Consider the following 144,179-nt stretch of genomic DNA (forward strand, 5'->3'; position numbering starts at 1 on the left):
GACAGGCCGCGGAATCCACGTCATTGCCTAGCGACTGCGTGGCGTCATCTGTACGGCACATCTGCATTACAGATAAAGAACACTATGGACAGGTATGCAGGGATCCACAGGGGTCATCAGCCGGGTATCGGGTCAGATTCTGCTGCGGGATCCCGCATGCAGAATCAGACCCAACCATGTGCATTCGGCTATAACAGTCCAGAGAAGGACCACAGCATGGGCAGCAGACAACAGCTATGTACCCCATCAGATCTCAGGGTCTCTATTCCTTCTTAGCTCCAATGAAGAACCTTCCATCCCCATTATGTGACCCTCCTTAGCAAGTCTTTTAACAGTAAGAATTAGTGCAATAATATACAGCACAGCCTACTAACTTAAGGTGAAAGTAGCATCTCACCTTCAGTCGCTGCTAGTAGTTCCATACAAATGGAATGTCGGTTTGCAGTAAGGTATACTCACGTCCTACCACTCGGTCTTGGTGGTTACACTTGACTGAGACAAATAGTATGGAGGAAAAAGGACATCTTGCGAGTATAAACTGTGACTGGTTTATTCCATTATAGTGCCAATGAAACAGCAAAAAAGACGCGTTTCGATTCACAGATTCTTGATCAATTCTCGGTGATCAAGATTCTGTGAATCGAAACGCGTCTTTTTTGCTGTTTCATTGGCACTATAATGGAATAAAGTAGTCACGGTTTATACTCGCAAGACGTCCTTTTTCCTCCATACTATTTGTTTCTACTAACTTAAGGATCTGCAGACCTAAGCATATGAACACAGGTCCTATACACATAACAGAATCAATAGAGAGTTACACAGGAATGGCTTTCACCATCATTTTCAATGTTCAAGGCACGCTGCCTACATATAAGAAATACGTTGACATGGCATTAACATAGTAAGGGGGCTCATTCTATTTCAGTGGAACAATAACAGTTCAGACATATACATGGTTTATCTCAACCACCCCCTTACATGATTATATGTATTTTAAGTATATTGTACCATCCTTCATGCTGCACTATTTTTACCCTCTAGCAAGGCAAGCTTTACTGAAGCTCGCCAAAGGGGTGGATCCAGAATAGAAGTTTGGGGATGAAGTAGAATAAAAGAAAAACCATGCATAGTGTAGCTGAAAAGGAGCATAAGTTGAAGAGGAGTAGTAAGTGAGGAGGTGAAGGGGAGCAATAAGTAAAAATGAATGGTAAGTGAAGTGGTGGAGAGGAGAGGTAATTGAAAAGGAGTGGTGAATGAAGTGGTGGAGAGGAGCAGTAAGTGAAAAAGAGTGGTAAGTAAAGTGTTGGAGAGGAGCAGTAAGTGAAAAGGAATGGTAAGTGAAGTGGTGGAGAGGAGTAGTAAGTGAAAAGGAGTGGTAAGTTAAGTAATGGAGAGGAGTGGTAAGTGAAAAGGAATGGCGAGTTAAGTAATAGAGAGGCATGGTCAGTGAAAAGGAGTGGTGAGTGAAGTGTTAGAGAGGAGTGGTAAGTGAAAAGGAATGGTAAGTTAAGTAATGGAGTGCAGCGGTAATTGAAAAGGAGTGGTCAGTTAACTAATGGAGAGGAGCAGTAAGTGAAAAGGAATGGTAAGTTAAGCGGTGGAGACGACTGGTAAGTGAAAAGGAATGGTAAGTAAGGTGGTGGAGATGATCGGTAAGTGAAAAGGAATGGTCAGTTAAGTAATGGAGAGGAGCGGTAAGTGAAAAGAAGTGGTCAGTTAAGTAATGGAGAGGAGCAGTAAGCGAAAAAGAATCGTAAGTTAAGTGGTGGAGAAGATTGGATAAGTGAAAAGGAATGGTAAGTAAAGTAGTAGAGAGGAGCAGCAAGTGAAAAGGAACGGTAAGTGAAGTGGTGGAGAGGAGCAGTAAGTGGTGGAGAGGAGTGGTGAGAAAGGAGAAGAGGAGTGGTAAGTGATACCAGCTGTTATCTACTGGAATTAATAAAAAAGAATAAATGAAAGAAAACTGATCCTAAACCCGACCCTGGCTGCTTATTGACGCCTACATAATTGAGCCAAGATGGCCAACAGAAACAACTCATATTAATAATCGTTGTTTCTATGGAGACAAATTCCATTGGTCTATCATTATGGTTTTGCAGTACTGTTGTGCATGTATCCAGCTGAAAAAGCATTCTTACTTGCAATATTGTTCTCTGCCTTCAGTGTTTTTAATTTTTGCTCTGTTTCTTCCTTCTGTTTTTCCCAAAAGTGACAATACGGAATTCAGTCATTAGAGACCCTGTAAAGGTTGCCACCCATTCTGCTAGAAATGTGAACTCAGCCTAGAAATGCAGAGGCAGACAAAATATCAAAAACCAGGCAGATGTATTTATCTAATGTGGCTGAAAAAAATAGGTAACAGCTTCTATAGGAAATAATAAAAAAAGGTAAAATAAGGATACTTTTTATTAGAATTATGAAGCAAAAATATAATAGACAGAATATACAATGGAAGTAGCAATACATTATATAGTGAAATAAGGCTGTGCTGGTAAAGTATAACAATGACAAATTACAAAGTACATCATTAGAAGATGAGGATTCATATTTTCCTATTACTTTGGAAAAACTGTGGAAATACTGTAGTAATCTGAATTGAACCAATAATGAGCATTAACATTACACAGATGATTCCAACATAGAAATGTTAGCAAAAGGTTATTAAAGATATAATATACAGTAGCAGAGATGTAGCTGAGCAGCAGTAAAGGGGTGGTAAGTTCTGAAAAAAAAGACTTTTAAAGGGCAGTCTTTAGCTCCCAGCCTTAAACGTACTGTGAGGGTCTCAGGTTTCAAAAACTCATGGGAGCAACCTCTTCAAGAGGTAATTATTTCTAACCTCCAGATTTGTTAGGTGGGACTTTTTAGGGGGATAAGTAATTTAACATCCATAAATGTGTAAAAAAAGATCTTGTAGATGGATGGAAGTTGGTACCATGTGGCTTGTTGATCCAACCCTCTACCGCTGCCCAACGGGGCAACATTTTGCTACATGCCCACCAGATATAAGAGGTAGACCCAACTTCTAAATCTAAGCCACAAGAGAAATTCAGGTATTTTATAGCAAGACAATAATTTTTGAGAGAAAAACATAATGATGTATATATGTTTATTAGTAAGTTATTTTCAGGTGGAAATCCTCTTAATAAAAAGGAATGACCAAAACGTATTAAAAAAATACCAAAACATCTGTATGCACTTTGGTTTCCAGTTTCATCTACCACATTGCCCTGGCTGGGGCACTGGTCTTAGAACGTATCCTAAGTATTGTATGTCAAGTAATCAGGCAGCAGTTCCCTGCACTCCCATGAACTATCAGGAACCAGCAGCAGATCAATCCTGCACTCGTTGCAAGATGGAGCTTATATCACACCCCAACATATGCTTCAAAAATACACGCTGAGATGACTGACTGTTTTAGTGTAAGGCAGGTTGGATACAGAGATCCACTATTGGTTCTATAGAGCAATAGTGACTGAACTTATTAACGTTTTAAGCTTTAATTCAAAAGGTTCAATGCTTACAACAGTTGCAAAAAAGATAATGTAAAAAGAACATACATACAAGGAAAAACAGTTACAAAATAAAAGGGAATAAAAGAAGAACATTAGACCTTTCACTAATTGAATCACCTAAGATTTCAGTACAAGAAGAAATGCTGAAGTCAGAGGCGTAACTTGAAGCTCCTGGGCCCCAATGCAAAACCTGTAACAGGGCCCCCAACTATAATGCTTTATTCATAGTACTGGGCTCCCTATATGGAGAAGAAAGGCCTTATGGGCACCCTAAGGCTCCTGGGCCAGGGTGCAATCGCATCCCCTGCATCCTCTATAGTTACGCCCCTGGCTGAAGTATCTGGACAGTCCTGCAAAATTAGATTGTACACCTCTGAATTCTAACACTGGTCTTTGGCTGGTGTCACTCTTTTAACATGTTCCAGCCACATCCCCATAACGCTCTTCCTGACCATATGAGAGGGGCGGGCTGATTACATGCAGGATCACACAGTTTTGAAGACATTTTGCATATTTTCCTGTAGAAAGCTCCAAGTGGAAAATGATGACCAGTATTTTTTTTCAAATCTGTTGGTATGAAGCATGATAAAGAAATATTAATAACTGGGTTTGATATTGAGTTCAGGGCTTCTCTATGTCACCCAAGTTTTGTGTTTGAGACTTATGAAGCAAATGAATTCCCAGGACTCAACAATATAACTAGAGTTACTGTGAAAATTAATTATGGAAGGGAAATCTTAAATCAATATATTTCTATCATCCTGTAAATACCTCTGTTCAGGCCTACTGTGACTTGAGACATTAGATCTGCCCTCAGGCCTTGTTCTTGTGTATCTTCCTTACAAATTCTTTACAGGTCCATGGCTACTGTTTGCACATGCATTTCCATAGTCATTGAGTGCATTAATGCAAATCAGGCCGTCGGGTTTACACGCTCATGAAAAACCGTTTCTAGACAAAGGTGCATTGTTCTGGTCAGTTTGTTCAATTGATGACAGCACAGCACATACAGGGTTTGAATATCTGCTATTATGGTCAAAATCTAATGTATGGCAGAACCTGAACATATTTAAGACTATTCATACAGGCTAGGCACATACAATACTGTACACAGTTCATAACATACTTTTGTTATATTCCCAAGGGGTTGATTACAAAAATGTTTTGCCACTGTCTCATTTCTTTGAATAACGCTTGCAGAAATCCATGCGCATTGTGCAGAAACCTGCCCATTCAGATGTATGGAATAGATATTTCAATTGCAGAAATGTCTGCAGCGAATCTGCTGTGTGTGAACATGCCCTTGCTTTTTATGTTTATTGTTTGTTCCTTCCTTATTATAGTGCATGTATTTAAATGTGTTGTAAAAATTGTGCTCAACATCTGCACTGAAAAATCTCTGCATTAGGAACAGCTGGCGTGTGACATCTTATGAAGAGGGTCAGGAAGGCAAGGGAGTGAGGAGACTTATAAGGCCATTTATGCTCCTTTGGGTAATATGCAAATAAGGGAGATGGAACAATACCTCTGCAGCACCACGTATTGGAAGGCAGTATTCCTGCAAGTCCATATTAGACTCTTTATACAAGTCTCATAACAATGACTGGGAATTGAAAGCCAAGCCAGAATTAAACACCCCGAAACAGCTGTCTGTATGGATTCTGGCATGGCTTTCAATTCCCAGTCATTGCTATAAGGCTTATATAAAGTCTAACATTCACTTGCAGGAATGCTGCCTTCCAATAGGTGGTTCTGCAGAGGTATTGTTCCACCTCCCTTATTTGCATCCTCTGAAAAGTAATGCTGTGCCATTTTATAGGCGCATCACAATCTTCTCTCAGATAATGTGCTGACCTCTCCTCTGCTCAGCAGAAGGCAACATTTGGTGGTCATGGGTATACGTGGTGACTTGAGTGACTTTGACCCTGAGCAGACTGTTGGTGCATGGAGGTGTGGTGGCAATATTTCTGCAACAATCGCATTTGTTGGCTGTCGCAAAACCAGAGTATCAAGAGTGTACCAAAACTGGTTGAACCATGGAGAGACATCCAACAGGAGATCACACAGTGGCAGACCACATGTAGTTGATCCAAAAGGCAAGCGTCGGGTAGTACGTCTGGTATCTCAATAAAACAACCTGCCACAGTGCACCAATTGACCCAGCAGTACAACAGTGGGGAAGTTAGACAAACGTCCACACTGACCATGCATTGTACCCTGCATCGACTAGGGTTCCATAGCTGAAGACCGAGAAGCGTATCTCTGATGACCCCATGTCATCGCTAACAATATCCCACAAGGGTCCACGAAAGACGTCAATGGACCTTAGACACATGGCAAAAGGTTGTCTGGAGTGATGAGTCCCATTTCTTGTTGAACCTTATGGATAGCTGGAACTACATCTGGCCTAAACAGCATGATGCTGTATCCCATGGGTGCACTTTTGGAGTTCAACAGGCCAGTGGTGGTGTCACAGTCTTGGGAGCATTATCCTGGTATGGTCTAGGACCCTTAGTCATCATACCACAATGCTTGTATAGTGAACGTTACAGGGACCTGTTAGCTGACCATCCACACTTATATCTTCAGGAAGTCTTCCCCAACCACAGTACTATCTTTCAACAGGACAACACTGTGTCTTTAAGCTCGGATCACTAGGAAGTAGTTGGAAGAAGCGACAATGACTTCTCCACACTGCTTTGGCCCCCAAATTCACCGGAGTGTAACCCCATTAAACATGTTTGGGATATGCTGGAAAGAGCTGTGAGATCCTCTCCCACTTTTCCGCACCAACTGACAGAGATGCCACAGCAGATGTGCATCCAGTTGAGAAAGCCACAATCGCCCAGAAAGGTGGGCCAACTCATTATTGAGTATGTGTTCCTAACACAGTGATTGTTCAGTGCATATAGATAATATCAATGCCTAGTTTAAAATCACATATTTTAGACATAATGTATTATATATAAACCACAAAAAACTCAAACAAAAAAAAGTCCCAGTTTGTGATTTATAGTATTCTTCAGAAATCAAGAACAGTCTGCAAACTCTTATGTATAACTTCATTTTTTATGAAGCCAGGAAAATCAGCAAGTCACAATCCAACCACTTTCATTACTTCTTTATTACCATGGGAGATTGCACAGAAGACTTTTCCATTACTGAAGAATTACAAAATATACCAATATATTAATGCAACCTTAGCATAGGTCCAAGTCATTACAGTAGGTTTTATCCTCCCTTATATCCAACCTCCTCCCAGATGGCATCAACCGAATTCTTTCTTGCTTTCCAATTTTTTGATGGGTTGGGCTATTGGCGATACACAGTATATGTATTGCGCTTAAGTCAAATCTCTTTCTGTTTTCTCTAATAACTTTACACCTTGCCCCGTGGGTATATACCACACCTTACTGCGTTATTATAAGGTAGGCTTATGCTGTTTTTTATAAACATATGGTCTTTTATTTCATCTTATATACAATGGCCTTGTCTGGGACAGCATTAATATATTCTCCCTAACAATGTGGTACACCCGCCCCTATAACTTTACCTTTAAATGGTAAAAAGTCTGACTTTATGTATTACTGTATAGAAAGAAATTGGGTTTATTTTACGACTGGGGTAAAATTGAAGTCAAAAGGATGCCCCAGTTTTGGAGTTACAACATAAGTACTAAAAACTTTCGTTAAAGTTCATTTAATTTCTCTCTGTAAATGGGTTTTAATAGCATTATTTCTAAAGCTGGGAAGACAAAAGTTTATAAAACACTTTAGCTCCCAGGTGACAGTCTTCTTGATTTATCTTGGCTAAGATGCTGTTATCCTCTTGCCATAGTAATATATGCAGTTGCCGAATATAAAATCTAAGTATTTTGCTCTCACACTGTTGCTTAGTCATGTAGAACCACAATCTGCATAGATAATGGGAGAGATAATTTAAAATGATATAATGACAAAAAATATCTAAAAATGATAATGAGATCCAATTTTTTTTGTTGCAAGGGTCAAAAAATACAGTCAGAGAAAAAGGAAAAAGAAATGCATTACTAAGTTTATTGAAGAACGAATAGGGGAGATGAAGGAAAGGGCAGAACAAGTTAACAGAAGAGTAGTACATTAGTTCATTTAGGCTAGCCCCATCTCTATCTGTAGAAAATTCATTGTTGTACCTGAGACTGATCCTATTAAAAGTGACCTTTACCCCATCTTTTCTGAGACCAGGAACCTCACAAGACAGTCAAAGTTTAGACCAGTAAGAGTTTAGAAATATAAGAATACCGAATAGGTGATAATAATATATGAATATAGATGCTATATCTTTACAGGGTGAACTAGTAATGATGTCATAGGTTCATGATGTCACCAACTATGGAGCTCATCATTACAAATTCTGTATGGGATTATATATATTATACCTGAAATCTAACTGATCTTCTTTCCCTTTTTTCCTGTTCTGTCGATGAAATCATCATCCTCACCTTCGACCCCATTATCCATTGACCTCTATGTGTTCTCCTGGTTGAAAAATCTGCCACTTCTTTTTTTTTTAAGGGTTGCCATTGAAAGAAGGCAAAAATCAACAGTATTTTGGCCAGTTGCTGTTTAAACATATACAATTAAAGATCTGCAAAAGCAAAATGTTTCGGCCAACAATTGTCTTGTGTCTACGGTCAGCTCTTCTTCTAACCCTAGAGGTTATTTTTTATGCTGTTTTATGCTCTGTGTACATTTTTGTAATGTTGGAGAAGGTCATGTGAGACAGGAACAGGAAGTGGAGATGCAGCCATGTTGGTGTGAGAAGGAGGACGGTGTGAACTGACCGAGCTCCTACGGGGCACATGCACAGTACAAAGAAGCCGTGATTCTACTTAGTAGACAGGGATAGAAGCTTATGGCAAGACAGGAAGTGGTACAGTGATGGAAGCCAGTACTTACCCTTTGGGACTAATTTTAATTCACCACCTCTACTTCCTACCTCCTTGGCCAGACTCCCTGGCCAGCTGTAGTGATGATACTAATCATGCACCGGAGCTGACTAATTATCACAGCCTCACAAAGGCTGGGGTACAAGGCACTTCCTGACTAGCACCGTATTCTATGTGGTGACTGGTAGGTCCTCAATTTTCTGCTCCTACTGCAGTAAGCCCTGGATTCCCAATAATATTGTCCCCACAGGCAAGCTCAAGGCTTTTTTACATTCAAAAATGACCTGGACAACATTATTAGCACATTTTAAAGATATAAGAAGCACTAACTCGTCATTAGAAGAAAAGACTAGAAAAAACTGAGTGAAACAAGCACAAATCAAAAAGTAGGAAAGTAGTCAGGACAAAATCACATCTTTGCCCAATAGTAAGACTACTTGCTTAGGTACCCTATAGTGGGAGAGGGAGCCTTAAATAGAGCATGCAGTCTTAGTGTTCAAAAATTAGGTACAAACGGTAATTGTTAATAATATGGCCAAATTTATGATAATAAGTAATAATATGATTAGGCTTTGCAATTTACAAAATACTCCTTTGGACATATTTAGTCTAAAGTTAACATGTAGTCTTAATGGCCCAAACATTTTGTCTAGTACATACAACACAGACCCAACTCATGTACATGACAGATCTATGCTGATGGCCCTTGATTTATACTAGTACCCCAGAAAGGGAAATATAAAAACCAACAATCACTGAAAATGGCCAAATACTTACTGATACAGGAGGGCAGATGTCTGCACCATCTCAACATGGAGGCAGCCAAACAGCCAAATGAGGGAGCCTATTACACCTCTGGAGGACACCGATGAGACAGCCACTCACACAACCAACCTAATATAGAGGGGGGTGGCTGCTTGGTGTATACTCCTTCACAGAGTAGATGCAAAGTGCCAGAGCTTCCTATACTTGTTGTCCACCATGCAGACTAGCAACCTATTAATGATGCTATAATAGTTTGGTGGGCTGCCCTGCACCTTAAAAAATGAACCACATTGGTACTGGCACCCCGGGCTTCCCCGACATTTAAAAGCCACGCTGCATGTGAATAATGCATAATAAATGCAAGGTATTAGTTGGATTTTGGCCAAAATACTTGACCTCGCAAGCCAATCGTCAACACAGACCCAACTCATGAACATGACAGATCTATGCTGATGGTCCTTGATTTATAGTAGTGTCTATTTTACATTTTGTCCATATTGTTTTATGTTGAGATGTGAATTCCGATTCCCTATCATGACGAAGACAAGACTGACGAATATTAGTTCATTTATTTAAACATATTATTGCATATCCCTCATAAAATTACATCCCATCAATTACTCTACAGTCTGCACCTACATTTGTTCCCTTATGTTCATTGTGCCCCTTCCATCTTTCTGCAAGCCCACTTGCTAAATCCTTGTCACAGACATCATCCATATTATTTCAAGTCAATTGTCCCAGGAGAAATGAAGAATGTAAACATTTGTCAAAATGCTGCAGTAAAGTCATGGACTGCCAATGGGCGACACACCTTGGATAAACATGGCATTGTGTCCTGCTTGTCAAAGCAACCACATAAATTACATTGGGAATTCTGGGCCTCAGGGATTTATGTTCTATAAGTGAAGATAATAAGGTTCAATAGATGACCTTTATGTGAGGGAGTGTTGAATAGCTAATTATTCCTGTTCACAGTTCTGTATCACTAAAGCTAATGAACCAAGATGATCCATCAGCAGCCTGTCTAGCTTCAACAAGCAACCTTAAATGGTGGACTTCCCTTGACTCAAGCTGATTGCTAAGGCTTCATTGCTGGGAAAGCAAACAATGATGGTCAGTGAAAAACAAAATGGTGTTCATTGTTTTGCATAGACTACCTGCTTTTGTTAAGAGTTAAAGTATCAAAGCATCATGGTCCTGGAGTTCATGAATATGAAAAATTATTTCAAATGCGTGAAGTCATAATTGCATTTTGTTTATTCCTATGTCTTAGTTTTGACATTGGTTCTGTCCATTTCTATGAAGAGTGACTGCAAACATGTGGTGATCTCGGCATCCTTTGCTCGGTGAAGGTGCCAACCACAAATGATCAGACCCCCAATGATGGTATTTTAGGACCTGTTTGACATGCCATGAGATAATTTTGGAGAAACCACTAAAATGTTATGCGTCATTCTCAAATAGGGTCATTTTACAAGGGTTGATATAGGTATTAGAAGAGCCATGATCATTGAGATTGGCGCTACTTTACTTGGTCTTTTATGCAGGCCCATTCATATACTATAGGGGGGACAAATGATTGTTAATACGATTGTTTGTCCCCCATGCACTTTCATCACTGTTAGTAGCATATTTTGCGTTCACACAATGGGATGTGCTGCTGAGAACCATGATTTTTGTGGCTGCACAAAAGAAGCGATCAGCCAATAAATATGCGTTTGCTCATTCGTCAGCTGAACAGTGCCCTGTTTACACGGAGCAATGATTGGGTGAATGAGGATTCTAACAAACACTCGTTCACGATCACTAACCTCTTAAAAAGAGCTTTAAATGGGTTGTCTGGGTGTTATGACAACTTTTGAAAAATACATCTAACTTTGTTAATTAGAGTTGAGCGAACGTACTCTGCCGAGCTTGATGCTCGTTCGAGTATCAGCATCCTCGATGGTGCTCATTACTCGAACGAGCGTCACGCCGTGTTCGACCTCGCCCCAGTTTTTGGCTCCTCCCCGCTGTGACATGCCTGTTTTGGCCCCTCCCAGCCGCGACGCAGCGCACACATCAGCAGCAAATTTTTTGGCTGGCAGGCAGGAAGGAGAGAGAGACCCCGCCCCCCCCCCAGAAAAAATGCTCGGGACCCGACGGCCCACATACAAAAATGCTCGAGTCTCCCATTGTAGTTAATGAGGTTCGTTACTCAAGTAGAGCTCTCGAATTTTATGAAAAGCTCGACTTGAATAACGAGGACCCGAGCATTTGGGTGCTCGCTCATCTCTACTGTTAATCCTTTGCAATCCATTTTTGGATTCAGGGTTTCCTACGGGGTTTTCTCTTTCTGTGATTATAGAATGGCGCCATCTGCTGGCTAGAGCCAGTACTGCAGTATGGGACATGCTGGAGAGGCCCCCCGACAACAGAGCGGCCAGTAATATACAGTAAGAATACCCTGCCGGACGCCTTCCAACATCGGAGCTGTACAGGCTTCAATCAGAATGTTGGAAAACATCAGACAGTGGATTGGAAAGGGTTAAAATTATAAAAACAGCGGTACTTATGTGTCTTCAGATCTGGTGATCCAACGCTGCAGCCCTACAGTCCTGACGGTCTTTGTTGTGGAACTATGAGGAAATGTAAAAAATGGGGATCCAAAAGGCGCTATCCTCACACAGTTGTAAACCAAGTACTTCTTTATTAATTGATTAAAAACAGCCAATATTATAACGCGTTTCGAGGACGCAGCCCCTTCTTCAGAAATTACTGTAAAGAGCACAAAATATGCTAAGGATTTCTCCTGCCTGTGCTTCAACTCGTTGGAATATTTTTATGTTCAGGTTGCGCCTTCTAGGTCCACATTTTCACATTTCCTCATAGCCTATACATTATGCTCCGTATCATGCAGTTGGTGATAGTGGACAGGTAGCGCCTCACCCCACTTCCTAGAAGGAAAATTAATCCTATAGGTAAAGGGACTCCACCCCGATTTTTTCTTGTTATGGAACGGCTACCACCTGACCACTGCAGCCAATAAGAGGCTGCAGTATTCAGGTGCCACTGTCCTAGAAGATGCTGGCAGCGGATATGCTCCTGACCACTGCGGCTCCTGATCGACTACAACAGTCAGGTGGTAGCTGTTCCACAACAAAGACCAGGAGAATTGCGAGGCTGCAGCGCTGGATTGCCAGGTCTAAGGATGGGTAAAAACCGCTATTTTTATTACTTTAACAGAGTTGGATCTATTTTTAAATAGTTGTTATAACATGGAAAACTCCTTTAAGTCTTCCCATGTAAGCCGTATATATTTTATATGTATGTAGGGAAGTATTTTTTTAGGGGTGGGTAGTTAGCTTTTTAAAATAGTTGGCTACAGTCCGGCACATCTGTTGTGGACCCCATTCATTATGTATTTTAGCTACTTTTTGCATGTTACTGTGCAAGAAGATGGGGCTCAGCAAAAGGGGGCATGTCTTTGCAAGAAAGGGCATAGCATGAAATGCAGCAATGTCTGCCAAAATGTAAAATATTAGTGTACAGTATGGTAAACAAAAAATGTGTAATGAATGATGCTTCAAAATTTTCATAAAGTGGATTAATTGGACGCATTTTCAGACGGTCTAGTTTGCCATAAACGGACATCATTAGTGCATTTTGCACATTGCATTTCTTCAAATCTGTATGTCAGTCTATGAAAAAACATAAAACGCTGTATCAGGCTCTATGTCTGTAATAAAATAATATATTTATTGCACTGGATGGTCAGAGAAAATGAAAATCCAAGGAAACACTACAACATGACTAAGACTTGCATCTCAAAGAAGCCGTTAGGTCACGTCGAGATTTGTGGTTCTTTGCCTGCTTGTAAAGACAAGAAATTGCCAATCCTAAAACAAAACATTAAGAAAGTATCTCAGGAGTGGGTGTCAGGCGAGCAGTTTTGTTCCAGCAGGAAACTGCACGTCCGCACTTCACTATATTGTGATGCAATCTGGGTCATGTAAACATTTCATGTCACTATGACAGCTGAAACTGGTGACTGTCTGCTGATGAGACCAGACGGAGAATTAGAAAAAAAACCCAAAATGTTCAGCTGCATAAATATATCTTCTTATCCTTATGACCTACCAAGTGTTCCAGAGCAGATAATATACTGTAACGTAGACGCGGTTCAGACTACCATTATGGCTTCTGTGCATAATGGAGCAGTAATAACACTGCCGGATCCATCTTCAAACAGTTGCCAAGAAATCTTGATGGATCCAATCGGACTGATCCATTCCGATTCTGTTGGAATTTTGGTATTTTTGGTAGCCCATCAGACTGCTATTCATGCCATCAAAAACACTAATGCGAACAGAGCCTAGAGTTAGCACCAACAAGCATGTCCTATACTATATAATCCACAAAAAAGTTTACAGAAAAGACTCAAAGTGCGCAGTGATAATTATTCCTAAGGCCCCCTGTCCGGCGGAGATTCGTCTGCCGACTCCTGCTCCCGGGCGGCGGCTCCCACATTGGAGATTCGCCGCAGGACTTTGCAACGCTCGTAGACAGGGGGCCTTACTTTATGCTGTCCTTTCTTTGGAGGAACAGTCCTGACCTCTGACCTAAACCCCCTTCCTTTTCTATTTCCTAATTAAATATGTTCATGATTTCACTCTGTTCAGTGGTAATAAGGAAGAGTCCATGGGTTGACCTCATGAAGATGAGCGCAGGTTTAGCCCCTAATTTTAATGTGTCATGAAGATCGAAGCAGTTGGTCCACCGTGATCAGACATTAATAATATAGAGGGGAGCATTTACTATTGGCATTGTGCCAGAAATGGGACATAAGTTGCACCTTCTTTTTCATGCTAATCAATTTAGGCACATTTACAATTGATTTGTGCTTAAAAGATTTTAAAGGGCTTGTTCAGTTGTAGATTATTGATGGCCTATCCACAGGACAGGTTATCACTAGAGATGAGCGAACACCAAAATGTTCGGGTGTTCGTTATTCGGAACGAACTTCCCGCGATGTTCGAGGGTTCATTTCGAACAACGAACCCCATTGAAGTCAATGGGCGACCAGAGCATTTTTGTATTTCGCCGATGCTCGCTAAGGTTTTCATGTGTGAAAATCTGGGCAATTCAAGAAAGTGATGGGAATGACACAGAAACGGATAGGGCAGGCGAGGGGCTACATGTTGGGCTGCATCTCAAGTTCCCAGGTCCCACTATTAAGCCACAATACCGGCAAGAGTGGGCCCCCCCCCCCTCCCAACAACTTTTACTTCTGAAAAGCCCTCATTAGCATGGCATACCTTTGCTAAGCACCACACTAGCTACAACAAAGCACAATCACTGCCTGGATGACACTCCGCTGCCACTTCTCCTGGGTTACATGCTGACCAACCGCCCCCCCTCCCCCCCACAGCGCACACCAAAGTGTCCCTGCGCAGCCTTCAGCTGCCCTCATGCCACGCCACACTCATGTCTATTTAGAAGTGTGTCTGCCACTAGGCAGCGGCCCTCATTAAAAGGGGCGGGGCGATAGCCCACAATGCTGTACAGAAGCAATGAGAAATAGAATCCTGTGCCACCGCCATCAGGAGCTGCACACGTAGGCATAGCAATGGGGAACCTATGTGCCACACACTATTCATTCTGTAAAGGTGTCTGCATGCCCCAGTCAGACTGGTAATATGTACCTTAACAGTAACCGCGTTGGTGGTAATGTGGTGGTGACTGCGGACCTAGTAGCACGGTTGTATTTTGTTGGTTTTCGGAATGCGGCCAGGATTAAGTGGGCCGTGGCGGGGGGATGGTGTGGGGGCTTTCTTGTTGTGTCGGTAAAGGTGAAATTCTTGGACTGCCACCAGACGAACCAATGCAAAGACATTTGCCAAGAATGTTTTCCCTGTTGGAGGAGGAGGGGGATGTTTTTGAGGCACTACGTGTCCTCTCCACGTGTCCGTGGTTATATGCACCTTTACAGTAACCGCGTTGGTGGGAAATGGCCTCGCCGCCATCATGTCTTTGGGAAGCCTCTGTTTCCACACCCCAGAGACATACCATTAGCAGCGGTATAGGCAGAGCCCAGAATTCGTAACATTTCAGCCGTAGCATTAGGACAGGCCCCACTAACATATCACTAGCAGCATTATAGGAGGAGCACAGTCTTAGTTCCATGTCAGCAATAGCAGCACTCAAGACAGGCCCCAGTAACAATTCCGAAGCAGCAGTATAGCGGGAGCGCAGTCTTCGTTCCATGTCAGCAATAGTAGCACTCCAGACAGGCCCCAGTAACAATTCCGAAGCAGCAGTATAGCGGGAGCGCAGTCTTAGTTCCATTTCAGTAGCCTTAGTATAGCCAAGGCCCAAGTTACATTTATGTAGCTAAAGTGTAGGCCAACCCCACACACCTTTCTGTACCATGAGTGCAGGCGAAGAACATACAAATTGCTATGATTACACTGTAGGTGAGGGCCCCAAAAATTTGGTGTACCAACAGTACTAATGTACCTCAGTAAAAATTGGCCATGCCCAACCAAGATGGCAGGTGAATCGCTTTGGTTAATGTGGCTTAAGTGGTAACTAGGCCTGGAGGCAGCCCAGTGTAACGAAAAATTGGTTCAAGTTAAAGTTCCAACGCTTTTAAGCGCATTGAAACTTATAAAAATTGTTCAGAAAAATTATTTGAGTGAGCCTTGTGGCCCTAAGAAAAATTGCCCGTTCAGCGTGATTACGTGAGGTTTCAGGAGGAGGAGCAGGAGGAGGAGGAGGAATATTAGACACAGATTGATGAAGCAGAAATGTCCCCGTTTTGGATGGTGAGAGAGAATGTAGCTTCCATCCGCGGGTGCAGCCTACGTATTGCTTACGTATCGCTGCTGTCCGCTGGTGGAGAACAGAAGTCTGGGGAAATCCAGGCTTTGTTCATCTTGATGAGTGTAAGCCTGTCGGCACTGTCGGTTGACAAGCGGCTACGCTTATCTGTGATGATTCCCCCAGCCGCACTAAACACATCCTTTTACAGTGCTCCCGCCGACTCAGCCGTGACTGGGGAGCGGTGACACAGTCTGGGTGGGGAGCCATAAAGCTGGCCAGGCCCTTATAGACTGTTGCACTGCCTGGGATGTACATGCTGCTCGATCTACGCACATCCCCTGCTACCTTGCCCTCGGTACTGCGCCTTCTGCCACTAGCGCTGTCGGCTGGGAATTTTACCATCAGCTTGTCCGCAAGGGTCCTGTGGTATAGCAACACTCTCGAACCCCTTTCCTCTTCGGGAATGAGACTGGGAAGGTTCTCCTTATACCGTGGATCGAGCAGTGTGTACACCCAGTAATCCGTCGTGGCCAGAATGCGTGCAACGCGAGGGTCACGAGAAAGGCATCCTAACATGAAGTCAGCCATGTGTGCCAGGGTACCTGTACGCAACACATGGCTGTCTTCACTAGGAAGATCACTTTCAGGATCCTCCTCCTCCTCCTCCTCCTCAGGCCATACACGCTGAAAGGATGACAGGCAATCAGCCGGTGTACCGTCAGCAGCGGGCCAAGCTGTCTCTTCCCCCTCCTCCTCATCCTCCTCATGCTCCTCCTCCTCCTGTACGCGCTGAGAAATAGACAGGAGGGTGCCCTGACTATCCAGCGGCATACTGTCTTCCCCCGCCCCCGTTTCCGAGCGCAAAGCAGCTGCCTTTATGCTTTGCAGGGAATTTCTCAAGATGCATAGCAGAGGAATGGTGACGCTAATGATTGTAGCATCGCTGCTCACCACCTGGGTAGACTCCTCAAAATTACCAAGGACATGGCAGATGTCTGCCAACCAGGCCCACTCTTCTGAAAGGAATTGAGGAGGCTGACTCCCACTGCGCCGCCCATGTTGGAGTTGGTATTCGACTATAGCTCTACGCTGTTCATAGAGCCTGGCCAACATGTGGAGCGTAGAGTTCCACCGTGTGGGCACGTCGCACAGCAGTCGGTGCACTGGCAGCTTAAAGTGATGTTGCAGGGTGCGCAGGGTGGCAGCGTCCGTGTGGGACTTGCGGAAATGTGCGCAGAGCCGGCGCGCCTTTACGAGCAGGTCTGACAAGCGTGGGTAGCTTTTCAGAAAGCGCTGAACCACCAAATTAAAGACGTGGGCCAGGCATGGCACGTGCGTGAGGCTGCCGAGCTGCAGAGCCGCCACCAGGTTACGGCCGTTGTCACACACGACCATGCCCGGTTGGAGGCTCAGCGGCGCAAGCCAGCGGTCGGTCTGCTCTGTCAGACCCTGCAGCAGTTCGTGGGCCGTGTGCCTCTTATCGCCTAAGCTGAGTAGTTTCAGCACGGCCTGCTGACGCTTGCCCACCGCTGTGCTGCCACACCGCGCGACACCGACTGCTGGCGACATGCTGCTGCTAACACATCTTGATTGCGAGACAGAGGAGGAGGAGGAGGAGGAGGGTGCTTTAGTGGAGGAAGCATACACCTCCGCAGATACCACCACCGAGCTGGGGCCCGCAATTCTGGGGGTGGGTAGGACGTGAGCGGTCCCGGGCTCTGACTCTGTCCCAGCCTCCACTAAATTCACCCAATGTGCCGTCAGGGAGATGTAGTGGCCCTGCCCGCCTGTGCTTGTCCACGTGTCCGTAGTTAAGTGGACCGTGGCAGTAACCGCGTTGGTGAGGGCGCGTACAATGTTGCGGGAGACGTGGTCGTGCAGGGCTGGGACGGCACATCGGGAAAAGTAGTGGCGACTGGGAACTGAGTAGCGCGGGGCCGCCGCCTCCATGATGCTTTTGAAGGACTCCGTTTCCACAACCCTATACGGCAGCATCTCAAGGCTGATGAATATTGCTATGCGGACGGTTAACGTTTGAGCGTGCGGGTGCGTGGCGGCGTACTTGCGCTTGCGCTCCAACAGTTGCGCAAGCGACGGCTGGACGGTGCGCTGAACTACACTGCTGGATGGGGCCGAGGACAGCGGAGGTGAGGGTGTGGGTGCAGGCCAGGAGACGGTAGTGCCTGTGTCCTGAGAGGGGGGTTGCATCTCAGTGGCAGGTTGGGGCACAGGGGGAGAGGCAGGGGTGCAAACCGGAGGCGCTGAACGGCCTTCGTCCCACCTTGTGGGGTGCTTGGCCATCATATGTCTGCGCATGGTGGTGGTGGTGAGGCTGTTGGTGTTGGCTCCCCGGCTGAGCTTTGCGCGACAAAGGTTGCACACCACTGTTCGTCGGTCGTCAGGCGTCTCTGTGAAAAACTGCCAGACCTTAGAGCACCTCGGCCTCTGCAGGGTGGCATGGCGCAAGGGGGCGCTTTGGGAAACAGTTGGTGGATTATTCGGTCTGGCCCTGCCTCTACCCCTGGCCACGGCACTGCCTCTTGCAACCTGCCCTGCTGATGCCCTTGACTCCCCCTCTGAAGACCTGTCCTCCTGAGTAAGCGTTGCACACCAGGTGGGGTCAGTCACCTCATCGTCCTGCTGCTCTTCCTCCGAATCCTCTGTGCGCTGCTCCCTCGGACTTACTGCCCTTACTACTACCTCACTGCAAGACAACTGTGTCTGATCGTCATCGTCCTCCTCACCCACAGAAAGTTGTTGAGACAGTTGGCGGAAGTCCCCAGCCTCTTCCCCCGGACCCCGGGAACTTTCGAATGGTTGGGCATCAGTGACGATAAACTCCTCTGGTGGGAGAGGAACCGCTGCTGCCCAATCTAAGCAGGGGCCCGAGAACAGTTCCTGGGAGTGTTCCCGCTCCTGAGCAGGTGTCATTGTAGTGGAGTGAGGAGGCTGGGAGGAAGGAGGAGCAGCAGACAGAGGATTCGGATTTGCAGCAGTGGACGGCGCAGAACTGCGGGTTGACGATAGGTTGCTCGAAGCACTTTCTGCCATCCAGGACAGGACCTGCTCACACTGCTCATTTTCTAATAACCGTCTCCCGCGTGGACCCATTAATTGGGCGATGAATGTGGGGACGCCAGAAACGTGCCTCTCTCCTAATCGCGCAGCAGTTGGCTGCGACACACCTGGATCAGGAGCTCGGCCTGTGCCCACACCCTGACTTGGCCCTCCGCGTCCTCGGCCGCGTCCACGTCCTCTAGGCCTACCCCTACCCCTCAGCATGCTGTATTACCAGTGATTTGATTTCACAGGCAGCTAATAAATTGGCGCAAGACTGCAGGCCAAATATAATTTTTTCCCTTTTTTGAAAACGAAAGGCCCCACTGCCTCTAGTGAATGTATAATCTAAGTTTAATAACTGTGCTGTTTTCCTGCTAATGTGTCACAGAACGTGAGGGTAGCAGAGTTATTAACTGTGGCAGAGCAGGTATTTTTTTTCCCAATTAAGGAAAGCAAATGGCGAAGCCAGCAGTAAACCGTAGCTGGGTGCGTCTGATTTTTAAAGGTTGCACACGCAGCCGACACGTGTCCACCGCCCTTAGGACGGACAGAGGCAGGACAAATAGAATTATTTTCCGTTTTTTGGCACCAAAAGGCAGCACTGCGTATATTCAATGAACATGAGAAGTTTAATAACTGTGCTGTTTTCCTGCTAATGTGTCACAGAACGTGAGGGTAGCAGAGTTATTAACTGTGGCAGAGCAGGTATTTTTTTTCCCAATTAAGGAAAGCAAATGGCGAAGCCAGCAGTAAACCGTAGCTGGGTGCGTCTGATTTTTAAAGGTTGCACACGCAGCCGACACGTGTCCACTGCCCTTAGGACGGACAGAGGCAGGACAAATAGAATTATTTTCCGTTTTTTGGCACCAAAAGGCAGCACTGCGTATATTCAATGAACATGAGAAGTTTAATAACTGTGCTGTTTTCCTGCTAATGTGTCACAGAACGTGAGGGTAGCAGAGTTATTAACTGTGGCAGAGCAGGTATTTTTTTTCCCAATTAAGGAAAGCAAATGGCGAAGCCAGCAGTAAACCGTAGCTGGGTGCGTCTGATTTTTAAAGGTTGCACACGCAGCCGACACGTGTCCACCGCCCTTAGGACGGACAGAGGCAGGACAAATAGAATTATTTTCCGTTTTTTGGCACCAAAAGGCAGCACTGCGTATATTCAATGAACATGAGAAGTTTAATAACTGTGCTGTTTTCCTGCTAATGTGTCACAGAACATGAGGGTAGCAGAGTTATTAACTGTGGCAGAGCAGGTATTTTTTTTCCCAATTAAGGAAAGCAAATGGCGAAGCCAGGAGTAAAACGTAGCTGGGTGCGTCTGATTTTTAAAGGTTGCACACGCAGCCGACACGTGTCCACCGCCCTTAGGACGGACAGAGGCAGGACAAATAGAAATATTTTCCGTTTTTTTGCACAAAAAGGCCGCACTGCGTATATTCAATGAATAATAACTGTGTTGTGGCCCTGCCTACACAATTCTTTCCCTGCAGTATCAATGGAGGGTGCAATGCTCTGCAGAGGCGATTTTGAGAAGTAAAAAAAAATGCAGCACAGCTAACAGCAGCCTGGACAGTACTGCACACGGATAAATATGGCCCTAGAAAGGACCGTTGAGGTTCTTGAAGGCTACACTCACTCCTAACACTCTCCCTGCCTATGCAGCACTTCTGTCCCTAATGCCGGGTGCAACGCTCTGCAGAGGCGATTTTGAGAAAAAAAAAATTGCCACTGCTAACAGCAGCCAACACACAGCTATCAGTGGCCCTAATAAGGACCTTTGGGGGGTCTTGAAGCCTACACTAACTACCAATTCTTTCCCTACAGCAGCTCAGGTACAAACAGCACTGTCCCTCATCTAACTCACACGGCATCTGAGGCGAGCCGCGGGAGGGGCCGACTTTTATATTCGGCGGACACCTGATCTTCCCAGCCACTCACTGCAGGGGGGTGGTATAGGGCTTGAACATCACAGGGGGAAGTTGTAATGCCTTCCCTGTCTTTCAATTGGCCAGAAAAGCGCGCTAACGTCTCAGGGAAGGAAGTGAAAGTAACCCGAACACCGCATGGTGTTCGTTACGAATAACGAACATCACGAATACCCTAATATTCGCACGAATATCAAGCTCGGAAGAACACGTTCGCTCATCTCTAGTTATCACTAGTAGATCGGCAGGGGTCCATCACTCCGCACCTCCACCGATCAGCTGTTCATTGGGCTAGGGAGCTCGTGCACTAAGCTGATTGGAATGAATGGAAACTTGCCCTGCAATGCCAAGCTTGGCCACTGCAGTAGAATAGAGCTTTCTGCTTCCTGGAGAAATCAGCTCAGACCAAAAGTACGCTGGGCTGATGACTAGATGATAGGCGTGGATTCTGGAAAACGGACCCCAGCTGAGCTACTCTTGATGACCTCTCCTGGAGATAGGCCACCAATAGCTTACAATGCGAAAATCTCATTAAGCCTCAATAGACACTAAGGCCATATTCAGACAGCTGTGTGCTGTGTATGAGTTGCGGGGTGATTCTCGAGTGCAACTCACATCAAACAACACATGGACACCCCATCAGTGTGAGGGGTGGTGTAAAAAGTGTAGGGAACATCTCAAGAAATTTAAGAAAGCGACAAATTTATGGGTGGTATGTAGAGATGAGCGAACCTACTCGTTTCGAGTAATTACTCGATCGAGCACCGCGATTTTCGAGTACTTCCATACTCGGGTGAAAAGATTCGGGGGGCGCCGGGGGGCAGGGGTAGGCGTGGCGGAGCGGGGGGTAGCAGCGGAGAACAGGGGGGAGCCCTCTCTCTCTCCCTCTCCCCCCTACTCCCCGCTGCAACCCCCCACTCACCCACGGCGCCCCCCGAATCTTTTTGCCCAAGTACGGAAGTACTCGAAAATCGCGGCGCTCAGGCGAAAAAGGGGCGTGGCCGAGTACGCTCGCTCATCTCTAGTGGTATGGCAATGTTAAATTGGAAAGGGTGGGGTGGGGGAGGCATCATGCTAGAAAAGTTATATGAAAAATTCCTCTGTTGATAAATCCCTCCTGCTATGTCAAAAACTCAGAATTCCCCAAGTTAAGTTTATCGGAATGCATGATATTCAAAACCGTTCCTTCTGTGGTTTGATTTCTGCATATAAAGATAATTGTTGGGATTTTACAGGGCCATCTAAACTAACTAAATACTAACAGGTCACGTATGCACCAGTTGACAACGGTAGATCTCCATGATTGTGTGTGATTGGAAATTATTACTGATCTGCTAGATCAATTTCTGCCCCCCCCCCCCCTGTAGATTACCCCTTTTACACCTTGCATCAAAGTTGTGACAAGGCACCCAGAAGTAATGCTGCTAGTATGATCTCTGCAAGCAATATAGAACTAGAATGCTGGTGGTTAGGAAAGTGTGGATAAACTATGTAAGAAAGAAAACATTTATTTTCTAAAGGTATTGACATGTTTCTATTTAGGTGGAAATGCCCTTTAACCCCTTGAGTGACACGCAAGGAAATTTTCCGGGACGAGCTCCACTGCTCATAGTGACATAGCCTGGAAGATTTCCGGGCTATGTATCACTATGGGAGCTGCAGAGCACAATGCCACAAGCTGTGACAGTGTGCTCTGCCTGCACAGTCCCACAGAGATCAAAGCAAGGGCTTTGAAAAACCAGCAGAAGATATTGCTGATATGCCGGCAATCTCCTGCTTTGTTTACAGGTTGCCATAGAGACCATCGGCTTGTCAGAAGCAAGCCGATGGTCTCTGTGGCAGGGAGAGCTCGTGCTTGGCTGTCAGAGGACAGCTAGGTACCAGCTCTTACAGGAGAGATCAGAGAAAACCTCCGATCTCTGCTGTGTTAACCCTTTACATGCTGCAGTCTATGTGACTGCAGCATGTAAAGGGCTGTCACTGCAGCATGTAAAGGGCTGTCACCATCGGACACCCGGAATGTGATCAGGGGTCCTGATGGGTCCCTGTGGAAGTCCCCTAAAGGGACAAAAAAAAATAAAAAAATTAAAATAAAAAAAAAAGGTAAAAAAATAATAAAAAAATAATAAAAACACTTGTCTCCCTTTACTTTGTAAAAAAAATCAAAAATACAATCAAACATGTGGTATCCATGCGTCGTAATGACCCAGAGAAGGAAGTTAATACATTATTTAACCCCTTAATGACATGGCCCCTTTTTTTCTTTTTTCCCCATTTCTTTTTTTCCTCCCCCCCTGTTTAAAAAATCACAACTTGTCCCGCAAAAAACAAGCCCTTATATGGCCATGTCAATGGAAAAATGAAAAAGTTATGGCTCTTGAGACGCAACTGCAAAATTAGTTGAAATTCAATGATTAGACCATTTTAAAAAACCTGCCCTGGTTGGCACGACAGGGTGGTAGGAAACCCGCCACTCAAGGGGTTAAATGTTCATCTTCAATCATCAGATGTAAGGGGAACAAACAGAAGAACACTGTTGCAGATTAACACTGTGTCATATCAGAGCATGTTGTTTAGGGCTGTAGCGCATTAATATATACTTCAGGATATATAACACAGAGTAGTAATATGGAGAAAGTAAATATAATTTGGAATGTTAATCAGGAGTGTATATTCTTTTAGAGAATGTAAGAGAAAATGGATGGAAATGCCCAGTTACCATGACAACTAATTTTAATGTTCATCATTTGAATGAAAAGTAAAATATATGTTGTCCTATAGAGGAATAAAAGCTGAAATTTGATTTTGCAAAAAAAAATGTGAAAGGTTTACTTGATTTCTTTTTCAATCATCTACTAATATTTTATGGACTAAATTCTGAAAATCTGACGCAATAAAGTGAATAATGCATTAATTTAAATCAGTAGTGAACCAAAGTACAAGGTGTGATGGAACAATGTTTTCGCTTAGTAGAGATGCTAATATCCTTTATACATATGTACCAAAATGTTTTTGCTATTTCTGCGAGTAGGGTGGCCACCTTTAGCTTCATGCTAAGACTGTTCTAATATCTCTGGAGTCCAGGGATAATAATATTTCTAGGGTACTGAAAGGGTTAATACCAACCTCCCTGGTGGTCTAGAACAGTAAAGGATTAATCTAAGCAGTTTAGGGGTTAATGACAACATCCCTGGTGGTCTAGAATAGTAAAGGGATTAATGTAAGCAGACCTTGTGGTCTAAAGCAGGGAAGTGGTTCATGACAACATCCCTGGTGGTCTAGGACACTAAATGGTTAATGCGAGCAATCCAAGTGCCAGGTGATCTAGGGCAGTATGATGTTAATATCAACAACCTTGGTGGCCTAGAGAAGTAAGAATTAAAGGGATTATTTCATCAGGTTTATGCTGCCCAAACCATGGACAGCATTAACCTGGTACAGATCTGCACTGTGCCCCATAGGTGCTTTACTTTGTAATGCTGCAGAGTTTCAGAATAAATCATTTTTGAAGATTACTTGATAAGCTCCAAGTCATTGGATGGGCCACCAGATGCTTTGTTAGCCCTGGGCATCTGGGGTTTATGCCCCGAATCTCTTGCCTAGGGCCCCGGATCTCCACACTGCCACCACTTGTAATTGCATCTGTGTCTGCAGCTGAATGCTATGGTAGAGCAACCCAGCTCTGCTATCTGCTTTCATAGGTTGCAAGCTTGTTTGTGCTTGCAACCTATGAGATGCAGGTACAGGTCTCCTGCACAGGCCCGTGCAATGACATTATTACACTGCGTTGGCCCACACTGAGATTCCATTCCGGCATGTCAGAGCTGCAGGGACAAGAGGCTGCGTTCTCTTCCATGTGGGAATGGGGCTAGGTGAGCATTAGTAACTTATTTCTTAATTAAGGCACTGTTACCTTAAAGGTGACACTATTATCCATTACGGGCACATTGGCAGGAATTTTACCTTTAAAGGGGCACTATTACCTATTAGGGGCATTATGGGGGCACTATTACCTATTAGGGGCATTATGGGGGCACTATTACCTATTAGGGGCACTGTAACGTAATAGGGGTACTGTTACCTATTAAGGTCACTATGGGGGCACTATTATCTCTAAGGGACACTATGGGGCACGATTACCTATTAGGAACACCATGAGAGCACTGTAGTGTAATAGGGACTCTAGAAAGCATCTTACGAATTAAGGGGATACTGTTACCTATTAGGGGCACCATGGGGGCACTGCTACCTATTAGGGGTACTATGGGGCACTGTTACATATTAGTGACACTATGGGGCACTATTATGTATTAGGGACCCTATGGGGACACTATTACCTGTTAGGCACACTATGGGTACACTATCATCTATTGGAAAACTAAGGAGCCAAAAGATGTCTGTGCTACAAACTTTTCAGAGACAAGTCATGGCTTGGGGTCTTGTTCGGATGTAAAAGATGAGAAATTTACTCCAGTCAGAGAGGACGTCAGTTGTGGTCACTGGATAAAGGGTACTGTAATCATTTATATGGTCTGCAGAGCACCTGCGTAGAGCTGGTAGGTAAGGTAAAGTCCCCTAGTGCAAGCACCGAGTCATGACGGACTCCTAGGGTCATCATGATGTTTTCTTGGCAGACTGTTTTTGTGGGTGCCTTCCCCAGTTATCTTTTACTCCCCCAGCAAGCTGGCTACTCATTTTACCTCAAAAGGATGGACGGCTAAGTCAACCTTGAGCTGGCTACTTGTACTACTCGGGGATTGAACCAGCAACCTTCAAGTCGTGAGCGAGAGCTTAGGACTGCATTTCTGCTGCCTTGGTATCTACTGCTATATATTCACTGAATGGGGTAATATTGGTCTTTTGTAGAGTGTTTTTGTTCAATATTAGTATGGTGGTATTATTCTGTAACTATGAGGTTATAATATGTGGTAATGGTATGGTGGTATTATTTGGTAATATTGGTCTTTGTACGCTGGTTTTAATTCAGGAACTGTATAATAATATTTTTGGACAGTATTTGGAGGTAACACTAGTGATCATGGTGTGACATTATTATGTGGACCTTGTATCATTGGTAATATTGTCTTTTGTATAGCGTGTGCTGTTTAGTAACAATATGGAGGTAATATATGGACTAGGCATGTTATATGATAATTTATATGTGCATAAAGATCAAACAATATTTCTGGGAAGTGAAAGGATTGATGATGTATACCTTGGCGCTGGTGCCCCTGATCTTTCAAGAACCTAGCATTGCCCCTGCAGGATGCACCAGTTTCTCCCTGGCCGTGGCATAAAGACCGGTTGCTCCTTTCCATCCTTATATGTAAAGAGAGAGCTGTCACTCTGCATGCAGCGGACAGGGAGAGGCCGGTACAGCCCACACCTGTGACTCAGAGTTCAGCTCTGAGCCAAACTTCAGGATCCCTGGTGGTCTAGTGTGGTGAAGAGGTTAACCATAGCTGGGGGTCTAATGTGTTACTTACCTCCACAGGCCCAGCAATGTTTCCTCTTCTGAACACAATGTGCTGCTCCTATTCATCTTCTTGTTACTCCCCTACACTGATGAGGGAGACCCGAATAGGGAAGGATAGATGACGTTTAATCACAGTCATAGAGTTCACCGTGTGTTTGGGCAGACCAAATTGTTGTGGCCAATCACAGTAAGAGGAGATCTCCTTGAGCGAGGGCAGACATATGGTTTATGAGCAATTATTAAGACTGATGAAAATACTATATTGGCATTGGCCTCCTGGTATCAGTTACAGGGCAGGGTGGTCATTTACCGGCCAGGTGCCAACCCTGAGAAGAATCAGTGATCAAGAGGAGAGATAGTTAATGGACTTCTAGTAAGTAATCTCTCTATACTATGGTCATTCGCTTGCAATTCTGAAACAGCAGCTGGCTGGGAACAATAGAATGGTTTCAATTGCACAACAAACCCTGATAAGATGGACATTAATTCCAGTCTTTCCATTTTTAACGATTTTGAACACAAGGGTTAATTTGACTTTGAACATTACCCGGAAGACCAAAGGTGAATTAATTCCCCATGTGTTCTGGATGCCTGCTATGTAAATGTACTTTCTGAATATCATTGACTTGCAAGCATGATTACACCTTTAGGATAAGGGGTTTATGATTTCAGGAAGTGAGCAAGGCTCATTGCAACAAACAGCTAAGTAACCCGTCTAGACGTTTATAATTACTGGAATTTTTATTGCAAACACTGGCATGCTCATTTCATATAATCACGCTGACATTACCAGAGGCTAATATTTCAGATTTCAAGTCAATATAAAGAGTTAACCCTTTGGTATTATTGCATTTCAATAATAAAATATTCAACATGTTCTCAGAAAAGAAATGGAATTATGCAGCCATGTGATGAGTAACATAGTTCGTTAGGCCGAATGAAGACAATGTCCATCTAGTCCAGCCTGTCTATTCTCCTGTGTTGATCCAGAGCAAGGCAAAAAAAAAAACCCAAGAGCAGAAGCCAATCAGCCCTTTTTGGGGAAAAAATTCCTTCCTGACTCCTTAATGGCAATCAGACTAATCCCTGGATCAACCCCTAATAGTTCCTACCTGCCTGTAAACCCGAGTTAACAATTAACCTAAAATTTATAACCTATAATATCCTTCCTCTCCAGAAAGACATCTAGTCCCCTTTTAAACTCCTCTATGGATCTTGCCATCACCACTTCCTCAGGCAGAGAGTTCCACAGTCTAACTGCTTTTACAGTAAAGAACCCCTTTCTATGTTGGTGATGGAACCTGCTTTGCTCTAAGCGTAACGGATGCCCTCTTGTTACCGTCGCAGTCCTGGGTGTAAACAGATCATGTGAGAGATCCTTGTATTGTCCCCTCCTGTATTTATACATAGTTATTTGATGACCCCTTAGCCGTCTTTTTTCCAGGGTAAATAATCCCAATTTTGATAGCCTCTCTGGGTATTCCAGTCCCGTCATTCCATGTATTAGTTTAGTTGCTCTTCTTTGTACCCCCTCCAGTACTGTAACATCTTTCCTGAGCACCAATGACCAGAACTGTGCGCAGTATTCCATGTGGGCCTGACTAGTGCCTTATATAATGGAAGGATAATGTTCTTGTCCTTCGCCCCTATACCTCTTTTAATGCACCCCAAGACTTTATTTGCCTTTGCAGCAGCTGAATGGCATTGGTTACTCCAGTTTAGTCTACTATCCACTAGGTCCTTTTCCATATCACTTTTCCCTAGACATGGTTCTAGGACATCAAAAACTGCACTGTGTAAAGTTCATGGTCTGGTTTGCAAGATAGCTTTTGACCAAAGGTGTTCATACTATAGAAGCAGCCCATGTTAATAAAGAAGGCCAAGTCAAGGTCGGTGAATTCTTTTTTGCTAATGTTCATGAAGATTCCCTTCTCTATTGACACTGAAGTCTTAGCAATTAAAGCAACCCTACAGTTTTGAGACAAAATTCCCAGGACCAAAGGGGATGGGTGGTATATAACCTGTCGTCCAATCTTTCTGCCGAATTTGAGTTCCATTTCCAGCCATTCAAGATCATCGATGCAATCTTCAGACTATCTAATCCCCATTGTGTGTGACTACGAATGCAGTATGCCTGGTCTCTGACTGGCAAGTGCTGCTCACATGATTAGTACTGGACAATTGGAGAGCAGTGTACAGTGTGCATTAGCAAGATAACAAATTACAGTGGCCTTCTTGAACTGCCGTAAAGCGGGGCCAGAGCCAGTGGATTAGACAGACAGTGCAGAAGAACAAGTACAGATAACACTCCTCCCTCAGTCCCAGTAGATAATCTTGTCCTGAAACTAAAGGATCACTTTAAAGGTCCATTGACACAGGATGAATGTCAGGCAGGAGCACGGGAGAGAGGTAACACAGGGACGAGTGTCGGGCATCGTTTGCCCAACATTCATCCAGTATAAATGGACCTTGAGAGAGTAATTGGCACAAGGGTCATGAGGAATGCAGACATGCACTAGGCAGTACCCAGCACAATATGAGAGAGGTCCATTTATGAGGCACCCTTTCCTCTATGTACAGCCATGTCATTGACTCTTCAAGCCCTGCCTTGTTTTTATACATGGGCTGAGACCGGGAATAATGTGAAATTAAGACATGAACACAATGAGAAAAAGTGAACAACTGTATTATCATTGGGATCATAGCTAATGTAGACTACATGGCCATATATATTTGGAGACATAGGCATCTTACCCGTAACACATATTCATTGAATATTTCATTCCCAAACCCTGACTGTTGAGTTGAGCAAGCTATCAGTCCTCATTCAGTGCATCATTTAGCTGCAAGAACATTATTGTTGTCATCCTCGAATGTTGTGCTATGAAGTTTGGCTCAAGGTTGACATTTGATCAAATGTAATACAACCTGGAATAGTTGGTATAAAACATTGCAAAAAATGAAGGAGGATAGCATAAATGTAAACTCGGTAATTGTGTATATATGTGGGTATGTGCATGATGTTGTACATATACATGTACTTATATATATATATACATATAGACGTTTTGCTCTCTGATGATTTTCTTCTCTTGGACTTGTCAGGAGTCTCTTTATTTTTATTTCACCTCAAAACCAAGCAACTATCGGTTCGTGTAAACAGGCAGTGGCATATCTATGAACGACTGTCTGTTTACTCTGAATGGAGACGGGCAGCCAGAAGAAATCTCCAGTGAGCTCCATTCAGTAAGCGATCATCACTCTTGTGTGAAAGCACAGGAGTGATAATTTGATTGGACGGCTGTCGGACACTTAAGCGCTTGACTGTCATCCCGTGTAAAGCTGTCCTTAGCTACGATATTACAGGATATAGGCACCAAATATCTAGCAGGGTTGTTGATCCGGGTCTTGGAGTCAGGTAGGAACTTTCAAACGTTGATCCAGGGATTATTCTGACTGCCACTATGGAATCCCAATAGTAAATGTATTGATAGCAGCACAACCGATATTTCAAGATAAGTACAACCAAAGGAATAGGTGCATGGTCCTGAATGGGTCCGGACTTAACAACCCCCTTAATGTAACTTCAGACAATCCAGTGGGTAGACCAGCACTCAGAGGCTTCTTAAAAGTTCAATTTATCCTTTTATACCTCAGCAAAAAAATAAGCTGCGACATTTCAACCCAGATTGGGTCTTATTCAAGCACTGTGGAGTCGGGAAGGAATTTTTTTCCCCAAAAGGGCTAATTGGCTTCTGCCTCTTTGGGGTTTATTTGCCTTCCTCTGGATCAACAAAGTGGGGTGGAAACAGGCTGAACTAGATAGACGTTGTCTCCCTTCAGCCTAACATACTATGTTAGCAAATCTTATTTGTGTAGGTGTTGGGAATGAGGAGATTATCATGTTTTAGAGGTCTTCCCTTACCATAAAGTTACTTCTTTACAACATTTATTGTAGACTGCATCAGTGAGATTTCCCTTTACTGGAACCAAGTGGACTAACTCAACCCAAACAAATGACTTCAGACCATTATTCCTACCCTACTATGCATTTGGACAGGACATTTTTTCCAAACATCTGCTAAGTCTATGGTAGATTTGTCCATCAGACTGCCACATGAAGAAGCATAATTCCTCACTCCAGAGAACGTGTTCTGTTCACATTTGTATCGGAGGTTCCGTTCTGAGCTTCTGCCACATATCCAGCACAAAATCAAATGCCAGGGGGCGTGATAGAAATCCAATGGACCCAATGGACCCAAATAAAATCAATAGAGTCTGTTGGGCATCGTTCGTAACATCCTTGTGCTCTATCTTGCACTTCCATCATTTTCATTGTTTAGCTTCAATGATGGAGGCAAACAATGGAAAACACGAGCACAAGTGTGAACTAAACATTCACCAAGTGCAATTCATAACACTCCAGCTGACACTTGGAATTGAATTTGGTGATCTTAGGTTTACATGTAGCTGCTTGGCCAAGAAAACCCAAACTGAAAAACCACTGATGAACTGTTTCTTTGTGGGTATTGCTTCTAGGACATAACATATTTACCCGCTTAATACCTACCTACCACTTACCCTTAAATATAATTGTATATAAACTAACCATTAAATCTATTAACCCTTTCGAATCCAATTTTGGATTCAGGGTTTCCTAAAAGGCTTCCTCTTTTTGCTGTTACACAACGGTGCCATCTACTGGCTAAAGCCAGCGTGTGTGCGCCAGAGAGGCTCCGACAGCGGAGTGGCTGGCAATAGACGGTAAGAATACCCTATTGGATGTCTTATGACATTGGAGCTGCACAAGCTTCAATCACAATGTAGGAAGACGTCAGACAGTGGATGGGAAAGGCTTAATGTTCAAATACTTGGTATGCTTCTGCAAAAATTCCAACAGGTGCAACACAGGTTTGGAGTTTAAATGCTCTTCCCCCTTCTCACGCTCCAAAAACATACTGATAGGTGATTTGGCTTCCTACAAAAATGGCCTTAATATGTGTGTGTGTCCAGTGGAGACATGGACAAATGTAAGTAATTACAATCCATTTACCACGCTATGGAATATGTTGCTGCTAAACAAGTGACAGGACATAATTAAAAAGGACATATATTATTACCTTCTACTCAACAGAATCCATTTGCTAATTATACTCGCATAGGTAGTTATTACTGTAGCGTAGACTATACCATGGAGTTTCAACCAGCTCTGCAAAATAAACAGCCGGTCTACCCGAACCTGTCACCAGCCCATATTCACAATAATAGGTAAAAGATGCCCAGGGCACAGATCAGTGAAGTAAACAAAGTCTAATACAAGCTGGCACTAAAGCACCATATGAAATTTACAGGTGATGACAGACTCCCACCTACTGCTGTTTCGAATAACACGTGGGCTTTGTCAAGATATCAAATATAAAATCAGGCACTGAGTCTTGCTCCCTAAATAGGACTGACGTAAAGCATAACCCTCCATATGTGCAGAGCAGAAACAAGTAAATGGACACACACAACGGTTCTTCACAGTTAGAGACATAAGCTGTAAGTTACTTGATTAAGAGATTCAATTTCTAAACTGTCTTCCAAAAACCACTTGGGTTTTAATAAGAAACAACTGGGGTGGATGAACCCACTTCAAAGCAGTCTACACATGGCGGAAGGAGAGAATGAGAACAGAAAGGTGCTTAAACCCTAATCAAACACACACTAAAGCGAGTAGCCAGCTAATGAACCTAACGTCTGTCCTTAATAATGTATCAGACATAAAATGCCTTGAGAACGTCCCACCACGGTTTGTATGAGGCCTCACTTACACGGCGTATATCGTGATGCTAAAACACAATGATTTCTATTGGGACACTCACAACTGCGTTTTTTTTCCACGCGCACGTGAAAAAAAACGCGGCCAATCCCATTTTGGTGCATATTATGCACCAATATAGGCTATGGGGATTTAACAATTGCAACAAATATGCACGTACGTGCATATTCGCTGTGTACTGCGTATTTTAAATATACACATTTGGGCAGCTGCACATGAACATATTTGTGCATGCAATAGGCAGAGAATACAATCCATTGATTTTGATGAAAAGTCCCCTTAGAAGACTATGGGAGGTGCGCAAATGCGCACTCAATATCCGCACAATTGTGTTTGTGCATACGCTCATGGGAAGGGGCCCTGATACGCTGGAGACGTATGCCAATGTGAGTGGGCCCAAATACATACAGTTCCTTACGATATGTGAAATACTAGCAGGTATAGAAAGACTTTATAGAAATGAAAAGACAACAAACACCCACATTCCATTTGTGTTCCAGGCTTGCACAATTAACCACTAATGCGTTGCAGAATAAATATGCTCCATTTATTTAAATCGGACTTCTAGAAATAGCGGATAACTTTAAACCCTGACATAACCACTTTAAGGCCAAAAGTCTGGACAAAAGTCAATACCTAGATCTAAAAGAGGAGACACCAAGTCTAGTGTGATCTGGGGATCTACTATGATCCTCTTGCAGATCTTATGTAGTGTTTGTCATGACCCACCCATGAGTCTATACTGGAAATAAAGGTCCTTAGCTGCCTGATGAACATTCATCAGCTGAAAGCTATTCCTCCCCCCCTCTCCATACAAATGCACGCTCAATACCTCTGGTGGTGGCATATCTCCCATAAGACTAAAAGGAACAGTCATTGAAAGTCAGCAGGCCCAACTCCCCTCTCCGCTGACGAGAGCCAAGAGATAACACATAAGTAATTAGCCAGTTCTGACGAAATCGGCAGGCTTGACTAACTTTCCTCTTATAGCTCTGAGAATCTTCACTCTCTGCATGGATATGCATAGTACAGGTTTTTAATTACAACCTTTCCCCAGTATTTTATCATGGCTAGGAGCATCAGTAGTCTCTGATAGGAGTGGATCAAGTAAAGATAACTTTGGTAGTGAACTGGGTGCCTCCACTCTAGATGAAAGCTGGGTTTTCAGCTCCTGACTTTAGGATGAAGCTCACAGGACTCCTCGTATACTCGTATGTCCAACAAATTGTCCTCAAAAAATATCTGATAACACATAACTGTAACACCATTGGCCCAATTTCCCTAAAATAGAAACACTACAAAAAGGTAGAAGTCTACATTAAAGAGGTTGTACCAGAATTACAAGTTAACCCATATCCATAGGATAGGGGACAACTTGCTGATCGGTGGGGGTCTCTACTCTGAGATCCTCACTGATCCCAAGAATGGGTGTCCCGTGTCCCCCATTCTCTTCACAACAGGCATACTGCACCCTCCCCAGTAAGGAGAGGATTGAATGGAGCACCAGTCGTAAAGCATACTGCCACTCCATGCATTTTCAATGGGACTGCTGAAGAAAGACAAGTGGCAAACTTTTGAGTATTTCCATCAGCTCCATTACAATAAATGGAACGCCGACCGCATGCTTGGCATACACTTCATTTAGTGGGACATTGCTAAAGGAGGGAGAAGCATCCCCATGATGATGAGTAGATGGGGTCATGGGACCCTCATTCTCCGGATCGGCGGGCATCCAACTGTTGAATCCCTCACTGATCCTAAGAACGAGGATCCCATGATCCTGTGGATAGGGGATAACTTGTAATTCTGGTAAACCCTTTTAAGGAGAAATAGAAGAGGCAGGATTGTAATGTGAGATATATAATCTTGGATGGAACAGCACTTTAGAAAGAATCGCAGAAAAGTGAAAAGAGGTTGTGGCTTTGGCCATGAGAATTTCCAAAGTAATTGCCCAGAAACCTCTACATGGTGTCATCACAATTCTTCATAGAATGATGCAAACAATGGAGCTCTACCTACTTGTGAACTTTGCTTACAGATTTAAAGGGGTTTTACCAGAATAACAAGTTATACCCTATCCACAGGATAGGAAATAATTTAATGATCAGTGGGGGTTTCACCAGTGAGACCCCCACTGATCTCAAGAATGGGACGTGGGAGTCCCATTCTACTGTCATTGCAAGGATTGCTTCTTCTCCAAAAGTGACATCACTTTGAATGCAGCACAGGCAGACCATCCGCGGTCAACACTCCATTCACTTTCACTGGGACTGCCCAGATACCCAAACTGCACCAACTTAGGTATTTTCATCGCTCCCATTCAAATGAACGGAACGCTGACCATGTATGCTCAGCCAGCGCTACATACAGAGTGATGTCACTGCTGGAAGCAACCCTCGCAGTGACAGGAGAACAGCACATGGGAGTCCCGTTCTCAAGATCGGTGGGGGTCTCATTGGTGATATCCCCACCGATCACCAAGTTATCCCCTATCCTGTGGATGGGCGATAACTTGTTTTTCTGGTGAAACCTCTTTAAATGGATTGTACAGGATTTGGAAAAACATTGTTGCTGTCCTTCAAAATAATACCACATCTGTTCATTGGTTGCGTGTGACAAACTCAGCCAATTCACTTGAAGGTACCTAGGCTGCAATACCAGGTATAACCAATGGGCATGTGTGGCACTGTTTTAAAAAAAGAAAAAGAAGCCATGTTTTTCTAATCCTTCACAATGATGTCCCACATTTTGGTGGCTAAGTCAATTGTTGTTAAGATACATGATGTTTCAGTATTTTCTGTGCATGCAAATATGACAATAGGATGACAAAAATACAACATATGGTTTATAAAAAGATTTTTTTATTTCATTTTTGTTTTGACCAAGTAAGCGGGACTGCTGCTTTAAGAGGAGCGTGGTATGAGTATACCTCCAGATCCAACACTGACATAGAAAAAGGCAAGAAAACACAGGAGCATACCGCACATCAGTTGGTTGTCATGCAGTACTTGTTATATCCATTGCTCTGATGTCCAATTGGTGCCCATTTTTCAAGTGCCTTCACAAACAAACCTTTAGCCATTATAGTCCCTTAGCAACATACAGTACAAAGTCTTATTGCTGTAATATTACAATATGGCATTAAATGATTCATTAATTAATGCTGCAGAAAAAAAGAGAGGAAAAAAAGTGCTTGGACCTTATACTGTACATACATACATTTTGTAACTTTTTTTTTTGTTCTTTTTATAATTATGTTTGTGGCACTCCAGAAATTATTTTGTCTGTAAAGCAAAATGTTCTATTTTTTTTTTTTACGTGAAAAATGTTGAATTGCACTTTTTAATGTGTATTTGGAATGTTAACAAAAAAATTAAGAAATGACTTTTTAAGCTAAAAGACCATTTACCATGTTGGGCCTTATGTACGCATGTATTTATATATCATCTACAACTATAATCCTTGGTCCATGGAGACTGTATATGGAGGAAAGATTTTTTTTTTCCGATTTTTCCGATTTTGCTCAATTACATAGGATCAAAGTTTTGAAAAAAAATTTACCCTGTATTTTTTTCTTCCTTTATATACAGAATTTTAACATTTCCCCCGTCCCTGCATTTTTTATTTTATTTAATTTCCAACATAATAAAAATATAGAAATAGTCTTATCTGATAGGTTAGACTTCAAGTAAAGGTGCAGAAGAGAGAAATGTCATGTTCCATTAACGAATTGGTGTTCTAGATTAGAATGCGTCGTTCATAGCTCCACTCTAGTAGAATGTCCGTCTCTTTACTACCTCTGTAGGAGCCGGCAGATTCCCTCCTTTGCAAACATAACTTTATCGTTCCCTTTTATGTGTACTTTTGCACTTTTTCAAATAATTGTGTATTTACACGATTCTAAAACATACAATAAAAAACAGTGTCTCTATGATAAGTGGCCTTTTAACTTAAAACTCCTATCACGAGAAATGGTTATTTCTAAAGCAACATAGTCAACTAAACTGATACAAAACAAAGAAAAACACACACAAAGAAAACCTTAATGGTTTATATCAAATGATGAAACGTCAGCGGAAGCTTCAAAGCACTGAAAAACAAAAATATATCTAAAAAAAAAAACGGAAATAACTAATTGGTTGTTATTCTAGATAGGGGGAAAGGCATACACCATTGTCCAGAATTTTCAGAATTAAAGCAAAAATATAAAACAATCCCGTATTAACCGTATTCAGAAGTGAAAAGGTTGTCCACCACTAAACAAGGTTAAGGTTTGTTCTGTTTCCGAGTGTTGGGGGGTTTCTTTTACTGTATGCATATTTAACAAGGCTAACTTGCTGTAAAAGTTAACTGGTGACGTAGTGCTTTGTGGCGGGCTGCCCATAGACTCTATAGAAATCTTGACGGCCATGTTGCTGGGTAGCATCAATCCATTCTCTGACAGCGAGTCCTGGAAGAGACTGTGTTACTGAAGGGGTGGGTGGAAGAGGATGAGAGTATTCTTGGGAAGAGACTGTCCATGGAAAGTGGCCAGACCTAGGATATGGTTGGTGCCCACTGTGGTTAGACACTGAGGAGCAATAACAATTGTCCACAGAGCAGACAAGGATCTTGCGCCCGCCATACTGGGAGAGGACAGACTGCTGAGATGATGAACTGTTGGGATAATGAGAGGGATTGAAGACAGAATTGGAGTGGACCGGCTGTGGGCCACTAGGAAGTCCTACAATATGCTGGGTAGAGCTGCAAGGCACCATGGGTTGTGCCGACTGACCCTCACCAGTGGAAGAACCCTGGCTTATATACTGGCTGCTAACAGTTCCAGGGGTTGAATCAAGGAAACTGCCTTCAGGAAATGCAGCTGAATGTTTGCGCTTCTCTCCCCCCGAACTGCTTACATTGCAGGAATACATAGGAATGCTCTGCAGGAATGGCACAGGGGTGCTGAACGGGCCTAGAACAAGACAGACGAGAAATGAATTCAATTGGAATAACGGACAACAAAGTAGGCATGATGAAACAACATATTAAGTATATGCTATAATATGACATGGTAATAGCATTTAAAGGGGAACAGCTGCAATACCAGGCATAGTCTACGGACAAGAGTGGCGCTATTTCTAAGTCAAATAGAAATTAAAATCGTAAACTTATTGTAAAAGTGATTAACTTTGGAAATCCTGTAATGCTTAATGTCAAGGGCTACATAGGCTTAGTCATTATCACCTGACTGTCTAAACAGTCCATGTATTTCCAGGAAATACAGTCATTGAGGGAGTATTCCAAATAATATCAGCAGAAGCCCAGTGCAATAGCATCATGAAATGCCTGGCTGGTGTCACTGATAGTCTTCCGGGCTTAAATACTACTCATAGCCAATCCTTAAGAATTTACAATCCTTGCCAGCTGTTGGCCTATTTCTCTTTCAGTATTATGCACATACACATATAAATACATTTAGATATGGATATTTTACGGATGGCAAATAATTAGCAAATTGTGATGCTTTTGGTCTGAGGGCATCCAGAGAAGACTTAGAATACAGGAAATAATGCAAATATAGAATTTCTAAAAAAAAAATCTCACTATTAAAATACATTTATTTTTCATTTGGTGTCTGGAAATTCCATAAAAATACGCGTTAAATAAGAACCTAAAGGGGGCAAATATTATTGATACCTATTCTCAGAAGAGGGCTGGCCATACATTGGATCGTGCCCAATGCAGTGATTGATGCCACCCATATGGTATAACCAGACCCAGAGGCGTAACTTGAAGCTTCCGGGACCCGATGCAAAACCTGTAACAGGGCCCCCAACTATAATGCTTTATTCATAGTACTGGGCTCCCTATATGGAGAAGAGAGGCCTTATGGGCCCCCTAAGACTCCTGGGCCCGGGTGCAACCGCATCCCCTACATCCTCTATAGTTACGCCCCTGACCAGACCATACAGTGCCATTATATGCACCATACAGTATGATGTCCAAATAATGGGGCAATGCATTGATCAAATAGAGTTGCTTAAATAACAATCATCCCATATAGTGCTCAAATAATACCAACCTACAGTGACCAAATAATAGCTTCATGGGTAACATAATAGGAACTGCATCATACAATTACTAAATAAAATGGTTATAGAATTAATATTCAGATTTGTGAGGGTCACAAGCTTCGGGTACCAGGCCTTCTGTGGTGCATCTCCAGCCTGATGCCCATGTGCCCTGTGCATAAGGAAAACATTACCGATGCCCAGCCCTGTTAGTTGACATAATCCACTAAGGTTGTATACACATGAGCGATTTTCCTGTGTGAGTTCTGTCTGATTCCGAGATGGATGGAAAGCCCAATGGAAAATAACCCATTTCCTTAAAAAAAAAATGTATGCATTTCCTAAAATGTGTGTGATTGTTCTTCAAGAATCGCCCTTTATTTTCCATGGGAACATAAAAAAAAAAACAATGCAATGTTTTTTTAACGCAGGATACTATGAGGGCAAGATGAAAATAAGAAAGTCAAGAGCAAAGAAAAACTTCGCGCATGTAAGTAGCAAGAAAATAGCATGAAAAATTGCAAGGCAATCGGTCAATTTTTCATTGACCAAAATAGCCCTCGCCCCGTGTGAATATAGCCTAAAGATCCCATTTACATTCAGATGTAGTGATGTAATAAAAGAGGAGAATCACCGTGACATAAAAAAAATACAAGAAAAATAGAAATGCTTTAGCTGTGGTAGGTGGCGCTACATTATTTTATTCAATGGGGAAAAGAAAATTAATGGATGTATAGGAAAAAACACCTTAAGTGGTTGTGAACCCCTAAAAGGAATCAATATTCACCTTCCAGCATCTTCCTCAGCTGTTTTTCCTTCTTCGCAATCTCTGTCAGGAAGAGCTTGGAGTTCAGATGTCCAATTTTCGGTGGTGGCAGGCTTCCTCCGGTGCAGGTCTGAGTCCTGTTATCACATAAAACAGTGTGCAGCCATTAAAGCAATGTTTTATGATATGTAGAAGCCATTTCCACATTTACTGTTCCATAAATTAAATAACCAGAACTGCCTCATCTGCTGCCTAGCCTCAGTCCATAGCACAGATTACTACATGCTGATACATTGTGTCGCCCTGCGGTGCTCGTTTATGGAGAACCGTAATAATAATGCAGTTGTTTGGACGCTATGGGCAACATCATTGATTTTCTTTGCATTACTGTCCCCGACTCTCAAAACTGAGACCAGACTAATTTCATTATGAAGGGCTGTACAGACTCAGGGGTAATTCAAGGGTTGCAACTCATATTATGGTAACAACCCAAGCTCCTCATCTAGTCCGCCTAGTAAAAATATGCATTTTCTATGTTGTAAAATGTTTCCTTTGTAACAGGACGAGGTTAATAGTTGCTCAATGTGCCTATGCTTGCTGTAAGCTCCATTTTCAAACCGAATGAATTACAAGAAATCTTTATGCTTCCTTGCTTAAGGCTTTATTCACACTTATGTAGGAGGAGATTGCGTAAGATCCACTTCGCAGAAATCTCTTTGCATTCCACTGACTGCAATTAATTCTGACCTTTCATTTGGTGGTGTGAAAGAAACCTTAAAGGTTTTTATGACCTGTGTGATTGAGTCCGGCTCTTCCGAGACTTGGACTGACCGGTGGTTGCTCCATAAGGCCACAAGTAGTGGTGATGGGAACTAAAACAGTCAAACCCTGTTTCAGGGTGGACTTTGCTAAGAGCTCTGTTTGGCACAAACTCAGACCTTGGGCCGTTCGTCTCAGCCGAACCCACAAAAATTCTTCATTTTCTTTCAAAAAAAGAAAAAATGAGAAGAAAGAAAAGGATAAGTAAAAAGAAGGAAAAAAAAGAGAAGGAAAGGGGAAAGAAGATTCTTCTTCCTTTTTCCTTCTTTTTCCTACTTATTTTTCCTTCTTCACTTTTTTCCTTCTTTTTCAATATTACCTTTGCCACAAAACAGCTTAAAAATGCTTAGATACATTCCTATGTGATCTAACAGTGTTATACAGGGCTTTTATGGCCTCTCTTATGCATCCATTTTTGGGATATTGGTGACGTTTCGGTTCAGTTCGAACTAATTTGAACTAAACAAAACATTTTGCTCAAATGTGGCAAACCGGCCCAACCAAAATTTGGAAAAGTTCACTCATTACTAGCCACAAGTCTTTGGATTGGCCATTTGCTTGCACTAGCTGTAATTCCTTTATAAAAAGCTGGAAGTTCCCAAAGATATGATAGTGATCCTTGTAAAAAGGTTTTACAAATAGTATATAGTAAAATTTAAATTTCTGCGCACTCCAGGCGTTCCTGAAGAGTTCACACCTTCTTAAGAAAATGGAATGGATCTTGCCCTGCCTTGAAGAAGGTCAAAGACATTTGCAAATATTTTCCTATTATGGGGAGCCTACCAATCTTCCCAAGTATACAAAGAATAATATATATATATATATATATATATATATATATATATATATATATTTTCCACTAAACTCCTTCTGGCTGCAGCTACGGCTGAGCACAAGTCTTTATCCATGATTACATAAACCCAGACACTGACAATGAAAGTCACTCTCCAACCTTCCCTCAATATCCTTAATCCTCCAGACTAAACAAACCACTTTACCGAGCAGACTACCAGTAAACAAGATATACAGCACAAAACAGCACTGCCTGAAATTTTAATCTTACCTGTCCATCAGGATTTTCACAGACTTTGTATTCTAGGTAAAAGAAAACCAGGTTAGTGAGCCGATAGTATCCATTTATTATGTGGCCTAATTCCTGAGACAACTGTCTCTCCAGCTGCATCAGCAATGAAACACTAATGAACAATTGTATTATTTCCCCAATCCGAGATCATCCACATCATCAATGGAAACAAACATTGCAAGGAACTCAATGTACCGATGACAAGATTTTAAGTCTATGTATTACTCACAGCTAAAAGCTATTCATCAAAATGTTGACTGCTTTGGTTGACTACTGCTTTTGGAGGGTTGCACCTAAATTAGGTCAGGGCACTACCGCTTACCAACATTTGTTTCCCATCTGTGGTATCTGCATGTTTGTAGAGACATATTCTGACCATGAATAGTGAAATGTCTTACCAACAACATCAGCCAGACAGACATTTTAATGTTTGATGGTGACTTTTTCCCCCATGTCCACTGCTAGTGGGGTTGTCCAGGTATAAAAAAATACATACTTGCATTCTTCAAAAAACAGCATCACATCCATCTCTAATGGGTCGCAATCTGGTCCAAGTGTTATCACAGCCTCAACGGGGTTGTGCCAAGTTATAAAGATATTCCCTATCCTCAAGATAGGGGATAACTTTGTGATCGGCAGGGGTTCTACTGCTGAGACCCCCCACTGATCTTGAGAATGGGAGTCCCGAAGGCCCCCGCATGAATGAAGTGGAGACTGCGCAGGAGCACCGCCACTCCATTCATAAATCAGGAGCATCGGATATTACCATGTACAAGTACTCTCCAATCTCTAGCACACCTAATTAAATTAACGAGTGGTGGCCCGCATGCAGAACCTCTGCTTCATTCATGTGGGCATCTTTGGGACCATCATTCAGATCGGTGGGGTCCTAGTGGTCGAACCCCCACTGATTACAGTTACCAGATACCTTTGTTGCTTGGCACAACCCCTTTAAGTACACTCAACAATGATGTAGTCTTATCTTGGCATGGCTTTAAAAATTAATAAGACCAAAGTAAAGGCAATCAAGTTTAGTGCCAGTGGAGTGCTGCCAACAGAGCCAGACCACGTGACTGCTATGGAGCCTGCCCAATTTGTGGAACCTTTATCCACTGAACCAACAGCACAAATCTGATTACATATTCACAAGGTCACCAGCCGGAGAACTCAATGCACCATCCGACTCCTCCCTTTCCTGCCATCAGTGTACAGGAAACTGGGAGAGTTGGATGGTGCACTAAGCACTTTAGCCGGTTGAGTGTTCTGGCTGCCATCAGTGTGACAGTGTGAGTATGTAATTACATTTTTACTGTCGGACGGTGGTCCGGGGGATAATGATTCGGTGGGGGGGGAGCATGTGGACTATTACTAAGTGGCAGCCAAGGGGAGGCCCCATTCCACCTTTTGCTATGGGCCCTATGAGGTCTGTGTACACCCCTGTCTAATGCTTGCCTATTTCAGGCTTGGAGGGGTTACCATTACCTGAAAATTTTTAAGACTGCCATCCAGATACTTAGTCACTTGGTATTAAAGGTCAATTTTCGGGAGAAATGAAACATACCTTTCTCCTTTTAAGATCCCTTTCAGGTTTTGTAAGAAAATAAATCAGTGGGGACACGGACTCCAAATACAGTACATGGACCCTTAAGGAACTATTTATTACTTCAGCCTGTGAAGTTTGTGTTATTGTATATCATAGCTAATATACTAATACTCAGTAATAGCATACAATGACTATTCTTCTAGTACACTCATTATAAATAATTTAAAAAAATCCTAATTAAAAACACTCTTGGCATTACTTATATATTGCTTTCGACATAAAAATGCATTTCTGAATGACGGCCAAAATTAATAAAAATTTAAATCATACATTAAGTTACTTTGTTAAATCACTGTTGAAAAAAAGATATTATTATTGTTATTAAATTCTCGGGGAAAAAAAGTAGCAGTTATGGTTTTACATTAATGAGCGCTTTTCTAAGTCATTAGTGGGCATTAAGAAGCCTGTTGGCATGTACAATGTGTTCTTGTAAAATTGCTCCTGAACAACAAATATTGTACTGGGTGCAGCTGCCAGGACAGCAAATACTTCAGCCAAGGGCACTTAGGGAGAAAGGCATATTTAAATGCCCCTCCAAAAGATTTAGAGGGGTTTTCCAGCCTTATGTAAATAAGGTTTAATAGTTGTATTGTGAAAGGTTATATGCCTTTCAGAAGCTGAAACCCCTTACAGACATAATTCTACTTTCACACAGCTGCAGACTGACACAGAAAGGAAGACACAGGAATAAGCCTATATAGGGTTTAAGTCTTTGGATGGGTTATCAACCAAGAAACAAATAGTAAAAATGTCTCCATTCACTGACAGCAGCTGAGTTCTTGAAACAAATTCAATATTCAAGTTCTTTTCAATGTCATTAAAGGGAACCTGTCATCTCGGAACAGCACCATAAACTGTTCGGGGAAGTGAAGGGGAGCCAGGTGTTGTATTTTTCACCACGGCACCCCCTGGTGAAGTCTGCGTGTGGTCTGAAAGTCTGACTATTTGGTGTTATTCCGAGGTGACAGGTTCACCCTTTAATCCTTTCCAATCCAATTTGTATTCTGGTTTTCCTAGGGGGCTTACTCTGTTTCTGCCATTATACAACAGCGCTATATGCTGGCTAAAGCCAGTACTGCATGAGGTGACACATTGGATAGGCTCCAACAGCAGAGAGACTGGCAATACACAGTAAGAGAACCCTGACGGACGTCTTCCAACATCGGAGCTGTACAGCCATAAATCATAATGTCTTCAGATGTCAGACAGTGGATTGGAAAGGGTTAAAGGGTTGGACCCAGTGTAGATCTCTAGACGCAAGCCAGAAGACACAGCTATTGATGACACAATAAAACCAGGTAGGGAACAAACATCTTAACCCCAAATTCTTGGATTTTCCTCCAGAGCACAATGAAAACAGATGATAAATTGTATCAAATAATGAAGTATTCTTCACCTTGTCTCCTGCTCCCACAGGGGCTAATGGCCTGAGTCCTGAGATGAGGATGTAGACCTTTACCTGTGTTTTATGCAGATGACCAAACACATATTGTAGGGCGGTCATACACAATAGATGTAGATTGGCAGATCACCTATATCATGTATATGGGGGCCTTCCAATTCTCCCTGATGTCGGGGGAGATAAGGATTGGACAGTTATGACTGCAGCTGCCCTATCCTTTGGAGATAAACCACTTCCTCCCTTGTTTGCATTTAGAACATATGCATGCTTGGCCGAACCGAGTTTGGGTGTTTATAGGGGTTCGCAAGAGATAGCCATCGCCTCAATGAGCATGTGGCCAACAGCTATCTAGAATGTATGGCAGGCTAATTTTTACATGGTGATAGTCTTTTGCTCATCGAAGCAAATGGCCAACACCATAGAAGATTCATCTTACAGTCTTCTACATACAACACAGGTAAAGAGTCTGATCCAAATCTTTGGACTCCAGCAACAGGGCGGTTCATTGCTAAATAAAGTTCCCCATCATGACAGATCCTCCTTGCTATTCTCTATATATCGCGAGGGACACCTCACCTTCATGAAGTTAATGTCCTCTGTTTTGTCAAACATGACCTGCACAGAGCTCAGGAGCTTTTTGGCCTCTTGCATGCGTTCGTTCAGCTGCAGAACCTGGGCTGCATTCTCATTACAGAACTTGGCTTGAGCCTTATCCAAAATATCCATTGTTTTTCTCATGTCTTCATCCAGAATCTGGTGCAATCTCTCGTACTGCTGCCGAACCTCATCTTTCAGTTGGTTTACTTTCTCCTGAGGGAAAGACCAAAGACAACAGTCATTTACTTCTGTGAGGAGCAGCATCATTATAAGAACACTGACAGAGTACTAGACAGCATGAGGCTACATGTTTTATCATACTAGGTTAAAACTTCACATCTTTAAAGCCCAAAGAAGATCATTGGGATGTGCATTTGTAGGAGGATACCGGACCGGTCTCTGTCATTTAGATGTTTTACAGTTAATGCTTGTTTGTAACATTTAGCTATGTATAAGTGCCCCGAGAAGCAAAATCAAAGGGATTGGTCTAAAGTGCCATGAACCAGAAGTGCGGGGGAAAAAGTTGCTAGGCAACACTCCCTTCTGCATAAAAGAACCATGACTTCCGGTTCGTGGGTTGTAGTGAGTCATCGGAAGATAACAGTGAGAGAGGGTTCTGCCTAATTGCTGCATGCATTGTGTGGAGAGAGTGCTGCTGACTACCGATGTACCCTTGGATCTCCTTTGGAGTACCCCTGGAGTAAGACCAAGCTTTCCGAGGCATACAAACTCTTCGGAGGAATTATTTCAGCTCCTGTTGCCATTTTTGTTCCAATATAAAGTTCTCTTTTCAAACATTATGGAGTGGAACCCTCTTTTGGACGCCAAGCAGTAGCAAATGGGCCTAGGTAAGCTATGCGACCACACCATCGCCCAGAAGATCCCCGTTCTCGCGAGTCCTGTGTGCATCGGTTACTAACCCTCTGAACTGGAAGCTACCTGACCCCAGAATGCCAAGAACGACCCTCACCCAGCAAATGCCTGATGGTCCTGACTTAACACAGTATTACTGCAACCGGAGCATGATGTTATTTCTAGGTCAAATTGCTACTACCGGTGGGATGTTCACGCCACAATACAAAATCATCACCAAGCTGTAGATACAGCAGGTGCAAAAAATTGATTCCTATTCACCAAATCAGCAATTATTCTACTTTCCCCTGTACGTAATGCCATTAAACAGTCATAAGAGCTCTATTGATTATATTATACATAACTGATTTTGACTGCAATCACTACATGAAAAAGCCTTACCTAATCCTTCATATAGCTCATATGTCATCATCTTATTTGCATAGGACTCCAGATGGGACAATTTGCTGGGAATAAAGTTTATGTGTAGTTACCTAGATAAATGCCCTGCCCTGTAGATAAAGTCAGTTATGGTGCAGAATGGCTCTGTCACACCAGAATGGGAATAGAGCGATTTCTACAGACGCACCACAGTGACACCTGTTGTATACCAATAAAATGGCCATATGCACTGCATAAAAGCAGCCAAAAGTTATTTCAGCTGGTAGTTATCACTGTGGAAGTGCCCATTAACATGCGTGTTCAGCTTGGGTACATTTCCAAAAAAAACTTTTTAGTAGGTTACCTAATATTCATGGAGCATGATTTTTTAAAAAACATTATTAATCAAACATACATTCATTGTGTGATGATGGGGAGATACAACTTCTGAACACGACCGTGATTCCGACTGCACTATATGCAACTGAAACATGGAAAGTCACCATATGTGTCAACTGGCGACTTGATGTTTTCCAACAACGATGCCTTTGTCGCTTGCCCAAGGTCATTTATCATATTCGAGTTATGAAGAAGTTTACAGTTGTAGGATGGGCATGTATGCTCTCATTACCCCGACCTGTCTTCAGTGTATGTATTATTCTTCCTCTCCCTTCCTGCTTCTCATACACTGACAGGAAGGGCTGCAGAGTTATCCGAGCAATGAACTGTGGAAGAACACGACCACTTCAGTCCTGGTCTTATCTGATATGGTAAGTATGACACTGTTGCCTTGCACTCTTTAGTGCTATGGAAGGGGCCACAGAGGGGAACTCCAGTATCTTTTGGGGCCACAGAGAGTGGACAACAGTGATTTGCGGGGCTACAGAGAGGACACTAGTACTATGGGGGGAGGGGGGTGCTAAAGAGGGTACATTAGTAGTATGGGGGCACCATGCAGGGGCAGCAGTAGTATAGAGGGATTACTAAGGGGTTCATTAGTGTTAGTAGGAGTATGGTAAGAGTACGCAAAGACAAGGCTTGGCTGTAAGAAATCTTCATCCTCATCTAGGCAACTAAAAACAGATGTTACCAATCAGAGAAGGTGCCACCTCCTGTCATCACTGAAAGTAATCGAAATGTAATCATTATCATTGCGTAGGACTGGTATCTGCTATTACATGGCGAAGCTGGTATTTAGATGTATGCTTGAGCTGAGCTGCTGTATCTAAACCCGTCGTGTTATAAATAGGCGTCCTCTAATTTATTTCTTATGGGTGGGCCCAATTCTACGTTTTGCTATGGGGCCCCAGAATTTCTATGTACTCCCCTGATTTTTATTATACATATATATATATATATATATACACACACACACATATATACAAACTCATCAATGGACACAGGGCTCCATTCAAAAACCATAGGCTGCCTTAATTGGGGGTTCTAATGTGGAAAAAGGGTTACATGATATGAGCCTATTGGGAGCATTTTGCCATTTACATCCATTATAATTGTAACATTCAAAGTGGCTTCTGTAGGGGTAAGTATGGGGAGATAGAAGGTGCTAAAGATTAATTATGTGTATATATATATATATATATATATATATATATATATATACATACATACATGCACACATGCACACACACACATATATATATATATATATATATATATATATATATATATATATTTACACACATAATTAATCTTTAGCACCTTCTATCTCCCCATACTTACCCCTTCAGAAGCCACTTTGAATGTTACAATTATAATGGATGTAAATGGCAAAATGCTCCCAATAGGCTCATATCATGTAACCCTTTTTCCACATTAGAACCCCCAATTAAGGCAGCCTATGGTTTTTGAATGGAGCCCTGTGTCCATTGATGAGTTTGCAAGAAAACCTAGAAGTTAATGTTTTCCTAGGCTATAACTTCGGCTTTTCAACCACTTTCGGCATTACAAATACTTTCCAATCACCTCATTGAGTCAGTGACAGCTTAAATTAATTGCCTTTCCCCAATTCGCATTCATTTAAATAGCAAATTTGCTGATGCCCCATTTCTGTTCCTTGAGATAATAGTCTGCTGCTCTAAACTGCTGTCAAATTACAGATGATAATGAAGGATGATGATCTAAACAATGGAAATAATAAGGGGATTGCTCAAATAGAAAGATAGAACATGTAGGGCTTGGCTTTAAGATTTTGGACTTTTATGTGAAAATGGGGGCAGGACATAGAGAGCCTGGTCATTGCAGGCACAAGGAAAGACCAATAACTAGACATATTGGACCAAATCTGCATTTCTGATGGCTAATTTTAAAATTCTGTAATATGCATAAAATTGCCTTATAAGGGTGTGATTACAGGGCCGTTATAATTCCATCTCGGTTTATGAAATAGAATTAAATTAAAGCATAAATACCATAAATCCCCGTAAACGTTTTCCCTCTTTCGACAATAATTTCAAAGGGTTTAAAAAAAAAGAAAAGGAAAACAAACGAAAAGCCTTCAATTTCCAAGGTTTCCATCTTTTAATGGAACAAATAGTCTGCAGCGCTATTTGTTTAGTTAAAAAAAAAGGAAGGGAAGGAAATTGAAGGCTTTTCGTTTGCTTTCCTTTTTTTTTAAACCCGTTGACATAATTTTGGCAAAAAATCCCAAAAAGTTTATTTCCATTTTTATTCTGTTTCACGACTTCAAATAGGAAGAGAGTGACGGAATTACAGCTAGCGGAAGTGTGAACGCACCCTACGAGATTTACTACTATAAGGACGGCCACACAATGTTGCTTTCGGCTCCTACTGGGCAGACCATAAGGTAAGCATTAGATTATAAAACGATGGGCAGTTCTGGTCAGTGGAAGCATTCGGGATCCTACACTGAGAATTTCCAACACTTTGAAATATAATCCATGCAATAAAATCAATCATTCAGCTTTGTCTTTAAAGCGGAAAGTTTTATGATTACCACACCCTGCCAAGATGAATGAGACTGCCTTCAATAACAAGGATTATATGGGATTATATCGGGGAACTGAGCAAATAGCATTTCCCTATAATTATTCTATTTCCTGATTTTATAATACCAGGGGATTAGTGTTAGATATTTACTGACCAGTTTACAATTCTCATCACCCTAAGGCCTCCTTTCCACGACCGTATGCATTTTTACATTTGCCCCGTATAATCGCATGAATCAAGATTTGCCGCGATCTTTAGCCGCGTATCTTATGGCATTCACACGGGGAGCTGTTGCGTACAGGCAAAAAAATACGCTTCATCGTTGAAAACCAGCGATCGGCAGATCATTGGAATGACCAATAATGTCTAATTACGGCCAACTGTCTTCTTTTCCCAGTGTTGGACGCAGGGTAACACCCTCACCTCCCTTTTTTCTAGCTTCCATAGAAGTCTATGGGAGCTTGCTGTGTATTTCGGCAAAAGATAGGCAAGACCCATCTTTTCACACGGTGTATAAAACCGGTAAAGGAAAACGGTCGCGTATGTGCCATTTTATCCGCGTGCTTATTTCACGCGGCAAAAAATCCTTCATCTGAATGAAGTAATAGAAATTAAGTGCGTCGCATAGTTGCACTTTTTTTTGACAATTTTTTACGCCGCTAAATACCTGCGGAAATACATTCGTCTGAATAAGGCCCAAGGGTTTATTTACACCAGTGTATTTGTACTGCGTATTATGCGTGCAAAATGAGCATGCCAATACACAGAGCGTGCGTGCGTAAAAAGTAAAGTAAAATACGCACATACGTGTGCAAAAACGCTACGCCCATCCTACAAATATGCACGTAAATACGCTTACGCCCATGGGAAAACCGACCCAGGGCTCAGTTAATACTGCCCTTCAGAGGTTCCATTTTGAACCCCCATCTGTGGTCCAATCACATCTGACAGCAAGGAAAGTGTAGAAGGCTGAGCTATTCTTGCTGTCAAAATGACTGATATCACGATAGATCCCCGAAGAACCCCAATATAAGTCAATGAGGTCTGTCAGGTGTCATAGGCATTCATCATATTACGCAACTGGAAGATGCTAAGGCATCAGCTTACTACTGCGTTACCAAACTGTCCCACAACCAAAAATTTTGGAAAATTGTCCAAAAATTAAAACCTGTCAATCATTAAATATATTTGTCCCAACCACCATTTTAACAGTAGACAATATGACTTTATACGTATCAGAGATTGTGTGTTGTTCAAGAGGTCTGAATGGTTGAAGTCAATTATGTACTGCATATAGTATCCATTGTTATTCGCAATGACCACCTTCACAAATGTATTTTCATGCTATCGCCAAGGCTGAATGTAGAATCACACTCACTTCCACTAATCTCTTGTCAGACTCCAGTTTGTACAGCTGATCCTCTATATCCTGTTCCCGCTCCTCCAGACGATCTTGCTGTTTCATCAGCATTTTCTGCAAATCAGAAATCACAAATATTAATTAGGTAAAGGAAGAGGTTTTCATCAGATATTCAAGTGCAAAGTAAAGAATTAACGTACAGAACTGTGCAACAGTTTTACCTCATAACAGTATGAATAGCTTATAGTTGTGGCTTACGAGAAACTAATGCCCAACTATGTGAGTCATAACATGGCAAGTTAAATATGGAGGCAGACGTGAGAAGTCGTTAAACCACAAACTGACGAGCCATAATATAGTCCTCCACCATGGAAAGGTTCAATGCATGAGAAAATCATTGTGAAATTACCAGAAAAGGGTCCTACCACTGCTTACCCAACGTACTGCTTACCCAACGTACAGCAATGACCTCGTCTTCATTTTTAGGTAAGATCAAGAAGGTAGCTATACTATAGCAGCAACTATGAAGCCAACGTTTTCTTACACAGTCACCCAGGCTTTATAGAAATGCACGTTCCATACATTTTAGATGTACAGTCAATCAGTGAGCATCTTTATGCTCGAATAAACGAGGCAATCAACTGATGAAAGAGCTTTTGCTGGTTTCTCGGTTGATTATTTGATCCCTTTACATGGCCCAATTGTTGAGCGAATGGATGTTCTGAGGAACATTCGGCCCTGATAATCAGCCCATGTAAAAGGACCATTACACTTCTCTGGCAGAGGCTTATCTCCCAAGAGCAAAAGAATCAAGTACTTGGAATCCAACTTCTTGATACTTATTTCCCCATGACTTCTGTTGTACGGGGAGAGTCCAGAGGGCCTCCCATACACAGTACATTACTGCCCGATAACGCTGATATCAGCAGGTAAGGCCAATTTAAATTTAATGTGTATGGCCAACCTTAATCTGCATATTTTAGCATAGGTTAAAGGGAACCAGTCACCAGGTTTTTGCTGCCTGAACCACGAGCAGCATGAACCTGGTGGCAAGTTCCCTTTAAAGGGGTTGTCCCATCAAAATATGCCCTTCCTATATACCCTCTTAGGACTCAAGACTCGACTCTATGAGCTACAGTTGAAAGCTGTTACAAGAAGTACCTCCTGCTCTGGTAGACTTGGCTTGCATTCATTCGTTCAATATGTGGCTTTAATTTCAATATGTAGTTTGAGTTGTCTTTTAATAAGGGAATTGCTCATTATTTGCCTGAATTAAAATAAGTAAGTAAATGGATAATACTGTATTAGAGGGGAACTTCAGTATACCTACTGCATATAGCAATGAGTCCCTACTGAATGCAGTGGAACCTTTTTGAGATGAACACCCAAATTGCATTGAAAAGTGGTCTTCTAGGTGGGTGGTCCTCTCAAAGTAGCCCGTATGCATAGTATCTGATGAAACTGAAACTCTCTCACAAAAAATCTGGTCTACTTAAAGGGGTGGCCTTTCCCAAAAGGTGGTCTTTTGAAGGTTCTCTGTACTTTCTTTGTGTGTGCTGTTTCCCAGGCACACTGAAATGAGACTGTTGCAAAAGGCGCAACAGATAATTACACTGAACCTCTATGCTGTTGTAAAGTTCAATGTTAAAGCGATACGGATGTGTATTGGTGCACCCCTACAATATTTCCATTATCTGCATTCTTTGTGAAAAGATACTATAAGGTATTTTTTTAACTATATTTTCGTGGAGTTTTTAATACATCCCTATTCCACTGTATGAATTCCAATAATACAACCACATAAAACAATGAAAACTTCTGAAATACAGCAGTGCCGATAATTTCCAGACACTGAAACACATAGACAACTGGCATCCATAGAACCAAGCCCAACAATTCCTTAGTGGATATCACTTCTGGGTGCCCAAAAAATATAATTCCTGTATAGGTAATGTACACAGACACTAATATCAATTTTCGGCTTTGGTACAGGGCATGGATTCTAAACAAGCTCATGATATAACTCAACACCCCTATTTTCATTAGCTCCTATTTAATTTGGCATAAAGCATGGCTGGTCACACAAGAGTAGGTTTTGATCATGGCTCAGGATTAGCTTCAGCTGGAGCCAATGTCTGTCACGGCACAGGGCCCACAACTGATTTTGAGGAGATCTGCAATAACATTCTCAGGGTTAACATTTCAGGGCACTCTATCCAACACCGGATGTTACTCCCTTGAGGGCACAGCCATGCCTGACTAACATCAATAAGAGAAGGGGGGGAGGAGGACAGGATAGGGAGCAGGAAGAGAAAACACGCCACTTAATACCAGTTTTGAGAAGTTTATTAATGATGGTAAATGAGCCAGTGGCAGGAAAAGCTTCAATGATAGGAACTGTGTTCGTGGCAATAAAGTAAAGACTGCCATAAAAAGTTAATTTGCGTCAAATGATTCAATAAGTAATGCAGTTTTTTAAATAATTAGAATCTAGACAAAGGCAACATTTCAAACGGGGCCTCTTAAATTTTGTCTCTTGAGAGTTGAACTTTAGGAGTGTTTGTATGTGTAAAAGACGTTATTCTTCCACTGGTCAACACTTTTAAAGCTGGCCATAGACATTAGATGTATATTTGCCAAAACTGCCAATTTCAGTAGGACTGGCCAATCATCTAATGTGCATGGGGCCCTCCCAACTCTCCACCGACGGCAGATGTAGGGGGAAATGAAGATCAAGCAACGGTATTTCAACATGACCAATCATTTTGTTATTAGGGAAATAAGCTACTGCCAGAAGAGTCTGACTAGCTTTTCACCTCAACTGAACCAAGCAAGCAAATGTATGGAGGTGTCAAACCAAACAGCTGATGGCCAAACCACTGTTCAGCCAACAGCAATCTAATGAGTGAGGCCAGCTTAAGGGCTCATTAACACAGCCGTAGATACGCAGCATATTATAGCATACTTTTTACGCGCTTGGGGCTCACATTTCCTAAAAAAAGGTGTGCATTTTGCATTTCCATTGACTCCTATGAGAGCAGGAGTTAATGGAAACTCCAGCGCACGAAATAGCAGGGCATTTAAAAGGTGCTTTTGGTCAGAAGCACCTTTTAAATGTCCCGCTGTTAACCCTTTAGTCCCCATGGAGATTTAAGGGACCTCTGAAGGATTCCATTAGTCCCTGTGGGGAGTCCCCTCATCACTGAACACTGTGACAGCACTGTCACAGTGTTCAGTGATGAGGGGAATGCAGCGGGGACGAAAGAATACCCTGCCACAGCTGTGGCAGACGACCACGATACTATCCCATTGCTTTCAATAGGGTTGGCACTGCTGCCGCCCCATTCCGAACAATAGGATGAAGGGAACCCCCGCAGGGCCTTTTGGGGAAGGGCTTGAAATATAAGCCCTTCCTTGAAAATAAGCCCTGGCTGCTGAAAAAATATATATATATACATTACCTAGCAGCGCTGTCGAGGCTGCAGTGTGTCTTCTTCCCGGTCTTTGAATGGCTCTCATTGGTCCCTACGTTCAGCCAATCAGAGGTAGCGCTTCCAGGAGACAGGGAGTTTTAAATCCCCGGCCAGAAGAAATGATACAGAAGAGTGCCAGGAAGAAGATGTGTCAGAGCCCCAACAGTTGATGTATAATTTATTGGGGCCTTTTTCAGCAGCTATGGCTTATTTTCAGGGAAAAGCTTATATTTCAAGTCCTTCCCCGAAAATTACTGTGGCGATTGCCTTCATCCCATTGCTTTCAATGGAGCGGCAGGAGTTGAAAGGGTTGAAATTTGTTTAGCTGAGAAGAAAACAATGGTTCCCAAACCTGCAGCTATAGACCTACAGGACTACATTTTAACAGGGTTTACATTAAAAAAGCAATACCACATCCACCGGTCTGTTAAATACATTCTGGCACAATCCAAGATGTTATCTGAAGGTCTGAGTCTTTAGGACCAACACCTCTAAAGGGATTGTCCACTTATATTCTAATCATTTTAGACTGGCTGGGTTCTACCATCCGGGACCATTGCTGATCAGCTGTTCGCTAGGTCAGTAAATTCATGCACCCAGCTGATTTCTGCAGGAAGTAGATAGCTCCATGCACTGGCCAAGCTTGGTATTACAGGGAACGTTTCCATTGAAATGAAAGATAACTTGGCCTCTAATAATACTTTAAACATGGCGACTGCAGTGGGAACACCAACCCGATGAACAGCTGATCAGCAGTGATCCTGGACAGTAGACCCCTGCCAATCTAGGCATGGACCATCAATAGTAAATAAGTGGATGGCCCCTTTAATTGCAAGGGGAGTAGTCCTTGCAGAACCCTGAGATCACCTCTCGGAAACAAAATTTGTGACAGTTATTGTTTCAAGGTGCTCAAAGTAATGCCATGAGTGCACAATTTTAAGTTTCCCTTTAAAACCCATACTGAAGACAGCAACTAAGAACCAGCCAATACAAAATATAGAATTCAGAAGCCAATAAAACTTATCATAAACCCAGAAAACATGTGATCTCATTAACAACAGAAAATTATTGCGAATAATTAGGGGCCAGCAGTAAGGATTCAGGGGCAAAGGCCACCTGGCTTCAGAGATTTGATCAACCCCGCAGTAACTTAATATTTCCTGAAACTTAATTATTCTTCAGCATATTAGGAAAGAGTGCAGAATAAGTAATGAGTAGCTGGGAGGAATGCAGTGTCTTAGAGTAGGTGCTGATAGGCTTATTGGAAAAATAAAGTAACCCCAAGGCATTACAGTAACGATATTAGTCTGCACATAACCGACTACTAATAAAACAGTGAATACATCCACCCACAAAAGGTCCAGCATCTTACAATGCAAGTAATGCATGTAGGAGGGGGATCACCAGAAATCAAATGATATACCCAGCTCTCGATAAGTAATATAGGGTGTAGGTGTGTGTGTGTCATGGCATTTAAATGTGCCTAAAATAACTCAATACAGTAAAACAAAACCAGCGTCAGAGACCTATGAAGCACTCTACATACTGCTAAAATATCTATAATTATACTGTATATCTACCGTGTTTCCCCGAAAATAAGACAGTGTCTTATATTAATTTTTGTTCAAAAAGGTTTAACTTTTTTACATGTATAGCTGCCTGGACACTATTTAAATTGACTTTTTTCATTAACTGTTAGCAGGGCTTAATTTTGGAGTAGGGCTTATATTTCAAGCATCTTTAAAAAGCCTGAAAAATCATTTTGCATCCTCAAAAATTCTGGAAAATCGTGCTATGTCTTATTTTCAGGGTTTGTCTTATTTTCAGGGAAGCAGGGTATATACAGTAACATTCCTTTAATCTGGCATCCTTCCATAGGGGCTAGATTTTCAGATGAAAGTAAATAAAACTCACTTTCAGTGTGAAACCCCAAAATATTACGTTAAAGCAAAATCTGCTACCAAAATTTTTAATTTTTATTGGAAAAATTTCTCAAATGGGTAATGTCAAATTACAAAAATTATCCCCTAGGGGGTAACTTTATGATTGATGAGGGTTCAACTACTAGGATCCCAAGAATGGGTGTCTGGTCTGTCCCCGAGTGAATGGAGCAATGGTCATGCATTCTCCAGTTACTTTAGTAATAGCTTCAGAAATCCCCAGCGCTGTCATTGAAGTGAATGGAGCAGCAGAGCCCTTGCACAACCTCTGCTCTATTCACTTTGTGACTGACCGAACCCCCATTCTCGGGATTTGTGGTGTTCCCACCAGTCAGACCCCACCCTTCACGATCATAAAGTTATCACCTATTCTGTGGATAGGGATTAACTTCATAATTTGGCACAACCAGGAGTGCCCCATCAATGAGGAGAGTTGAAGAGTCCTCTGCCTCAGGCGGCGCCATTCCCTCCTGAAGGGGGCATCAATTTATTTAAGAGCTGCTGCCTGCATTCAGGCTCATTTTGATGTCAATTGTAATCACATCTTTAAGCAGTGTGATGCAGGCAGCATAATGATATTATCATGTCACCTCCATCCTTTCTGCAGGATGGCGGAGTGACTTTATTATTTTATTATGTGGGGCATTATGCTAATACTACAAGGGGGATTATAGTTATTTTAGAAGGCATTATGGCTACTTTTATAGGGGAAATTATGGCTATTATTACAGGGGAAATATTGCTATGGCAGGGGGCATTATGGCTACTACCACATGGGACATTACAGCTACTATTACAGGGGATACTATGGATGCAATTACAGGGGAGTAGGGGACATTATGGCTACTATTACAGGAGGCATTATGGCTACTACTGCAAAGGACATTATGGCTGCTATGAACAGAATAGAGTAAGAAGGTGGAGCAACCTAGGCAAAGGAATGTCCTTTCAATTTGGAAAAAAGGGCAAGTCTTTTTCGTTTTTTTGGGATATGGTAGGTGTGGATGACCCCAGATGCTGTCACACCCTCCTGGGTAGACATATGGATAATGGATACCAAAAAGGTTAAGAAAACTGTGTACAAGGCATGACCTGGATATATATATAATATTGTACAGTTCAAAAATATCAAAAAGGTAATTACAGGTTTGAGGTTTGAATATGAAATAATAGATATAAGAAACAAAAAAACTAACCTATAGAGAATAAATAATATAATGATATAAAAACATACAACTGGTGATGGCTAACCACAGCATAACGAGTTACAACTATTACCGTTACACTTAGTACTATTGGGTATTACATCCCATATGAGGGACAAATCAAACCGGGGTACCTGTTCATATTTCTTGTTTTCTGCTAATATTTATGTTGATGTGTTGGGATAACAAATATTATTTGCTGCATTATTATTTGCACTGTTTGGTGGTATTATTTTATCCACTTTCTATATTATAACACTATACAGTAAACTCATATTCTAACTAGTAATCTTATATCTTTTGCATGGCATTCTCATTTCAGTGCAGTGCCCTTTAAATAGGATTGTTCATAAAGAACCCCACATTGTTTTATTACATGAGTAGATTGGAAAGTTCATTGTTGTAGCAACATATTAAACATGCATTTCTATTTGTAGCTGGTAGATACGAGTACTGGCATCAATAAAAACCAAGTACAGGTGAGGGAGTTACTTTCCAGGATCCATTATCTAGTACATTCTACAATCTAGAAAAAAGGAATCACTACCGAGTCAATTATTACTGATGTTTGATGATTTCATTAGTGCCTGTGGAATGTCCCAATGTTAATACAGTATTTGCAATTAGCAATGCTGAACTATTTAATGAGGACTGCAGTAGTGGGCCGCAGTTATCAGCACTGCAAAACTGTCAGGAAAACAGACTTTGTGGTCTATGGCAAGGAACCAGAGCTCCGCATTCATTTCTTATGCTACTCTGAAATAAGGAGATTGCACTGTAATTGGCTGCTATGGACAACAAAAGTCCAGTTTTTCCAGTTTTGATAAATGAGGCCCTATTATGGGCCCCTATTGTTTAAATTCGATGGAAGAAAAAATTGCGGCATGCTCCATGGGATTATAAATCACATTCATACAACTAAGTGTCTTTACTCACTGCATTAATGTCTTCTATTAGGGTGCATGCATCGCACACAGACGAGTGCGATATCAGTCCAAGAAGATCGGCATGATATTGCACTTGTAAATCAGCGTTTTTTGCCTGTGATTGCAATGTGTTTTGCAAGAAAAATGCATGGCATTGCTGCACTTGCAATTTTTACTCGCGTCAAAAAAAAAAAAAAATCGCAAGTCGTTTCATTAGTAAAAATAAAGAAAAAACACAAGTATGAAAATTGTATTTACAAGCAAGTGCGATGCAATTTTTTTCAGGCTCCCATAAGAAATAATGGCGATTCTTAAAGATGAATTGCCCAATAACAGGGCATTCTGCAAATTTTCTATCTCATGTGAATTAAGATACTTAAATTAATGTGTTCTTTTCAAGTGCAAGTTTTGTTCACGTAGCAATCGGAAGGTACTTAAGTTTGAAAATCGCCTAGGTGAACATGTGCACAAAAAAAAATCATCCATGTTACGTCCATAAACCATATTTTCAATGTGAGAGGTTCCCTTTAAAGATTTGGTTAAAAAAATGTAAACTCCTCCCTAAGTGACTTCATTGTTAAAATCATCAACCCTTAGAGCTTTTAGTCATAAACCGAGACTCAGCCTCAAACTATCCTTTACTTGTCTGCTCACAAAGTGATTGGCTTACCCCTTCTTCTAATAAACATGAAGATCCAATGACATAGAGACAATGCATATATGCGGTAATGCATTTTTAAAATTAAAACAGAATGGACAGGAAACACAATACATGGACCAGAAGGTTAGGAGCTGACAGCCCCCATGTCTCAGGAGTAGTCAATAAATATTCAAACAGGTAGCTCATGGGCAGAAACCATAGCATCCCTCAGCAACCCAGGTCTAAATGCATCAACTCCTGATTCATTCATTGATGCTGCCATCCTGAACCTTAGTTCATGTTCACATCTTGTTTTAGCCTCCGTCCCCAACTTGTGGCAATCCAGATGGAAACCTGGACAGAAGTGTAGACTTCCATTACTCAAACAGAAACCAATAAGATCTCTATTTGTGCAGGTTTCCATTTGTGTCCAGTGTTTGTGATGGAAAGAATAATATAGTCGGCTATGCTACTCTACAAAACACAGAAACTGGCTAAAGTGGACATCTTACTGGTCTCTGTTTGAGTAATGGATGTCTATGGTTCCATCCTGGTTTTTGTATGAATACCATTTTCAGCAATCCAGAAAGAATCCCTCGAACAGAACACAAGGACAAAGGTCAAAACAAGATGTGAATGAGGCCTTAATCTCCTCAAAATACACGTAGAAATCCTAAGAAAATAACCTAAGGATCGGTCATTGTCGAATTAATATGACGGAGTAGTCCGAGATGATAAATGCCAAAGCTAGACACAAGTAGGACCGCAGTAAGGATAAACAGGTAGTTTGTGGTTAAACTAAAGCTAGGAGCAGCTATAAACCTAGAAAATAGCTACTCCTGAATCAGACCGACAATTCAAGTGGAGCACCCGCCTCGAAAAGGGCAACCCTACTGTGGGAGTGAATCCGCATCCAGGCCCGAGTCATACAAACCATACTGATTATGGAGCACCAGATCATTAGGAAAGAAAAGATCTATGTGCAGAATACAGAGAGACTGAACTCTAAACTTGATTCATAGAGCCACTGATCAGTATCCCTCTGAGCACTGATACACAGTACATTGGCCAGGACACAACAGCATAAACGGCACTCCTTGTATAAAGGAACCAGTTTAAATACTTCCAGAAAAACCTGATAAGTTGACTAGGCTGAAAGACAACCCCATAAACCCATCAGCACTGGAACCAAGGGGAGACGATAATCTTCCAATGTTAAACTGTAAATGAGACTGCATATATACTGAATGATGTATTACATGGTACGGGAATGATGTCATAGCGCCACCCACAACCTAAAATGATTAAAATCCCACATGTATCCCTCTTTATTGTCCAGGATCCTTCCATTACATACTGCATAATGGCGATACTCTTTTTTATTTGCTTCTAGAGGAAGATATCTCTACATACACAACCATACAGAGGTACGGCAGCACGATGAGTGCCTACGGTTTAGTACTGCAGAGCAGCAGAAACTATCTGCGCCTCTCTACAAACTCCGTACACACAGTTCTTGCCATCTGTATGCGGCCTTAAGCTAGAAAAGGTCAGCAAGGCAGCCAAGGGGAATTTTACATTCTCCTGGCAAGTTATTACTGGAATGCTCCTGCGGCGGTTCCCCAGTCCATTCTTTAGCATGGCTCCATGGTGGAGTTTTCTGTGTTTGCCTAAAAGCCATTTGATGACTTCATGTATCACAGTATGCGTACAATTACTTCAAGGCACAAAACACTATTTGGAAACAAATACTCTTTTATAGAACGGGAGATTTTCGTACAGAGTCTACTTTTCTTCAAACGACACAAAGCAAAAAGGGCTTCTTGTCACAGAAACGGGCAATATCTACGCCCCGATTCATCAAATGCTTTGTAACAGCTGAGTATTTCAATAAATAATTCAGCTGAATATCTTTGCATTAATATTCAATTGCATATTTAAGATACTATAGAATATTTAATAGAATCAATCATATACACGGAATGTGCAATAGTCTCATAATAGAAAGTGACGCTTTATTACTTTTTGTCTAATAAAATATGAATTTATGTATTGGAGAGATGAGTAATGAAATGTTAGAAACCTCAGATAACAAGCAATGGAACGCCAATGATCCACAGAAAGCTGGATGTAATTGTGCAGTGAAATATTCCCTTTAACAGCTTTCTCCACTGGACTAACGAGGTACACACAGTTTAATTAATGTCACATATCAACGGAGTCTAGGTTTTATTAAATGCGATTCCCCATTACTTCTTCTTGCCTTAGGTCAAGTTTCACAGGATAGGATATGTGATGAGTAATAAATGTATGATCACCTGGGCTCTGAACACTAGGACCCCTAGCGATCACGAGAATGGTGGTCCCCAAGTCTCCCGTGTGAATGGAGTGGTAGTACGCATGTGTGATCACCACTCCATTCACTTCTATGGACTCACCAGGAGAGTTGAATGCTTTACTTGACTATTGGAATGGAGAGATCATCACATGTGCGCAATTTCTGCTTCAGTTACACAAGAATTTTGGTGACAGCTGTTCTCATGATCGCTGGGGGTTCCAGCGGTTGGACCCCAGTGATCATACATTTTTATCATCTATCCTGTGGATAGGTGATAATAAACATTGTTCATGGGAAACCGCTTTAATATTTACACATAGGTCCACAGTTGACCTTAGCTATGTGCGACCTATGCGGTCACACAATCACACAGGGCGTCAGCTATTAAATTATGGGAGGGCGGCACCAAGCAGATGACTGCCCCCTTGGGTCCAACTGACCAGATGATCTTATTCCTCTGTGCAGAAGTGTCTTGTGGAGTCCTCCTGACTCTGTCTCCTGCCCTTGGATGTTCCTACTGTCAGTCTATCGGCGCCACTACAAAGCAATTACTTAGTTCTGCAGCTATATTTATGTTATGAGCTTGGTTCTGGTATTGTGTCTATGCACTGAGCTTGGTTTGTGCTGTATTTATGTTATGTGTTTGGTTCTGGTGCTGTATTTTTAAACTGAGCTGTTTTGGTGTGTGTAAACTGCTATCTTGCTGCTTACTGCACAAGCAAAATACAGACAGACTGCCTATCAGTGCAATATAGTATTTTTTTCTCCAGAAAGAAAAGATAACCATGTACAGACAGACTGTTCCGGGTGTTTTGCCCCTTAGTAGTGTGCAGTAGGTTTCTGGCTGGCTGATAAGTCTATGACAAGGGTCTGGAAGGGCATAGTTTTTCCTTAAGGAGAGTACGTAGATGGTGTGAGGAGACTTACAAGGCCATACCTGTTCATATGAAATATCAAGGCAGGTTTAAAAAAACAGTCAGATTCCCCCCAATAAAAGCAAGTGACCAGGGGCGTAACTATAGTAGGTGCAGGGGATGCGACCGCACCCGGGCCCAGGAGCTTTAGGGGGCCCATAAGGCCTCTCTTCTCCATATAAGGAGCCCAATACTATCAATAAAACATTATAATTAGGGGCCCTGCTACACATTTTGCACTGGGGCCCAGAAGCTTTAGGTTACACCTCTGCAAGTGACTAACCCTTTTAACACTACTGTCTATGGGGGATGAGTCAAATAATATTTTTATGTGTCAATAAAGACCAAAATTGCATTATTTGATGGTACTCAGGTATGTTTTAATTGATACTAATATAATGTAAGCTTCTGTTTACATGCATAAGTTTCACTCCAATACTATTGCATTTCAACAATCAGAGGACTGAAATAAACATTAGCAATATTAAAGCTGGGGGCGCCATTTCACTGTAATCAATAGAAAATATTTGTTCCTGATAGTGGTGAACAGTGGTATTGCAACTGGTAGAAATTACTAGGTAGTACTATATCATTGGAACAGACCCACTTACCCTTAATTTTAAGATCTTCCTAGAAGATACTGTACAAAATTAAGATAACAGATTTCAGAAGAGGCGATATATTCCCTTTAAATGGTGATCTGCTTAGAAAAGATGCATTTCACAACAACTCGTTACACATGATATGCAATATTTAAATTCTATATATAGTATGTGAATATAACAAAATCAAAACAATAAATACGTTGTCCATAATCTAATAGCAATTATAAAATTACCCACCCAATTTATATAAAGCTCCGCTATTCTAAACATCTGTTATTTTTCTGTATCTCACTACACTGTGCTGCATAACAGAATGAACATACGGCTCATAGTCTGCCACAAGCATTCTGACCAAGAAGAGGAAGAGAACAGTTCAGGAAATGGGCCAAATAATTCTCCACCCTGTTGTTATGAGATTCTTAACTCCCCTCACACAAGGAATGAGATGCCAAATAAAAACAAGCTCCAAATCATGTCTAAAAAGTAATGAATATCTGCCATTGCCAGCAATAAATGGTTAAGATAAGAGCCTGTTGTTGAAGGGGGTAAGATATGAAACTTCAGGCATTGCCAAGACTGGGCACAGTCTTATCCCTCTGTTGCTCTCCTTTCATGTAGCTAAACATGAAAAACAATTTCTGAATTTTAAGGAAACCTGTTATATTGAAAATACAGTCCATGTTATAGAGCAGGAGGAGCTGAGTAGATTGATATATAGTTTTATGGGGAAAGATTCAGTATAACTTGTGCTTTACTGGTTTCAATGTCTTCTCATTCTGGGCTTAGGAGTCCAGTGGGCGGTCCTACAGAGTGCCTGATGGCTTTCATTGTATGACAGCATATAATGAGATAACTATCAATCGCTAAGTGAGACTGCCCACTGGACTCCTAGTACCCAGAATGAGCAGAATGTGTGGGCTCACTTTCCGATGTGAGGTTACATACAGGGATAGCTGCCAATCACTGATTAGGACCGCCTTCTGGACTCCTAAGCACATTGTGAGCCAAAGCTTAGATCAATCATATCACAAATTATACAAAATCTTACCCTATAAAACTATATATCAATCTGTTTGGTTCCTCCTGCTCTGTAACATGCTGCCCGCAGAATAGACTGTGTTTTTAACATGGCAACTTCCCTTTAAAAATAATTGTAAAAACAGATAGCTGAAACCAAAATTATTAGGAACGAGCTAAAATTCTAGCAGTGCCGACTTTTTTATGGTTTCAGTCACCCTTACATGCACTGGACTGATGCATGTGCCGTTCTTCCCAGTCCGTGCACGACATCTACATCCGCGAAAGGAGTATTTATGCCGGGCAGAAGTAGCCTTGGCATGGAAGTTGGGGCTACTCCTGATGGGTAATGACCTCTCAAGGCAGAACCGGTAGTGATGTGGCTGCTCGTTCAGGACCTAAACAAAGCGGCTTGCTCAATTACACTAGCTAACTAAATTAAGATGCAAAACCTGCTATAGGGGGTTATTGGTGCTGGGCGGGATGTGATTGGGGACAGTTAAAAAATAAAGGCTTGGGAAAACCCCTTTAAGCAACTAAGTTATTTAAGCACCATACTGTAATTCGACATTGCATGGACAGCCAAGAGAAAGTATCGCATAGAGCGCCATCTACCGTGTTTCCCCGAAAATAAGACAGTGTCTTATATTAATTTTTGTTCAAAAAGGTTTAACTTTTTTACATGTATAGCTGCCTGGAAACTATTTAAATTGACTTTTTAAATTAACTGTTAGCAGGGCTTAATTTTGGAGTAGGGATTATATTTCAAGCATCCTCAAAAAGCCTGAAAAATCATTCTGCATCCTCAAAAATTCTGGAAAATCATGATATGTCTTATTTTCAGTGTATGTCTTATTTTCAGGGAAACAGGGTAATTGAAAACCAGGTTGATCAAGTCTCCTATTTGCTTATTTTTGGGTGTAATTGCTCTTTAAGTGTAACATTTTGGTTTCTTCTGAAATTACACCGTATTCAAATCGACTCTTCAGGTCTTTCTTTGTTTCTACAATCGTGCAGCAGAATATCAATAATTAAATGTACTTTCGGCTCACAAATCTTTTTTGAATTTTCATCCTTTGCTCGGAGGCTAAAGACACTGTACAAGGTGCTGTACTGGCCTGGGAAATGAATATTACAATAATGCAACTGGCATGGACAAAGAATACAAATCTACTGTACATCACTGCGTAGGCTGCTGGAAAAGAAAGCACAGCGTGTACGTTAACAGTTTAAGCACATTCATCAGTGGGTTCCCAAACGATCTTCCTTCCCCCTGCACAAAGAGGCAAGGCCAGGGAGTGCCAGAGCCACAGCTAATGTCGCTGCTTTGACGTGTTCCCTTTCAACTTGCCAAAAGAGCACATCTGACTTTCTAATCAGCCCCAGAATTGTCTTGCAGACACCTCAGCTGGCCTCTCATCTAAAGCCTGTCTCTTCTGCTATTCCACAAGAGAAACATTCCTCGGTGGGGAGGGTGAGCGCGCCAGACCCGATGAGCCAAGCTTCTCCGTACAGCGAATTCTTATATTCAGAGTCATTTCTGCTCAGATCAAAGCTCTCGCCTCACAAAGCAGGTGAAAACCATTTCCATCTACGCGGTCATGCTAGCCATGGTCGCCAATGTCTTGCACTGACTATAGAGGCAACGTTTTAGAATAAAAGTGATAATTGCTTCACAATAACGAATTGATTAATAGCAATGGTCAACTCACACTGCGTTTGGGGTGTAGATCCCATTGCATGTCTCTGACTGTTGCCTACGATGGCATAGCCATACAGTGGCATACATCACCCATTGGCTTGTATGTAAAAAGTAAAATAAAAAACATATACTGTGTGACATACATTTTTTATGGGATGCCTCTGTATGAAATAGTACAGCATACCCCGCTATTCCATACAGCTGAAACGAAAGGATGTTATCTAGAGATGAGCGAGTATACTCGCTAAGGCACATTACTCGAGCGAGTAGTGCCTTAGCCGAGTATCTCCCCGCTCGTCTCTAAAGATTCGGAGGCCGGCGGGGAGCAGCAGGGGAGAGCGGGGAGGAACGGAGGGGAGATCTCTCTCTCCCTCTCTCCCCCCCGCTCCCTGCCGCAACTCACCTGTCACCCGCGCCGGCCCCCGAATCTTTAGAGACGAGCGGGGGAGATACTCGGCTAAGGCACTACTTGCTCGAGTAATGTGCCTTAGAGAGTATACTCGCTCATCTCCAATGCTATCGTATACCAGCCCCATAAAGGCATGTAGACACTGTCTTGGCCTCAGTGGAGTAAATAAAGGCCTACAGATATGTTTGATGTATCCATTCCAAGGTTTCCCACTGAATATGGCAAACGAACACCACAAACACAGTGTGAATTTAGCGTTATAAAGCAAATCCACAACCAATACAGTCAATATGCTGAAGACTAGATCCAGCCGGCCATAGTAATACAAGTATGGCTTTAAAGGGGTTTGTCCAAGATTAGTCATGAGTGAACTTTAGAAAAGGTTCGATTTCACTGGTTACTCAAAGTTTTGCAAAAAGTTTGGTTTGGTCTGTTTTAGTTCAAACCATACTGAAAGTTCATCAAAACCTGTAAGATTGGTGTATAAGGCTGTCTTAGAGCCATAAAAGCCCCGTATAAGACTCTGAGAATGCTATATGGGGCTTTTATGGCTCCCATATATGACAATGTTATATACCATTGCTCAGGAGTAGTGTTGAGTGAACTGAACCAGTAGCACCAACAGTGACCTTTAAGCATAGTTCTACCCGAAATAGGGTTCTATTGTTTCGGTTCGCATGACACTATCCAGGACTAGGACAAAAGGTCTGTGGTTTATCCAAAAACAGCACCATGTCTGTCTTTGGGCTGTGTCTGGTATAACAGCTTATCCCTATTGAAGTGAATGGAGATGAGCTGCAAGGCAGACACCACGTGCAGAGATGTGGAGCCGTTTCCGTAAAAACAGCTAACTTTTTTTTTCTAGTCTTGGATAAACCCCTTGAAGATTGGGATCCCCCTGGTTCTACAGTACCCAACTTAAACCACCATGACGATTTTACTTTGCTACAGTGGGGTTTCCAGGTCTTGTGGCCGTAATATGAACATTAATATGTTTCTACGTTGTGGCCATGTGAAATCACCTTCATAGTAAATTATCACCCATGACTTCAGACTGTCCAGTAAATGATTTCAAATCATTCAAGGTATTCAATCAATTTGGTAAGTGTTATGATTATTACAAGACCTCGGTATTTGTGGTAAATCATATAAAATGATTAATTGCTGTGGTCATTTTAATAATTAAATTAGTAACAATAATATAAAGGCTGGGCCACGAAAAAGTAGCCTGGCACCACACTCCTATGAAAGCTGTCTAAAAGAGACCTAAGGCTTCTTTTTGGAGGGCTATCAATACGAAGCAACCAAAACATCTAGTTGCAAATGATAGCTCTGCCCATTATTTCCCCAGTATTAAATGGTTATTGATTTAATTGCCGTCATTGTGGTTATCATAGCACGTATGGTAAATAGTGAACGCGGGGAGATCCTATGATTGGGAGAAGCACTGATTTATTTTTCAGTGATGGGAACAAGACCTTAGAGCAACATCTGGATAATAACTCCCGTTGTCAAAAAATTGGAAGTTGGGATCTTTGCTTCCTAATTTCAAAATAAGAGTCGTTAACGAGGTACCGTTCTTTAATCGGGTACCTTTTCACTCCACATGGTGTATACCGAATTGTATTCCACATCACTGATGACAGCTGCTGGTAAATCATAATTCCCGGAATCCTAGAACAGCTGTTGTCTGAGTCAGGATCCCGAATGTTTCTGCATAGCAACATATCAGCACTAGTGATGCAAATGGAATCTAATGTCAAAGTTCTCTTGTACTCAGATTTCTAGATTTGGTAGGTTTTCTGACCCAGCTTGATACCTGCTTGTTTAATGTCCAAACACAATCCTAGTGAGTGATAAATATTAGTTTTAGCAGTCCCATAAATAGCTTACCTCCAGGCTCTTATGAGTCAGAGCACCAGGACTAATCCCATATGACAGTGATGGATTATCAGAATTTTAAAATGTCCAGAAGAAGGTTTCATATGCAACTGTTTCCATCAAAAAATAATGCATTGTGGAGACGAACATCACAATAAAAGTATGAAAGCGACTCTCCGGTGAAACAAAGATGGCCGAACCACTACTGTGACTGCCTGATGTACACTGTGTATAAGTATGCATTGGTAGTCTAAGGCACAACGTGCTGAACTGACTGGCCGAAGCTTCTTACATAGGCAGCACTGGCCAATCAGAGCAGGTATAGGGTCTTAGACTAATGATGCGGGGTGTATCAGGTAGTCAGCGAAGCGGTTCGGCCATCTTTGTTTGTGCAGAACCGGAGGGTTGCTTTAAGGCTTAATTTCATACAAAGGTGATGTGTGTTTTATCACATGGTATCTCGGAGCTCATAAGACTTGTGCATGATGCCGTATAGTGACGTATAGCCTCAGTGTACTGTCAAATATTCCTTCCCAGTAGCAATACATATGGCGTCCGATAGACCGTGCCGTAATTTGTATCTGTTGGATTCATGAAGCATGACTAAAAAACATCTGTGTGCATCTGTATGAAATCAGAGATATATAGAAGTAAAAGGGTTGTACAGTGGAGGAAAAATGGCCTAAATATATGGACTGCATTAAAATATCAGCCTTACGGAGATATTGTTCCCAATCAATGGTCCTGACTCTGAGAATAAGACTCTGCTGTATACAAGACCCCACACCTTCAACCGTGGAAAACTATGATGTATAAAAATGTAAACTACGGGGCATATTTACTGACGTCTCCTAAGTAAACTTTGCGCCCATGTAAGTGCGACAAGTGTAAGCCTCTTAAGACATTTGTCACTTTGCGCAGCAACTCCATGCACCAGACTGAAACCTAAGATGGCTATAAACTGGAGTCATTCTCAGCTATAATTTACGCTAGCTTCTGGAGTAAATTACAATAAATCTTAAAAGGCTGTAGGCAGCTACACCCCCCTAACGCACCTCTTGTAAAAAGTGGAATACACAGCATAAATTCCCCAAAAGTTGCAGTTTTGGTCCCTTTGCCAATCTTGTGACTTTTTGTCTCCAGAATTTCTGGCGGAAGTGATCTAGGATGCTTGAGAAAAAGCTAAATAAAATATGATGTGTTCATCCAGGAAGACAGTGGGTAGATTTGGATGAAGATAAAATATGGGGATAATAAATGAAACGTGTTGGAAATTTGGATAAACACCTATTTATTTATACTACATATACTGAAACCCCCTGTAGACCTCTACGGCAGCTGTAGTGGTTCACTTCTTGGTATTCTTGTATTATGTCGCCATCGGAAGTTAGGGGTGACGATATAATACAGAAGTTTGACATGTAGTCACGCCCCCAGCTTGTGATTGGCCTCTACCATTGTTATCAAACATCCAGAAACATGCAGAAAACCCTATTTAAAAACAGACAATATAATTACTATTACGTGGAAATAAAATTTTAATGGAAGGCCAAGTATGTAATCAAATTCATAAAAACACAAGTATATAACCCATGGCATATCCAAAGTACTATACATATATAATAGAAATATTACTTATGAAAGTCCTAACATTGCCCTTTTTTGTGCCGTTGATTACAATTCTACTCCATTGCCTTTTAAGCTGCCCATAAACAGGGTAGATTGTCCCAAACCCGTTGAGATATTTTTCCATCAGGACACTCAATGGGAAAGCTAATTCCCATCATATAATTTTCTACATGGAAATCCATTTTAAGGACAGAAATAATGCACTGCGCTATATGAATTTTAATGCAAATATACTAAGTATTCTGGATGACGGAGCTTTGGTCAAGTCTAACTCAATAATGGTATTGGTTAACGATCATCCTTTCTTTGTATTGTTAGGTTATGGTACCGTTCCATTATAACTATTAAAAAGTGGCAACCACTATTGGCTATCATCGAGAGGGGAACATCCAGACCTCTGAATGGTAATAACTGCAATACTGTGGATGGAGATGAATAAGGCTCAGTACAAATTAGTCATATAACTATACAGGGTCCATTCACTGTATTACTCTTACCTTCCAAAATACCAAAATACCATAATTTCACATAGACAGGCAAAATGCCAGTATGAATAGAACACAAAGCATATTTTCCATCTAGGTGTAAAATAAAGCAGGCTGTCATTCCCTGTTGGAGCTGTAACTGTGGCCATATGGGTTTTCATAAAAGGTTTCCAGACACGGATATAAAACTAAGAAACAGTTAAATGGAGCTTTCTAACCACCTAAAAAAAGGACAAGACACGGACTTAGATTTACTGGTTCGACCAAAGATGGTCACTGCATAAAATGTAATCAGCAAACCTAAAATGTAAGGCTTATAGATATAACTCGTGAAAATATAAATATTGCTTGAGATCCTAAGCACTACAGATGGACTAGATACAGTGGAGGCATAGCCACGCTGTCTGGATAGACATGACAGATCAACTATTTTGCCTTAATAGATATAACAGATAAAGCAGGGGCATAGCCACTTTGCTTGATCAGACATGACAGATAAAGCAGGGGCGTAACCTTTCTGCTTAGTCAGACATGACAGATAAAGCGGGGGTGTAACCATTCTGCCTGAATAGACATGTTAGATAAAGCAAGGGTGTAACCATTCTGTTATGGACAGGTTATTTAGATACAGAGCTAGGACAATAAATTTTATCCATCCCATGGGTAAAGAAGAGCCTAGCTATGACTCTATACAAAGTAATATTCATGGAGGAAGACATTTTAAAGGGGATGTGGGTAGTACTTATTTTTTCCATTCAGGCAGGCATCGGTATAAAATAATGAATGGAACAATACTCACCGATGCCCACACCACTCTGGTCCCTGCCCACTCAGACCCCCCCTGGCTCCCGAATACTTCTGTATATCATGCAGGTTCCATCTAGGCTTGTGACTGCTGCATCCAATCACTGCCCTTAATGGAGGTACTGCAGAGGCCAGTGATTACCCACAGTGGCTACAAGCCTTGATAAAAAGTGACCACACTACCCAGACGCCAAAGGGGGCTAGAATAGTCATGGACTGGATCAGTGGGGGTTACGGAGCAGGTAAGTATATCTTGCTTAACATCTATGTCAAACTGCAGGGTGAAAATAAGTACCACCGGACAACACTTTTAATGGACTCCCTATCCCATTAAGGACCATTTACACTTTGCCTCCTCCGGCTCAGAATGGCTGATTACAGAAAGCAATATTATGCACACAAATGAAGATGAAGGTTTAGTGTCCATTTAAGGCAAATGTAAAAAAAACAGAATACTAAAATAACACTGCCAAGTATTGGGAAGTCACCAATTCCCCACAGACAGACGGGTGCTGGAAGTGCACACAGACATATATCACCACATGTGCTTCCTCCTTTCGTCTATAGGAAGGGTGTGGGGATTGACATTAGATATAGGTACTTCCATTTCTTCCCTTTGGCTTCCTTTGGATCCTACTACTAAAATAGAGAACAACGAGAAGGGCATAGCCAGGAAGTCACAACACCGTGCGTGAAATGTAGGCAAATATAGTGCGCTCTTTCTTGTCCACAAGGATTAAACTACTCATACTAGGTAGTAGATGTACAGAATATCTACAGGAAATATATACAATAGGATCCGATTGAAAATTTTGAAACAATTGCACTAAAAAAAGCAGACATTGTAGCTAAACAGTCATATGCGAAAATTGAGGCCTAGCATTGTTCAGTCCTAGTTTCTTCCTTCCATTTGCCCTTTTATCCTATTGGCGCCTGCAGGCACATGCTGGTAGCAGAGACAGTCTATCTGCTAATGCAGGTTTCCCCACTGCAGGAGCCTGCCAAGTTTGCTATTAATCTTGCTGCATCTGTTGGCTTGGCAGTTCACAGCTCTGTGTCTATCCCAATCCAGCTGAAGACGCGTTTCACAAATGCCAAGCTCAATCAGACTCTCTGTCCACCAGTGCCGTGGGTGGAAACGGCAGGCAATAGGAAGGCAAGGTTTTCATTTTTTGGTCATACTGCAAAGAAACATGAGCTTATGTACAAGTGTCACGGGAGGCAACGGGACGCTGAACATCTGAAGGAGACAACTGGTGTGCGTGGCAACTTTAATATTTGTGCGATGGACTGATTAAATCCAAACTGATCTTGAAAAAAGATTTTCAAATCCTATTTATCAGTGAAACAAGAGAGAAGAGGCTTATATTGTGAAGGTGGAGCAAATGTCAAAGCTAATCACTTTTTATATGAAAGACGTCTGGCAATGTGTGGTGGATAATGAAATACAATGGCTTCGGTTTGAAACGAGATACAGACGCTATACAGAACGTAAAATTGGATGAGGACGACAAAAAAAAAAGGAAAGATTTGTCCAAGTCTGGAATGACGACACAAAGGACAAGTAGGTCATTGGGGCAATAGAGTTTCTTCATAAAATAAGCAGTCAGTTCCTAAATGGGGTTTCCCAAATTACTTAAAAATCAGGGAGAGACCATTAAATAGTTAAAAAAAACCAAAAAAACATAATGATATTCCTTGTTCCGATCCTTCGCTAGTCCAATGCCGCCGTTCCTGTCCCCAACGTCATTCTTTGTTGATAAACTGCAGCGATGATGAGTCCATGTACAAACTGCAGTCAATCGTGGTCTACAGCCATATATCGCTGAGGTCAGTGGTGGTTGATCATGTGTATATACACAATGTCTACATGGCTGTAGTCAGGTAAACAAAGACCGGCAGAGAGGATGCGAATGGTGGTGCTAAGCGGGCGGGGAATCAGAGCAGCGCGTATGGCTTAAGTAGTTTGAGCGATATCCTGCCCTATACCCAATTATTAAATAACTTGGATTACCTCTTTAATTTCAAAAAGATCTACATTTCAAAGGCACATATTTCAAGGGGCTGGAAAGGATTAAAAAACAACATGACTTTCTTCAAAAAACAGAGCCGGACCCATCCACCATTTCTGTGTTGTACTGCAGCTCAGCCCCGTTGGTGCAAAGCTGTAGAGTCAACCACAACCCCCAGACAATCCCTTTAAAGTCTAAAATCTGTAGACCACGAAAACTAATTATGTCTTTAAATCATTCCAAATGGAATCCGAACAATGTGTATGTGGACTGCAATTAAAAATTTTCTTTTTTATTGGATGATGCAGAGATGTTTATGGAACAAAAGCAATCTAGGTCGTCAATGGACAATATCACTTGGGCATTCCAAAACAGAAACATGACAACCAGAACATGCAACGCATTTTGGTCTTCAAAAGCCACTTGGATTGATGCAATACAGATAAATGTTGGGGGTTGCTAAGTAATAACAATGGATGCAGACCCAAGGTTTCACGCCAGCCATGTCAGTTCGGAATCGGGGTGACGTCACAGTGTCAGCCCCGGCCTACTTAAACCGCACACTTGTGCATGCTCAATGTCATTTCGGCATTGGAAGCTGACATGAACACTTCTCTGCTGGTGTGTGGATGGGCTGGTCGGCTGGGAGACGTGTATCCCAGTCAGCCACTCAGAGCCTGTGGATATACATTTATTCTGGCTTCTCTTCATGGAGGTCGCTGGTTATACTTTTAGGTGTTTCTGGTCAAGTCGGTGGCTCCTGTCCTGTTCCTCTGTCAGATAAGTCTGTTTGGTGTTAAGGAGATTTGGGGTCTAGTAACACCTATCTTCTGACTAATTGCAGTATTTACATTTATATTTCATCTGGTTCAATGCATGCCTGTTTAACATCTATGCTGTATATTGTTATTCATTGTAGCAAACATTATCCCTGTCGCCCAACTAGGGAGAGTCAGCAGGGTTGCCCCAGGTTCGTGATGTGGAGTCACCCTTATCAGGATGAGTGCTCCGCTTTTAGGTAGGGTCTCATCATATTGGTAGGTTGGGGATCAGATTTATTATTCCCCCACTTTTGGTTTTGTTCTACATATTTTGTGTTCTCCGTGTTAGTATATTGTGTGTATATCTGCCCTCATAGGCAACAAATTACATCCAATCTGGTTGCGCTGTTTCCGTCCAACCCTGATGTAACACAAGGTCTTATTTGGATCTACTACCAAGTTTGGAAAAAATAAAAAACTAGCAGTATCAACTTCACTGATCATATCAAAATCATCATGACTTCCATTAATCATAGGTTTTCTCTAAGTATAATTTAAGCCTAAATGTCCAGTTTTCTGATTTTGGAGTTCATACTTTGCATAAAACAATGTGAACTGCTCAATCTCTCCTTTACATTTTACTATGACCTTTGCAACCTACATCAGAATTGCCTCCTACTAGACCGCCATGCAAATTCTAGATATATTAAACCTGTAGTCAACAAAATTCATGTAAATATCTGAAACTACAGTGGAAAGTAGAAAAAGCACATAGACAATAAATATTGTTGGGTAAATGGCAATCAGAGAAGGCTAAGTTTTGATTTCTTCCAACCCCCCCTTCTGTAAGTGATTTCAGCTGGCACCTAAAACTGCTTGGATAAAGCGATTTTATTTTCTCATTTCATTTTATTTTGATTGGCTGTTGAGAATTCCAAAGGAATAGATTGTAATCTTTATGAATCCCATCGTTAAAGGAGCCTGAAGAGAGTTTTCAATGTAGCAGCTGTTCGGTAACATTGCCAACTGCATCTGTCCATAGTAAGCAAAATGGAGGAGTGTTGTACGTGGGAGCCAGTGACACACTGGGGAAATTTGTGTTACAGTTTTAATGCTAAATGCAAAAAGAAACTGCAACAAATGATTCACATCACATCGTGTTATGGTATCGATTTCAAATTCTCACATTTTACCAAATTTTTTCATATAGTAATTTACACTAATAGGTTGCTTGGTTTGGATAAGCCTTTTATTTTATGAGGTCCCCCAATGACTAACTAATTTTTCAGGGACTCCCCAACAAAAATATTTTTAATTGAGTTGATATAAATGGATGCTCTTGGTGCTTCGGAATGAAAGAGGCTCTTCGCAGTGGCTCACCCAATGGTGAAGGGTCTAAATTTAACCTACCCTCAACCCCTTCTATTTTACAAACCCCTTAAAAGAGCCTTGGACTGTTAGGGGGTGATCAAATCTGTTTATTTTATCTCTATGATTTTGCTTTACCCCTTTTCCGGGAAAAGTAGTGCCAGTGGTCTTATGATAGTTGCCCATAGTTGCCCGTTATATTATTTTGTTTTTGATGGGGAAACATAACACTGTTTTCCTGTCCCAGATACCTCGGTAAAACCTAATGGACCTCATTAGAAGTCGTGGGGTCTGCCAGGTGCCACCAGTGCCCATCATTCAACACCACATTAAGGTTTCTGTTTTTAAAGGAACCCACAATGTAGATATGAGTAGGACTTAAGTTTGGTAATTCAAATTTTTGCCAATTTTGCCTGTCCAGGAGAATGTGCCTCCCAAATGATAGAATTAGGATCACGTGTCGGACAACAAAATGGAGCAAAACTGTTTTTTTAAGGGAGGGTATACATATAAAAGGTTAAAACAAAATAGAATGACTATAACTTTTAATGTAGAGTAAAATAGTAAGCCGAATGTGTAATTACACCATAATTATAGGCATACAGCTCGGTCTTGTGGGCATTTATCATCTGAGGAAGAAGAAAGGTTAAAGAGATTGGTCGGGATTGCAAAATCATGGCTGCTTTCATCCAAAAACAGCAACACACTTGTGTGTTGGTTGTGTGTGTGGTACTATAGCTGAGCCAATTCACTTCAAATGGAGATGACATACAATACTAGGCACTGCCCGTTGAAAAGCGCTGGTTGAAAAGCAATTTTTCTGCTATTTCTGGTCAAATCCCTCAACATTACCATAAAGGGATTGTATGTACGAGATTACAAAACACAGTTGCTTCCTTTCTCCAAACAGCGCCACTCTTGTCCATGGGCTGTGAAGAGTATTGCAGAACAGCCCTATTCACGCGAAAAGGAAAGAGCTGCAATACCAGATATGAACAAGAGTGGCACTGTTTTAAAAAAAGGAGAAAGCTGTGTTTTTCTAATTTTTATACAACCTCTTTAATGATACATGAATGTCAGTACCGATCCCAGAGAAAGGATTTACATGTTGCTAAACTTGCAACCTCAGAACAACAAAGTCCACAATTTTCTGTTACGGTCTTTATAACAAAGTGCTAAAATCATGCAGTTCTAATGTCAAAACTAGGCTTTAATTTGACCTTTAAATTTACCCTTGTGACAAACAAGATGACAGCCTAGTCAGCGATAAAAAAAAGCAGAGACCAGTCATTCATGCACAGCATAGAAAAACATCAACATCATCATGCCCTTGATATAGGCTTTTATTATTAACCTTGAGAATGTTGTATAACAAAACAAGGGACGTCTTACAGAGTCAGCACTACAATTCACTGATTACATGTCTTTGTAAAGGGTATACGGTCTGCACATTCAAGCACATTTATAAAAGAAAATCGGTGAATACGCTCTTAGAGGGAGAAAGATAATGTTCTTTCAGTAGCAAAAGAAAAAAGTATAAATCTCCTGTATGTTTTTAAGTTCTCTTCTACAAAAATGTCACATTGCTAAATCGGCTAAATCTGAGGCTACCTATACACATTAGATGTAAATCAGATAAACCCGACACTCAATTCTCCCCCAACTGCAGATGTCAAGATTGGGCAGTTGGGTTTCAAGCACCGATTCTTTAATCCTTGAGGAGATAAGCTGCTCTGACAATGGATTTCTCCCCTCTCTACATTAAGAAACTGTGTATGGGGTTCACGGTCAAGACCACTGTCAACGAACAATCAGCTATTTACTGTCTATGGCCACCCTTAGCTCTTCCACTTTGTGAAAAAGCAAGGTGACAGCCAGCACAACCACCAATACAGTTTGCACGGAGGTTGTCACCGAGTACTATGGCCTTGCTGTCGAATCCAACCGGTTGGGTTTCAAGCACCGATTCTTTAATTCTTGAGGAGATAAGCTGCTCTGACAATGGATTTCTCCCCTTTCTACATTAAGAACCTATGTATGGGGTTAACGGACAAGACCGCTGTAAACGAACACTCAGCTGTTTAATGTCTATGGCCACCCTTAGCTCTTCCACTTTTTGAAAAAGCTAGGTGACAGCCAACACAACCACCAATACAGTTTGCACGGAGGTTGTCACCAAGTACTAGGGCCTTGCTTTCGAATCCAACCAGGGACAACATCAGCATGGGGTTAGTATGCTCTTCCTGTTTTTACATGGGTTTCCTCCAACACTCCAAAAACATACTGATAGGCTATTTGCTGTAGCAGCTTGGGAACCCAAAGTGGCCCTGTAAAAAAACATTGCAGTGGTCTTATGGTGTAGGCGGGCTATAACCGTCAGCAAGTTGGACGAACACAAGTAGGCAAGGATCAGCAAACCACCAACCACAGCCACATCGGCGGTAGCAGGGGAGGTTCCTATGCAGCGTGCATAGCTCATCGCAGAACATCTACTAAGCACAGAAAATATACCTCACCAACATGATGATGGGGATTGGCCGCAGCAATCAAGTGACATGATCGTGTATCCAGGAGGGGGACAGGAGTGAGTAATAGGTAAATATAAGCTGTTTTTTATTTTATTCAAGAGCCTATGTGTTGGCCCCAAGACCCAAAGGGGCCCACCGGAATTCCCCCAGATGGTCGATCTGCCTCTGGCTATTTGGCTTTCTAGAAATAGGACCTAGTGTGGGTGCTTGGGATAGAGAAATGACTCTGGAAGCTAAAACGATGTCCAGGAAGGAGAGATATAAAAGACACAGCTGTAAAGAATTTTCTGAAATTTTTCGAGTGTAAATGCTCTTTTGTGAACATTTGGCCTGAAAACATCTTTCTTTGGCTCGATGAAGCATGCTGCTCCGAGGGTGGGCCAAAGCCTCTTACTTCTAGCAATCATTGGGGGTCTCGATGCCCAGAGCCCTACTGATACTACCTTCTTCATGTGAACAAAGATCCACAATCATATAAATGTAACTTCTAGATTTATTAGCGCATCATCGGATCCTACTAACGTTTTTATAGAATATTGCCCAATACTGGCAGGAAGTTGAGTAATTTACTAGTTTTCCAAAGTATTGTACAAGGAAAGAAATATATTGCTTGTTCTTTCTTACTTGCATGAATAATACTCTGTTCATACACGTCGGTACGGTGATCATCCATGTTGTGCGTGTTGTAATATTTCTCCCGAAATGAACAATGACATCCTGTCCCCTGTGACTGAGCTTTCAGGATATAGCAGTTCTTTTATGATGTCACAAGGAATTACTCTGCAGCCCAGACACTTCCTGCTATTCTGCTTCTACATGTCGGGCCGCGGTAACCATGGCGATGGCAGTGTGGCCTATATTTATTGTCAGACAGCAATATCATTGCAGAGCAATTGCACCAGGAAGGTCAGTCTTTTCAGGGGTCTATTTTTAAGAAACGAAATAACGGAAGGACTGGGTGTGAATAAATACATTACTAGTTTTTTTTATAGCTCTCTGAATCTGGTATGTTTTAATGTTAAACATATTTTTAAAGAATTTTTGATGATTTAAAAAAAAAAAATCTTTGATGTCATTACATATATTTAAAACAATCCTAAAATCCTTTACACACAATGTTCATTGAAGGGCTTGTCCAATTGTTAATTATTATTGGTCTATCCTTAGGACAGGCCATGAATAGTAGATCAGTGGCGATCTGCTGCCTGGGGGCCCTGCTGATTATTTTTTTTGCTGGGCCAATGTGCTCATGGACTGCAGACAGCTCTGTTCTCTCTGCAGTGGCCAGGCTTGGTATTACACCTATTCATTTTAATGGGAACTTGCAATACCAAGCCTGGCCAATGCAGTAAGAAATCAGCTCAGTGCATAAGCGCACTAGCCAAGAGAATAACTTATCTGCAGGGGTCCTGATCTACTATTGGGAAACCCCTTTAAGCCTAATGACAGATTGACACTTCCTTTTCTACAGAGATAACTTCTCAGCTGTCATCTCATTATCACCAAAGGCAAGATTATAATGAAAGGTAACATCTATATATACAACCCCAATTCCAAAAAATTGACCCTACAGCTGTTTTTCATTAGTGCCACTAACCTTTCCAAACTTTTGTTACCCCTCTCCCAAATATTTTGAGATGTGTTGCTGCCATCAATTTCTAAATGAGTTTTTTTTTTAAAGAAATTGAAATATGTCTCACTTCCAACTTCTGATATGTGTTCTATGGCAAATAAAATTCCAAATCATTGTATTATTTTTTTCTTAACATTTTTTTGCATTTTACACTTTTGCAATTGGGGTTGTAGATAACACACGATCCACCATTCACAATAGACAAGTCACAGCTGACATCCTCCTCCCTGCACAATAACCTCTACACATGTCACAGAGCACACTTAAGAATATTCTCCCATAGAAGTCAACAGGTTCCCTGTGTCTGTGGTGCATGAGTTCTGCTGTTAAGCATCTCTTAATGCCCTTAACAAGGCAAGATAGTCACCCCAGTAGTCATCTACAGACAAGAGACTAAAACAATCTACAATAAAATAAAATAAAAACTTCCACCATCTGGTTTTAAATAGTCAAATAAATATAGATTATATATTCTGTTTAAAGAGGTTCTGTCATTAGAAAACAAAAAAATCAATACTTACCTATTCCTTTGTCAATCTTCTTACCGCATTTTCTCCCCGACGATCTTCTTCTGTCTCCTACAGTCCGCCTGGGTCACCTGACCTCCAGCTGGACGACTCTTCTTCTTCCAGTGGCGAAGCGTCCATTCTCTGCTGTCTCCTTCCTGCAGGTCAGTGTAGGTTACATCACTAGTAACGTAGCATTCATAGCCTAGCAGGGAGTGCCGAGCTATTGCTGAGACTGTGCATGTGCGCTGTCTTTCTTTAATAGCATATGAGCTCTCGTGGCGAGACCGTTCACATGCGCAGTATCGGCAATAGATCGGCATTCCTTGCTAGGCAGTGGACGCTATGTCACTAGTGATGTAACCTATACTGACCTGCCGGAAGGAGACTGCTGAGAATGGACGTATCATAGCAAGAAGAGGATCCGGACAGCTTGCAATGAGGTGGCCCGGGGGACTGGAGAAGATCAGCGAGGAGAAGATGCAGTAAGAAGACTGCCTGGGGAAGAATAGCTAAATATTGATTCTTTTTACATGACAAACCTTCAAGCGATCCCAGTATATAAAATGCAAATATACAACACTCGTAACCTCATACTGCAAACCGATCATCTGTTCCAGATTTCAATTGTAAAAAGATATCACCAGCATTTGTCATGGTCCGCGATTTGCTTCCAGGAAAATCCCACTCCAAAACAAAAAAATATTTTTGGCTTGAGGTTATTCACGCCAAGCACTTATAAAAAAAGAAGTAATGACACTACTGTGAGTAAAGCATAAACCTAAGAGGATACATCGCCAATTTTCTAACGGAAAACCAGAGGTCCCACTGCTAGTGAACAGCGCTACCTAAACTGTTGCCCAGCTGAGCAACAAAGATACAGTAAGCATGATTTTATAGAACTCCTCTTCCAAATCTGAATCCAACTACCATGAAACTCCATGTATGTTTTCCCTTTACTTGAGTGTACGCCAGATTCTTCTCACATACCAAAAACATAGTTGTAGGTTAACTGGTTTCAAATACATTGGGTCCTAATCTGTGTGTATACCTGAGACAGGAAGGTTAACTTGTCAAATGAACTAAACGGAGGAGGAAAAGTAGGTGGAACAATCCCGAATTGTTGCCCGGAGATTTGAGGGGGATTATTAGACCATGAGCAAGAAGTAAAGATTAACTTTGAATGGAGATTCTGCCAACCAGGTGGAGGTCTCAGCCTGGTGGGCAGGAATAGGATATTGCATTGGACAACTGTAACAAAGGACCTTCCAATAGGAAGGTACAAAGGTTAATGCCAGTTTGTGTATGGCACAGTGGAATATGTTGGCATGATATGAATAAATCGAAAAAAAAAAAAAGGATCAAGGTCAAACAGGGTCGACTCGAAAATACACACACAACATTATGGCATCTATGTGCAGAACATCAGTTAGAAGTACTGAAATAACACAGACTGCGCCCTTCCCTACTCAAGGAATCTCTGATAACACCTTGAAGGGATAACAAAATCTGAGCGAACAAGGATGTTTTATTTCTCGCTATTTATTAGTTGTTAGCCAACTAGCTTAGGAGGGAGAGGATTCTGGCAGAGACAAATACACCCAGCCCTTCATGTTCTTACTGTTTAGCCCTCAGCAGTTTTCCAATTTCTTCTGAACCTGGAAATGGTTGCTCCTTGTTTAGAATGAGGGTGTAAAACACCATCTCTTGGGGGATTAATACAGCATCCAATGTTCTACAGTACAAGATAGTATTCAGCTGCTTACATACACAAGGTTGGTCGGAATTAGACTTGTACAGCAGCTGCACACATGGCTCTAGCTAAAAACTCACAAGAAGAAACAATAAGACAAAAGATGCAAAGTCTAATAAAACATTCTGAGTTTTATATATGCTTCAGCTCTCAAAGATGTGAAATGACAACTTATTATCCTATGGTCGGGTTTATTGAAAGGGTAACTCCAACTTTGCTCATGTTCTTGACTAGAGATGAGCGAGCATACTCGCTAAGGGCAATTGCTCGAGTGAGCATTGCCCTTAGCGAGTACCTGCCCGCGCGAGAGAAAAGGTTCGGCTGCTGACGCGGGTGACCGGTGAGTTGCGGCAGTGAGCAGCGGGAGCGGGGGGGGGGGAGAGAGGGAGAGAGAGATCTCCCCTCTGTTCCTCCCCGCTCTCCCCCGCCGCTCCCTGGCCGCCGCCAGCAGCCGAACCTTTTCTCTCGAGCGGGCAGGTACTCGCTAAGGGCAATGCTCACTCGAGCAATTGCCCTTAGCGAGTATGCTCGCTCATCACTATTCTTGACTTCAGCTACAAGTTTAAAGGGAACCTGTCACATCCCCACAACTAAGTTATGGTGCTGTTAGGGGACGTGACAGGGAGCCAAGTAATGTATTTTTTATACTCACCCGTTCCCGTGATCCAGCGCTATCCGCTTCTGAAGTCGACATGAAAATCTGACTCTTTTCAGAATCCTGTGAGCACGCTCTTCCGTAGACTTGTATAGGAGAGCTCATGTACAGGATTCTGGAAAGAGATGAATTAAAGGAGATGTCCCGCGCCGAAACGGGTTTTTTTTTTTTTAAACCCCCCCCCCGTTCGGCGCGAGACAACCCCGATGCAGGGGTTAAAAAAACCACCCGCACAGCGCTTACCTGAATCCCGGCGGTCCGGTGACTTCAATACTTACCGCTGAAGATGGCCGCCGGGATCCTCTATCTTCGTGGACCGCAGCTCTTCTGTGCGGTCCACTGCCGATTCCAGCCTCCTGATTGGCTGGAATCGGCACGTGACGGGGCGGAGCTACACGGAGCTACACGGAGCCCCATAGAGAACAGCAGAAGACCCGGACTGCGCAAGCGCGGCTAATTTGGCCATCGGAGGCCAAAAATTAGTCGGCACCATGGAGACCAGGACGCTAGCAACGGAGCAGGTAAGTAAAAAACTTTTTATAACTTCTGTATGGCTCATAATTAATGCACAATGTATATTACAAAGTGCATTATTATGGCCATACAGAAGTGTATAACCCCACTTGCTGCCTCGGGACATCTCCTTTAACTTAGTTTATGGTGCTGTTGGGACGTTACAGATTTCCTTTAACCCTTTCCAATCCAATTTGTATCCTGGTTTTCCTAGGGAGCTTACTCTTGTTCTGCTGTTATACAATGGCGCTATATGCTGGCTAAAGCCAGTACTGCATGAGGTGACACATTGGATAGGCTCTGACAGCAGAGAGGCTGGCAATATACAGTAAGAGAACCCCGATGGACGCCATCCAACATTGGAGCTGTACAGCCTTAAATCATAATGTCTTAAGACGTCAGACAGTGGATTGTAAAGGGTTAAGGGTGTATTCACACAAAGTCTCTGCAATACTCCTTTAAGAGAATTGTTCTACAGGGCTACAACCAATTGTACTCACGTGTATATCGAATTAATAAATAACCAGCATTTACTACTTTCCACTATAATGTCCCTGCAAGAATCATGTGAACAGATCGTCCTTCACGCACAGAGCTACAGAGGAAGTTGAAGGCTAATCAGTATAAAGTACCAATCAGTGGCTCAGTTACATTCAGCCAATCAACTATCTATAAATGAAATCTGCATCACCATCCCGAGACATGGCAAAAGCCTATTAGGCAACTGTATGACGCCAGCACACGTTGCACTGCAGAGAAAGAAAGTTGTGATTTTGATTGACCGGAGGCGGAGTTCTAAAAGTACCATAAATGTTTTCTTCTTTACAGCCTGCTGTATCGCAATATTGTATTTCATCAATTTGCTGTTTAGAATATAACATCCTGACTCATATACAGTGAAGTCCAAAACTTGCAGCTTGCCAGGCATTAATTTATTAAAAGTGGATTATTAGGTCCTTTCTTCAACTTTACCTCTTCGTGAACCTGGGAGGACTCTGTTGTTGGCGTGATGGTTTTTAGTAACACATCATACAAAATAGAAATGCAGCGTTCTGGTAAAAACATAATGACATGGGAACAATAATAAAAATGAATTCGAAAATCTGACTCACAAGACTTGTGTGAGAACCTTTGACTCTAAAAAGTTTTATAAAAGGACCTTCACGCCTTGTGACATGAAAAGTATAAAGACTGGACATGGTCCACAAATCTAATTATAAGAAGAAAAGGCAAAGAATCTAATACTAAAACAAAGGTTGGTTATTTTGACCCTTATTTAATGGAACCTAAAACTTGAGTACATAGCAATTACTAAATTTAATGGTAAAAGGGATTTTCAGGTTACAAAAATATTTTTAAAAAAAGCTAATAGGTAATTCTGAGTTAACAAACAGGGCTCTCATGTATTACCAGGGTAGACAGTAGCTATAAAAAGAATATCGTTCACTTTGGAGGACTCAACTAATTCATACATTACATAGATAGCACATCGATTTCAATAGGTATTGTGTAATACTTCACTTGACCTGTGGAGGCACTGTAGTGAAACTGAATACTTGCTGGATTCTCACGAAGATTGCAGCTAATCACCCCAGTGATTTCAACAGCAAGTCACCATTTCATCAGCTTAACATCTTGGGTGGTCCCAATAGTGACAGTTATCCCCTATCCACTGGATATGTGATAAATGTTGAGATATTTGGGGGTCCGATCTCTGAAACTCCAAGTGATCCTGAGATCTGTGCACATGCAAGACCACTACATTTACTTCTATGAGACAGAGGGAGATTAATAAGCTCAGCAATATTCCTTTGTTCCATGGTCTTGAATGGAATCTTCTCATGGAGGATCCAATGAGCAAAGATCTCAGGATCACCAGAAGTCCAGTGGTCAGACCCTCAGCGATCCAACACTTATTCCCTATCCAGTGGATTTCCTGGGACCGCAGATTGCTTACCCTTCATCTACTTAAAAGTCACACAAACAAGAATAATAATTGAAAAGTGGAATTCCAGAGCCTTAAAGTTGCTTCACAGCCACTGCCCTTCCTAGTTGCTGCTGACCAGGACATTTGACTGCCGCAGCCAATTACTGAAGGTCACTGCTGTGGCCAGTGATTGGCTGCAGCAGTCACATGTCCTGGTGAGCAGTAAGCAGAAAGGGCAGAGTGGTTGAGAAACAATTTTAGTTCATGGAATATCCCTTTATGAAATCTGTCACCTGATAAGAGAACTTCAATTTTAGGTATTTCCTGCTAAAAGGGGTTGTCTGAAATAAGTAACTTTTAAAATATAGAGCTGTATCACTTAAAATAATTTTAAAAAGGGTACTTACCTGTCCTCGGCCTCGGCGATCTAGCGCTGCAGACCCATGATTTACCCAGTCTCTATTGACAGTGCAAATTAGGTGACTGCTGCCTACTGATTAGAGGCTGCAGCAACACCAGTTATTCTTCTGGCATCAGCACTCACATCTTGGGCGCCATGATGTAAGGAGTTCCAAACGGTGATGCTGCTGCCTCTGATTGGCAGCCGGGGGTCACCTGACTTCCGCTGTCAGCAGAGACCAGGTGAGGCTGCAGTGCTGGATCGCTGGGGCTGAGGATGAGCAAGAACTCTTTTGTTCTGTTGTTTTAAGTGATGTGGTTCTAAATTCTAGAAATGTTTCTACATCTTCTGACTGGCAAATGTCCTTTCATGTTATAGGATAGTTTTGTAGTGTTCACTTGTCCATCCTAAGGCCGCTCTTACACATGCGTACAGAAAACGCTGCGCTAAAAATGGAGGCCTTGTACCACGATTGGCGTGGCATTTGGAACACCGCACTCATCACAGTAAAAAGTGGGCTGAGTGAGAGCGGCCTAAGGCCTCATGAGGGTTGCTAACCGTACAGAAATTCCTTGACTTTTTGGAAAAATAGGGCATTTTTTCACGCTGACCATGAAAAAAACTTCATGCATTGGAGGGGCTTGTGCAGGTTGTGATAGTAATTGTCATTTTACAGTTCACCATAAATGCTACTAATGTCTCCATATCAGCATTCTGGGCTGCAGACACATATATCATTAAGGGCTTATTCACACAGGTGAGAATCGCGCACTGGTTTAGCGTTATAATCTTTATGATTTATTGTGATTTTCCGATGTGTTCATAAAAAATTTTTCAAATTTTTGGATAAGCTGTCCAGACAAAAAATAAAAAAATCAAGTTGGCCACACTTTGCCTCATGCAAACACCTTTACTTAGTACAAGTTCCAAGTTGAATGGAGTTGTAAGATGGCACCCCCCAAAAAATCTTTGGGCCCATGTAAAGGTACCTTTAGATTACAATAAGGTGAGACTATTTTTTTTTCATAAAGTCTTTTGCGTCCTGAGTAACTTCTTCACTATCATCTCCATACCCCTTTACTCAGCCTTGTCATGCCAGCCACAGGAGAAGAGTCATAATGATATCATTAGACTCCTATAAGCTATCCACTCAACTATATAGTACGCCAACTAGAGATATAAAATAGAGGTAAAGTGCAATAAAACTTCATTATGTTGCTATGTCGATGAGTCATTTCACCCAACTATCATTACAATGGGAATATACAAGGATGATGCCTCAAGGGTATCATGAGTGCATAACGTCATTCTTGTTTACTTCCATAGAAGTTTAAGACAATGAACCTTTCGGAGAAATGGCATCGAGCTAGATTCCATTGTCAGAAGCTTAAGTTATGGAAGCAAAATACCCAAAAGCTATATCCAGTACACTGTGGTAGGTCTAAATGGTGGGTAGAGAAAAAAACAACATAATACCATATAGGAAGGTCTGAGGAGATAGCGTGTAGCTCAGTGTCACTTCCCATTTGGTAACTGGATCAGGGCACCATATGACAAATTAACTCAATTGTACATGGATAGTGAAAATTCAATAACTTAAATGTGTACATAATTTGGGAACACATAAGGCCAAAAGCTATGATGGGCACCTCATTATTTTACTACTACTGTGTGTCATGGCTCGCCGGCTATGTCGGATTGGGACTGGGATGAAGTCATGGCCTCAGCCCGAATCCACTTGGTCAACTCTTAGTGTCATTTCGGTGCTGAATCAAAGCTGCCCCAGGTTCTTGATGTGGGGTCGCCTTTATCAAGGCGATCGCTCCTCTTTTGGCTAGGTTCTCCTTGCATTAGTAGGTTAAGGTCAAATTTCCCCACTTCCCCACCTTTCAATTTCATTGTAAATATTCTGTGTTATCCACGTTAACATATAGTGTATATATCCGTCCTTCAGAACAATATATCACATCTACTCGGGATAAGGCGTTTTGCATCCAGCTCAGATGTAACACTATGACAGAAAAAGAAGTTAAAACTTACAGCACATTCATGTTTAAACATCTACCAGATATCTAAACATATGCCATTGTGAATTTACATTCAGTTGTTTTTTTTTTATCCTTTGTTTTAATAGCAACAGCACGTATTCCACAACGCAGATTATATGCACATTAGTTGGTGTCCCCAGTGAGGCTCCCAATTTAAAGCTTATCTCATAGGAAGCCAATTAACCTATCGGTATGTTAGTTTTTGGAGTATGGTAGCAAACGAGAGACCCTGAAGGGAATATACACAAGTAGAGGAAAAATGTACAAACCCCACAAATGCTGCCCTTGGTCGTATTGTAACTTCCAGTGCTCCTAGGCAAGAGTGCTAACCATAGAGCAACTGTGCCATTAATAATAGACGGAGTATGGGTATCGCCGCCATTAATGTTGCTAACCCTCTTTTTTTTCCTCAAAGGACCCAATGATAACTTATTGGCTATATTTACATTTTTCTTTAAAGTACCCCAGCTACAAAATTATCAACAATGCAGCAATTTTTTAAATTAGTGTCTCTGATCAAACATTATACCGTCTATAGGTGAATTTATATAATGCTGCACAACTCTGTCCATTATTTTTGCCCAGGCTTCATATGTTCAAATATTGTTAGGTTGGGCTGAAAAAAATGAATGACCTTCATAGTACGTTTCTGTTGTTCCCTGCATTGTATGGGCAGAGCTGTACTGCCGACCCTCTGCTGGAAGTCAGAGGAAAGCTCAATCATGGTATATAATAATAGAGGATGGGGGTACATAACAAGCCATAAATAGTAGAAACCAAGGAGAAAACTGGAAAACTCGCTTTCTGTATCTTTGTAAGTCAAGTGGGACCACTGCTGCGATTGAAGTAAAGAAGGCGCACTCAAAGTGGCCTCCTTCTGCTACGATACATGCGTGCAGCCATCGTTGGACCTGTGTCCATTCCAGGGACTCAACATGGATCGTTATCTGAATCTCCTGTAGATAACAGTAGATGACTTCTTGGATGATCTGCCCCTATCGTAGCAATAGGAGGCAATTTTGAGTATGCTTCCCTTACTTCAGTCATAGCAGCGGTCCCACAGGACTTAGAGAACCACAGAAAGTGGATTTCTGCTTCTCACATGCTACTCTTCAACTTTGCAATTGGAGTTTACTCCTTATCTCTTACAGGGGCCACAAGACAAAATTGAAATCCATGTTCCGGGGCCCTCAGGAGCCTGTATGCCATACCATAATGTAGTGCATCCATACCTTCCTATTCAAGTACGCTATTGTTATTTCAATATAGGACACCAGTATTGAGATATAGCGCCGGATCCGTCTTTTGGCTACACCCTGTATACACAAATACAAATTTTTTCGGCATGAATGCTGGAAGCCTTTTTTTTTTTTTCAAATTGTGCACAAAAGGATTAGATTTCCTCTACCCCGAAAATATATTCTGCTCAGTCTTATGCACCATTGTGCGACTGGCAGGCATAAGGAATCATTAATATATTCTCTAAACAGGTATAACTGGTTTATCAAAGTGTTGGAATGTATCACCCCTTATGTACCCCCTTTACCAGTTATTGCACAATAAGGGACTCTTGCATACCTATTACATGTCAATCACTGCAAATCGGGAACAGGACATTAATGTAAAAAGAAAAAAAAAAAAAAGGAGAGAAGAGGAAAAAAAAAAATCACATTTACATTCTCCACACATAAAACGATTAATTCCCAATTCCCGCAGCCTAAATGCCTAAAAACATTCACCGTTTTTATTCCAGGCAGCTACAAATAATTTGAAAACCTCTGATTATTAACTAAAAAAAAACCCCGAAGTTTGTTTTTCTACGTCCATCAAACCGTCTTTTGTTTGGTATTTAAGCCCCTGAAATGCGGAAAATAAAAGTTCTAATGAAATAGTCTCTATAAAAGCAATGACGGTTTCAAAGCAGAGCTAAATTAACTTTCCCCATCAAAACACTGTGCTGGCATAGGAGAACAAAGGGATATGAACAGAGAAAGAATCCCTTTGTCTGAATTTCACAGCATTTGGCTGTTCCAGCGGCTCACAGAACATTTTTTTTAATTGTACACCTATCCTTCCATGAATTCATCTGCGCTGTGCAAGATCTCAGGAATGCATATACAGCCGAATAATGAAGTGACGAGGTCATTCAGAGACCATGGCTGAAAGGGTTTAATATTTTATGCCAGAGGAGGGTCACAGCGAGCCCGCGTCCCTCTTCAACATACAAAGGTCACCGGTTGCTGCTCGGGAACAGGCATCACTCTAGAGGCCAAATTAAGGGTAATTTCAAATTCTACCATCTGCAAAATAATGGACAAGGCAGGGAAATAAAAGGATTAGCTACTATTCAGCTGACTTACAAACATATTAGAGCCTTTTAACCCCTATGGAGGAAGGGGGAAGGGACCCTATACAAAAGCACAACATAAATTATATCCGCTGGAAAAGGCCATTATATGTGACATCAATCCGTAGATAAGGATTCTTTATGGAAGGGGGAATATTTTGGAGCGGGTGGTCCTGGAAGTTGCTGCCCAAGGGATTCGAGTAATATTATGTATTCATGGGCTGATTCCTATAGAACAGATTGGTGTATATTCAGAAAAGCAATTAAAGGAGTTGTAGAAGGATCGCACGTTATCCCCTATACACAGGATAGGGGATAACTTGCTGAGCAATGGGGGGTCTCACTGCTGAGAGACCCACTGATCCAGAGAACAGGGGTCTTGTTTGCCCCTCCTCATTGTGGGCTTACTGCACCATCCCCGCAGTGAGGAGGAGACTGAATGGAGCGCTGGTCATGTAAGCATCTTGTCACTCCATTCACTTTCAATGGGACTACCGAGATAGCCGAGTGGCAAGTGCCCAGGTATTTCCATCAGCCCCGTTGAAATGAACAGGGCATGTTCAGCCAGCGCTCCATTCATTCTGAAATCACTGTGGGGTGTGTAGGGGGGATCGATCTTCGCAGGACAGGCAGAGGAGAAATATGGGACCCCTTGTTCTCGAGATCAGTTGGGTCTCAGTGGTGACACCCCCACTGGTCAGCAAGTTATCCCCTATCCTGTAGATAGGAGATAACCTGTCATCCTGGTACAACCTCCTTTAAAGGAGTTGTCTGTCTTTGAACTATTGATGGACTATCCTCATAATAGGTCATTAATAGGTGTTTGGTTCAATGGGAACAATGCATGCAATACCAATCCGGGCCATTGCAAAATGTACAGCAACTCCAGCGAACAGCTGATCACAGGTGTCTTGGAAGGCAGAAACCTGCTTATCAACTATTGATTAGACAGCAGACACTTGGGAATCCAATGCAAAAATCTTATAGTTATGAGAAATGCTCCCATTGTATACAAACATAGCAACATTTTAGGCAAAGAGCCCTTTGTCAAGCCAATAGGAGGGTGGATCCGGACCGCAACATGCCTCGGTGAAGATGTCCCAATCCAATCTTCTACTGTCTTAACAAAAGACTTCTAGCCTGAAATGTTGCCTCTTAAGTGCACATTTGGAGCATTTCTAATAAATCCTCAAGATTTTGGCACTGGTTTCCTAAGTGCCTGCTGTCTGTTCTCTACATTCTACGGTTTCTGAAGGCTGACAGTGTGACCTTTGTATATTGCACCACATCTTCAGCATTATAGGGTGTGCTACCATCCACGTTGATTGATGAACTATTGATGACTTATCCTGATTTTATCCTTTTTCTCAAAGAATATCGAAACAGTCCCATATTACATGAATACCCAACTCGTGTGAATGTCATATATATTAAGGGCCCATGAAGATGGCCCTATATAGCGCCATACAACCTTTGAGTTGTAGAGAGCCATCATAGGGCACCCATAGACCTCTATGGGTCCTACTGTTCTTCCATCTCTATATGATTTTATATTAAGGCATGTAAAGATTCCCTCTGTTGGATCAATAATGATAGGAATGTGTCATGGTCCACGAGTTGCAATATTAAGGAGGTATTATACCCTAGAAGCTTTGGTGACATATGTACTACATATGTACTACCTGTGGCTGTGTGCCAAAGTACAGACTACTGCACACATTTCCACTATGTGCACGAGGCCTAAAGGAAAAAAATATTAAACTTTTAGTTATTTCCTGACGTATCATTGAGATATAGTAGAAAATAACCTTTTCGAATATAAGTGAAGCAAAAGGAGAGGAACTCGGCGGCGCACCCTTAAGGAAAAGAGATGTACTATATCTAAGAACGGCAAGAGATACTGTAGGTGCTTCCGGCCTAGTACGCTGGTCAATCAGAGGTCATGTTAGCACTGCAAACTGTCATGAAAGCAGGTCAACAATTAACTGAGGCTCTAGCGCAACCTGTTGGTAGGTCATGCCTCAAAGGAGAGTAAAGACAATGGGGATTGGTTTCTTAAAAACAACACTTTATTCCAAACCAGGAAGTAAAATGTTTCGACTCATGCAGACCTCTTCATCAAATATATTAGTATGCAAGTTTCTCAGGGTCCAATATGCGTAAATATCATGATTTATGACCATTGGTGGCCAGCGGAAAGGCATAGGGAGGCAGTAAAAGGTATGGAAAGTAATGGTACTTCTGATGAAGTGCTGAGTTGGAGGTTCTGAGTTATACCTAGTCAATGCAAATTTTTATGGGGTAGTTAGGGAGAATAGCTGTCAGCCAACATCTATGTGTATTGTCAACTTTACAGAAATCTGTCATCAGCGATAATGAGGTTTGGAAGTCTTGCTGAGTGCCATGTCTAACAGCTGGTGATGGTGCCAGGTTACTAATCTCAACATGTCTCAATGACATGTTAAAAGGTAGCTAATATTTAGACTAGTTTAGAAATGTCTTGCAGCAAAAACTGGAATTCCCCTTTACCTCTTCATTTATAAAGCTCGGAGATGCTACCTGGTATACGAAGAACACAACAAGTAGCCTTTTGTTTGCAGCTACCGATTGCCTCAACATTCTCCAATATGGATTAATAAAAAAAAAAACAGAACAGATGACATCGGGGAAAAGTGGGGATTTTCTCACTGGAAAATCAGTAAGGGACATTTCACACTAGCGGTTTTGTTTCAATATAGCCGTTCTGTCGTGGGAGCAGCAAAATGGAAAGAAAATATTTCAGCTTTCCTGCCCATAGACATGCAGTGAAACTAAAGACCTGCAGTTTCAATGCGTTTCTCAATTTCCCACCTCTATTCCGTTTTTTTAACACTGGAACAAAAAGGGTATCCAGTTAAAAAAAAAACCGAACAAAAACTGATTTTTTTTTTTAACATTATAGTCTATGGTAGACAGAAAATAACGGAAATCTGTTTCTATCCCTTTTTTTTCTGTTTTTGTATCAGTTTTTATTTCTAAGCATGAGCAAAGGGCAGGAGACAATGGAAACAGATCCGTTTAAAATGCTGCAAAACGGAAGTGAAATGGAAATGAGCAGAAAGCATACTTTCCGCAGATCCGTTTAATAAATCCACCCCAAAAGGAAATAATGCATTCATTCTGCTTTGTACATTTTAGTTTCTTGCAAAACAGGATCCGCTATAAAAACACTAGCGTTCTACCAAAAGTGACTCCTAACGCCCTCCTACCAGTCGAAATCCGATCTACATATAGTCCATGCAGAAGGTAGCAGCCCAGTAACAAAGCCTTGGGATGATTGATAATCAATTATCTGTCTCATGATTGCATTTCTCCACACCCTGCCATTCTTTCAAGCCTATTTAACCCATAGTATGCTTGCTGAATCTACATTGTTTCTGTTGCTTCTTATATGTACATTGGTGGCTTGAGAAAAATGGCCATAATGCTAAAATCTAAAGTTATCCTTCCTTTTTTTTTTAGATTTTTTTTTAGATTTTTGTAATATATTTATTTTACCGACTTATTGTCGCCTTGCAAATAGTAAAACCAAGTGACTTCCCAAACTGTTTCTTAGTGTATTCAAAACCCCCCTCCCCCATTATGTGTGTGCAGTGGTCCGTTCTATGCAGTCAGCTGGCGAGAGATGCCCTATGTGTGGTGGAACAGACCACTGCACACAGATAATGGGGGAGGGGCCCTTGGATTACACTTAGAAACATTAAAGTCATTTTTTTTTCGACTGCTCCGGCAAAGCAACAGCTATAAATAGATAATTACAATACAAAAACCTCGTTTACACAGTTGTGCATAATTACACAATGATGGGCAAATGTGAACCTATACTTGAACACAAAGATACTCTAAGGCGAGGGATAAGCGACATAAAAGAAAGAAATAGGCGCAGTTTATTACCTATGTATGAGTGCGCCTTCTATGTGCTAAATCTACATGAGACGGCACTGCGGAGCCTGGTTTCCTGTAGCAACAGCAGATGCAAAGTGCTTAAATTACAGCAGAACTAAATATATCTTTCTACTATTTAAGCATTCCCCCCTCCCAGCTCACACCTACTCATGTCTTTGTGTACCGTCACGTGGCAAGTCATGCTCATTGGAGACTTCAGATTCTTTTTCTGTAGGCTATAAAGTGCAGAGACCTCCAGTTTAATTGCACCCTATATAAACCACTGAAAACATGGTTATTGCATTGTTGCAAATTTATTACGCCGCGAGCAAGACGATGTATTTGGCATTTGCAATTATTGCATGCTACTGGATACACGGCACTATGGACTTTGGATTATTAAAATGTAGTTTCATCTGGGAAGTATTAAGGTAGTACATTATTATATCCCCTAAATGCTACTTTGTAATAGCCAGTGCCCAGAATAGATCAGACTCCATAGTGGCTATACCACCCAGTGTCTGTGCGGTATGGAGCCCCCGCCCTTCGTTAAACAGGTTCTATCATTTTGGATTGTACATCACTGCTATTATTAATTTCTTGCTATCAGTGATTATTATTCTATTTTGTGTTATTTGCTATATTATTTAGGCTCTGTTCACATTTCCATCTGCTCAATACGCACAGGGATTCCATGTCATTAAAAGAAAGTGCAGCATGCGCACTTTTAGTTCCTGCAAAATGACACAACCAGGACAGAAGCCGTTACCGTCAATGCAACGGTCAATGACACTGCAGGGATCTGTCATTTTGACATCCAGCGGCTGTTTTATTTTCATTCTTCCTTTTTATAACAGAAAAGGAGAAAGTACGGTGAACAGAGCCTAATATCGTACTTAGGGCTTATTCACACAAGCGTATATCCGCCGCTGTTTTCACGGCCGGACGATATACGCTACCATCTGATGCATTGGATTCCAATGCATCAGATCACACAGGCGTATTCCCGCAGCGTAAAGATAGAACTATCTTCCCGGCCGGAATACGTTGGCCGCTGCATAGACTTCTATGGGAACCAATGACAGCGGGCAGAGAAGGGAGGTGGGAGGGAGTAAAGTAGCGTGACTGCTAAACTTCCTTCCCCTTCTCCACGCCTCTCTCCTCCCCTCCGGCTGTTTGCAATGGGAGGAGGTGGGACATGCTTCGCCCCTCCAATGGCTGGCTGCGGACGAAGGGGCAGGAGCTTAGCTCTGCCGCCATCCTGCCCCCTCCCATTGCAAACAGATGGAGGGGAGGAAAGAGGCAGAGAGCTGGCGAAGGGGAGGTAAGGCATTACGGTCTCAGTGTAAATGCGCCAGGCTCGGGCCGTCTCAACAGGCGCACAAACGTTGGATTTGTGTGCCCTCACGCATTTCTACAACGCCGGCGGGTGACCGTAAAAATACCTACGGACATCTAAATAGCCTCTTTGGGCGCTTTCACACTTGCAAAATTGGTTCACGCTTTTCTGCTCAGTTCGGAGAGCAGAAAAGGGGAATCCCTGTGGACGGAACAGAACAGCGCCGGGCGGCCCTTATTAACTATAATGGGGTCCGCTCACTTTCTCCCCGGCTGCTCAGCTTTTGGATGGAAGAAAACTGCTGCATACAGCACTTTCGTCCGGTATTTTCAGCCGGATCTGCGACAGAACGTTCAGCTGGAGGTTCCGATGTAGATATGAAAACACCATTAGGCTACTCTCACGCATATGTTTTTTACTGCAGTACTGCGGTAATTACGGTATAACGCTCCCATTCATTTCAATGGGGCCTCGCAGACATGCGCTCGAACACACCATTTCCTAACACAGTGATCTTCCAGCGCTGTTTGCTCTATTTTGTTGCATTTTGGTGCTTTTAAACGCACCTCATCACCCATCACAAAGATATAGTAACCTGCATCTGAAAACAGCGGTAAAATTGCGGCGTTTTGCCGATACTGTGTATGAGAGCGGCCTTATTCTGTTGCTGCTTGAAGAGGAATGAGTTAAGAGAGTATGAGTGAGGGCTTGACCAGTTCTGCTTTATTTTTACATTTCTGTTTACTTTTGCTAATTTTATGTTTTATGCAGTTTTGTTTTCTCACATATGCCGTATTTTCTGTGATGAATAAAGAATGTATTGTTTTGAGTTTATTTTGCTTTTATTATAGTGTTTTCTACTTTTTTAATAAAATAGAGTTCCAAAACTAGAAAAAAGGGTTTGCTATTTTTCCAGAAACAGCGCCACGTCTGTCCATGGGCTGTATCCAGTATTGCAGTTCAGCTCCATTTACCTAAATGCAGATGAGATGCAACAGTAGATGCAGTACACAGACAGTTGTGGCGCTGTTTCTGGAAAAACAGTTGAGCCTTTTATTTAGTCCTGGACAAACCCCTTTACAAGGGTTGTACCAAAATTGCAAGTTACCCCTTATCTGCAGAATAGTGGATAATTTGCTGAGACCCTCATCAATCCAAAAATCGGGCATACACTTTTCCGCCGTCCACCTCACTCTGTGCTTACTCCCATGCACGCAGTCAGGAAGAGACTAAGTGAATGTTGGTCTCCCAAGCACGTTGGTGCTCCATCCATTTTTAATGCGACTGCTAGAGTTAACCGAACGGCAAATGCTCGGATATTTCCGTCAGACCCATTGAAATGAATGGAGCGCCAACTACACATTCACAGCCATCACTCATTCACACATCACTGCTGGGTAAAAGCAACCCCCACAATTACAGGCAGAGGGCGACATAGGTTCCCTGTTCTCAAGATCGGTGGAGGACTCAGCGGCAAGACCCCCACCAATCAGCAAGTTATTCCCCGTCCTGTGAATAGGAGATAACTTACGATTCTGGTACAACCCCTGTAAGTATATAAGAAAAATGCACATTTTTATTAGTTTTTTTTCTATACTATTTTTCAATGCAGCAACACCAACAGGAGGTAAACTTTAGAATAATGAACAGATCACTTTCTCAACATTCCAAAGCTAAGTACCCATTACTCCAGAAGCCTAGCTATACGGGGTGCAGGGGTAACAGTCACACCCAGGTCTTGGTTACTGAGGGGATGAAAAGCTGCTCTGCCGTATAAGAAATCACCAGCATTATAAATGACACATGGTAGTTTCGAGGCCTCATTACAGACTTTGCATTCAGGCCCAGGAGCTTTAAGTTATGCCCCTGCCCTGCTCAAATAAATTACATCAAAGTACCTCCAAGACTATGTTTGTGCACTGTGCTGCACCTACTAAAAATACAGCATGAGGGGAATGCAAGAACCCCCTAGTTGTGATTGTTCTCCGGAAGAGAACAATCACGGCACCAAACTTTTTTTCTTAGTACCCCCTAGAGACGTGGCATGTAGGACCTGTGCCTACTGCATCATCTGCACTTACTCATGGTGCAACTTGTGTGGCATTAAAGTGCAAACAGGAAATATTTCAGCATTTACAAAGGTACAAACAGCAACATCTGCAACATTTCAACATTCTATAGCAATGTGTTCTCTAAAATGCACAACAGGAAGAGAAGTGTTAAAATAAGGCTGTGAGGAGGATGAACTCTTTCTTTGAAGGAAACATCTATAGAGGTGCAGTTTTTAAGTACAGTTTTAAGGTTACGCTTAAAAATAAAAAATTATGATACCATTGCTGATATACGCATAAATTATATTACACTAATGATTATCTATAATTAGCTGTAATTCAGCTCAATATCACACTGCGTAAAACACTTTTTGTTCCCAGATTGTAACCCTCAGATCCCGATGTCTTATGCCACAACTAGAGATGAGCGAGCATACTCACTAAGGGCAATTACTCGAGTGAGTATTGTCCTTAGCGAGTACCTGCCCACTCGGAAGAAAAGATTCGGGTGCCGATGCGGGTGAGCGGTGAGTTGCGGCAGCGAGCAAGGGGGAGCAGGGGGAGAGACAGATCTTCCGTCCGTTCCCCCACCACTCTCTCCCACCGCTCCCCGCCCCCCACCGGCACCTGAATCTTTTCTTCCTAAGGACAATGCTCGCTCGAGTAATTGCCCTTAGCGAGTATGCTCGCTCATCTCTAGTCACAACCTTTTAGAAAACAGTATCTTAAAACTTTGGGTTTGTGGCCAGAAAAATAATTTATTCCAAAAATTCCTGTTATGCAATAAAACCTATGATTTTTCCTTTTTCTTCTTTGCATAAAATTAGTAAACCTAATTCAAATTAAGTAATATTAACATTTATTCATGCACAAATCATACCAGCTATTGAAAAAAAAATTGTTGCTCCCAGGAATTTTACTCTAGCTTTGCGCTTCCTAGGTTATGTGTAACTGATAATGTGGTTTTCTTGAGTCATAAGTTTGGTTTTGTACTTGGTGAGTTGGTATTTTAGCTGGTCCTTTATCCTATGCAGCATATCCTTGCACTCATTACATCCAATCGTGGCAGATTGCGAACAAACCTTTCATTGATCACAGCGCAGGGATTTGTTTATTTTTGCAAGTCTGGAGCTGCCTGGAAATCTGAAGTATACTTTATGTTGTTTGCAAGAGTCAAACAAAGTATCCACATTGGTTTTCCCAAGATTTGAAAGGCTTCAAGTGGTTGCAACCTCTCGAGGTCATGGGAAAAGCAATGTGCATACTTTGTTTTTCTGATTGCCTCCTGCAAACAACAGAAATTACAGATGTACCAGAGTTCAATTTAACTGTGATAACTTTCTGGAAAAGTTACCTTAAGCCATTAAAAACCTATTGTTCTCTTATCTTAACAAAAGCAATTGTAAAGTAATTGAAAGGGTAAACAAACAGTGACACTAGAAATTATCATAACACATTGGAAGTGATATTAAAAATTGCTGCATATGTATACTTCAGATTTGCAGGCAGATCCAGACTGTGCCAGCATGTTCCATATGCAATTTCCCATTTTGCAATGTGCCACAATTGGGTGTGTAGTGTGCAGTGATATGCAGCATAGGATATGGGGTAAGCTAAAATACTAACTCAATTGGTCCAAAAACAAAGTTATGATTCAAATAATGCACATTATCAGTTACATGTGACTTAGGCAACACAATACTAGTGTTAAATTCACAGGAACAAAAACTTTTTTTGTTACCTGGTGTTAATAATAATAAATAATCTGTCTATAGAGTTCTCCGCCTAGAGGACAATGGCACTGTTGTATCTTGATGCCACCGGAAGCTAGGAGCTGACCTGACGTTGTTGCAGTTAACGCCCCCTGTCAAGCCCCTAGCTTCCCATTGGCTGTGTGGTGTGCTGCACGGTGGCATCAAGATACAACATTGCCGACAGCGGGGACCACTGACCGCGGGGGGGGGGGGGCATAAGGGAGCTTGCCTGGTGGCACATTACAGTTACAGCACCAGAGGTGTTTGGAGGTTGCAGTACTCCCCTGCCGGGCTGGCATGCCCGCTACCGGCAAACCCGCTCTCACAGTCCCTGGCCTCCCCTCTGCGCTCCCTGCTTTCTCTATGCAGCCCCGCTGGATCACTGCAGATGGGCTCTTCAGATGAGTCTGCGCTATGGCGCTGCTGGCTGCTCCGAGCAGCCCGACAGGATCACTGCCGCTGTCCGCGCTTCTGCCGGCTCAGTCGCCATGACTGGCCGACGCTAAGTGTCCGCCAGATCACTGCCGCTGTATGCACTTCTGCCGGCTCAGTCGCCATGACTGGCCGACGCTCGCTCCTCTGCCCGTTACTGCTGTTTCTTGACACCCAATCCTAAACTATGGGCGTGACAGGAGCATTCACTCCTGGTGACAGCTGTCACACCCCTAGCTTCCGGTGGCGTCAAGATACAACAGTACCGAGGACAATTGCTGCTCAATATTTAGCTGTCTGTAAAATACAGAGAAAATCCCATGATATTTATTTGTACTAATGAAACAAACACATACATTAAAAAATGTAAAAAAAAAAATAGTTTCCCCAGTTTCTGGTTTTCATAATTGCATTTCTATAAAACAAATATCTCAATATAGAAAGTAAATGGAAGACAGACTTATGGACTGACTCGTGTGCTAGTCTCATCCTTAATATAGCCTTTTATTCTTAACCGAAATCATAAAGCTAAAGCAGTTCTGAAATTACATGAAAATTCAATTAAAGCCATAAATTATTCTTATTACAGTTTAGTATTAGACTGGGGACAGCAGAAATATTACTAATTGAAAACATAAGTCAAAACTATAGCAAATAACATACACTGGGAAAGGAGCCACAAGGGCTAAGCTTGTGTAATATGGGAGGGTCAGTCATTTCTTCTTCTATAGTCCATGCAATATTAGTTGGAATTTATCATAGAGACGCGCTGGCCTTGACCTACGCAACACACCCTGCCCAACCATTTCTACAGATGGATGCAGATGAATATATGAAAAAATGAAGATATTTTCTTCTATAAACACTTGCCCGATGCCACAGTTGACAAGGGCGTGTGCCACCAGTTTGTCAATATCTGATGAATGCACAAGCAAGAACACACTATCTAAAGCCTGATATAGATAAAGATATAAAGAAAAGTCCCTTTATAAACATTTACCTGCTACCATGCCGAGTTTCAAGAGTGTGTGATACCTGGTTCAAACTTAAATTATGATGGGGAAACCCTGACCATTTTTGTCTCCTTGATTGAACCCCGACTCCCGTTCCTACCTCAAAGAAGCTTGGTTGACAGGTTCTTTAATTCTTCCCTTGCAACATATACTGGCTCAAGTTTTTTTTACTAGTATTTATCAAAGCCTCTTTGGGCAGGATGAAATTAGTCTCTCTACGGTAAAGGTGACAGATCTTCCTGAAGCTATCTTCTTGGAAACCCCCGAGCAGTTTCTAGAAAACTTTGGTTGGGAAACACTAGCCTCTATGGGAAGCAGGCTATGGACTGTTGTTGAGGCGAAACCTATAACCAAGTACAATATATGGTATGCAAATGTATATAATGTAATATAATGCCTCTGTAACACCATCTATTGGAAGGTGGCTTCCCTATAAGTCAATGTCCGACTTTTACATCTGATACGGCAAGACTGTACAACTGGAGGTGGCAAATTCTGGAGCAGAAAATGGGGTCTAATCGTTGGGCAGATAAATGGGATAAATACTGTCAAACGTAGAAGGCTTAACGGACTACAACTAGTAACTGTGGCAATGGCAACTGAGTATACCAGAACTAACCTAATCAGACTGACCCCTCAAGCAGAGCACCCGCCCCGAAAAAGGAGGATCCCACTGAATAGACAGACTGCCAAAATTGATTATTGAATGCCAATACACTAAGCACTAAACTATAATTGACTACAGCTTCTAAGTTAAGGTGCAATAAGCATTGGTTACACAGTACTCACTTGCAAATAAAGGAAATGGAATACCTCTGCAGCGCCACCTATTGGAAGGCAGTATTTCTGCAAGTCAATGTTAGACTCTTTATGCAAGCCTTGTAACAATGACTGGGAATTGAAAGCCAAGTCAGAATCCATTGACTTGCAGGAATGCTGCCTTCTAATAGGTAGCACTGGAGAGGTATTGTTCCATCTCCCTTATTTGCATACTACCCAGAGGAGCATCATTGGCCTTATAAGTCTCCTCACTCACTTTCTATGTGCTCTCCCTAAGTAAGGGGAAAGGATAACGTTCCTGACCCACAGTACTCACTGGCACAGCGTATGGCCAATACACAGGACATATAACCGGCATCCTTTATACAAATTAACTGGTTTCCATACCATTACAAAATAATTGATACACTAACTGGGTTGAAAGACAACCCAGCCAGCCAATCTGTACTGGAACCAAAGGGAGATGTCACTTCCTTGGTATCCATTGCTAAATGAAGTCAAGGCGCTGTTGGAGCTGTGACACCGACCTTTGAGCAGGTCTTACAACATGACTATAAGCCAAACCTGTTTTCTCCATAAGGAAGACTGTTTTGGCTTATACTCCCAGTCATGTTGCAAGGCCTAATTAAAGATCGGCCATTGACTAATAGGTTCTTATTTTCCAGGAGAGCATTGCATGGCCCATAAGTCTCTTTACACCAACTTGGCGTCAAAACAAGGAGAAACACTCACTAAAATAGTGTAGCCAAGGTACCTCCAAATCTGGGTAAATACATATATGATTTGACAATGAATGTTTAAAAACAATAATATTCTAAAATATTGTAAGATTTATCTCATCAGGTGCTAAGCTCTACATTCATGGTCAGTCTTACATTTTCCAAACAAGAACACATAAAATAGAGCTAAACCATAGCTCGGAGCACAAACCATTAATGACCGTCTTGGCTGCAGAAAACATTCAGACAAAGAATGGATTGTTGGTGGGTGCTTTCCACCGATATGACACTGACACAGCCCTGACCATATCCTTTGTTTAGACAGGGTTAACTGAAACACAGCTGTACAGTGTAGGTTGTTTTGCTCAGAGAGAAGAATTTCCATTGCTTGATCTGCAAGGCCTCATCTAAGCACTGCATCAGCTTCCTTCCATCTCGCAAATGAAATTTCCTGTGTTAAAATTCCTATATTTAAGTCAGTCTCCACGCAGTAAAATCTGCAAGTCTGTTCACAAGCTACAGAAAGTCAAGTAAATAGCAGAAACATTATTAAAAGGGGGTTGCGGTTACTGGACAATCCCTTTTTGATAGGACCCCCTGGGGTAAAATAACAAACAGAGAGATACTTACCCCTCTGCTGATGCCAGAATCCAGCACTGCAACCCGTTGTGGTCTGAGGGTTTGTTGTGGCAGATGATGTCACAGGAAATCATCATACCACTACAGCCAATAGGAGGCTGCGATTCCACATTCTTGAACTCCTGGCATCATGGCGCATAATGAGTGCCAATGCCAGGAGAATCGGCGGTGTTGTTGCAGCTTCCTATTGGCTGCAGCGGTCACCCTATTTCCTGTGACATTATGAGTCACAGGAGTCTCCGGGACCGCTACAGACTGCAGCGCTGGATTTCGGCAGCCGCTGAGAGATAAGTTTTTGCATTTTCATAAAGAAAAGGGGTTATCCAGCAACCAGACAACTTCTTTAAACTGTAAATATAGGTCTGACTCAGAGGCGTAACTTGAAGCTCCTGGGCCCCAATGCAAAACCTGCAACAGGGCCCCCAACTATAATGCTTTATTCATAGTACTAGGCTCCCTATATGGAGAAGAGAAGTCTTATGGGCCCCCTAAGGCTCCTGGGCCCGGGTGCAACCGCATCCCCTGCATCCTCTATAGTTACACCCCTTGTCTGACTTTAGATCAGAAAGACATGACTAGGTGGTGCTATTAGAGGAAAAGAGAACATTTACCTACTTGATGTGACCCAGATGGACATTTGTGCTGTTTCAAGTTTGTTACTTTTTGACTAAGTTAGCCTGGACTCAATTAATCCATTAATATCTAGCACAGCTTCTCTGGCCACTTAATTAACGAGGTCCAAGTTAATTCCGTCTCATTAAAAACAGGAAATTCCAACCAAGGGAAGTCACAATCATAAAACTGGTAATTCTGTTATATATGTATTCGGCAAGTTTGAGCGGAAGTAAGGAGGGATAGCCGGTGCCAGTTCCTGGGCCTCATATACTGCACCTGTTCTACGGTTTTTATACAACATGGTGAATTATTAACTACGAGGAAAAGTTATTCCTGTAATCTACAGCTGCTCAAGGAGACAAAAAGTCAGAGTAGAGAGAGAACGATTCCATCAGAGGTCCACTGTTAGCCATGATACTGTAGTGTGCATCACATGAATATGTGCAGTCCCATGACTGTTATGCCATATAGAGAAACTTTGTAGTATCATGAGCAGTATGCAAAAACGCTCAAAAAATATCCATGTATTCTCAATAGGGAGAATGAAATACGCCGCTGCCAGATTAATCTGGCAGCTACTTATCTTTCCTGAGAAGAAAAGGATCGGGCGTGTTCAAATTCAACTGTCTGATTCTTTTCGCACCCAACATCTGCCATTGGGGGAGAATCAAGAGACCCCCTACACATTCTAAGAGAATCAATCTACTATGTAGGGTCAGTTTAATAGTTTCAATTCGGTCTACAATGTTCCTTTCATTTTTCAAAGGGCCTCTGGAAAAGAAGAGCTTCTACATGTTGGGTATGGATGAGTATATCCTTCAAGTATATAGAAGGTAGGTATTGTTTTTGCCATGGTTTATGGTAGCGCACCAAGCAAACTAAACAGGAAGTTTTCTGCAAAACGTATCAAGCAGGGACTATACTGTAGTCCTTAAAGGGGTTTTCCTATATTAAAATAATTGGTCACAGTGGGGGGATGAACTGCGGCACTCTGGCACCACGGTGAGTATATTACTTTTATATAGTTTTGGGAATGTGGTGGTGGGGGAGGACCAGGGGCGTAACTATAGAGGGTGCAGGGGATGCGGTTGCACCTGGACCCAGGAGCCTTAGGGGGCCCATAAGGCCTCTCTTCTCCATATAGTGAGCCCAGTACTATGAATAAAGCATTATAGTTAGGGGCCCTGTTACAGGTTTTACATTGGGGCCCAGAAGCTTCAAGTTATGCCTCTGTGCAGCATGGTTTAGGTATGGGTAAGGGTACAGATAAAGATAGAAGGGGGGCCCCCAGCTCACCTTTTGCATCAGGGCCCCTGAGCCTTTAGTTACGCCCCTGGGGAGGACGATATAAGAAAATAAGTTGAACAACTCCTTTGAGATAAAGTTGTACCAGAATGAGAGCCAGGTTGACTTTTTTACAGATATGTAGATGCATTGGGTACCGGGCCTTGACCAACCTTGCTCATACGCAGAGGCGTAACTTGAAGCTTCTGGGCCCCGGTGCAAAATCTGTAACAGGGCCCCCAACTATAATGCTTTTTTCATAGTACTGGGCTATGGAGAGGAGAGGTCTTATGGGCCCCCTAAGGCTCCTGGGCCCAGGTGCAACCGCATCCCCTGCACCCCCTATAGTTACGCCCCTGCTCATACGAGTAGACTTTATCTATTTGCTATATCCACAATGCATAGGCGATGTGATATATATAAAAGTAGTTCTGAGAATCATCATGCACTTTACTGGAGCTCTTCATGACTAATAAGCAGGCAATCAAAATTAAATCCTTCTTATAAATAAAGGTATTTGTCACTTATTAGACAGAGCATACGCCCAAGTTTCAAAGTAGTGCCAATGAATATGTGTTAACACAGATCAGTTCCTTACTCTTCTATTGGTTTAAGAAAACGTATTTCAAAACCCAAATGTAAAATGTAGAGTGTTTGATAATTTTCATCATGATACACATATGATACTCTTCACACATTGTCGGCAGAACTGAGAATGCTAATGGTTATCTCCAATCAAATATCTCCACGGGGTGCAAAGCTCTCCTGGTTTCTAGGAAATAAAGAAACAGACAGCATGCTCAAAAGTCTCTCTTTAGAAATACAGGAGTCTAGCTGTATACTCCAACACAAAGAAGCTGCAGCCCATGACTTCAAAGTGAAGTTTAATCAGCACAATGAAGGTGAAGGTGGCCAAGAAATGTCCATCTTAAGATTTTCTTCCACCCTTCATAATTGGACACTGCCAGAATATCAAGGGGCAATGTCTGTTCACACAGCGGGATATAAAATACTCAAAGATGTAATCTAGCTTTACTGCATGCACATTCCATTCTTCAAGTGCAGGGCAAAAAAATATGGTCTAATGTCATTATGGACTCATTCTTTCTCCCTTAAGTCTTAGCATGGGTGTAACTACCATGGTAGCAGGCATTGCAGCTCCTATGGGGCCCCAGAACTAAGGTGACCATTTTCTACACAGACATAAGGTATAATTAGTGATGACTTTGAAATGGGGAGCCTAAAACTAAGTGCAGCCCCATGCATTATTCCGTCTTCTTGGCATTAGTTTTTACATTATTCATGTGCTGTCACATTCATTATGCCTCTAATGTGACATAATTGTGCCTATAATCTCGATACTGTGACATCACTGTGCACTCTGTACTTTCACTGTGACATCACTGTGTGCATTATCCTTCCACTGTGACATCACTGTGCGCATTATCCTTACACTGTGATATCACTGTGCGCATTATCCTTACACTGTGACATCACTGTGCGCATTATCCTTACACTGTGACATCACTGTGTGCATTATCCTTCCACTGTGACATCACTGTGCGCATTATCCTTACACTGTGACATCACTGTGCGCATTATCCTTACACTGTGATATCACTGTGCGCATTATCCTTAGACTGTGACATCACTGTTTGCGTTATCCTTACACTGTGACATCACTGTGTGCATTATCCTTAAACTGCGATATCACTGTGCGCATTATCCTTAGACTGTGACATCACTGTGTGCATTATCCTTACACTGTGACATCACTGTGTACATTATCCTTACACTGTGACATCACTGTGTACATTATCCTTACACTGTGACATCATTGTGTGCGTTATCCTTACACTGTGACATCACTGTGTGCGTTATCCTTACACTGTGACATCACTGTGCGCATTATCCTTACACTGTGACATCACTGTGCGCATTATCCTTACACTGTGACATCATTGTGTGCGTTATCCTTACACTGTGACATCACTGTGTGCGTTATCCTTACACTGTGACATCACTGTGCGCATTATCCTTACACTGTGACATCACTGTGTGCATTATCCTTACACTGTGACATCACTGTGCGCATTATCCGTGATAAATGGGTCTCTACGGTCTCATGTATCAAAACTGTTTTAAAGGGGTTTTCTAACATTTTCTTATATGGGTGGCAGTGGGGGAACAAGTTGTGTGCAAAACAAAAAACACACATACTCATCTCCCAGCTTCTGCTCTGTTTACATTGGCGGTAGTGGTCATGTGGGTTGCTTACCCACATGACCAGTGTAGCCAATGGGAGGTCAGCAGGACTGTCATTAGTGCATTCATTAGAAGGCAACGTGACATCACCAGGTCCTCTAGCTGGGTGATGTCATTTGTCGGAGCCAAAAACTATATAGAATAAATAACTCGGAAAACCCCTTATGGAATGTGATGATTACTATGAGCAGCAAGGATACTTTTCTTCTGAGATGCTTTTAAGACATAAAACCCCAAACTGTGAACGTGGACCTTAAAGGGGTTGTTCAGTTTAGAAGACCCATTTTCATGTACCCTACTAGGGAATTCTGACGTTCAGGAGTGGTGAGCAAATAAAGGAAATGTATTACCTATATTTTTTTTACTAATGAAAACCAGACAGTGAAACATATTCCATGTTTCCAATATTTTTTTTTTGTATTTTATGATTGCAGTTTTTTCCATTCTATTGTATGTAGATGACTATGGGGGCAGCCATTTTGTCTGAGCAGTAGTTAACAGCATTTAGAGATATGCTTTACAGCAGCCTCATGGGCCATTCAAAGAATGGATAGGAGCTGACTCACTGACGTCTATGGGGGAGTGTTGCATGCATGCTATGTAGGTCATTGTGCAGGGAGGAAGAAGGGGTGAGCTGTGATCATCACCCATGGTGAACACTGGATCCCGTGTTAGCTGTATGTAGGTATTATAATTCATTGCAATCCTGCCTGTGATGATAATGAAATAACCGCTGAAAAGTTTTCTCTACAGAACAGAAAGACTCAGACTATTAGGCCCAGTGGGTTTAAAAAAAAAAAATACAGATTGTGATAGCGAGTGCGGAAGACTATATAGTGTGTATGGGGGCAGCTCAACTTTCCCATGACAGATGATGTCACGGAAAGGAAGAATCAGGGATGTTGAATTTCAATTCCTGATTCTTTTGTTCCCCGGGAGATAAGCCGGCAAAAGAGCTGAACGTTTGTGTGTATAGGGGAGCCAGTGGAAACAGCTGTCAGATGAATAGGCACCTTAACAAGTAAGGATTGTATAAAGTGAAGAACGCTTTTCAAAAGAAGTCATCGCATGACAGCAACTGCTTTCCAAATGGAAGGCGCTGTTGTGAATAAGCTGGAAATGTAGAATTATATGGCAGCCATTGAAATGAATGGCTGTTCATGTAAGGCCTTATTCAGAAAACCGCATTTTACAAAGACAGCACACAGACCCATTAAAGCCTATGAGGCTATTCACATGAGTGAGTTTTCATTCAAGGACCGATGGTCTGTGGGAAAGGAAAAAAAAATTGCATATTCTATTGTGGTTGGTATCACGGCCGAGTATAGGGCATGCAATATCCACCATCCATGGAGATCGGACGGCACACATATAGGTGTCCGTGAACTGTCTTGATGAGATTTGCACCCGGAATGAGGCCTAATGAGGCTGCATACGCCAACATAGGAGCTGCTCTTACAGAGCATCTATCAGTAAGGACATTTTAATGGGTTATCGTCAAGGGTAACCCTTTAATATTTATTGTACTATGAAGACTAGAGTGTGCTTTTGTAGATTATGACTCGCTATGACATAACTACGGCCAGATACCGGCAGAAATGATCCGTAAAAAAAAAAAGAAATTTCAACACGACAATAGAATATAATGAAAAAACAATTTGCATTATATAAAGAAAACCCAAAAACATAAAAAGTTACTAATTGCAAGAACAGAGTAGTCTATTGTTCCTTTTACAGTGAGAACAACAGCTGTGTGGGAATAGAGAAAAATCCAAAAGAGAAATGTTTTCCAACACTTAAAAATCGCAGGCCATTCATCCAGCCTTGTATACGGGACGCGGCCAAATTCATATCTGAAATGAAACATTGACCAAAAAAAAAAAAAGAATCATTTTTCTAAGAAATGAAAAGAACCATATTCTTGGAACTAGAATCTCCCTTCTGGGAATGGATAGCTAGGAGACTTCACAGAATGAATCAAGGTATGGGAAAACTCATTTCTTTCCTAAGACCGTGGAATTTCTAAGCAAACAGGAATGCATCATTCATGTTACGGAGGTGAACCTGGGAAATCGGTAGGGTTCTCAGCAGAGTCATCGCATGGCCAAGAGAGTCAACAACACATTTCCATAGTCAAATACCATGAAGGACTTGTGTAACCAACAGCGTTATCCATTAATAACATGGCAGACAGCTATTCTTCAGGGCCTCCATGTTATTGATTAATTGCCCTTTAGGAGAACATGTTACATTGTACATAAGGGAGGGTCCATCTAGAACATGTAGGCACTAAGGTTATGTCAAAATTGATTGCTACTGATCCTCAGGTAAGGGTCAGGAAGCCCTTGCACGCTTTAAACAGGCCATAAGAATTGATTTGTGTCTGGTTGCCATGGCAACTGGACACTCAGGCCGCTGGTGTCATTGCCGGCCACCAGTTGCCATAGCAACATGGCATACGTACTTGCTGATGGAATGCAGAGGAGCACCACTAGAGCGGGGAGTGGTACATAGCAGTAAAGTTTTACTTACACGCTTCCTCCCCATTTTCTGCAACTAGCCATCTCGACAGAGCTGATAAAATGGCCGACAAAAGTTACAGGGTGACTGTGACGGGATATAAAAGATGTTGTCCAATTAACAGGCTTTTTCATGTGGTCACCTTTCCCAATCTAAGGTTGCATGAAAAAAATCCCCCTGTTAAGCCTCTTTCACACGGGGGGCTAGGAGCACAAACATCACGCGGCTATTAGAACCAATGGTTTCCTATGGGAACGTTCCGATGAAGGAATCTGAATGTTCCTATAGGAAACCATTGATTCTAGTAGCCGCGTGGTTTTTATGTGAGTTAGTTTTGCGTGCCTAGCTCCCTGTGGGAAAGACCCTTAAAACCGATTTTTTTCAAACTGCGTCAAAAGATAGGTCTTGAACTATCTTTTGACGAAAAACACTGGAAGCTCCCATAGACTGCTATGGGAGCTGTAAAAAAGGGAGGCGGAGAGAGTTTACCTGCCTCGGAAAAGAAGAGAGCTGGCTCTATTTAAGCATTAGAAATCATTCTATTCCAATGGAGAGATGTACTGCCAACAATGATGATTTATATGGGAACACAAACGAGCCAATCAGCAGCTAAACAACCATTTGTTCATTCACCGACTGCTCAGGTGCAACTGCAAGCAGCCCAATAATCAGGCAAATGAATGTTTCTACCAAGGTCTTGCCTTGCCCAATCATCGGGACGTGCAAAAGGCCCTTAAGGCAATATAGTCTGCATATAAAGTTGGCCGTAGACACAAGATTTTTGTAGGTGGATACCAATAACTTTGGTGGGATCTTCCAAGAATCTCATGCCTACAGTTCAGTGTCTTGGCATTGTGGAAATCGAGAGACTGGTTTTAATCTGTCTTATCCTATTGTTTTCCAAAAGGCTTGCAATGTCAGAGGTGGTCGTGCATCATTTAGTAGTATGGAGTCAGGAAAGACATGCTTGGACAACAGTTACTGTATCTTGAGTCTATGGTATATGTCCAACTTGCAGGAACCCAGCAAAACAAACTCTGCCTCCTCTATAGCTATGCCCTGCTCCAATGTATCTGGAAACAACTTCTTAAGCACTGCACTTTTTCAATATGAATGGTCCTTATAAACATATGAATGTTTTTGTTAATGTGATAGGAGAGAAGTACTTGTCAATGTGTTTAGCAAGTGCATTTGCAAAATAATTGGTGTGCAAGCAGGTACAAAGCAATGGAAGGTTTTGCAATTCAATTCCGACAAAATTGCTTAACTTTTACAATTTGTGCCTTCCTCAAATAATCAACAAGGATATTCAAAACCCAATTAGAAGATATACTTGCTCTTGGTTCGAAGTACCATTTACTTCCCATAGGCCCTGACCACGAAGCGGCCTCCTGATTTTCCTCCCAATTCCTGAGAAGTACCAATATATGGACAACTTCATGCAAATCATAGGAAAGCATAAGACTTAGGCACATAAATGTATTTTGACTTTGCCCGACCTCTGAGTTGTTCCGAGCCACAATATGGCAACCATAGACTCCTATGGGCCCTGCTGTACCTGTGTATGTCTCAAATTTCTTACAAAGGAACATGGAGGGTTTTGTTTTCAAATTATGTATGCGTCCAATAAAAATAAATTGTGGTACTGCTTAAGTAGGGAAGAAGAACCCATCAAGTAGCACCATACAATGGCACACTGTCTTGGCTTTGCATGATGTAGCTGCTATGACACCTTGTATCTCTAGTAAGCTACCTACACTCTGCCATGGTTGGGTCATTACCTGCTACTGGTCCATACCATACTTACATATGGCAGTGATTTTATATGGGACCCAAATATCCTGGACTAGAGAGTATACAGAGCCTTCAGATGCCCCATACGGTGGCACACTGAGTGCCCCAAGCTCTGTAATATGAACCCACAGGGACTCTATAGTTTACCAACTTCATAATCATCAATTTAACAACATCTTGCCAGCATGGTGGCTCAGTGGGTAGCACTGTTGTTTTGCAGTGCTAGAGTCCAGGGTTTGAATCCAATCAAGCATAACATCTGCATGAAGTTTGTATGTTCTTCCCTTGTTTGTTTGGCTTTCCCTCCAGACTTCGAGAACATACTGATAGATTAATTTGGTATTCATGAATTATTTTATGAAATTTCTATTTTTATATCAATAGCAGTTAGGAGTCCTGGTTTTCATCGAGGCCACCTAGGTTCAACTCCAGGTATGGTGACGTATGCTTGGACCAGCATGCTAGGACTGTTGCCTTGCAGTGTTGGGGTCCTAAACTCTGATCTGAGTAGGGACAACATCTGCATGGAGTTTGTATGGTCTCCCCATGTTTGTGTGAGTTTACTCAGGGTACTCCGGTTTCCTTACACATCCGAAAAACATACTAATAGGTGAATTAAAAATTGTAATCCCCCAATTGCGGTCCCATAACATCAAGTGATGTAGAGTGCTGCAAAATATATTTGCGCTATATAAGCAAAAGGTGATTATTTGTGAACCACGGACTATACATCAAGTCACCAATGGAAGGAGTAACAATGTCATCATTGATACAACCAACATAATTCTCTATTCCAGGTTTTCTATATTACACTGATGTGCCAGGAATGGAGGCCACAGAGCAAACATAGGCAAATGCAACTGACTCTGCTTCCCAGAATACTCGGAGCTGTAGGTCAACAAAAGACTGCAGATCCATAGCTTACAAGCAGGAAATCACTTTATCACATAAGTATAATGAAAACTGGAAAAAACGAATCATATGCAAATCACTGACTGATGCCAATATCTAATTACCGTATTTAGGAAATATTTCAGAAAAGAAGAAAAAACCCCATAAAAAATGAGAGTGTTATCGTATAGCGGTGTATCTGTTGTGGCAGTAAATAGATCATATCCCTAAAGGCATTTCTAGGTTACCTCTAGCTTGTGTTCAAGGCTACTTGGCAGCCATACAAGATGATATTTACTATTTGTGCTGTCATAGGCCTTGGCCAACATGCATTTCCTAAATGTTCCTCATGACGCACTACACAACATCTCGGAATCCAAGGCTATTAATCAAAAGGTTGAACAGTTGACAAAAACAGAGCAACATAGCTATAAGCTATAAAGCTGACCAATAAATAGTAAGTGGTGGCTTCCATTTTGATAAGCTGAATTAATATTTTCAAGCCTGTGGTATGTCCTGTTGAATCAAGCAAGAGTGATGCTATTGGGGTCAAGCCAAGTGTTGGGCTATGAACATGGTCACTCAATAAAATGGCGACTGTATATCGCTTCCAAAGCACAACACGGTTTGGCGATTACTTCCATAAAAGCCCCTTAAATCAACCTCATGTATAATGTACACATTATATAAGACATCGAAACAAAACAGCATAAGAGAAGGTGGGTAAATCAAGAAGGTACTTACTCTTATCTCATTTCTGCGAATCTCCACATCACACACTGAATGTCCTTGGTGGGCACCACTATAGTAGCAGCAGAACTGGCACACTGCCACTTGCTCGGCTTCACAGTGGTACAGTCGGTAAGCATTATGTTGTGGACAACTCCAGGCCCTAACGTCTTCGGCTTCTACTAGGAGGTGCCCACGAGCAGTAGAAGGCTGCTGTAGGTGAGTCTGCACATGGGACTGGCAGCATGGTGCTTCACATCTCAAGCAGATCTTCTGGGCAGGCAGCGGCGGCCCCCTTCTACAGAATACACAGTGCAGGATAGACGGTGGCTTGTCCACATTAAGGGAATTAAATTTTTCCACGATATTTGTGAGTTTAAGGTTCTTTTCGAGGTTAGGCTTTTGATTATAGGCCTGGTTGCACTCGGGGCACCTTACCAGGCCTGTCTCTTTTGCCCAGGCCTCACTTATGCAACCTCTGCAAAAATTGTGCTTACATGGAAGCTGAACAGGTTCAACAAACACATGCAGACATATAGGACATATAAGCTCCTCTTCGAAACAGTTTTTCCAATTTTCCGCCATCTCCAGCTTGGCAGTGTAATGTGGATCACGCTTTACAAAATCGAGTGGGAGCACAGCCAATCAAATTTCTGTCCTCTTTCCTTTCAAAATAAGCTGGAAAATGAGATATATCTATATTTCCTTTAAATCACAATTCATCCCGAAAAGGAAAAAAAGATACAAATGAATTCTATTTATGTCCTAGTAACTTCACAGCGCATATTCCGTAATTTGAAAACTCTCCTAGAGGAAAAAAAAATATAAGGGGTAAAAAAAAAGAAAAAAAGGGTTAAATTTAATACATAATACAAGCTATTCACCGACTATAGATTGAAAATCTAGGAAGCCTTCCTTGAAATTAACCGAGCAACCAAATTCTTGAGGTTGTTTCCATAGAGAGTGATCCTAGATGGGGCTCTGAAAGAGACAGTTCAGTCTCACGGCTCAAATTCCAGCCTAGAGCGAGAAAAACCCTCCCACCTCTTCCTTGTTTCGCAAATAAGAGGAAAAAAAAGGGCTTAAAAAAAATTGCTATTCCGTTCTATGCCGAATACAAAAAAAAAAAATTGAAAAAATTTACCCTGACCGTAAACTCAGCCTATCTACAGACCTAATGGGAACATAAAACCATACCAAATAAAACAGAGCAAAAATAAAAGAATTGGATTGTGATCAGTGGATTAGGCTTTGCATGCCCTGATCAAACTGAAAAGGAATTTCTCAACAGCTAATCACAGCCCTCCCCCTTCAGACTCCCTCCTCCTGACATGAAAGCTATTTCTGATTTTACATCCAATCTGCAAGGGCAGTGACAGTGGGGCCAATGAGGGAGACAGTCACAGAAAATTAACACATTTTGTTCTTAAAGAATGTCACCCTTACCATGAATATTCAAGTGCTCTTGTTACGAAACTTGTAGAAGCCACCACGGAAAAAGAAAAACAAGGCAAAAAAAAAGGGGGTGAAACGCTATGTATTTTAATTAATACCTAAATCCTGACGCCCCTTTTATTTATAGATTAATTCTGCTCGATCAAGGAAAACTTCAAGCCGATCTCCCAGCTGCTGTATCTTTTTGCATTTTCCCTAGATCAAAAAAACTGTTACCTTCAGCCATCTTGTTTCTTAATCCCTTTAATAAATCTATTTCCCTATCCCAATAATGTAAAAAGTATCTTTTTTTTCTTCTTCTTGGGATTTACAACCTCCCTCCCCCTTTCTCGCTTAATAAAAAAAAAAAAGCCTTTTCAATTGGAAATCAAGTAAACGGAGTGAACGGAGCTTGTCAAAATGTCAGAGGCGGTATAAAAACAGAGCGAGGTCATAAATAAAAATATATTTCATATAAAATATTTACGTTAGGTTGAGCATGCCAACATTAAAAAAAATGCACAACGCCCTTCCTGATTCATGTAGAGGATCAATATTGTACCAGTATAGGTTGGTAGATTCCTTCTTTTTCAGCAGGTATTTCTTAGGATTCCAGGAAATCGGAATTTATAAAATAAAATTTGCAAAAAAAAAATTTTTTTTTTTACTAATTCTCAGTCTTTAGGGTTCTTGTAATGCCGAGAGAGCAGAGCAGCATTTATATTATTCCTGCATCCGAATGATGAGCAAAACAATCGTATGAGTCCCAGTTATTGTGAGCCCCTTGTTAGATTTTCAAAGGGAATCCACATCTGCTTCCTTGGTTTCTTTGCTATTTAAATGCCCCCAGTCCAGTTACACAGAGCCCCCCAGCCAGTATTGTACATGAATGCACCTTTTCAGTGTCCAGTGGAAGATAGCAGCTTCCTCGTAACAATCGGTGAATTCTGCACACCCCTCTGAGATGCCAGGGATTTCTCGATGAGCCCCCCAGGCCAGGGGCAGATAAGATCCAGAGGAGGGGATCGAACCCGTGTCACCGCCTCAGCCTGTCTGTAGAGAGAGCAGAGCAGCAGACTGCTTCCAGGCGAGCTCCGCCCACCTCTGCTCTGCCTGCGTCACTGCTTTCTTTCTCTCCTCCACAGCTCTGGAGCGCCCTCTGTCTTTACTTTCAGTTCTGCCAAAGCAGCTGAATTTTTTTTTTTAAAGGAGCAGCTACGTTTATTTAGTCTACAACAATTTCCTGTAGCAAATAGTTCAGCAAACAAAACTGAACGTTAATCCAAGAAGAAGCCTCACTACTTAGAACTGACTTCCCAAAAGATAGATGAAGCCTACTTTTAACCAGGAGGCGATTTTCTTTTTCCTTGTGGATACACAAATAAGGGATAAGCAAACACATACAAGGAGGGCGAATGTAATATGTGAAGACCAGAAGTATTTTTCATAAAACACAGTATTTTTAGTATCGGTTTTCCAGGCAGCAAAAAAAACATTGCAGCCAGAAGTGAATTGAAGGTCAATAGGGAACTATTAAACATACTTCAAGTAGTGCATTTTTTGGTAGCTTTTTTTTTCACTTCTGCATTTTTTGGGTTCATGGCATTTTTTTCTAAATTACAGCATGTTCGCAGTATGGTGGTTTCTGCCATTTTCCCGTTGTTCTTGGATGAGAATAGAGTAATTAACCAGAGCCAGCATGGGTTTGTAACAAACTAGTTATGCCAGACGAATCTAATTTCCTTCTATGACAGAGTCATGGACTGGGTTGACCAGGGAAATGCGGTGGATATAGTATATCTTTGCTCCAGTAAAACATTTGACAAGGTATCTCATACCATACTTATTGAAAAAATGACCAAATATTGGATAGACAAGGCAACTGTTAGGTGGATTCACACGGGCAAGTGCGATATCGGGCCATGAATCTCATGAAGGGCCCATTGAAAACAATGGGCAAGGCATTCCAAGGGAATGCCCAAAAACAGAACAAAAAAAAAAATCGCTCATGTGAATAAGTCCATTCAAAAGAATGGAGTTCATATTCACCTCGCAATGCACAAAACTCATGCAAGATTATTGCTCGTGTGGGAAAAGCCCTTAGTTGGATTCACAACTGGCTGAGGGATCGTACTCAAAGAGTGGTCATAAATGGCGGCACATCCAAGTGGAAGAATGTTTCAAGGCTCTGTCCTAGGCCCAGTGTTGTTCAACATTTTTATAAATGATCTAGAAGAGGGAATTGAGGGGAAACTGATCAAATTTGCTGACGACAGAAAGCTAGGAAGGATAGCTAACACTGGACAATAGAGAGTATTCAAAAAGATCTAGAGAAGCTTGAACAGTGGGCCACAACTAACAGAATGGTATTTAACAGAGAGAAATGTAATGTCCTACACCTGGGCAAATTAAAAAAAAAAACACATACAAAATGGGAGGTATTGGCCTAAGCAGCACATTTGGAAAGGACTTCGGTATACTAATAGATCACAGACTGAACATGAGTCAACAGTGTGATGCAGCAGCAAAAAAAGGCAAACACAATACTGGGATGTATTAAGAGAAGCATAGAGTCTAGATCTTGTGAGGTCATTATCCCCCTCTACTCTTCCTTAGTCAGACCTCATCTGGAATACTGTGTCCAGTTCGGGGCACCCTAATTTAAAAAAAAAACCTAGACAAACTGGAGCAAGTTTACAGAAGCGTTAGCAGGATGCTGAGTCTGCAAACTATGTCCTATGAGGAATGGTTAAAGGATCTGGGAATGTTAAGCTTGCAAAAAAGAAGGCTGAGGTGTGACTTGAAGGGGGTTCTGTCATTACAAAAAAAAATTCTATACTTACCTATTCCTCCCCAGGCAGTCTTCTTACCACATTCTCTCCTCACCGATCTTCTCCTGGCTCCTCCAGTCTCCTGGGTCATGTCACCGTAAGATCGACAAATCTTCTATTTCCTGTGATGTAGCGTCCATTCGCTACATTCTGCTTCCTGTCTAGCAGGAAATGCCGAATCCTCAGCAGCCTGTTTTAGAGCACAGACGTGTTGTCTTCCTGCAATGCTCTATGACCACTTACAGCGAGACACCACGCATGTGTAGTTGGGGTGATATTCCGCGCCTTAGCACTAAAATAGGCTGCCTAGGATTCGGCATTTCCTGCTAGGCAGTGGACACTACATCATTAGTGACGTAGCGTACACTGCCCTGCAGGAAGCAGGGCTCATCCACACAAATGTAAATATACCACATATTAAGCAGTGAATAGAACCCATTGTGATTCATTCTCAGCTGCATATTTTTCATGCACTTTTTAGGTTCATGAGAAAACATGCAGTATGTCCAATTTTGGTGCGAATTATGCAACAAAATAGCCCATTGAAATCAATGGGCTTGCGTATATACACAGTAAATATGCAAAAAAACAGTGTATTTATGCAAGTACTCTTGTGTCTTTTTTTTAACTTGCATAAATACGTCGCATATGCTAAGAGTATTATCACACATACCAGAATATTTCTGCAACACAGCAGATTTTTCCGCAGTGGAAATCTGCACTTCATTGACTTTCAATAGGAGTGCAGAGATACCTAAGCATCACCTGCTTGAGTATTTCCACCAGCCCCATTGAAATGAAAGGAGTGCTGAAGGCACATGCTTGGCCAGTGCTCCCTTGATGCTAACGTCACTGTGCGGGGAGAAGCGACCCCTGCAGTGACAAATCAGCGGGATTCGAGGTTGGTAGGGGTCTCAGCTCTAGCATAGGGGATAACTTCAAATTCTGGAACAACCCCTTTAAATCTCATTCACTTGCCTTGCACTGTAAAGGCTGCAGAATTTCTGCAGTGATTCCACAAGTGGATCGAACTCTCTCATTGGCTGCAGCAACTGCGACGTCCCATAAAAAGGTTGAAGTAGCCTATAAATATGACGTCAGAGGGGAGACCCAGAGCAGTGCAGGACACCGCGCAAAACATGAGAAAAAAACATATCTGGACCTTATTAGCCATTTAATCCATGGAAAGGGTGTGTCACGATCATGTACGAACTGAGCCTGCGTGTGCAAAAAGTATAGTAATATGCGTAGACATGCGAGCAAATCAACCTCAATAGCCTTACCCATGTGCAAAAATTAGTATTTTTGCACAAAGGCTCGTGTGAAGCCGTCTCAAAAACGCATAAGGGCCCATAAGGGCTCAGTCAGAGGGGCGTTTTAAAGTGCAAATTTTTGTGCACAGAACGCAAACGGACAAAAGCGGGCGTCATGCAGAAAAAATTGCACTGGGCTACGTTTTTACGCACATAAAGTGCGCTGCCCGCTATCCCCTGCTGCGGCTGTGACAGCTACAGCAGGGCATTCCTTAGATGTGAAACCCCTGGATGCTGTCACATAAAAATATTGAACACTGGGCCTAGAACAGAGCCTTGTGGTACCCCACTCGAGACATTCTTCCAATTGTATGTGCAGCCATTTATGACCACTCTTTGAGTCCGATCACTCAGCCAGTTGCGAATCCATCTAACAGTTGCCTTGTCAATCCCGTATTTGGTCATTTTTTTAGTAAGGATGGTATGAAATACTTTGTCAAATGCTTTACTAGAGTCAAGATATACTATATATATATCACATTTCGCTGATCAACCCAGTCAGTGATTCTGTGATAGAAAATAAAATAGATTTGTCTGGCATAACTTGTTTGTTACAAACCCATGCTGGCTCTGGTTAATTATTGTTTAATAATTCGTTCAAAGATCTTTCCCGGTATAGAAGTCAGGCTCACCAGCCTGTAGCTTCCTGGGTCCACCTTTTTTTAAGATAGGGACAACATTTGCCCTTTTCCAATCTTTTGGAAATTCTCCTGTTTTCTATGAATTTTTAAAGATTACGCGAGTGGTTCAAGAATTACCTTTTTTGCTTCCTTCAGTACCCTAGGATGTAATTCATCCTGACCTGTAGGCTTGTATTAATTTAAGTTAGCTAAGTGTTCGCTCACCATCTCTCTGCTTATAAATAGCCTGCATTCTTTTATTTCACCAATAGCACAGGGAAGATTATTTGATGTTACATTTGCTTTCTGAGAGAAAATAGATACAAAATAGGAATTTAAAAGTTTGGCCTTCTCAATATCATTCTTAACCAATTCACCATTTTCATCCTGTAAGCATCCAATAGCATCTTTGACTTTTGCTTTTGACATACCTACAAAATCCTTTTTATTGCTTTTGGCCTCTCTTGCAAGCCTCAATTCATTATCAGCTTTAGCTTTTCTGACACTTGCCCTACAGTTTCTGCAGACCACATTATATTCTTCTTTAGATATTCCACCCTCTTTCCATTTCATAAACATTTTTCTTCCTTTTTAGCATGTGTGCAAGTTCTGTGTTCATCCATCCTGGTCTCTTTAAATGCTTCCCAATCTTCCTTCTTTTAGGGATTGTTAACGATTGTGCTTTGAGAATCTGAGTTCACAATGTTTCCCAACCTTCTGTCCTTAAGAACATCCAGCCATTGGATTCCTCCTACTATCTTTCTGAGTTCATTAAAATCTGCCTTTCTGAAATCCAACATTGAAGACTGAGTTCCCTTTAAATACGATAAAAACAATAAATCGTTCACTTTTCGTTTATCGTTCATTTAATGCAGGCAGGAAAATCATCGCTGGCTCGTTCACTAATCATTGGGTTTACATACCGATCTTTCATCTATACAGCGATTTCTGCATCTGCCTGTATAAACAGGCTGCCTGAGTGAACTCTGACATCATATGCTAATTCAAACAAGAAATCGGCAGGTCTAAATGGACTCTGAGGGCTCATTCAAGCCAAATTTAGCGGCGCAAAAAATCGCGGCTTACTGAGTGAAAAATAGCATGAATGGATGATTTCCCCTTATCAAGCCACGAGCTTAATTAGTGGTGAAATTGCCCATTCACACTATTGGTAGCTGCGCGGTGCTTTAAAAAAGCACTGCTGGTCTGGGAGGAGAGGTGAAGGAAAGCCCCAGTGAACCCCCTTCTCTGCGGGCTTCCCTTTATCTCACCAGGCTGGAGGGATATGCCCAGCAGTGGCGAGACTAGGGTTTGCCTGCAAGGGGATTTCCTTATTCTCCCCTGCAGGGGAACCCCTGTCTTGCTGCTGTAAGTGGTTATCCCTCCAGCCCTGCTAAGATGAGAGAAGCCCAGCACAAAAGAAGGTTCCCCCGGGGCTTTTCTTCATCTCTCTCTCTCCCCACTATGGGGTGATTCCCCTGTAGCAGGGAGAAACAGAGGGGAGGGCTACAGGGCTTCCCTGAAAGCTGAGAGAGAGAGGGCAGGGTTAGAGGGAACCGCCCTCTAGCCCCACCCCTGCTCTCTCTTTGCTATGGGGAAATTCCTGGGAGAGCCCCTCTAACCCTGCCCTCTTATTGTAGCCCCACCCCTTTCTCCCCCCCTGCAGGACAATCCCTCATAGTGGTTAGAGGATGGGGCTACAAAGAAAGGGCGGGGCTAGAGAGGCTCTCCCAGGGATTCCCCCCATAGCAAAATGAGAGATGGTGGGGCTAGAGGGCGGTTCCCTCTAGACTCGCCCTTTCTCTTCCTACTCTTGGGGAAGTCCTATAGCCACTCTCCCTCTTTCTCCCCACTACAGGGGAATCACCTCATAGTGGGGAGAAAAAGGTTCCTCTGCAAGGAAGAATAAGGAAATCCCCAGGAACACGATACTTGGGTTCGCCTACAGGGAAGAATAAGGAAATTCCCAGCAGCAGAGAATATCCTTCTTTTCCCCTGCAGGGAAACCCAGCATTGCACTGCTGGGGAATTAAACTCTCTTTGTCAGATGCCTCGCATAGTCTCTCACAGAAGTCTACGTAGGCTTCTGCACTTTGTGCACCAAAGATAGGTCAGGTCTAGAGATGAGCGAGCGTACTCGGCCACGCCCCTTTTTCGCCTGAGTACCGCGATTTTCGATTACTTCCGTACTCGGGCGAAAAGATTCGGGGGGCGCCATGGGTGAGTGGGGGGTTGCAGCGGGGAGTGGGGGGGAGAGGGAGAGAGAGAGGGGTCCCCCCTGTTCCCCGCTGCTACCCCCCACACCGCCACGCCTCCCCCCACCCCCCGGCGCCCCCCGAATCTTTTCACCCGAGTACTGAAGTACTCGAAAATCGTGGTGCTCGATCGAGTAATTACTCGAAACGAGTACGTTCGCTCATCTCTAGTCAGGTCCTATCTTTTCACGCAGCTGAGAATTTCAGTTGCGGGATTTCAATCGCGCATTTCCTATTATTTTAAGGTACGATTTTTTTTTTAATGGGCTTAAAATTCTCCCGTCTGAACGTTTTCATAGCAATTGGTTCTATTAGCCGCAATTTTTTTGCATGGGTAATACAGCACGAGTTTCACGCTCGTGTGAAGGATGTCTGAGCTGTAGGACTTCCAGGAGCCCACATAGGGTTGCTGACCATTTGTTCTGTATTACCAATTTTCTTCATTGTCAATAGTAATTAATATTTGTTAATGATAATTGTGTTTATGCACTAAAAAGATTGGCAGAGATCAATTAATATGGTGTAAAGGAACACCCCAAGCAGAACTAATACAGTGGACCTCATTTCTAATACTTCATTGGAACAATGAAAGCTGAGATCTGATTGGTTTGTAGGGGCAACATAAGCCATATCCGTTTTCACATTGTTGGGTTACTCCCAGAGTAATCCGTGACATCATAGAGTGAATCATGGAGTGAAATGCTGAAAAATGAAAGCTGCGCTGTGATTGGTTGCTACTTCTTATACTGCTGAGGTAAAATGTAAGCTGTGCTGTGATTGGTTGCTATGGGTAATAAAGGCTTATTTTTTATTTTTATTTAAAGGCAGATTTTCTTTTAGGCAGCTTTCATAAGATTGTGGTCTACTTCTCCGTGGCCGACTCTGTATTAAACGGTTTTGATTAATGAGGCCCAATGAGTAAAATTTATGAGGCTGTTCAAAAAAACTTTATCGCCCATGGGCCATAGCACCTAATCACAGCTCAACTGAAGTATATGAAATGAAAGCTGTATTTTGATTGGTTGCTATGGGCAACAAAGACCATTTTTGGCCTTTCTCACACAGGCGCTTTTTAACACGGCGTTGGAACGCTGCATTAATCGTGGTATAACTCTCCCATTGAAATCAATGGGGACTTGCAGATACACACTCGATCGCGGCGCTAGACGGCGTTTCCAGCGCTGAGATTTTCGAGCGGCGTCTGTTCTATATTTGTCCTTTTAGCACAACTCATCACCCATCACAATGAAGGGGATGCGCTAAAACACGCCGTTGGCTGCAGGGAGCTGCGGCCAAGAGCGAAAGTCAAATCGCGGCAAAGCACCGCGTTTGAAATCGCGGCACTTTGCCGTGTTTACGTGTAAGAGCGGCCTTAGACAGCTTCATAAGTCATAAACCAAGCCTGCTATTTGTCAGGGACCTCGGCAAGCACGGTATGAACCAGGGAATCTCTGGATCTAGAATTCCTTTGTCATGCTCCATCTTTCCCGTCCCTACAATAACAGTAGGTGTAATTAGAGATGGGAAGGCCTGCGAAAAAAAACTGAAAAATTGGGGGGAAAAAATGTTTTTTTTCCCAAGCTAATTTTTTTATGTTATATAGTTTGAATGCCATATTATTTATCATTGGAAAAGAACATATATTACACACTTTTTTTCAATTTTTTGGCTTAGGTAGAAAACGGGGAAAAAAACATTTTTTTTCACAATCTTGCCGTTTTTTTTCCAGGCCTTCCCATCTCTAGGTGTAATACAGTATCAGTTCTTCCTGTAGCATTACCTCACATCTATAACATGGTCATGTGTCTTTTCACCTATGTCCACCACCCTTAAAGGACACCCCGTGAACAGTATAATGTGCCTGCTGCGAGCCGTACAAATATATTCAGAGAGTTGCTTAGCAACAGACCCAGCGACCAGCGGTGACACAGCGTAATGTATGATTTCTTATCACTCATCGTGCTGTAAAAGGGTTTGTGATTCATCTTCATACATGACAAGACGACTTTTAGACCCAGCGCGGGCTTCCCGGCTCCTCCACAATAGAAAGGTTGGATGAGGGGTTACAGATAGACTAATGGAAATAATGGAGGTATTGCTCAGAAAAAACAATCAACTTCCAACCATCAGTTTTCAAAGGTGGATTAGAAAATTAAAGACATTTTCCAGGACTTAACCCTTTCCAATCCACTGTCTGACCTCTGAAGACATTATGATTTAAGGCTGTACAGCTCCGATGTTGGAAGACGTCCGTCCGGGTTCTCTTACTGTATATTGCCAGCCTCTCTGCTGTCAGAGCCTATCCAATGTGTCACCTCATGCAGTACTGGCTTTAGCCAGCATATGGCGCCGTTGTATAATGGCAGAAAAAGAGTAAGCCCCCCTAGGAAAACCAGGATACAAATTGAATTGGAAAGGGTTAAAGGGATATTCCCAAAATTGACTTTTATCACCTACGGGGAGGATAGTAGATGATAAAAGTCTGTCAGTGGGAGAACGATCCTGAGAATGAGGGCCCCATGCCCCTTTCCTCCTCATTGCGGGTTCACTGGAGCCCCTGCACTGAAAAGGAGACTGAATGGAGTGGCAGCCATTGTATAGTGGCAGTGCCTGGTATAGCAGCTCACCCCCATTTGCTTGAATGCGACTGAGCTGCTCTCAGACCATGTGACCAATGAACATAATGTCACGGGCCTAAGAAGCAGCCATGTTGCTCATTCCAGCGCCGCGGTCACTTCTGGCAGCAGATCAGTCAAGAGTGACGGACATATGCCGATGAACTATGGATGCCCTGTCCTGTGGATAGCTCATTATGTACTGAAAACCCTTTTCAAAGTCATCCTCTGATTGGTTTCTATGGACAAGTGTTCTACTTTACCTCTTTTATATTGAGCTTTTGCTGCTGTCTATGACCGGGACTATTATACTCCAGTCATAACATGTATTTCATGGGTGGTTTATTCTGCACTGAACATATTGCATGTGGAATTGGAATATCACTTGTTTTACTATAAATATTCATAATATCCAGAGAATGAAGGAGAGCTGGAGGGGTGATGATAACACAGGCCGGAGGATGTTAAAAATACACATTACCATCTGCAAAAATGACATTGAAACCCAGTAGGGTTTCCTTTAATAACCTTTTATATACATTCCATTGCAGATGTTAAGAATAACTACAGTAACATTCTTTTCTTCCTAGTCGTCGTCATAGAGAATTAGAGGTGACTTGTTTAGCCTATACCCTGCTAGTTTACACTATTTAAAGGGGTTATCCAAGAGATTTTTTGCTAAAACTAGGTCCACCATGGCAAAGAATAACAAGCCAGCTAATGTAGTCTTTACAGGCTGCAGCAGCCTGTGTATGGGATGTCACAGGCTGCTGCAGTCAATCACAGAGCCCAGCACTCAATTATTAACATTTGTCATTGGCTGCTGCAGCCTGTGATTTCCCGTACAAAGGCTGCTGCTGCAGCCTGTAAGCAATACATCACAGAGAAAGCCTGCAGTTGCCACCAGGGGACTTGTGAGAAGCTGGGAACGGTAACTATTAGCTGGTTTGTGTTTGTTTGCTATTGCGGGACCTGGTTTTAATAGAAAAATTTCTTGAACAACTTCTTTAAACTAATAGAACATCAGTTTTTGCTATGAATATGCACAGCTGAAATTTGTCATTCTCAGCATGACAATGTAGTGATTTGCAGGTTCGGTAGCCTATACAGACGACCTGTTCAGATTAGAAAACATGTATATTCCCACCCAATGTACACGCACTTAATACGTGGAGTCAAGGAAAGTACATTGATTTTCATTGATCTATTCAAGCATGCGTATATTTCTTGCGTTAAAGGGGTTGTCTCACGGCAGCAAGTGGGGTTCAGCACTTCTGTATGGCCATATTAATGCACTTTGTAATATACATCGTGCATTAAATATGAGCCATACAGAAGTTATTCACTTACCTGCTCCGTTGCTAGCGTTCCCGTCGCCATGGATCCGTCTAATTCTGATGTCTTCTTGCTTTTTTAGACGCGTATGCGCTGTGCGGTCTTCTCCCCTTCTGCTCGGTCCAGGCACGAGCGGTGTTCTGGCTCCGCCCCCTTCTACGCATCATCGTGTAGCTCCGCCCCCTCACGTGTGCCGATTCCAGCCAATCAGGAGGCTGGAATCGGCAATGGAACGCACAGAGCCCATGGTGCACCATGGGAGAAGACTCGCAGTGCACCATGGGAGAAAATCGCAGTGCATCCCTGGGAAAGGACCGGCGGCCATCTTAGGGAGAAGATTTTTTAAAGTCCTTATTTTGTCGGATCGGTAAGTAGCAAGCGGCTTAAAAACCGCTTTACTTTGCTATTTTATGCCAGGGGGTGACAGGGGGAATGGGGTAAGGTAAAATTTTGAGGTTTGCCGCGAGACAATACAACAGTATGTTGTATTCTACCGCTTTTTATACACATACAGCCCTATTTTCCTATGGGTGCTTTCGGAACGCAGTACATAAGCAATTACATTGTGAATGTACAAGGTTTTTTACGTATATTGCTAGAAACCATGAGTTAAAAATTAAAAAAAAAACAGGAAGATTGTGCATGACAGCGTGAGTAAAATATGCTGTCCATGCGCAGGCAAAAACAGGGCAATACGCAAGGATGCACAGTTTTACCACACGGTCGTGTGAGCCCGGCCTATGCCCGGTATGCATACCGTTTCTGGTGAATTTATTTACTATATTGCTATAAATTCTGCTCCTTCTTTATACTTTTTATGCTTGAGAAAGGCACTCTTAACCCTTTCCAATCCAATTTTGGATTCAGGGTTCTCTCTTTTGCTGTTATACAACGGTGCCATTTGCTGGCTAAAGCAAGTGTGTGTGCACCAGAGAGGCTCAGACAGCGGAGTGGCTGGTAATAGACGGTAAGAATACCCTGTCGGACGTCTTCTGACATTGGAGTTATACAAGCTTCAATCAGAATGTAGGAAGACATCAGACAGTGGATTGGAAAGGGTTGATGCGTCTAAACGCGTTGCATGAATCTTTACTGGACTTTAAGTTTGCCCTTAGGGAGGGGGTTTCTAAATTTGGATTTCACACTCCCCCCCCCCTCCTCCTCAAGGTAAGTGACATATCTCAATACTGCCAGTTCCGTATGAGCGCAGAGAATTATTTAATTTTTATTCTCACTTGATTGTTTTACCCATTTTCTTTGAATCTGGGTTTTTTCCCCTGCTGCTCCCTTGATGTGGCTACCCGGCGGCACGCAAGGACGACTGACCATTAGCTGAGTCTGCCAGGACTTTGGGTGCTAGCGGGTTGGTTCTGTTCCCCATAGGAAGCCCCTGCTTAGCGCCAGGTGAGCCCTGTTCTTCTAAGAATTTCTGCAAATTATATCACGATTTTAATATCAAGGCACTGTCCTACTCACGCTGTGATTTTAAGTCTTAGAAGGTAGTCTTCTTACAAGTCAAGGACCTTTCAATAGGCCTTGTAACATGACTGGGAAGATAAAGTCTTCTCCAGAAGGATAACCAGACAGCTGTTTTGGGGGTTTTCTGTCTCTTGTCAGTGTACAGTATGTGGCTGGCTGGGTGGTCTATGATGTGGGTCAGGAGGGATATACTTTCTACTTGTGGAGACCACCTAGTAGGTGTGAGGAGACTTATAAAGTCGTGCATGCATTTTATATTCCCAGTCCTGTAAAAAGGTCATACATTGATTTGCAGAAATACTACCTTCTAAGGGTGGCGTCACACGGAAAAACACCTAAGAAAGCGATTTTCAGCTGTAGCTGTCCCTTGTAAACACCGGACCCAACAGGGTCCTGGGTGGAAAATCGCTTAGTAATCGCTAGTTGCATCATTTCAGTTCACTGAAACAACGTGACTAGTGAATGTTAAGTCCAAACTTCCTTCCACACTCAAAACACGAAGCTATCATACCCACATGCATAACCAGATAGAACTGCTATAATAAGTACAAGGTATTAGTTCGTGGATTGGATAAGTTACTTAAGCTGCAAGCTCTTGAAGGATCCTCGTTGTCTCGCGGGTCACTACTTTAACGAGACAACTACCCTCAGGTAACCTGCCTGCAAGCAGGGTGATCGTCCCGACAAGGAAGACTCCGCTCTAGAACCAAAGGACCTAATTCACCCAATGAAAGTAAATGATCCACAACAGGACAGGACACAGTTCACACCAACACACCAGGAATCGCCTGCAACTCAGAACAGGACAGTTCACACCATATATCCGGTCACCTGCACAGACATACAGAACCAATCGCTGTTCACACCAATGCACGCTGAACAGGACTGTTCACAGCAAATGTCCGGCCACCTGCACAGACACACAGAACCAATCGCTGTTCACACCAAAGCACACTGAACAGGACTGTTGACATCACATGTCTGGCCACCTGCACAGACACAGAACACGTCGCTGTTCACACCACAGAACCGGACTCCGCTCATAAATCTGGTGCATACAAATATCAAACCATAGCTAGCCCAAGTGTCTTCACACCATGGGGAAAGAGAGTCAGCTACCATGCTGACATACAGGGAACTATGTCAGGAATCACCCATCTGACCATGCGAGACATCAGACGTCAGGAGGCAGCACCTGTAAGATGGGAAGGGAGAGGGGGTCTGCATAAGATGCAGACGGGGACAACAGGTGTCCAGACCGTGCTCAGGGAAGGTGAGAGAAATGCTTCAGACCAACATGCTTAACACCCTGTTCTGAGTGAAGGGATACCAGCTTCCTTATGCAGAGGAGCTGGTATATATGCAGCAGACCAATGGAGCTTGGCTGGCTGGAGAACACCACACCCAGCCAGCAAAATTATTCCACACCTGTGAAGGTGTGTTCCTGGAAACCTGTAGAACAACAGGTCCGAGCATATATATCCTGACAGTGAGATAGTTCTTGCTCAGTTTAAACAGGTAGTTATTCATCTTTGAACGACTGCCTGTTCACAGGGAAAGGAGTTGGAAGAGGTCTCTGGCATGTTCTGTTTCCATTCACTACATGACTATCGCTCCTGCTTGAAAGCACAGGAATGATAAGTCATTAGGACGACTAGCAGGTGCCTATGTGCCTGCCGGTCGTACTGTGTAAAGCTAGTTTAATAATTGGCATCCTAGAAGGCATTGTACCAGCTACCTTTTGTATACTAAATATCCCAGAGGAGCATACACGACCTTGTAGGTCTTCTCACACCTACCAGGTGCTCTACATAAGAAGAAACTATACCCCTCTTAACCAATGCAATTTGTAGGACTGGTGTCTTCTTAGAGCTTATTCATACTGCCGTGGTTTCAGACTGTGTTTGTCATCCGTGTATTCCACAGACAGCACACAGACTATGAGGCTATGCACATGATTGATTTTTCACACAGACCAATGGTCCGTGTTAAAAAAAATTGCTGCATTTTCTATTCTTCCCCTTTCTCATGGATGAGAATAAGGCATGCAATGTGCACTGTCAATGACATCGAACAACACATGGAAAACATAACTTCGGGGCCCCAATGCAAAATCTGTAGCACGGCCCCCAACTGTAGTGCTTTATTCATAGTACTGGGCTCCCTTTATGGAGTGGAGAGGCCTTATGGGCCCTATAAGACTCCTGGGCCCGAGTGAGAGAGAGAGCTGCCCCTTGTTCCCCACTGCTACCCCCGCTCCACCACGCCACCCGGCGCCCCCCGAATCTTTTCGCCCGAGTAGTAAGTTACTCAAAAAAAGCGGTGCTCGATTGCGAAATCGCCCTAAACGAGTACGTTCACTCATCTCTAATAATCAACCCAATGATGTCACAGTAGATAAATAACAGTAAAATAACAAACAGTAATTTATTAGACAGATGACGCGCAGCACAATGATGTCACAGTACAGAAATAACAGTGATTTAGCAGATGGATTGCTATTACACTAACGTTAGGTACACGCTAGCGCTATGCTTCTCCTCTGATTGGCTCTGTCTTAAGAGCCAAACAACAAAAAAAACTGAAGTCGCTGCCATGACGGGCACAAATGGACCGCTAACTATGATGGGGTCCATTGAGTTTCCATTATGCCCTTCAACACTTTGCTGGACAAAATAGTGCAGAATATTGGTCTATTTTATCTGGCATTTTCTGGCAGATCTGTGCCTATGACACAGATGTCAATCTGGCCTAAAGGTATAATAAACAAGTCATAATACATTACATGGATAATAAACACAGCAAAGTCACAGGGATGTTACAGGACAGGTGATATCACAATACACAGATGAGAAACTGTTATTTTTGCACATAGATCATAAAGACAGAAATGTTATGTCACAGTGCAGGGCTGGTTCTTCACACGGTGACATCACAGCAAAATGCAAGTGATGTCACAGAGCAGAAATAAGAATCACAGTGATGTCCCAGTACATGAATAATAAATAATATGATGCCATAGGAAAGGGTTATTGTATACAGTGATATGACTGTATGACAATATTGCACACAGTTAGGCCTCGTGCACACAGGCGGAAATTCCGCGGTGGGATTTCCCGCAGAATTTCCACCAGTGGAAGCTGCCATAGGATTGCGTAAGAAAACGCAATCCTAGGCAGATGGCCACGATTTGTCCGCGCAAAATCACGCGCAGAAAACGAATTACGGCATGCTCTATTCCTGTGCGAGGCTCCACTCTGCGCATGCGCCGGCTGGCCTGCAGCCGGCACATCAACGAGCCGGAGCAGCGGGAGAGGTCAGTGCCGAGTTGGTCCTTGCAGGGCCTTGGGTCGGGTCCCGCTGCAAGAATTCTTGCAGCGGGATCCAACCCGGCCGTTTGCAGACGGCCTTAGGTAACAGATAAGGAATAATAAACACAGTGATGTCACAGTACAGAGATGCAAACCACAGTGATGTCACAGCACAAAGGTAATGAACACAGTAGTATCACACTTAGGTCAGGTGTATATAAAGCACTGCGTGAGTCACACAGGGTTGTACCGTTGTGGAGCAGGAGGTGGGCCGACCTATCACCACGAATGGCAGAGATATTTACTGCAGATATCTCATGCACGCTGTCATGCGCATTCTTCCTGGGTTTTTTTTTTGTGTTTAAATTTCTTGCTCTGTCACTTTGCAAAGGCGCGTACATATACCGCCCATGCACAATGTAATTGTATATGGGCAGTGTTGATTATCTGCACCTACAGAACAATGGGCTCTCTCGTGCATCATATTAGAACATACTGTCTTCTTTTTGGCGCATGCGTATTACGCAATTCCTACATGCAAATGTGAGCATACCATCACAAGGTAATTCAATTGCCTGTGAATTACCCCATATCATACGCATGTACATCTGAGGCCTCGGTCACACGGACGTTTTTTGGTCCGATTTGCAGACGTGCTTGCGATCTGCAGATATATAGACCCAATGCATCGCAATGGGAGCGGGCACATGTCCGTTTTTTATGCGGATGTGCGATAAATTATAGGACACAACGATTCGCAGAACGTGCCTATCTGCGTTCTGCACAAATCGGTGTTCTATATATGCGCTCAATGGGGCCAGCGGCAGCAGTGCCGACCCCATTGAGAACATATACTAAAGATCGTTCTCCTCTGCCACAGCTGTAACAGCTGTGGTAGAGAAGAACGATGTTCGCCCATTGAATTCAATGAAGCCGGCAATACAGCCGGCTCCATTGAAAGCAATGGGCTGCCGGCAAGCGCTGTATGAATTTTCGGGGAAGGGCTTAAAATATAAGCCCTTCCCTGAAAATCATCCTAAAATGTGGAAAAAAAAAAAAAATGTATACTCACCTTTTTGCTGCAGCCAGAGTTCAGCAGATGGGCCTATGTGTTTTGATCAAAATGTGTGCACTTTTATGCAGTTAGTACTGTATAAACAAGATTTGTGCAATTCTATTCAGACACTAATTGTGTATCAGTGCTGAGGTATGTGTTTCACCTTTATATTTTATTTATTGGTTGGAAGTACCAATTTTATGCACAGATTTTAATTGTGTGAACAACTCTGAGGCTTTATTCACACGAGCGTTTTTACGTGGCTATTTAGCGTTTATACGTTGGCCGAAAATCGCAACCATCTGAAGCATTGGTTTCCAATGTATTCGTTCAGATGACCAATTTTTAGCCGTGCAAAAATGTTGCGCTGGAAAAAGTAGGACACACACAACTGAAATCGGTGACTGAATTTATACACTGCTGGAAAGATAGGTCTTGCCCTATCTTTCGACCGATATACGCTGTTGGCTCCCATAGACTGCAATGGGAGCTGCAAAAAAAAGGGACGGTAAGAGAGTTTAGCAGCGTCCAGTGCTGCGAGAACATGACAGATGCCTCTATTTAGACATTAGAAGTCAATCTGAGAATTTATGCCAGCCGAGGGATTTCCAGGCAGCACCAGATTTTTTTGCTAATACGTCGCACTCGGCCGATGAGAAAACGCTAATTATGCTCGGGACTTGATCGCAGCTATTTCCTTCTCACGTGATTTTTGGCTGCGATGCGGCTAGCATGAAAACGTACAGTGGGGGAAAAAGTATTTAGTCAGATACCAATTGTACAAGTTCTCCCACTTACAAAGATGAGAGAGACCTGTAATCGACAACATAGGTAGACCTCAACTATGAGGGACAACATGAGAAAACACATCCAGAAAATCACATTGTCTGATTTTTAACGAATTTATTTGCAAATTATGGTGGAAAATAAGTATTTGGTCAGCTACAAACAAGCAAGATTTCTGGTTCTCACAGACCTGTAACGTCTTCTTTAAGAGGCTCCTCTGTCCTCCACTCATTACCTGTAGTAATGGCATCTGTTTGAACTTGTTATCAGTATAAAAGACACCTGTCCACAACCTCAAGCAGTCACACTCCAAACTCCACTATGGTGAAGGCCAAAGAGCTGTCGAAGTTCACCAGAAACAAAATTGTAGCCCTGCACCAGACTGGGAAGACTGAATCTGCAGTAGGCAAGCAGCTTGGTGTGAAGAAATCAACTGTGGGAGCAATAATTAGAGAATGGAAGAGATACAAGACCACTGATAATCTCCCTCGATCTGGGGCCCCACACAAGATCTCACCCTGTGGGGTCAAAATGATCACAAGAACGGTGAGCAAAAATCCCAGAACCACACAGGGTAATCTAGTGAATGACCTGCAGAGAGCTGGGACCAACGTAACAAAGGCTACCATCAGTAACACACTACGCCGCCAGGGACTCAGATTCTGCAGTGCCAGACTTGTCCCCCTGCTTAAGCCAATACATGGCCGGGCCGACTGAAGTTTGCTAGAGAGCGTTTGGATGATCCAGAAGAGTATTGGGAGAATGTCATATGGTCAGATGAAACCAAAGTAGAACTGTTTGGCAGAAACACAACTCGTCATGTTTGGAGGAGAAAGAATGCTGAGTTGCATCCAAAGAATACCATACCTACTGTGAAGCATGGGGGTGGCAATATCATGCTTTGGGGCTGTTTCTCTGCAAAGGGACCAGGATGACTGATCCGTATACATGAATTAATGGGGCCATGTATTGTGAGATTTTGAGTGCAAACCTCCTTCCATCAGCAAGGGCACTGAAGATGAAACATGGCCGGTTCTTTCAGCGTGACAATGATCCGAAGCACACCGCCAGGGCAACGAAGGAGTGGCTTCGTAAGAAGCATTTCAAGGTCCCGGAGTGGCCTAGCCAGTCTCCAGATCTCAACCCTATAGAAAACCTTTGGATGGAGTTGAAAGTCCGTGTTGCCCAGTAACAGCCCCAAAACATCACTGCTCTTGAGGAGATCTGCATGGAGGAATGGGCCAACATACCAGCCTCAGTGTGTGCCAACATTGTGAGGACTTACAGAAAACATTTGACCTCTGTCATTGCCAAAAAAGGATATATAACAAAGTATTGAGATGAACTTTTGTTATTGACCAAATACTTATTTTCCATCATAATTTACAAATAAATTCGTTAAAAATCAGACAATGTGATTTTCTGGATGTGTTTTCTCATATTGTCTCTCATAGTTGAGGTCTACCTATGATGCCAATTACAAGCCTCTCTCATCTTTTTAAGTGGGAGAACCTGTACAATTGGTATCTGACTAAATACTTTTTTTCCCCACTGTATATGCTCGTGTGAAGAAGTAGTTGGCTTTAAAACACTGAGAAGAAATGTTTCGGAAAACTACTGTGCTGTGTTCTGTCTATGAATGGAAAAATCTTCCCTCAGTGATTAGATATTAGAAGAACCAAATGTAAAAGATCTGTTAGTAGCATTGAAAAACACAACAATATACGTTAATGTCGCAGACACTTATCAGAACAGACAGGATGTTTCCTGCTGTTAATCTCATTGAAGAACATTTCTGCAGGAAGTCACAAGAGTGGCAACAGAGAGCAGTAGTTTGCACTTAACTACCTCCCAGGCCAGTGCTTCATTATGGGTGCTTTCACATAAGAGTGAGATTTAGTCTATACACTAGTTTTTATACTTTGCCCCTCACTTCGCAGTAAATCATGGTGGGCTTGCCTTAGTGCCACACAAATAAAAAGTACATAAAAGATGAACACTGGTTTCAAAGTTGTGTCCCCTCTTTAGACGCAACAACATATTAATCATATCTGCCACTAGATGGAACGGAGCAATGCATTCCAGACCTCCATTAGGATAGATAGCGATATTCTCTGCACTTACGAAGGTCACGTCCTTGGTGAATGGAAAGAAGAGAAATAATGTTGACATCTGGAGGACATATTCTAATAAATCTATATTTGAATCTGAGTTAGGACACTTTCACACGGCAGCATTTCGGCCAATATTTTGGAAACTAAAGCCAGAAGTGGTTCAAAATCGTGGAAAAGATGCACATCTTCTCATAAATCGCTTTTCTCTGTGTTAATTCTACCCCTGGCTTCTTTTTTTGGCTCACAAGTACTGATACAGCATACTGACCAGAATCCTGCCTAAGGGGTTAAACACATGGTAGCAAGCGAGCCAACCATGATATTTATGAAATGACCGATAAGCGAACGCATTATCGACAGCTCTCGGCAAGAGGAGGAGGCGGAATGGGGCGGGAGCTAGTGTGCTAAGCTCCCGCCCCTTGTCACAGCCAGCAATGAGAGGGAGTAGGACAGGGCAGGAGCTTAGCAACTAGCTCTGCCCCATCATACCCCCTCCCATTGCAATCAGCCGGCAAGTAGCAGAAAGGAGGAGGGAAGGGGGTGGGAGTTTAGCAGTAACACTGCTAAACTCCCTCCCATCTCCCTTCTGCGGCAGCTATCATAGGCTCCCATAGGAGTCTATGCAGCCAGCGGCGGTGTAAAAGCACCTGGCCAAAATACACTATCTTGACCGGCCGGGCGAAATACGCCCATGTGAACTGATGCATTGTAAACCAATGCATCAGAGGGGCAGCGTATATCGTCCGGGCATGAAAACGCAACCAATATACGCCTGTGTGAATCCAGCCTAAGACCTTCCTTTTGAATCCACTTTTGTCTTTGGCTAAAAAAAAAACATTCAAAAATTGCGACTATTTAAAAAAAAAAAAAAAAAAAAAACGCAGAGCATGAAACAACTCAAAGGCCTTATTTACTCAGTTGAATCCGCCTCGGAAAAATCTGCAGCACATCTGCTTCATAGTTTGCAGCTGAGCACAATTTGCTGTTCCAGATTTGAATGCGCCGTTGCTAAAGATTCACACCCGGATTAGTTCTTTTGAATGCGGCCAATCCATGTGTGGATTTCCCGATGTAATTGTATGTGAAATCTGCATCAAGAATTGACTTGCCACATTGACTTGTGCGTCAAGAATAGACTTGTGCGCATTTCTATTAAAATGAATAGGGTACTTATTTGTGTGGATTTTGGCGTGGAGTTTGCTATGTTACTGCCATATGAACAGGGCCCAACTACACTTTAGACTAAGGGATTAAACAGATGGGCACATGCGCTAATACATTCGCAGCTGTAGATCGGTTTTGCCTTATCTTTCTTGCATATAGAAAAACTATATGCAAGAAAGATCGGGCAAGTCCTATCTTAACTCGCTTGTGGTATTAACGCACAATAATTCCACAAGTGAAAATGAAACCATTGTAATCAATCATTTTGTTTCATCCTGTTTTCCACGGCCGCAAAACGGGCCAAAAACACGCCCATGTGTTTAAGCCCTAGAGTTGATGAAAATGGATCATTTCAACCAAAATGATCATTCATTGTGTGAAATTTAGCAGTGAACCATTGGTTAATGTGACCGATGACAGATAGTCATTGTCTGGAAAGAAGTTGGCAAATTTCAAAATTTTCATCCTATAGTTGGATGAAAGATCTTTTGTTCTTCTCAAAGATCTTTTATTTACAAATGATCTTTCTTTAAATTTTCCCGAAAGATCGTTCATCCGTCGCTCGGTGCCATTGAACGTGTATGACCAGTTTGATCAACTGTGTTGGCCATTATTGTATAGAGCCTCATGTGATGCAGAGTGTAAACTCTTGCCTCTGACCTGAAGGTTGCAAGTTCAATCCCTGCACGATTCAGGTAGCTGGCTCAAGGTTGACTCATCCTTCCGAGGTAGGTAAAATGAGAACCTGTGGAATAAGTTGGTGCTTGGTATACAAATACCAAGATTTATCGCCTGAAATGTGCATCTGTGAAATGTATGTTCACCAGATGACCAAATTAACAGCCTACTTCTATCTAATGTGTATGGCTACTTTGAGTTTATATAAAGGTGGTTTCCAATCTTGAGAAGTCATTGGATCGTTAGAGGAGTTTCTATGTAAAGGCAGCATAATGCCTAAAGCTTATCACAAAATCACTTTGTGTCCATTCATTTCAGTGGACATACACATGCAATGTCATTGACTTTTCCCCCACCCCTTTTGGGTCACAGAGAGAAGAATCCCCCACCCTCCTGAGGCATCCCCTCCTCCCCTCTGACCTTCATTGGCCCTGGCCAGGCCATTGTTACCAGTGAATTGCTACTACCTGAAATACAGCAATGAAAGGAGGAGAAAACTCTGGTTAAACTTGGTATTGTTTATCAAACCAGCTCAAATATTGTTATAACTTATTTATAATATGCCAACATAATTTTTCGTACTGCTATTCTTTATATATTGGAAAATTTTCAATAAAAATTGTTTTTAAAAAAAAAAGATGATCACTCAAAAGATGGCTTTTGAGTGATCATTTTGCCTAAACTACTAATTGGTACTAATGCCTATTAGTACTAATTAGTAGCGTGTTAGCCGTCGGGAGCTATATTCAGAAAATAAAGGGTAGTCTGTTCTCTGAATAAATTTGCTTTGTTCTGCCGCGGGGCTGACAGCTGAGACAATATAATCAGCGATCCCTGGGCAGAACACAGCATGTGTTCCGTCTTCTCAGCTCTGCTGCCGAACGATGGCTTTCATGCCAAACTGAAAATCATCGTTAGGCAGAAAAGTGAAAGATGGGTATATTTACACACAACGATTATTACTCAAAAGCCATCTTTTGGGCGAATTTTGAGCAATAATCGTTGTGTGTAAAAGGGCCTTCATAGGGAATTTTTAGACATCTGTATCAGGAAATTTCCAAGATGGTCCATACCAGGATGGCTTCAAACTACCACTACGTTTGTGCTGTTTGATCTATTGTCTACATGGAGTACAAATGACCAGGAAGGGTAACTCACAAGCTGCATCCTCTCGTATGTAAAGAACAATTTCCGTTCATAATAGATTTGGTGTAAGAGCTCTTGTTATATGATACTCTACACAGTGAGATCAGCAAATCTACGTACTATACCTGCCAACACTTTACATGACCACAGAGGGAATTTTAAATCAATTTTCCAAGCATTCAAAATGAAAATTTAGTGGAACAAAGGTCTCCCATGTCACCTAGAAACAGCAGGCAGACTATCAATTCCAATATTCTGCCACTCTCCCTAGCACACTGGTAAATTCATTAGCAAACCAGAAGGCCAGACTCCCAAGAAGATATACAGATTCACAGTACAACTGTGAGAAGGGGAGCGCTGCTCTCCACTCTTACCATAGCAGCTTATAGCCGCTCTGGCAAGCAGTCTCCTGTCAGGCACTGCAGGGAGAGCGGAGGAGAGATAAGACAAAGCCAATGCTCACAAACAGAAGATTTAAGTGCATAATGTTCCTGATAGCTGTAGCACTAGTCAGCACTGAAGAGAAGCCCCAACCCCCAATAGCCCAAGCCAAGAGGTCCTGGTTGAAAAGGCACTGATATAAAAGGGAAATTCAGCTGTGCCACACTTCAGAGACTTCAGAGTTCAGAGACTTTGGTATTAGTGGAGGTTGCCGCTGAATGCTGAGGAGCTGCGGGGAAGGTGTGATAGCCTGCAGAGTGCTAGGGTCTGTCAAGGAGGCTGTTCAAGAGACTGTTGCTGGACTAACTGGCTGAGCGTTGGGACCCGGACACATAAGCTACACGAGTCCAGATACAGAATGGAGTTTGCTGTGCAGTGATGCAACGAGACCCAGGAGGTCATTGTGAAGTTCATTGGCAGTAATGTGTAAGTGAGGCCAGCCTCAGTAAGTCCAGTAGTGTTCTCACCGCTAGCAAATAAATAGATAGACAGCAGGAAAACTTTAGTGAGTGATATAACACTTGTTATCCAAACGGCTGTTACCAATTCTGGGATCAAGTATTTGGGAATGGACTGAGGAACTAACATTAAGCAGAGTCAAGTCTCAAATGTCAGAGACATCGTTGTTAGCATTTGTCCAAGTTGTATTACAAAATTACAGAACTGCGGAAGGTGGAGTGCTATTTCCTTAAAACTGAACTGTGCACCACTTTATATAGGTTGTCTTTCTGTTCTACAGGATTTTTCCTTAAAGTGTACTATTGACATTGTTATGCCTGCATTGCTTGGAGTATTATGGATCGTGGGATTTAGTTAGTCGTAGCTAGTGAGAGGTGATTCTATGGGAACGGTTTGATTGCTTGTTTGTTTGTTATTATAACAGTATTCATTTTCACGCTTTTGTTTATAAATAAATATTGTGTATCTTTGTAACTCCTTCGACTGCATTGTATCCTGAATCTGCATCACAATACCACCACCGTGACACAATGGGGAGAAAATAATACATTATGGATTCCAATGAATACAGAGGACACTTCTGAAGCAATAATGTACCCACCAGTGCCACCAATCAGGTGGTAGCTAAATGGGCAGCACCGTTGCCTTACAGCAGTGGGGTACTATACAGAACCAACTAAGGGCAACATCAGCATGAAGTGGACCATGGTCTGAATCTGGATTGGGGATGCCATAGAAGCATTGGAAGAGGACATTTTCTCCTCCAATTCACCTACAACATCAGGTCTGATGCCAGGAGTGTAACTACCTCCTGCTGTGAGGAGCAACAATACTACCAAGGCCCAGAACAACTCAAGACTTTGTATGTAACAGGGTCTGTTCCGTTGCTTCCTTTATGTTTTCTTTGAGAAATGCTGAAAAGGAGACTATGGGGTTACATTAAAGATGACCATTTCTGGTTTTGAGAAGTTAAATATCTTTTTAGTTAGACAGCATACATTCCCACGTGTTCCGTAAAATGAATTATTCTGGTTTCACAACCTACAACTCTCTACCTCAAGATATGGTTCACCCATTCAGGTCAATGTAGCAGGATGGTGAATGATGGAGATGTTCATAGCCTCTTCATCTTAGAAACCTTGACATGAGATTATCCAATAGGGGTCCTTAGGGCCCATGTTCACAACTGTATACGGCTGTCTAACTACACCTGCAAGTGAAAAGGACCTGGGGTGGTCCGTACATTTTTCTCGTCTTGGGTCTGAATTAATTTTAGGGGCTAATTTAAGGGCTTCATTTTAGGAATTTGGTCTAGAGTCTGAATTAATTTGAAGGACTTGATCTGGAATCTGAATATGTTTAGGGTTTTGGGGGGCTAATTTTACGGTCTCGTGTGCAATAATTTAGGAGTCAAATAATATATTCTGATGTAAATTGCACTAGCAAGTTTTTGAAACATTAACAAGATGACATCTTTACTGTTGATGTTCTTGGACCTTCACCTGACTATAGACCCAAGTTATGGACCTATACTGCACCTAAGGCCCCCATACACATTAGAGTTTAATTAACCTGCCTATAGTTGAGTGACATGATGACTCTCTAATGTCTATGGAGGCAGCTCAACTTTCACCTGAGAGATGATATCAGGGGAAAGAAGAATTGGAGACATTGAATGCACGCTTATTTTGTCCCCATGAGAGGAGGCGTCGCCAGAGCGGCCTGGTGGCGGCTTAACTCCCTAAAGACACAAACGTTTGGCCAAGACGAATATTCATATGTATGGGGGAGCTAGTGGTATCAGCTATCGGATGAAGATCATTCATCTAAGTTGTTGTAGGTGTAAAAGCCCAATTAGACACAATGATTATCCCTCAAAAGTCGCTCAAAAGACATATTTTGAGTGATAATCGTTGTGTGCATTTACACGGCAAGGTGATTGCTCAAATTTCATTCAAACGGCAGTTTCAGTGACAGTTTTGAGCATTTACTTTGCATAAGTGTGTAAATGAAGGCTCACACTGTATGCAGAAGACAAGCAGAACCGCTATCTTCTGCATATAGCTGCTATCTTCTCGGAGCGCTCAGCTGGTATACAGCTGAGCGCTCCGAGCGGAGTATGCAGAAGACAAGCGGGTATACAGCTGAGCGCTCCGAGCAGGGTATGCAGAAAACAAGTGGGGCCGCTTGTCCTCTGTATACAGCTGTTTTCTTCAGAGCTGAACGCTCCGAGCGGGGGTATGCAGAACACAGCTGGAGCGCTGTCTTCTTCATACTCCGGCTGTGTTCTCCGAGCGGGATACCAGCTGAAACGATAGTATCAGGGGTATCCCTCTGAGAACTCAGCGCGCGGCACTGATAAGGTGAATCATTCTCTTTCAGCTTGAATGACTCATTAACGAAAACTGAATGTCCATGCAGTTAGACCCAACGATTCTCACTCAAAAGACGGATTTGAGCGATTTTTGAGCGAAAATCCTTAGGTCTAAATGCACCTTAAGCCCTAGCTGAGTACCCCTTATATACAGTATATAGCAAAAGTACTCATAGTCATTAGTAAAAGTTCATAAGATAAATGCAGAATTAAATAGTCCTGAAAACACCTATACATAGCATCATTCTACATCTGTTAACATTAATAAAATACTTGATGCCAATTATGCAATTCAGGCATAATAAAACATTTATCCTACTCTATAGATCTGTCTTCAAGATATAGGCATCAAGTTACGTCCATAGGCCAGCATTGCCATGGGACATCACAGAAAGGGTTCTGTTTGTTATCTCATCTCTTGCCAGCTGCTATTTACCTACCACTTATTTGCTTTAGCATGTGTGGTCGGGGGAAGGAGATGGGGATACTGGAATACTATAACTCTATTGCTAATTTAAGGGCAGAGATGCACTCTGTGGCAGTGCCAGCTGGAGATTTCACTATGTACTGCTTTGTTATACCATATGTTAAAGCTTCACCAGTTATGACCTTTAGAAACTTCTGTAATTGCATTTGATCAGTCAACCATACATTAAGTAGTTGCAAAGCACACTATCCTAGCAAAAGTATTTGGACACCCATATCAGTGGAATGGATCTTGATCTATTAGCATGTCATGTATTCCAAACCATGCTACATACGATGTAGACCCTTGAAGGTGTCAGGCATAGTTTATGATGGTGCAGTGTCAGAGGAGCAGGCCCTCAGTCCAGGAGACAGCGGGGTAGAGAGATAACCTTGTCACTGGGCTCTACCGTCTCCTCACTAGTCTCCTCACTACGGGTGGCTAGGAAACAGACCTCGTTACCACAGGGGGAGACCAACAATTAGTAAACGAGGTTACCTTAAATCCTGGCAAATACCTTTGCATTGGTCCGTCTGGTGGCAGTCCAAGAATTTCACCTTTAACAACACAAGAGAGCCCCCCCACCATCCCCCTGCCATGGCCCACTTAATCCTGGCCACATTTCGAAAACCAACTAAATAAAACCGCGCTACTAGGTCCGCAGTCGCCACCACATTCCCACCAACGCGGTTACTGTTAAGGTACATATTACCAGTCTGACTGGGGTATGCACTGTGGGCCGAAGCCCACCTGTATTGTATCTGATGTTAGCTCTGCTGAGCAGGGCACTGCAATGGGATACATTTATGTACCGCCGGTGGGTTCCAGGGAGCCACCCATGCTGTGGGTCCACACGGACTTCACATTAGGGATTTGTACCTGCCTGTGTCTATGTATTAAAAACCCCGGTCAGACTGGGGCATGCAGCGTGGGCCGAAGCCCACATGCATTTAATCTTACGTTACCTCAGCTGTGCTGGGCAATGCAATGGGATTTATTTATGTAACGCCGGTGGCTTCCTGGGACCCACCCATGCTGTCGGTCCACACGGAGTTGTACCTGCCTGTGTCTACTTATAAAGAACCCCGGTCGGACTGGGGCATGCAGTGTGGGCTGAAGCCCACCTGCATTTAATCTGACATTAGCTCTACTATCCGGGGCACTGCATTGGGACAAACAACAGGATCAATACAGCGCTAATGAGACGTGCACAGCTAGGCTAGCATTGAAGTCCGCTGTAGGCACGCGATTGCTGAGGGTTTGTGCAGAGGCCTATGTCCTGGGTGCAGTGAAAGTCCGCTTCCAGCCTAGGATTGCTGAATCTGTGGGCCAAGGCCTATGCCGTGGGCGCGGTGCAAGTCTGCCATGTTTGGCCGCTCAGATCAATTTTTGGTTCATGTCTTGGGTTTCCTAGGACCCACCTATGCTGTTGGTGCAAACTTAGTTCCCATTGCGGTGTTTGACCTGTCTAGCACAAAGGCACTGACTGACTTGGGTAGGGGGCAGAGTGCTGACAGCTTTCCCCTTGCAGTGTGGATTGAGCTATGCGACACCTTGACAGAATGAATACTGTGTGGCACATGGATTCCCCATTGCTATGCCCACGTTTGCAGCTCCTGACGAAGGTGGCACAGGATTGGAGTTCTCATTGCTTCTGTACAGCATTGTGGGCTATCGCCCCGCCCCTTTTAAAGAGGGTCGCTGCCTGGCCATGCCAACCCTCTGCAGTGTGTGCCTGCAGTTCCTCCTCATGGCAGATGCACTTTTAAATAGACATGAGGGTGGTGTGGCTATGAGGCCAGCGTGTGGCATGAGGGCAGCTGAAGGCTGCGCAGGGACACTTTGGTGTGCGCTGTGGACACTGGGTCGTGCGTGGGGGTTGGGCAGCATGTAACCCAGGAGAAGTGGCAGCGGAGTGTCATGCAGGCAGTGATTGTGCTTTGTTGGAGGTAGTGTGGTGCTTAGCTAAGGTATGCCTTGCTAATGAGGGTTTTTCAGAAGTAAAAATTGTTGGGGGGGGGGCACTCTTGCCGCTATTGTGGCTTAATAGTGGGACCTGGGAACTTGAGATGCAGCCCAACATGTAGCCCCTCGCCTGCCCTGTCCGTTTCTGTGTCGTTCCCATCACTTTCTTGAATTGCCCCGATTTTCACAAATGAAAACCTTAGCGAGCATCGGCGATATACAAAAATGCTCGAGTCGCCCATTGACTTCAATGGGGTTCGTTACTGGAAACGAACCCTCGACCATCGTGGAAAGTTCGACTCGAGTAACGAGCACCCGAGCATTTTGGTGCTCGCTCATCTCTAGTCCTGTCCATTTACTTAAACTCTTCAAACAGTAACAATGAACAGTTCTTGCACACAATGATTCTTATAGTTTTGAAGCAGTGAGGATTCCCGGGGCATTATGCATCTACCTAGGTATCTGTAGGCTTTTCCTCCCAGTTGCACACTCTCTCTAACTACTGTCAAACACTCCCTTTTTCCCACACACTTGTGGTTACTCTCTTTTCCGGTTACATACGGTTCTAACGCTGTACTCCTACGTGGTGCCAACATGTCCAGGTTTCCACATTCATTTGGAGTAGCTTCTAGAAGTTCCTGGTATGGCTGGGCTTTGGCATAAGCGACAGATCATCTCTCTGCTTCCTCCATCTCTCTCCAACAACTTACTTCTCTCCTATTCCCTTCTCACTAACCAACTAACTCCTCTCTTACTCAACTCTCTCTCTGAGATTCTGCTTCTGGACCTCTCACTCAAATACAACACATCACGTGGACACAGACCAATCAACAGCTAGACAGATAGATACATTTTCCAGACAACACCAGACATGACCAAACATTAACCCTTTCATGTCTGCAAACTCCAAAACACATCACCCTGATGCATTCCACATTTATGGCAGTAATGCAAGACAAACATAAGACATGTATTTGGAAGTGCAGGAGGGGACCCCCTAACTCTTGGCCACTACAATGGGAACTGCAAACTATCAAATATATTAGTTATTTTGCTGCACACAAGCTGTCCATCAAGTAGCACAATGCATGGGCCCATCTACAATGGTGTATGAAGTGTCATCATTGGACAGTTAAAGGGGTGTTCCAGGCAGTGCTGTCTGTCAGACGCTGCTCCGACCCCTGTGTAGTGGCCAGCACCCATAATTGCAGGCGCAGCTCTCATTGAAATCAATGGGACCCCAGCCTGCAATTATAAGCGCAGTTCCCATTGACTTCAATGCGAGCTGTGCCTGCAATTACAAGCGCAGTTCCCATTGACTTCAATGCGAGCTGTGCCTACAATTACGAGCGCCGTTCACTACACAGGGGTCGGAGCAGTGGCTTCTGCTCCAACCCTGGTGTATCCCAGCACTAACAGCTGGTGCTGCCTGGAAAACCCCTTTAAGCAATAGAAGAACAGCCTATAGAGTGATGAATCATGTTACTCCATCTTCAAATCAGATGGATCTACCTGGATGTGAAAGATGCCTGGGGAAAACCTGTTGCCCGAGTGTGTTGTGCCAACAGTTAAAAGGTTATTCCAGTTCCAACAAGTTATCCTCTATCCATGGAATAGGGGTCAAATATCTGATCATGAGGGTCTGACCATTGGGACTCCCACTGATCACAAGAATGGGGACTCGGTCAGTTGCCAAATGAAGGAATCCAAGGTCTGGCAGTGTGGGAAGTACAGGTCAGGCAGCCACACTGTGCTCCTTTCACTTTAATCCCATGGATAGGAAATAACATGTTAGAACTGGAATACCCCTTTAAATATGTTGGAGTTTCTGTTATGCTCTGGGAAGGTTTTGCGTGGCAGGATCTCGGTCTGTTGGTTGTAGTGGCAAGAATCATGAACACGGAGGTGTACTTTGTTATTCTAGACAATAATGTGCTGCCAACAACGTGGCAATACTCTGGGAATGGTCAGCCATACTTCCTACAAGACAGCGTGCCTCGTCACAAATCTGATGCTGTTTTACATTGGTTTGAGGAAATGGATGTTCCAAGTTTGGACTGGCTGCACAGAGCCCAGACCTGAACCCTACTGAATATCGTTGGGACAAACTGGAACGTCGAGTCAGGAAATATGAACAGCGTTTATCTTCTTTGAGAGAATTGCAACCAGTCAGACCACGAAAGGGGTGGTCAGCGATCATGGAAGTCACAGTGGCCTAACTGTTCCCCTTGCGAACAGACAGCGGTATGGAGACTGAAGAATAACTAATTCAGCTTTTCGCTTTTGGTTACTACCAGAGATGAGTGAGCATACTCGCTAAGGCTAACTACTCGAGCGAGTAGTGCCTTAGTCGAGTATCTGCTCGCTCGTGTCTAAAGATTCGGCTGCCGACGTGGGCGACAGGCGAGTTGCAGTGGTGAGCAGGGGGGAGAGAGGGAGAGAGGGATCTCCCCTCCGTTCCTCCCCGCTCTCCCCCGCCGCTCCCCACCCGCACCCGAATCTGTAGACACGAGTGGGCAGATACTCGACTGAGGCACTACTCGCTCGAGTAGTTAGCCTTAGCGAGTATACTCGCTCATCTCTAGTTACTACCCGCAAAGTCGGGCAGGGTAAGACGTTAGTTGTCAAGTTTGTTGCGCCAGTCCGTACACAGGCAAAGACCCGTACCGGACAAAATAATAGTACAAAAATGGAAAAAAATAAAATAAAATGTTTCTTTTTCCTGAAGTGTTGTGTGGTATCTCAGTGCAGATGTTCGGTAGTTGGAAGGGACTCCAGGAGGCAGAATAAACAGTGAAAACATGAAACAATTTATTGCTTTAGAGGAAAGAACTCTTCAGCTTCTTCAATTCAATCAGAATGATTTTACTTTAAGGTAGACTTGACTTGGGCAATTCTAGTACAACAATTTGAACGAGGCATGAAGTGCAGATATCCTATTTGAACACTATTGGGTTCTTGTACAGTAAATCAGCACGGG

At 42.5% G+C, this 144,179-nt stretch overlaps 1 protein-coding gene across 3 annotated transcripts; it reads right to left on the minus strand.

Annotated features, from left to right (window-relative positions):
- Positions 1-35,145: 35,145 nt before the first annotated feature.
- On the minus strand, positions 35,146-113,846 carry TRIM8 (tripartite motif containing 8). 3 transcript variants are annotated; one of them, XM_066600923.1, is made up of 7 exons: positions 113,686-113,846; positions 111,372-112,163; positions 50,207-50,302; positions 44,608-44,841; positions 41,006-41,037; positions 39,145-39,260; positions 35,146-37,258 (listed from the first exon to the last, which is right to left on the minus strand). In XM_066600923.1, the coding sequence occupies exons 2-7, from the start codon at positions 111,939-111,941 to the stop codon at positions 36,651-36,653; spliced, it is 1,656 nt and encodes a 551-aa protein (XP_066457020.1). In that variant the 5' UTR covers positions 111,942-112,163; positions 113,686-113,846; the 3' UTR covers positions 35,146-36,650. The 3 variants fall into 3 exon arrangements, with proteins under 3 accessions (XP_066457020.1, XP_066457018.1, XP_066457017.1); XM_066600921.1 differs by having other exon boundaries at positions 113,353-113,846; XM_066600920.1 differs by having other exon boundaries at positions 112,803-113,846.
- Positions 113,847-144,179: the final 30,333 nt, after the last annotated feature.

Source organism: Eleutherodactylus coqui, chromosome 4 (assembly GCF_035609145.1).
Source record: "Eleutherodactylus coqui strain aEleCoq1 chromosome 4, aEleCoq1.hap1, whole genome shotgun sequence".
NCBI classification, from domain to species: Eukaryota; Metazoa; Chordata; class Amphibia; order Anura; family Eleutherodactylidae; genus Eleutherodactylus; species Eleutherodactylus coqui.

Coding starts and splice junctions, on each gene's coding strand:
- TRIM8 (XM_066600923.1), bottom strand. CDS start 111,941: ATGGCGGAAAATTGGAAAAACTGTTTCGAAGAGGAGCTTATATGTCCT. Junction 39,261..41,005: donor GTGAAAATCCTGATGGACAG/GTAAGATTAAAA, acceptor ATGTGATAACAG/GACTCAGACCTGCACCGGAG. Junction 37,259..39,144: donor GCTGAGGAAGATGCTGGAAG/GTGAATATTGAT, acceptor GTCTTGTTCTAG/GCCCGTTCAGCACCCCTGTG.